The sequence below is a fragment of the Ictidomys tridecemlineatus genome, chromosome 5 (genome assembly GCF_052094955.1).
Source record: "Ictidomys tridecemlineatus isolate mIctTri1 chromosome 5, mIctTri1.hap1, whole genome shotgun sequence".
Lineage (NCBI taxonomy): Eukaryota > Metazoa > Chordata > Mammalia > Rodentia > Sciuridae > Ictidomys > Ictidomys tridecemlineatus.
The window spans coordinates 171,813,867-171,952,926 of record NC_135481.1 but is presented as its reverse complement, the minus strand read 5'-3'; the positions used below and the strand labels follow the sequence as shown (position 1 = coordinate 171,952,926).

Below are 139,060 nucleotides of genomic sequence, written 5' to 3'. Positions count from 1 at the left end.
AAGGAGGTGGGAAAAGGGGTGTCAGGTGGTAAATGAGGAGTTTGTTTTCCTTACAGAGCAATCAAGCTCAAGAAATTCTGTCTGAAGGGCTGGAGTAGAGCCTAGCAGGCGTAAGGCCCTGAGTTCAATCCCCAATACTGCAAAAACAAATAAATAAGTAACTCCCATCTGACGCTGAAGGACAAGGAACCAGATTTTAAATTTTATAGATTGTTTAAAACTGTACATAGCACCAACATAGAACTGCAATAATACAGCAAACAGAACTGAGAAGGTAGACCTGCGGGGAAATGAGAAATAATGTGATTTAAATTCCAGGCACACTGGAGGGTGTCCACCTGTAGTTCTTGCTACTTGGGAGGTTGAGAAAGGAGGATCACTTGAATCCAGGGATTCAAGGCCAACCTGGGCAACACGAAACCCCATCTCTTAAAAAAAATAAATTTCTTGCTTAAATAATGAGGTATCAGAAGTTGAAATACTAAATTAAGAAACAGAAGGAAAGCGTATTTAAAACCATGATGTTAAAAGTCCAGAATTTCTAACAGCACAAAGTTCTGATGAGTAAGGCTGGGGGGGAGGAAATTTTGCTCTTCATTTCATCCCATTTTGTACTGGCTGAATGTCTTTACCTCCATGTCCCACACCACATCCACAGGGCTCTACCCCTTCTGTTTATATGAAAAGCTGAAAGCTGGGTGTGGTGGTGCATGCCCCAGATCTCAGTGACTCGGGAGACTGAGGCAGGAGGATCACAAGTTTGAGGCTAGCCTTGGCAACTTAGTAAGACCCTGTCTCCAAATAGAAAGAGCTGAGAATAGAGCTCAGTGGTTAAGTGCCCCTGGGTTCAATCCCTGGCACCAAAAAATGAAAATAAATAAAACAAAAGAGACACTTAGGACCTATTCCCCCTCCTTCTAGTTTGTCTTCCAGTACTTCACAGGCTGGAAAACTAGATTTCCATTTCCCAGACTCTCTTCCAGCTGCATAATGCCATCACACCATCCGGCCATAACTCATTTCCCACTTCACCAAACTAGTCAAATAATAATCTCCCAGAAATTTTGGAGACAAAGAGACAGTATTTGGGCTCTGGGAATAGCTGTAATCAGGCAAACTGATTCAGGAGATGTGGAGTGATTCTATTCACAGAGAAGAAAAACAATAAATTTAAAAATATGAAATACGTTAAGAAAATGAGAGGACCAGTTGCACTTGGGGAGGGAGTATTTGCAAAACACAACTCTGATGAAGAACCATTATCTAAAATAGACAAAGAAGTCAAATAAGTCCAAAAACCACTATTAAAACTGGGCAAAAGCCAGGCTTGGTGGCAAGTGACTGTATTTCCAGCAACTCAAGGGGCCAAGGCAGGAGGAACTCAAGTTCAAGGTCAGCCTGGGCAACTTAGTGAGACCCTGTTTTTCAAAACAAAAATTATAAAAGGGCTGGAGAAATAGCTCAGAGGTAAAGCACCCCTGAGTTCAACCCTAGTACCTAATAATAATGAAGATGATGATAACAATAATAATAGTTTTAAAACTGGGCAAAATATGTGAACCAACACCTTAACAATGAAAATATGAAAGTGGCAGATTAGCATTTAAAAAGCATTTGCCTAGCATGTGTGAGGCACTGGGTTTGATTCTCAGCACCCAAAATAAAATACATGAATAAAAGTAAAGGTCAATCCGCATGTAAAAAAAAATTTTAAAAAGATATTCAAGAGTTGGAGTTGTGGCTCAGTGATGGAGCGCTCGCCTAGCATGTGTGAGGTGCTGGGTTTAATCCTCAGCACCACATAAAAATAAAAAAATAAAATAAAGGTATTGTGTCCAACAAAAATAAATAAATAAATAAAGCTATTAAAAAGAGAGAGAATGTCATTAATAAAAGCTATAGACTTCAATTAATAATGTATCAATATTGGTTTACTAATTGTAACATATGTATTATACTAATCCAAGATGTTAATAATAGGGGGAAACTATGAGGGAAGAGATCTATGGGAACTGTATATGCTACACTCCATAATTTTGTATATCTAAAACTATTTTTTAAAATAAAGTCTAGGGGCTGGGGATGTGGCTCAAGCGGTAGCGCGCTCGCCTGGCATGCGTGCTGCCCGGGTTCGATCCTCAGCACCACATACCAACAAAGATGTTGTGTCCGCCGAGAACTAAAAAAATAAATATTAAAATTCTAAAAAATAAATAAATAAATAAATAAAAATAAAATAAAGTCTAGAACCTGTTGTGGTGGTTCACACCTATAATCCCAGCAGCTCAGGAGGCGGAGGTAGGAGGATCTCAAGTTTAAGGCCAGCTTCAATCACTTAGGAAGGCCCTAAGCAACTTTGTGAGATCCTGTCCCCAAATAAAAAATGAGAAGGATTGGAGATGTGGCTCAGTGGTAAAGTGCCTCTGGGTTCAATCCTATACCAAAAAAAAAAAAAAAAAAACTTATACTACCTAGTTCATACACTTCTTGTCCTCCTAATACCATCCCCTCCATTAAATCGCACATGAAAAAAAAAATGTTCTGGAGAAGACAGAACCTTTTTTTTTCTTTTTAAACTATGGATTGAACCCAAGGGTACTCTACCACTGAGCCACATCCCCAGGTCTTGCTAAGGTATCCAGGCTGGCATTGAACTTGCAATTCTCCTGCCTCAGCCTCCCCAGTAGCTAGAATTATAGGTGTGCACCACCAGCACTAGCTGGCAAAACCCTCCTTGTGCAATATTGGAAGCTGGTGGATGACATTGAATGGACAAAGCCAGAATCCTCTTTCACGGGTAAAAAGAGATGGGGCAGCAGGCAGAGGGGAGCAGGCTGGCCTCCTGGACAGCCCTCATCCTTTCTCTTTCACACTACACACTCTGCCTGAGTGAGCTCATCTGTCCTTATGTCTTCAATTTCCACCTCCTTGAGAAGGGCTGCCAAATTTCTACCCACAGCCCAAAACTCCGCTTTAAGCTCCAGCTCCATGTACCAACTGCCTAGTCAACATTTTCCCTGTGGTGTTGAATTAGATAGGATTACATTCCACTGTGAGTAATACAGACCAAAATGCAGTGTCCTGAACAAAAAGAGTTTCTCTTACATTTAAAAGTCTGGAAGTACCCAGCCTGAGGCTAGCATAGGGATACTGCTCCAGGGATCAGTCTCCTGGAAGGTCACTGCTTTGCTGTTGCTCTGGTTTGTCCTGCAACCTCATAATCCAAAGTGGAGGTTAAAGCTCCAGTCATCCCATTGACATTCCAGGCTGCAGGATGGAGCAGAGGAAGAACAAGGAACAATGAACAAGGAACAGTATTTTCAAGGAAGGATTCTGGAAGAGGCCGCAAAACAGTTCTGCTTACATCTCATTAGCCAGACTTAGTCATGTAGCCATGGTTTACAGCAAGGGAGCCTGGGGGGGGGGGCATATTCTGTATGCTGTGTGACCATGACAAAAAGGAAAATGAGAGAAAGAGCTGGAGATGCAGCTCAACGGTAGAGCTCTTGCCTACCATGTGCAAAGCCCTGGGTTTGTTCCCAGCACAACTATAAGAGAAAAATAGAAAAGAAAAAAAAATGAGAGTTGATATTGGGGTAGAAAGCCACCAACATTGTCCACCCCGCAGCCCTACAATCTCCTCAAGAAAAATCTTGTCCTCTCTAGTATTTCTTTTTCCCTTAGTCTTGCTCCTTTTTGTACCTCCCCCACCACCAACCTCACAGAAGGGCAATTCTGTGGGGCAGGGGCTGGAAGGGGACAGTCTCACCCAATCTAAGAATTGGGTAAGGAAGACAAACTCCAAGGGTCACAAACAGAGACTGAAGACTCCAAAAAGAAGACACCCGAGTGGAGCAAGTAGGATTGGGGGGTTCTGAGCAAAGGACCAGAATGCCTGTGGGGTTGGAAACAAGGGTGGGTCTGTCAGCAAAAGCAGCGGGGACAAACAGCCCAGCCCTTCATTGGGCTGGCTGCCAACTACCTAGATTCCATTCTGCCTCGACTGGCACCGCCCCTCACGCCTCTGCACTGCCTGTTTCTTCCACTTGGAACGGTTCTCCTTTCTGTTTCTCCATGTGGTTCACTCTAAGTCACCCTTGGGGGGCTCAGATCAAGGGCCACCTCCTCCAAGAAGCCTTTTCAATGTCCCTATGGCAAAGCACTGAGAGAAGGGGGTGCAAGTGGGAGGTGTCAGTATAGAGTTTTGGAGGAAAGGCCAATCCTGGTCCTTTGGGTACCATTTGAGGCAGGACATTGGAGGCTCAGCTGGAAGCTGGGACCCCCAAGTCTTTCTTTTTATAAAGAAGGAGGCATCAGCTGCCCACAGAGCAGTGTCAACAGAAGTCACCAAGGTTAGCCTAGATCTCCTGGCCACCAGGCTACCACAAGCAATGGAGGAGGGATTGGGTCTCCCATAGTCCACTTCTTGTGAGGAAAGTGATGCTGTCCGAGGTCTGAGGCTGTGGGCCAGGGAGAGGAAGTCCATGTGGGTGGGAGCAGGCAGAGTAATTCCTGGAAGGAAGCTCATACCTCAGGAATCTGGGAGAGGAACATTCTAGAGGTCTCTGTCCCAGAAGCTGGCCACGACCCATCCAGGACCAAGCAGGCAGGGTTGGGCAGCCAGCTAGGGAGTACGTCACCTGAGCTGGGGTGCTGAGGTATCAGGTTCCATCAAGGTACCAAGGTACCAAGCCCCTACAACTGTGGCACAGCAAGAGCACAGGCCAGGAGGTGGCCTATTGAGTAAGGCTGGGCGATTTCCCATTATCACTCAGCTTTCTCATCCAGAGAGAGAAGCACGGAGGCCTTCTTTCTACAGGTGTGATGAGGATAACTGAGGCTGCAGAGGAAGGTCCCCAGCGAGGCACCAGCACACCATGAGGTTCAGCTGATATGGTCCACTGGTGAAGAAAGCCTTCCCCACCCTCTGTGGGGTGTGTGTCTGTCCCAAGTTCTGGGCCACAACAAGTGGCCAGCCTTAGGCAGGACGTGGAGGGGAGACTTTGAAATCCCCTCCACAGCCCCCCAGCATCAACAGGCTTAGAAGGTGGGACAGCATGTCCTACTAACTATACCCTCTGCTCTAAAGCCACCTGCTGCTCTGCCCTGTCGTGGGTACCAGGAAAGGGGAGCCTACGCCTTCCTGCCTTCCAAACCCAGGGTCTCTTTGGATCCCCAGCTGGCAGTTCCTAGGGTAGAGGACTTTCTGAGCAGGCACAGCACCCACAATAGGGTTGAAGGAACAGGTTTCTCCCAAGGGCCTGAGAGAAGGAAGGATGCTGACCAGCAGGACAGAGCTGGGGACTGGCCAAGGTAGAAAAAGGTTCAGAAGGTCAGAAGAGAAGCTGTGCCAGAAAGGCAGGAGGGACACTGATGGTTAGGGCTGAGAAAGGGAGTTTGAGGGGTCAGCCAAGGACAGTCCATGCCCTGAATCTTTTGGATCTTCTCTTGTAGGTCCTGGGCAGTCAGTGAAAGTGTTGGAGTGGTGAAGTGACAGGCCAGATTTCACCTTTGAAAACCTCCTCCAGTTACACACTAGAGACGGCCTGAAGGGGCAGGGCTGGGGCTAGAGCATCCCCTGGGAGGAGTAAGCCCTAGGCAGAGGCCCAGAGAGGGAGGTTCGGCCTGGCAAGAGGCTGCTGCTGGGAGAACACACTCAGGCTGATCTTTGTTTGTGCTGTCCCCACCCGGATAGAGGGAGGAAGCTCGGTGAGGTCAGTGGGTGGGCCCACAATGGGAGACATGAGACCACAGAGAGGTGAAGGGCAGGGGATCTGCAGGACCCTGTGAGGCCCAAACTTTCTATGGCAATTGAACTTCCTCTAACATGGATCAAGGTTTCACTGGGGTCATTTGTTGTCCTTCTTCTCTGTGTCAGATTGGAGGATGCCCAAGGGTGGAGCCTGTGGCTCCCAAATCAGACTGAGGGAATCTGAAGTTGGGGGAAGCAGGAAGCTTCCAAATAAGAGGGCACCCTCAAGTCCTGCGTGGAGCTTGCTGCTGCGGCTGACAATGACAAGCCTATCTTTGGAGTTCAGGGTTGGGATGCAGGAAGAGGAATGAATGGAAGTGGAAGGGGAAAATAAAAACAGAGAGCACACATGTGAGCCCATCCTCTTTATCCTCTGACCATACACTCAGTCTTCAGTCCTCTCTGGCTTGACTCAGTCTCAAATGAGATAAAGGCCTGCCAGCTCCTGATCAAAGACTGCTGTTACACACTCACAAACACGCACCCCCAGAGACACAAAATACAGTGACACACATACACACAGGCAGCCAGTGGAGACTGCTCTTTAGATACTTTGTTGGCCTCACTGACAAGGACTGACATCCAGAAGTGTGGGTGCATAGCAACCCCCAGCCTGACTTCATGACAGAGGACCTGAGATGTGGGGGGAGGGCTGTGGTGCCTGCTTGTAATCCCAGCTACTCAAGATGCTGAGGCAGGAGGATCTCAAGTTTGAGGCCAGCTTGGGCAACTTAGTGAGATCTTGTCTCAAAAATAAATAAATAAATAAGGCTTGGAATATAGCTCAGTGGAATAGTGCTTACCTAACATGTGTCAAGCCCTAGGTTTGATCCTCTATACCAGGGGGGAAAATAGGTCCTCTGGAACAGCAGCCCTGATAATAAGGGCAGCAAGGATTCTCTCCATCAGGTAAAAAAAGGCTAGGGGAGGTGATACTGTAGCTAGGGCAGGCCCAGGGAAAGCAATCCAGGAGGTAAAATGGCCCCTGACAAAGTTTGGGGTGGAGGAGAGCACAAGTGGTGTTCCCAGAAGTGTGGGGGCCTTGCTGATGGAACAGGAGAAGCAGACACAAACAGACACGGGTGGAGAGGCTGCCAGGCACCAGCGGGAAGAGGCAAGGGGTCTAGGCTCTGCCAGGTCCAGGAGGGTAGGGCAGGGGTAAGTCAGCTGCTTATAAGGCTCCAAGCGGGGCCTAGCAGAACCCGGTCTCATTATTCAGAAACCACAGTCTGGTATCCTTACACCTGGGTTAAGACCAGAAGGCCGCTGTGAGCCCCACATGAAAGAGACTGAGTGTTGAGGGTTGCTAGGACAGGTTGAGTTCTGAGCGGTCCCCTGACCAGGAGTGGGGCTCTGTCAGTGAGAAGCCCTGCCTTGAGGCCCCAGATTTGAGCCATGACAGGGTTGGGTCCCAGCCAGGGACCTGAGGGCCTGCCCTCACCCTCAATTCTGCCTCTTCTGACATTGGAGTACCCGCTAGGGAACTAGAGTAAGGGGAGGTGGGTTCTGGGTCTTGGGACTGGAGGAGTCTGGGGCGCGGTACTCTCTCCAGGGCTAGGCCCTGGCAGATGCAGAAGGGCCGGCCAAGGCAGAGCCCCAAGGTGGGCTGTTGGGGCGGGGCGGGGGAGCCGCAGGAGGCCGACGAGGGGTCTGGAATTCCTCTCCCCCTCCCTCCTCCGCCCGCCTCGGCCTTCTCCCACCCCCTGGGCTGCGGGGGGAGCAGGGGAGGCGCCGGGGCCCCTCTGCCCCGCCGACTAAGCGCAGGAGGGGCGCAGGGAGGGGCCCTGGACGCCGCAGGGCTGGGCCCCTCGCAGAGGCCCGCGCAGGCAGGCCCCGCCCCGGCCTCGCACATCTGGGCCGGGAGCGCGGCCATCCGGCCTGGGGGAGGGGGCGCGGGCCAGAGCAGAGTCGGAGGCCGCCGGCCGGGCGCACGTCGAGGGCTGCGGCAGGCACCGCCGCCCACTGCGGGCCGGGATCCAGGCGGCCGGACCTGGGCCGAGCTGTCGGGAGGGCGGAGGTGAGCTCTCTCGGGCGGGGGCTGCTGGACTCCGGGAGCGGAGAGAGGCGCAGAGGTTGGCCGTCCGGGGCTGTCTGCGGAGACCCCACGAGAACGCTCCTGACTCCGGTGAGGGCAGTTCTGCCAGCCCCTCTCTTGAACCAGGCCGTGGGAGCGGGCTCCTACTTGGGCTATGGGGCTCCACACCCGTTGCGCTAAGGCTCCACCTGGCTGCCTGTGCCTGGGGGCTGGCAGGAGAGCCAGTGTGGGTTGGGGCCTGCTTCGGGGAAGTGGTTGTGGAGACACGGTGCCTGGGATGGAGACTGGAGGCTGAATATATGTGCGTTTTGGGAGCTGCCTCAGAGGCCCCAGGTCCTCTGGTCTGGGATGCAAGAGAGTGGTTGGGTGGCCAGGGTCCTGGTGTCCCGGCCTCTGGGTTCTCTACTGAGGCGGCATCTGGGCTCCCATAGGGGTCCTGGAGCTGCCTGTGGAGCAAACTTGTGTTGGGGACAGATGGGAGGAAAGGAGTTCTCAACCAGGACTCCAGGGAGCAGATCCACCCAGGAGTTATGGAAAGAGAGGGAGGTATTGGAGACTGATGGATCCTGGGGGACAGAGGTTGTTTGTGAACTGGCTGCTCCCATGATGAGGACCTAAGGGCGTGGGGCAGGATGTATGGAAAGCAAAGATGAGGACAGAAAGGCTCCATAGGAGACCATTTCTGTCACCCTTGCCCCAGCACAGGAGGGGGCAGCCCCTTCACCCCACAGCCTCCCCCTAGTTTCCTTCTGGCTTCTCTCCAGATTCAGGGTGGGGCAGACTTTTGGGTGCCATTTCTGATCTGACCCTTGGACCCTGGTTGGTTGGCCCATTCTGTGGCTTGGAAGAAACCCCTGTGGCCTCACTTAGCTTGCTGACAGAGTCCTGTTCCATTAGAAAGGCCTGCAGTATGCTGAGCAGGCAGCAGTGGATAGGAGAGGCAGGGTCCCAGGGAGGAGGGGAACTGTAAAGATGTGGTTGTCCTCATGGACATTGTGTGGAGTCCTGAAATCTAGTAGCACCACACACTTGCAGAGCTCCGAGGGCCATAGGCGCCCAGCCCAAACACCCCTAACACAGGAAGAGATCTTGAGAGAATTCTCTCCATTAAGTAAAAAAGTTCTAGGCTACTATGAAACTAGGGAACACTCTCTAGGAAGTCTCTGGTCTAAGTCCCTTCTTGGCCACACCCTGTCCTGGTTCCCAGGAACCGATAGGGCATGCCTATTGGGTAGAAAGAAGGACCAGGGGTAAGGGAGAATCTGAAGATTAGAGGTCAATATGAGGCCAAAAGTTAGGAGTCAATCCATGGGCAGAGTTAAGGGTCTACTTATGGGTAGGGTAGGGATCATGCTAGAGCCAGAATTTGACACATGCTGTCAGCCAGGAAATGGAGTTACTTTTTGCATAAAATCAAACTGTCCCAGGAAAATATTCTCTAACCCATAGATGTCACTCTTTGAAATTAGTGGGCCCCTGCGATAGGGGTCTGCCTCCCTCATTTTCAGCTGTAAATTCTGTCCAGACCTAACTTTAGGGAACTAGGTTGTCTTGAGCTCCCTGATCAGCATTGCACTTAAATGTCTTTGTGTGCATTTGCATGGTGATGGAGGTTTCCAAAAACATGGAGCATGTGTGAGTGTTTTGTAGCTGCTACCTGCTTCTACCTACAACTCTCAGGGAATCAGCAGGAAATTCCTTTAGCACAAATTGATTTGATTCCTACCTCCTTGACAAAAAACTCAGGATGGCTAAATAAAATTCTCAGTAAGACCAGAAACTTCTAAAAAGCCAAAATTCAGAATTTAAATGAAACTATGAAGGAAAGAACACTGCTCATACATGCCTGACTCTCTGCCTTTATCAACACCTTTCATACCTGGATTTATGGATCCTCAGAAGTTCCTTGTGACACCCATTTTATAGGAAAGGGCATTTTGGTGCAGAGAGGTGACATGATAGACTCATGCCAGGTGCCATGATATACTCACTTCAGGTACTGAAGCTCCTGCCATCCCTGAGAACCCAGGGCAGGGGCACTCCATGTATGACACACTCAAAGAAAGAAGATAACAAGCTTCAGAACAAAGATTATAGGCACATGGTTGGGGCATGAAATTCAGTTTAGAGTGATGGACAACTCAGTGTGTTTTTCCCCAAGTTTTTGGTTGTTTCTATAGACCCAATAGCATTAATCCATCCATCCACCCATCTATCCATCTAAGAAAATGGTTCCCAACACTTAGCACAGAGATTGGTACAAAGAAATTACTAATATGTGTTTGCTGAAGAACCAAACATGATGGTGCATGTCTGTAATCCCAGCAACTCCAGACTAATGCCCAAAGGATGGCAAGTTCAAGAGTAGCCTCAGCAACTCAGCAAGACTCTGTCTCAAAATAATAAATAAAAATGGCTGAGAAATGTAACTCAGTAATAGAAAATCCCAGGGTTTAATCCCTACTACTGCAAACAGTGACAACAAAGAACATTCAAATAGGACTACCAGCTTCTCTATTGCAGCTGGATCCAGTGGAATGCTGGTAAATGTTTTATAGTCAAGTCTCTGGGAGGGAGAAAAATATGATTTCCTAGTGTTCGCCAATTCCCACAGTGTAAATATTCCCACCACAACTGATTTCAAGCTACTACCATGATGTCAATGAATGCAGAATTGAGAAAAGAGACACAGTTTCAGCTCTGAAGAGCTGTGGGACCCAGCTCTAGGATGTCACTCTGTCACTCTAAGCTGGGCTCCTGTCCCTGGTGACCAATATTCCTATCAACCTCATTTATTGGTTTCTCTTTTCTGGGCATCATCTGGCCACTACTATGCAAGTGTCCACAGCCAGCCCCAGTCCTTCTCCTAATTCAGATTCCTGTGTATCCAACTGTGTACCTCCAGTGACATGGAGGACAGCAAGACTGCATGGTGCTAGCCATGTAGGAGTATCCTTGACATGCAAAAGGGTGTAGAAGTCTGGGTGTCTGTCCACAATTAGGCTGGGTTTGTGTAAACCCTGCATGAACGAGGGTGTGTACATGTGTGTAAGGGTGTGCCAGTGCCAGCTCTGTGTTGGCTTGTGTTCTGTTAGCAAAACTTCCTGATCCTGTTAATGGGTACAGAGAGGGAGTAGGCCCTGGGCAGCCCCCACCTTTGTTTAGAGGGATAACCAGGCTCACAGATAAGGCCAATAGCATCCAAGATCTGCAGGCTGTTGAACTGCGGGGAAACTTGAGCAGCACTTCTCAAAGTCACCTGGGCATCTCTCCTTAACATACAAGTCCTGATTCAGCAGGTCAGGGTTTCTACAGTTTCTGAGTTTCTACATTTCTAACAAGCCTCATGGAGATCCCAGGAAGATGCCCAAGCTGCCATGTTTTGAGTAGCAATGCTGTTGAGAATTTGGAGGGTCCTGCCTATAATATGGCCCCCAGAACTTCACAGACACAAACTCAACTCCCATCTTTTGTTGTTGTTGTTGTTATTAATGGACCTTTTATTTTTCATATGCGGTGCTGAGGATCAAACCCAGTGCCTCACACATGCTAGGCAAGTGCTCTACCACTGAGTCACAACCCCAGCCCAAGTTCTTCCCATCTTAAAAAATAAAGTAAATATTCTTCCTCACCTCCCTCCAGCTACTATGCTGTTCCTGGTCTCAGCCAGCCTTCTAAGGAGGTTTAGCCCAATTACCTTTCACTGTTGGCCATATTTGGACTTACCTGCCATGAACCATTAAGATAGGTGTTTACAGTCTCCTCTAGGGCTACAACTCTTTCATTTTTGTTTTATTTTGTTTTATTTTACACCAGGGATTGAACATGGGAGGCTTCTACCTCTGAGCTACATCCCTGGCCCTTTTTATTTTATTTGGAGACAGAGTCTTGCTAAATTATCCAGGCTTGCTTGGAACTTAGATCTTCCTGCCTCAACCACCCAAGTAACTGGAATTACAGACATGTGTCACCATGCCCAGTGAGTCTCAGGATCTCTTAAAGGCATCTAGCTTCACCCTCTTCTCATCATAGTCTTCATGAAACCACAGAAAGCTTCTCCATATCTCGGGCAGCCCATCTTCCCCTATTCAGACTTTAAGTCACTTCTCCTCTCTTCCCTCTGCTTTCCGCCAGGCCTCCCATGACCATGACTCCCAAACACATGTTTCTAACTTGGATTTCTTCCTGACCTCCCGATCACATATCATCTGGCTTGTTGGCATGCATGTTCTCTTAGTTCCAAATTCTGCCCCTTCTCCCTGCCATCCTGCCCCTTCACTACCTAGCTTATCATCTGTCTCAGCTTGAACCAGGCACTGCCACCTTGACATCCACTGTCTCTTAAATGTCTCCGCCTGTCTCAAGGCACACAGACACCACCATCTAAAGCCTGGAAGGCTACAAGCCCAGCTAATTTCCTGCTTCCATGGACTCCTGCAATCCACCTCCCCAAGCAGTCAGAGGGACATCTCAAAATGCAAACTAAATTACGCCTCTTCAAATCTTTCAACCTAAAGGAAGGTCCACAGGGGCCTGCCTGCAAGCCCACCCCTCCCCCATTCGCTGTGTTCAGCTGCCACATTCACAGTCCAGTATTGTTTATAATCTCATTATGCTGATTATTGGATTATGATCATCTCCCTCACCAAGCTGTGAGTCCCTAGGGACGGAGTCTCTCTAGATCACTGATGTGCCCCCAGCACCTGGCACAGAGGTGGGCACCAGGAAACACTAAGAAGGATCCCAAGCCCTTTAAAGCCAAGCCATTTTGAGACAAACGGGGCCTGTGAGACTGAGCTTTACATGAGATGAAGGAATTGCTGTAAATTTGGTTAGACATGATAATGGTGTTGTAATGGTGTTTTTCAAAATGTCTTTATCTTTTGGAGAGACGTGTTGAAGTGTTTATAGGTGAAGCAACATGATGACTGGGATTTGCTTCAAAAGACTCCAGCCAAAAGTAAATAAATACAATAAATAAGCAGTCTTTTGTGAAGGAACAAAAGAACAAGTAAATCCCATTCTGCTTGTCTGTTCCTGTTGACAGCTACAAGTCCCTCAAGGATGCTGGCTGTCCCGGAGATGGGCCTGCCGGGGCTGTACATTGGTAAGACCCCCCGCACTGCTGGCTGCTCTTCCTTGACCACCCTCCACTCACCCCTGCCTTGAGACCCCTTCACCCGCAGGTTGTCCACATTGTGTGTGTGTATACATATGACCCATCTGGTCACAGAACCCCTCTGTGTATATAGGGGTGTGAGTGCAGAGAGGGTGTGTGCGCACATAGGTATATGCATGTGCAAGTGTTTTGTTCAGATAGTGTGTGCACAAGACTTTGTGTGAGTATGAGTTAGTGTGTGTCTGTCTGTGGGTAGATCTCTGCATGGGACCTGTGGGGGGTAGGGTGTAGTCTAAGATGGGCATGTGAATACAGAAGTCTGTGCATGCCTATGTGAGTGGCCGGGTCTGGAGGCAGGCTCTGGGCTCTCTGCAGGGGTGGGAGGCCAGCAGGCAGGAGGGACACTCCTCAGGAAATCCATTCACAAAGACCTGGCGGGTTGGGCCCTTCCTTCCTGCCTCCCTTCCCAGGCTCAAAGCACAGCAACTTGGCCTCTCAAGCTGGAGCTGGTGGCAGGGCTAAGCCTATGCTTGGATGCCTGAGAAAGGGGAGCCCTCAGAATGTGAATACCATGTCCCTGCCCCTCTGGCACCCAAAGAGACTGCAGCCCTGTTCAGGCATTTCCCAGAATTCCATTCATTCCCAACCCCTCACATGCTCCTAGGTTACCCCAGGCCAATGAAGGCTGGGGCCTCTCTTGGGTCACATAGCAAGGCTGTGGTTGAAGGAACAGGTCCCTCCCCTGGCTCAGCATGCAGCATGACAGACCTGCCTATTTGTCCATGAATTTTCATGCCAGGTCCCTCTTTGCCTCTCTGGACAACCTCCTTTTCCCCACCCATGGATCTCAGGACTGCCCCAGTACCTCCCACATGACCCTTAGCAAAGCTCTGACTGATGGTGACCAGCTGCCAACCCATACCTGGGAGTGTTCAGCCAGGCAGGACCTCTTGCCCAGTGAGCTGCCTGATCCTTCAGGCAAAGCCTTGGGCTGCCTCCTGGGGGCTACTCTGTGACCTCTTACCTAAGATCCAGCTCAGTTGCGAGCCTGCAAAGCGGTTTCAGTGGGATCTCCTGCCCCTAAATGTTAGTTGGGGTGTACATTTGTGTATGGGGGTGTGTGTTTAAAGGGTTGGGTGATCTGACTTCTCAGTACTGTGGACATGCCTAAGCTCAGAGCTGGACTGGAGGGAGGTGCTGGCCTCCCCCTTCCTGATCCTCCCTAGGCAGCCAGTTGGGCCGTCTGTGGCCCTGAGGATGGGGGAGGGAGAGCTCCTCAAGTCCTGATTAGAAACAGGTGGCCCAAGTTACAGCAGAGGGGAGCAGTCCCACTTCTGGGCCAGCTGTGCTACCTCCCGGCCACTTAGATCTGCAATTCCCCCTCCTTTTGTGATTTCTCTACCCTCCACCCCTACCCCAGTAGCTCGTCTGCCCCACTTCTCCTGCCCTTCTACTTCTGGACTCAGTCTCCCCACCATATGATGCATCTCTGTCTCCCCTCCTCCCTAGCTGGGTGTGCCGGATGGGTGCCGGGGGAGTCAATGAGCCCAGGTGATACATAGATCACCCTCCAGGGAAAGGTTGCCTGTAACTGATAACAAGCCCTTAGCCTCTGCACCCGCCTCAAGACTGTCCTTCCTGATCTTCCCTTCCAGTCCCTCTTCCCCAGCAGAACTGATGGAGAACCTCCTGGTGCCAGACCTGGGATCCCGCTGTCCTGATCATGCCAGAATGACCTGCTCTCTCTTCCCTGCAGGTTCCAGCCCAGAGCGATCACCAGTACCTAGCCCACCTGGCTCCCCAAGGACCCAGGAGAGCTGTGGCATTGCCCCCCTCACACCCTCACAGTCTCCAGTAAGCCCAGATCAGGGACTGGGGTTATGGGAGGCCTGGGTTGGTGTGGAGGGAGATGGAACCTGGCAGAGCCATGGCAGGGCCTGTGCTGGGAAGAAAGAAGGGCCAGGGGCATACCGCATGCCTCCTGTCCCTGTACACTCTAGTCATACACCCCCAGGAGGATTAGCCTTGAGTGGTCTTGGGCTACTAAGCAGGTAAGCCCCACATAACTAACTCCCAGCCTTCCCTGCTATAGGATGATTCCTAGGGGTCACTGTGGCTGGCTGCAGCAGGTTGTGGGGCAGGCCTGTGGTTTTTATAGGTTCTCCGAGCACTAGGGCCTCTCAGAGTTGCTCCACCTCCTGCCAACCACAGTCCCACCTTATTTCAAGACATATCTGGAGGAGAGGAAGTTGTGTTGTCAAAAAAGTAGTTTGGAAACTACTAACTTGAAGTTTCCAGGACAAAGCCTTCTCACCCCCAGTTCCCTGAGTCTTGTCCTGATGATCCAGCCTGGGGACCCTCTTGTTCTCACAGACCCCAGGCCTGGCCTGGGAGAAGGCAGGGACAAGTCTGCATGTGCATAGGGCCTCTCCTCTCTGCCACAGAATTGGACAGAATCTGGTTTGAGTCACTGTGGCCACAAAAAGAGTAAAGGAATAAAATATGCACAGATCCATATAAAGCTATAAAACTGCCCAGAGGAGCCAAATTGCTCCCAGCCATTCCGAGACTGGTGTAGGGAGAGAAGATGGTTCGAGATGGGGGTGGACCAAGGCAGTAGCTGGGTGAAGAATTGGAAGTGGCAAAGCAGCTGCTGTCGCCCAAAACCACAGGGCTACCTGAGAAACCTCAGACTTTCTGAGTAGTTGGTATGCCCAGGTCTTAGCCTGGAGCCAGGGAGGAGAGGGGAGCCCTGGCCATCAGGTAGGCAGGTAGAGCTGGGCCAGGTCTGCTCTGGACCACAGCTAGCAAAGGGGAGCACTTCCCTGCTGGTTGCTGACTCTGAATCTTGGATTTGCAGAAGCCAGAGGCCCGAGCCCCCCAGCAAGCCTCCTTCTCCGTGGTGGTGGCCATTGACTTCGGCACCACATCCAGTGGCTATGCCTTCAGCTTTGCCAGTGACCCTGAGGCCATCCACATGATGAGGTGATGGTGGCTGGGATGGGAGATTTCGGGGAGGGGGATCCCCAAATTCTGGGATGGGCCTGATCCTAGAAATGGTCACTGAGACATGGGGTCTTCTCAGAGCCTCTTCCATCCCTAGTCTAGGTACGCCGTGGGGACAAAAGGTTGGAGGATGGCCTCACATCTGGGCTCCAGGCCTCAAGTGGAGCACTCTCACCCTCTGCCTGAAATGTGAAACTTTAGTTTTATTTTAAGTTTTTATGTATTTATTTACTTTTGCACTGCTGGTGATGGAGCCTAGGGCCTTCCTTGCACATGTGAGGCGCTCTACAACTGAGCAACATCTCCCAGCTCAGGGGTTTATTTGTGCTTTTTTTTTTTTTAAGAGAGAGAGAGAGATTTTTTTTAATATTTATTTTTCAGTTTTTGGTGAACACAACATCTTTATTTTTATTTTATGTGGTGCTGAGGATAGAACCCAGCGCCCCGCGCATGCCAGGCAAGCACGTTACCGCTTGAGCCACATCTCCAGCCTTGGGGAATTTATTTTTAATGTAAAATTTTTTGTGGAGATATAACAAATTTGCAATAAAACATATATACCTTTTTATTGGGTTATACACAAACATATATACTGCATATATGTGTTTTTTAAAAAATATTTTTAGTTGTAGATAGACACAATACCTTTATTTTATTTATTTATCTTTATGTGGTACTAAGGATCAAACTCAGTTCCTCTTACGTGCAAGGCAAGCGCTCTACCACTGAGCTACAACCCCAGCCCTGCATATATGTGTTTTAAAGATAAAAGTGATCTATAATAAAACTTGCTTTATTTTATTTATGTATTTATTTATTTTTGTGATACTGGGGATTGAACCCAGGGGTGCTCTGCCATATCCAACCTTTTTAATTTTCTTTTGAGACAGGGTCTTGCTAAGTTGCTGAGGCTGGCTTTGAACTTGCAATCCTCCTGCCTCAGCCTCCTGAGTCTCTGGGATTATAGGTGTGTGCTATGGTGCCAGTTCTCTCTTTCTTATAAAGCTGCTGGGATTCAGTCATGGTTTCTTCACCCTAAAAACCTTATTTTAGTCCTGATCTCTTCCTAAAGGCCTCATCTCTAAACACCATAAATGGATCTCCACTCTCCTAGGACCTCACAATGGGGATTACATTTCAACAGATGAAACCTTAGGGGACACTCAAATCATAAACAAGCCATAGCAACTTCCCTCTGTATCTCAAGATCCCGATCCTTTGAATGTATCTTACTAGGGCCACAGCCAGTAGGTGAAGCTACAGAAGACTCCACAGCTCTCAACCCAGATGGGTATGGGAGATACAGGGGAGCTTCCCAAGGGCCTGGGAAGGGTGAATGGAGAGACAGAAGCAACTGACCCAAAGATACATGAGACGTGAGCTTCCTGTGAACCTGGACTGATTTTCCCCTATCTCTGCTCCCTCCACATGATAGGAGGCCACAAAGGCACTTAGAGCCCTCTAGGAGCTGTAGGGCATACCAGCTGATCAGCATACACAGCTAAGGCTATGCCAGGTTTCATGAACACATGAAAGACACTGTCTCATGAAAGTGATGGTCACAGAAACTGAGGAACATCTTGACCTCCCCAAGCCTTCTCTTCTCACCACCACCAACCACCAAGCCCCATCATTTCTATGTCTCCCTAATATCTCTGGTATACCCATCCACCTCTTTTCATGGCCACCACTCCAGCCTAAGTTTACCCTCCATCCTCTCTCACTTGCACTGCTGCAACATCCTCCTTCCTGGTGTAGCTTCTGCATCCTCTCTTGCCTCCAATCTGTTCTTCATGGAGACCAGCGACCTCCCTTTCCAAAGGTAAATGTAGTCATGTCTGTTCGCTGCCCTACTTAAAATCCACCAAGATAGAATTCTGGTATGACATTTAAAGTTCTTCATTATCTAGAATTCCTGTAATTTCTTTTTTCCCTGCTGCACATTGAGCCAATCTAGAATTGGTTCCCCTGCTCTTCATACCTCTAACCTTTTGCATACTTCTCTGCCTGGATTCCCAGTTCCTTCCCACAAAGGACTGCAATGGCGAAGTTGGCCTGAAGGAGTCAGGATGTCAGAGAAGGAAGAGGAGGGGGAGGAAAGGATTTGCCAGGCAAAAAAAGTGGGTAGTTCTGAGTGGAGGTCCAGAAGCCCTTGTAGACAGGGGGTTTCAGAATCTCATTCAGGTTTTTGGGAACTGCCAGAGGTGCAGTCTCCTAAGGTGTGACTGTGGAGGTGGGTCAGATAGAAATGGTCTTGAAAGACTTGGAAGGAGCCTGGCCTTGGAGAATGGCCTTCAAGAGGGCAAGGTCCCTGGCTGGGACCTGGGTTTCTTCCAGGGTCCCTGGGCTTCTTCCAGGGTCCCAGAGAGAACACGTCAGGAAATCAGACCCACCCCAACAGATGGTGGCTTTTTGCTGCTTGTAAGGGATATAAAGAGGAGAGGCCAAAGGGTGTGACTTAATGGAAGAAACAGGAGTCAGATGGGACCAGTGGAACCTGTAGGTAGCATTTAAGGAGATTTAATTGTGTGCCATCTGTACTTCCCAAGAACAAATCTTCCCTCATTTCCTCTTCATAAGAACCCTAAGAGGTAGATACCATCATTATTCCCATTTGACAGAAACTGAGGCTTAGAGTTGTGTCCTGCCTGAGGTCACACTGCTGGCCCCGAAGCCAGCACCCAACCCCATGAAGGGTGGGTTGCCGCTGAACCCACTGACAACCACCCTGTGCCTCCACAGGAAATGGGAGGGTGGGGATCCAGGCGTGGCCCACCAGAAGACCCCTACCTGCCTGCTGCTGACCCCAGAGGGAGCCTTTCACAGTTTTGGCTACACTGCCCGTGATTACTACCACGACCTAGACCCTGAGGAGGCACGGGACTGGCTCTACTTCGAGAAGTTCAAGATGAAGATCCACAGCACCACTGTGAGCCACGTTCTGGCTCTGGGCAGGGCTGGGACCAGGGAGGCGGGGCCAGGAGGGGAAAAGACTGCATAAGTGGAGGGTGGGGCACAACTAAAAGAGATGAGGAAGAGTGGTGGAAGGATGGCTAAGGGGCGGGGCTGAAGAGAGTTGGTCCAGGAGGTGGGCGGAGCTCGTAGGTGGTCGGGCGGGCGGGGCTAAGGTGAGCTGGGACTGAGGGTGAAGAGGAGTTAGAGTGGGAGTGAGGTGAAGGTCAAAGAGGTCATCAGGGAATAGTGGCAGAGCTTTGGCCTCTGGCAGAGCCTCTGTGTGTCTCTGCCAGGATCTCACCTTGAAGACCCAGCTAGAGGCCGTAAACGGAAAGAAGATGCCAGCCCTGGAGGTGTTCGCCCATGCCCTTCGCTTTTTCAAGGAGCACGCCCTTCAGGTGTGCTGCCGCCCCGTTCCAGACAACTGGGGAAGGGACTCCCAGGCTCTTCTACTCCTTCCTTTCCCTTCATCCCACCCCATCCATCAGATGTGAAGTTATTGCCACATATTATACACCATCTTCTCCAGTCCCCTGTCTTTCTATCTGATCAGACAGGTGGAGGAGGGAGATTCTTCCAAGTCAACTTGGAAGTCTTTCCTGAGATTTGGTTAGTTCCCCCAGCTCCCATACAGGACTGAAGATGCTCCCAAGCCAACTGTTCCCCTCTCCACTCTCTATTCCTCCAGGAGCTGAGGGAGCAGTGCCCGTCTCTGCCAGAGAGGGACACTGTGCGCTGGGTGTTGACGGTGCCTGCCATCTGGAAACAGCCGGCCAAGCAGTTCATGCGGGAGGCTGCCTACCTGGTGAGGAATGCAGGCAGAACAGAGAACGATGCTTGGGAAGGCCTGGGGGTTGGCCCCATATCCTCATCTCCTCACCACCCTGAGATCACAGAGTTACTACTGTTCAAAGACCTCAACCTTCCCCTAATGGGAATTTTGGAGGGCCATTGCCACCAGGAAAGGAAGGGCCTGAGGAAACAGGAAGTAGAATGACAAGAAGCACAGCTCAGGCCAGTATAGACAACATCTTTTTTTTTTTTAATATGTAATGCTTCACAAATTTGCATGTCACTGTTGCGCAGGGTCCATGCTAATCTTCTCTGTATCAGTCCAATTTTAGTATATGTGCTGCCAAAGTGAGCACCAGACAGCATCTTAAGTCATGTTTCCTAGAAGCAGAGCCCAAAATGGGGAGTCTCATGTGGTTGTCTACTGAAAACAGGCTCTCAGGAGAAAGGGAAGGGAAGAAGCAGGACAGGAGAGAGCTGAACAGGGATATGATCTTGCAGGAGCCCCGCCTCAGCTTGGTCTCCCAGGGAGCTCCAGAGGGAGAATTATAGCCCTGAGTTGGCTACCGTGAGGAAAGGGTCCATGTCCGTCAGTGACATGTTGCTGGGAAAATGGGAGGGACTCCTGTCCAAGGGAGGCTGTTCCCATTCAGTTGAGGACAGCTGTCCATAGAAGTAGCAGTTGTGGGCCAACAGCAGCAGACACAGCAGCAGACAGGGAACCACCGACATCCACTTCAGCTGGCATCAGTACTTTCAGGAATACCCCTGCCTCTGCCCCAGCCACTGTAGGTTCTTGAGCAGAGGAGAAAGGACTATGAAACTAGGAAGGGAGGAGATTCTGCCCAATGTGTGCCAGTCTTCATACACAGAGATGTCCAAAGGCCTGGAGAAAGAAGAGGGTGCAGAGGCTCTACTCTCTCCAGGGGGGACACAGAGGGTACCCCCAACCTCACAAAGCAAAACTCATTGCTTGGCCTTGCCCCTGGGGTCTTGGGGGACAGACCCTAGGACACCCAAAAGGGATCTTACCTATCGGCTCCCTGGGATATCAGTGCCCCCAATACCTCCATACCTGTGGGCCAGGCATGACCCAGGGCCAGGTTTATAGCTATCTATGCTTCTCACTGGAAGTCAACCCTGAACAAGTGGGCATCTCCCCACAGGGATCAGGACAGAAGCAAAGCTGTCTCCTAAAAGAATACTCCCCACCTTAGTGTCTCCCTGCCCATTTAATCACCCTGCTTCCTCCCATACTGTTCCCTGCTGCCAGCTCAGGAAGGGCTGGCTCTGGGCAGGAAATCTCCATTCCCACCTGTGTCCTCCTCCCCCTTCTGATCAGAATTCTGGGGAGCCCCAAAGCCCCTACAAAACCCAGTATTTCCCAAAGGAATCTCCTGTCCTAATGCAGGAAATAACAGATTTCAAGTGTTTTTCTCCCCCCCACACTGGCCTGTCTTGGTGCCTGGAATTTCACTGTTTCCTTCCTGCTATATCAGATTCTCTGGGAACAAAGTTCTCCTAGGAGTGGGGCAGCCTGTGGCCAAGTGTCTGACACCAGCCCGGTGAGCCCAAGGGAGCCCCTACCACTTCCTCTGCTCCACCACACTCCAAATACTGTACTAGATAGTCTCTGCCAACACCTCAGCCAGTGCTCAGCTGGTCAGCTACAGCTGCGAAGGGGAACCTTGCTACAGTTCTGTCTTCTTCCTGCTGGGCCACCCCTGTGTCCCTTTGGCCGTGGCCATGGCCTCCGGCCTGGTCATAAAGTGGCCATGAGCTCCACATTTATGTAGCATGAAGGGGCCTGAGAGGCCTAGCATGGGTGGGATGTGACCAGGGAGGAGGTGGGAGCCCCCTGGTGTCATCCTAGATATGACAGCCCATAGCACTGTCTGGTCCTGCCCACTTTCCACCCAGGCTGGCCTGGTATCTCGAGAGGATGCAGAGCAACTGCTCATTGCCCTGGAGCCTGAGGCTGCCTCTGTCTACTGCCGAAAGCTGCGCCTGCACCAGCTCATGGACCTTAGTGGCCGGACTCCGGGGGGTGGGCGCTTGGGTGAGCGCCGCTCCATTGACTCCAGCTTCCGTCATGGTGAGCTGCCTCAGGGACCTTGCCCAAGACTGGTAAGATGCAGTTGCCCTCGGAGTGTTGAGGTCACTGAGGCCACAGGCTCAGAATGTTCAAGATGAAGCAGAAGGAGCACTAATCTTGAGGTAGCAGGAACATCCCTGGTGAAGTTCAATTGATGGAGAGAAGTGCAGCCCTGCTCTTGGGGCCCCTAGTCTGGGAGGTGGGGGGAATTGAGATTTCACCTTGCCTAGGGGCACATAGTCTGAAGAGGGCAGGACTCATTCAGGCCTGAGGTTGGAGGAGGCACAGCCTGCCCTGGGGCAAGCTGCTCAGGTGGGCACTGCCAAAAACAAAGTCTGCCCCCACTCTTGTCTTCAGGAGCTTTCCCTTAAACAGCCACTGCCCACGCCCCAAGCTTCTGCTGCCAGAACCAGGCACTGAGGCCAAGGACAGCTATGGATAACATTGATCATCTTCCCAAATGTCATCTCTCACAATAGGAAGAGGCCCCAAGTTTTGAGCTCCCTTAGGATATCCCCAGATTCCCCCACCCCAGCTCCTCCAAATTCTTCTAAGTATGATTGTGCCTGGTCTGGCCCTTCCTGGGTTAAAGAAAGGCCCTGTGTCCAGATATTACACCCCCTCCCCGGTTTCGGATACAGTGCCTGGGTTTGGGGGGTCAGCATTGCACTCTCCCACTGGGGGTGGGTGGGAGTTTCAGGAGCACTGGAGGGTCCTGGCTGGGAAGATGAGGGGAGGGGCGTTGGGGGGTGAACATGGTAGTACAGTCTGATCTCATTCTCCTGCTGTCCACAACCCCTAGCCCGTGAGCAACTGCGAAGATCACGCCACAGCCGCACATTTCTGGTGGAGTCAGGAGTGGGAGAGCTGTGGGCAGAAATGCAAGCAGGTGCAATGGAGGGGGATGGAAGGACATCTTTCAGGAAACCATATACTGATGGGAGGAAGGACATACCTAACCTGGCAGTCCCCTCAGTCACCAGCACCTTCCCTCTCACAGCTGTGCCCCTAACTCCCACTTCTTCAGAGTTCTGTGTGGAGGAGTCAGTGGAGTTGCAGAACTTCTGGAACCATTTCTCTCCCATACCCTGTGCCCATATTTGGTGACCTGAGGTTCAAGTACTTGAAGCTCCTCACATCCCTCCCCACACCCTGGGGTGGCAGGCTTGGGACCTTGGGCAGGGTTGGAGACTGGACAGCCTGGAGGGGATGCAGGACTGAGGGTTCAAGGCAGGCCATGCGTGTTTGCCTTTGCTGACTGTCACAGGAGACCGCTATATGGTGGCCGATTGCGGGGGAGGCACTGTGGACCTGACGGTGCACCAACTGGAGCAGCCCCATGGCACCCTCAAGGAGCTCTACAAGGCATCTGGTGGGTAGCCAGGCAGCACCCTTGCTATGTAGTGCAGGACCTATAGCCCGCCAATAGTACTTGGTGGCCAGGTGGGCGCTGACACCCCTTCCACTCTCTGGCTCACTGTAGGTGGCCCCTATGGCGCTGTGGGCGTGGACTTGGCCTTCGAGCACCTGCTTTGTCGCATCTTCGGTGAGGACTTCATTGCGACCTTCAAAAGGCAACGGCCAGCGGCCTGGGTGGATCTCACCATCGCCTTTGAGGCCCGCAAACGCACGGCGGGTCCGCACCGTGCGGGGGCGCTCAACATTTCACTGCCCTTCTCCTTCATTGACTTCTATCGCAAGCAGCGAGGCCACAACGTGGAGACGGCCCTGCGCAGAAGCAGGTAGGTCCAGGGCCCCGGCTCAGGCAGGATTTGCTGTTAAGGAATGGAATGCCACTTCAAGGGACGGTCGTGGGCCCCACAGGACTATCGCTGTCCGCGTGGACTGTTGCATTACGGAAATGTCGACGGGGCGAGGGGCGAGGGACGAGGGGCGTGAGAACCCAGTGGAGCAGCCCAGGAATCCGCAGCCCAAACTGGGCGAGAGGGAGAATCAAGGGCGGGCGGTGGTGGTGGCGGGCGGGGACGGATGTGTATCTTCTCCCGCCCACCTCCCACCTCGCAGCCGACGAATGTACCGTTCCTTGGCTTCTCTGCACCTAGGCAAGGGGATGCTCTTGCCTAGGATTGGAGAAGGCTGAAGAGTGGGGTGGGGATTAAAAGCCAACTTCTAGCTGGTTCACCCTTGACCCATAGTCAGCGCCGGGTACATCCCCCCTGGCGGCAAGGGTAGGGAGTGAAGACCACAGATTCCAAACTGTGGCAAGCAGCCTGACCCTGACTCATGGGCCTGTGCCCCTCTTTACTGCTTACAGTGTGAACTTCGTGAAGTGGTCCTCTCAGGGGATGCTCCGGATGTCTTGTGAGGCCATGAATGAGCTTTTTCAGCCCACAGTCAATGGTATCATCCAGCACATAGGTGAGTGCCTGGTCTCTGTTCCACCCTCATTAGAGAATAATTCCCCTCACCAGTGCCTGGAAGCCACCACACATCCATACACTGGGATGAGACCCAGAATCATCTGAAACACCTGGAGCATGCAGTGAGGCAGTGATTAAGAACTAGGGGGATGATGTGTAGCTCTAGCAGGTTAAAGAACCTCTGGTGCCCCAGCTTCCCCATTTATAAAATGGGGTGATAGTACTGAGTTCCCCCAGATGCTATCACAGGGATTAAATGAACTGAAGTTTCTAGAGGGTGGGTACACAGTCTTGCATAGTATAGGTATTTGATACTGTAAATGCAGGTCCTGGTCCCTTGCCCTCCACGGGGTGGTGGGAAAGAAGGGGGTGAAGATAGAGTGTTGGGGAGGCAGAGCCCATGAGGACTGCCAAGAGCTCTCAGTGAAAGTGCTTAGTGTTTTTATCAGGATGTAGTTCAAATGGCTAGTTTTTAATTGCCTAAAGTGTACAGGTGGGGAGGGGAGGGGAAGCACCAAGTTGGCACGAAGTTGTGACCTCAGTGGCTCTTTCTCTCCCCTTCCCTTTCCTCTTCCTCATCCATCATCTTGGTTCTGCCCCACAGAGGCGTTGCTGGCGCGGCCAGAAGTGCAGGGTGTGAAACTGCTGTTTCTGGTGGGCGGCTTTGCCGAGTCTGCGGTGCTACAGCATGCAGTGCAGGCAGCGCTGGGCGCCCGTGGCCTGCGCGTTGTGGTCCCACACGATGTGGGCCTCACCATCCTCAAGGGCGCTGTGCTCTTCGGCCAGGCCCCAGGCGTGGTGCGGGTGCGCCGCTCGCCTCTCACCTACGGTGTGGGCGTGCTCAATCGCTTTGTGGATGGGCGCCACCCTCCTGACAAGTTGCTAGTGCGCGACGGTCGCCGCTGGTGCACCGATGTCTTCGAGCGCTTCGTTGCGGCAGAGCAGTCGGTGGCCCTAGGCGAGGAGGTGCGGCGTAGTTATTGTCCTGCGCGCCCTGGCCAACGGCGCGTGCTCATCAATCTGTACTGCTGCGCCGCCGAGGACGCGCGCTTCATCACAGACCCCGGCGTGCGCAAATGCGGCGCGCTCAGCCTCGAGCTCGAGCCGGCCGACGGCGGCCGGGATAGCACCGGTGCAGCCCCAGGCCGCCGCGAGATCCGCGCTGCCATGCAGTTTGGCGACACCGAGATTAAGGTCACTGCTGTGGACGTCAGCACCAATCGTTCCGTGCGCGCCGCCATCGACTTTCTTTCCAACTGAGGGCTACTCGCCCCGCGCTCTTTCGATCCCTGGGTCAGGAGAGCGGGGTGGGAGCTGAGGAACCGGCCAGTTCCGATGTCAGCGCCCCTTCCCTGCCCTCCATCCTCGAGAGGTGAAGTCTGGAGGGAGGGAGGGACATATGGAGACTCGCTTTGTGATTGGGCTTTGGTCCACTGATTGGAAGGCTGAAGGGCCCCCGCCAAGAACCAAGAACTTCTGAAAGGTTTGCAAGAGGGAGGGCCCAGACTGGCAGGGTGTGTGTGATCCCTTAGAGAATGCAACAAAAGACTAAGCCCTGGCCTGAACATGGGTTGGGGGAGAAGCAGCAGCAAGATAGGTTGCCAGGTGCCACTGCAGGAGGGAGGTTGTGCAGGGCCTGGGCCTGAAGGGCCAGAGTTCACTAATTGATGGGCTGCTGCCATAGGGGAGAGCCAGGCAGAGCAACCCCAAACCACAGGAAAATGACAAATGGACATTGGAGAGACAGGTGTTAGTAACACCTTCCTGGATATGCTGACCGCCTAAATATGACTCTTACAGAAAGGGCAGTAGCTGACTAGTGGGGAGGAGGGCACATTATTATAGTGAAGGCAGCTTTGGGGGGTGTGGAGAGGACATGCTCTGGAGCCTAAAGACAGCTTGTGAATGACCCACCCCTTTCATCCCCACCACCTGATTGGATGGGCAGTTGAGGGAGGGTAAGGACAGAGGGAGCACTGAGGGATGGTCCCAGCTCTGCCACTGACTCCATGTGCCATTAGGACATTCCCAGAGCACCCACAGGCCTGCTTCCCCAAATGTGAAATGTCAGGCATCTCTCTCAATCATGACATGCAACACCCACCCTGCAGCTTACACCAAGATGACAATAAAGCATTTATGCTTAAGGGCAAGCCACAGCCTGCTAGTACCACACAAGTGGGGACCCTAATAGTGGTAGTACTGTAGAAAGCATGAGTTATGGAGAAAGAAGAAAGTTTTCAGCTGTGCACAAGGCAGGGAACCGGCCATAAGGGGGTGCTGCTGTCAAACATCCCAAATACTTCCCCACTCCTAAAGACCTCTCCCTGGCCAGGGCAGATACCCATCCCCAGTTAGCCCCAGGCCTAAAATGCCACCACCTGTGCACAGCTCTTCTGAGGCCAAGGTGCTACATTACCACTGGCTGTTCTTGCCTCCTGAAAGGATGAGTTACCCAAGTCCTTGCCTGGCCCATCTGTGAGGTATTAGACAATCTTGAGACCAGAGAGAACAAAAAAACCCATGGCCATGTATCCATTTAAGTTTTTATTTCTTATGGGTTCTAACCCAACCAGTCATTTAAAAACCAAGTAACTCAGACCTGAGGGGTAGGAGCTGGGAACTGCGCCTCCCTCCTACTCACATGGGTAGCAGTGGGGAAGAGGCAGGGGTGGGAGAGGTGGCTGAGGCATCCAGGCAGCAGCAGCAGTAATGGGGTGTTGGCATCACAGAGCCACTCAGTCCTCTCCCAGACCCTGACTGGAGCCCACATGGCTTGGGATGGAGAGTGGGTAGAACCCACCCCAGAATCTCCCCTTCCCCTCCTTAGATAGCCTCCTTGGGGGCTCAACCCATTTCTTCTGGCAGGAGACTGAGGCACACGGAGAGGAGGAAGTGGGAGAATAGAACACAGGAGAGGCAGGGTAGTGGCAGAATGAAGGCAGAGGTGAAAGGTGTGGGCGAGGCCCCAACACCACCCCTTCGCCCACCTGGGGATGGGGTGAGGAAGCCACATCATCACGCAGCATGTTGGGAGACCAGGTGGGGTTTAAGGCTGAGGGGCCCCAAGACAGGTCGGCCGGGTGCGGGCCTCAGTCGAAGCCATGCCAGTCACTATGCTCAGAGTCGTACTCCAGCTCTGCACCCACACACTTGACACCGTCCAGTAGCATGGGTGTGCCGTGGTGTCGGTCTGCAAAGCAGGCATGCAAGCTGGTGTGTCCACTGTGCCCTGGCCCCACCCCAAAGGGTCCTCTCTCCCCTAGAGATCAGGTAGTGGGGGCCACTGGGAGGACCTGGGCTAAAAAGTTGGGACCCCATTGGATAAGGATCCCCGAGGCCAATCTTGCATCTGCTCCCTTCCAGCCAGATCTATGCCTCACACTCACCCATGACACGTGCCTGTACCGTCACCCGCACACAGGCACCAGTGCCACCCTCGCAGGCTAGGAGCATCTCCTCTTTGAGGACGCCCTCCTTGTGTGCAGAGTACTCGCACTTGATGCTGTAACCTGCCCAGAGACAGGGGACAGGTGTGCCATCAACACCTCCCACAGCTTCCCAATCCTGTCCCCAACACATATGGCTATCACCCATCACATGACATGCTAAGCCTCCCAGAGAATGGGGCAAGAATGGCCCCTTCAGAGCCCAGACACACATCCCTATTGGTAAGATGTGCCTAGAGGCCTAGGAAGCTTCCCTTTCTTCAATGAGCTCAATGTGCCTCTGGCCTGCAGGCCATCCCCAGCATGGCTCTCAAGGTGAGGCAAACTCAAACTCAGGCTTCCAAAAGAAGGACCTGTGTATTCAACACAAAGGCAGGCAGTGAGGGGGTGATGGAGAACAAGGGAGGCAGACAGGGTGGAATGTGAGCAGGCTGTGGCAAGAGCAAGGCAAATGCCTAAGGTATGTTGCTTGGAGTCCACTGGAGGACAAGGTCATGAAAAGGTAGAGAAAGGGGGACATGACACTGAAGCTGGGGTCTATGGGCAGTACATGGAAAAACTGACACCCTAGCCTCTTCCAAGCTGAAGGTAGCGGGTGGAGCAGGGCCTGAGGCCAGCAGGGTTGGGAGAAGCAGTGTGAAACCCAGAGCCTGGGGCTGGTAGGTGCTAGAAGTTGGCCACACAAAGTTCTGCGTCTCCAGCATATTTTTCTCGAGGGCAGGCAGGAGGGAGGGTTGGAGGCCCAAAGCCAGTGGTTCCCATCTTGATAACTTCCCCACTAAGGAAACCATCAGGCAATGGGCAGATGCAGGCCTGCAGTGTGAATTCATTGGCTTCAGTCAAAGAAGGGAGGCTTGGGACATGCGAACTACCAAGTTATCACTGCAAGCTCTTAAGAAGTATGTGTCACTGACTTGAAGTACCCCATATTCTCACTCTCACTCACATCTGGGACCTACTGGAGGAGGGCAGGCCTCCAGAACCCCAGGAAGGGACACACCTTCAGGGATGGGCATGACGCTGAGGAGCTTGAGGTGAAGGCTGGGAACAGGTGCCTCCCGTATATCCTTGCTCAGCCTGCGCACTGGGGGCAGAGTGAAGGTAATCTCATACCTGTGCAGGATCTTCAGGAAGCCAACCTGCAGCAGAAAGGGGTGAGAAGACAGGCACCTCCAGTTACTGATTCCCTAAGAGTCCATCCAGGCCATGCTGCCTATGATCCTTGTGGACCACAACACCTGCTTCTCTGGAAGCCTAACTCCTTCCATCACTTTAGCTAGACCCCTAGTCCAGTGGCTTCAGTCCCTCTGGCAGAATCCCTTCCCCTAAAGGCCAGCACAATCCTCATCATCTGTCAAGGACCCCACATTCCTTAGTGGCCTATTTTATAAAGAAGATTGAAGTCAGAAAATGATATTATGTGACCAGGGAAAAGTCTTCCCTAGATCTCTTGGCCACTCTTGCACGTAAGAGCATTGGCACATAAGGCACTAGCCACTACTTTGAGCCATATGGAGGCTCCAAGTCCCACAACACAGACCATCCACCTGTCCCCACTACTACCAGCACCTATTCAGAACCAGTAGCCCAGGGTCCTCCAATCCCTAATAAGGAGACACCAGGTAACACAAAACAGTGTGGATGAGGGATAGAATGAAATTAGGTAAGTAGACACCACAGAGTAGGGGTATAGTTCAGTGTTAGTTCATGCCTAGCATGTGTGAGGCTTTGGATTTGATCCACAGCACCAATTAAAACCCAAAATGAACTCCAGACCAGCTGTGTAAGTCCACAGCTGGCCCACAGACCTGACTTCTGCCTGTCTCGCTGGCATCAGATACACCCACCTGCTCACTCAGAGGCCCCTATTCATGGCCCATGGAATTTGTTGTTGTTTAGTACCAAGAATTAAACCCAGAGGTGCTCTACCACTGAAATACATTCCTGGCACTTTTTATTTTTTATTTTGAGACAGAGTTTCACCAAGTTACTTAGGACCTTGATAAGGTACTGAGGCTGGCTTCCAACTTGCAATCCTCCTGCCTCAGCCTCCTACTTGTATGGAATGACAGGTATGGGCCATCACACCTGCTTGAATATCCATTGTTTATACATAGTGCTTGGCAACCAAAACTGTCCCTTTGGGACAGATGCCATCCTTGGAAACTCGGTGATGTGAAGAATTACAAGCCAGAGTGGCAGTTGGGCACAGTAGCCGATGGAAGTGCCAGTCCAGTAAACACAGGAGGGATGCAGTACCCCCAGCTCATGTGGGCAGAGAATCCTGGTCACAGTTATACAGGGCAGTTTGGAAATGGTTGTGTGGAGCTTTTAGCCTTTCAATGGGACCAGCCTTACATCACCCACATGATAAAGCTCAATCCAGGTGATCCCCTCACACTCTGCTGGTAGTGGGCATACTTCTCAAGAAGCCTTTCTGGCTGTACCTGCTTGCTGTGACTCTGTGATCCAGCTGCACCACTTGCAGAATTTTCCAGGAGAAATGCTCAGAGATAGGCAAAACAATAGTCATTGATACCCTATTTATAACAGGAAAAGAAACAACTGTAGCACCTAGGCACAGGGAAGCAGCAAAATCAGTGATGATACACATGATGAAACACCAGGCAGGTATAAAATCTCATGGAAGATTATTTCCTGATACAGGCAGGAGCCAGTTCACAAGAAAAGCAAGCAAATATAATATACCCTGTCCACTGTGATGCCAGTTTTTTTTTTGTTTTAAAAAAAAAAAACAAAGCTTAAAAAATGAAACCTGGACTGATAGATATCCAAATATTAACCATGGTTATTTCTGGACAATATAACTGTGGCTACTTTTAAATTTCTTTTTATTTTTTGCAGTGCTGGGGAGTGAACTCAGTGTCTCATGCACACTAGACAAGTGCTCTTCTGCTGAGCTATATCCCTAGCCCCTTATATTTTTCTCATAGATGTGAATGGATTTTGCAATGAGGGAAGGGAACTGGGTTTTTTTAACTAGGTTTTTTTTTTTTCTCATCGTTGTTGATGTTTTTTGATTTTTAAGCTTAGTTCGTTCCTTTTTTTCCCCAGGGGAAAACTGTCAGCTGTAGGAGAAAGAAGGAAGACATTAGGGTTAGACAGAAATGGATACAAACCTGGGCCCCTTCTGAAAAGAGCAGCAAGCCCCTTTTCAGGGCAGTCTCCAGGGAACCAAACCTCTGCCCCCCACCACAGGGCATTTCTACTCAACTCTGGATCCTGGGCTTATTGACCAACCTGAAGGCCTCAATCTGGCCCCTGAAGAGACTCTCTCCTGCCTTTCCAAGTGAATAGGGGACCTATTTTTCTCCTGGCAGTTGGAGGAGTCATGTGTGAGGTATGGCCATGAGAAAGGGGTACTCTACCAAGTAGAAAATGTGGGATGAAGCAGGATATGTAGTTCAGTAATAGAGTGTATGTTTAGCATGCACAAAGCCCTAGGAGCCATCCCCAGGGGTAAAAAGAAAAAAAAAATGGAGTAATCAATACCATTACAAAGAGCCCAAAACATGGTAAAAAGTCACACTTTGTTATCACCATATATCTGCATCACATACCTACATCTTCCATTCTCACCAACTCTATAAGGTGTGAATTGTCTCCACTGGAGAGAAAACAAATGAAGATGACCTGCTTAGGCAGGTCATAGAGCCAGAATGGCAGGCCTAGACCTGAATCCAGGCTTGTCGCACTACAGCTGCCTTGACACCAGCCTTCCACTGCTACTGGCTGGGTAAGGCCAATGACACCAGCTCTACTCACCTGGTGATACATTCATCTCATTGACCACCACCACCACCACCATTTTATAGATGGGAAACCAAGGCTCAAGGAGGGGCAAAGACATGCCTGTGAATGCCACTGAGGAAAGAGGAAAGACAGTCCCAGAAAGCCAGGTAGAGCCAGAGAGGAGGTAAAGCTGATTCTGGGAGAAATATGAACATACCTTGACCAGAAAGCTGCTGTCACCCTCCTGGGTGACCATGACCACTGAGTCATGTAGCTTCTCATCAAAGTGGACATGGCTCTGGGAGCCTTCGGCATCATGGCCTGCTGCAAAGCGGATACTCCGGACTCTGGGCTTATTGCCTAAGAAGAGTGAGAGAAGAATCCAGGGGTGGCTACGTTCTCCTACCCCCAGAAAACTATGTTCCCCTTATTCCTTCCCCATCCCCGGACTTCCCTTGACATCACCCAGCACCCACTTGGCCAGGCCAATTTCAGGACTAAGTCCACTGGTAATCAAGAAGCTTGAGGTTATCTACCTCACTCCTACCTGCCCAGTCGTCCCACAAAAGTCATCCCCACAACATGGTCATGGGACCCCTCAGGACTGGCTGAAATGACTCCCCCTTACTTGGAAGGGAGGAGGCTGGCACCAGAGACAGGAAGACACAGCATTGTAGGGCTTGGCCCAGGTCTCGGCACACCTGGCCCCATACTCTCCTTCACAGTGCCAAGCTCCCCAACCCTGGCATCTTCTCTCACAGGTCTGTCAGTACATGAGGCCCCAGTCTACTCCCTGTGATGACCTCAGCCAACCTGGGGGCCAGAGATAGAAGGAGGTGCCCTTCTTGGAGGTGGGAGAAATGAAGAGGGTTAAAAACCATACTCCATCCACTTAGGAGAGACTGCAGCTGTCACTAATGCTCACTGATCACTGGCAGGTTCAAGAAGAAAGAAGCTGGGGAGCCTCCTCGTCCTCCCCATGCCCTTTCCTCTCTGCTTAGCCCCCATCAAGGCCCTTGGCTGTCCCTGAGCTGGGTCTGGTTCTCTGAGGCCTGAAAGATCAGGGGATTGAGAGGAGAAGAGTGGTGGGGAGCCAAGTGGCTAGTCTGAATGGTCACTCAGGCTGAGGGACCCCAAGAGCATGAATCCAGTCCTCTCTGACACTTCAGCCCTAGGCCTCCCCAAAAACCTATCTGGAGTCCTTTTGATGGGAAGGCCTGGGCCGGCCTTGGCCTGGGTTCTTTGACATTCAGCAAAAGCCCTGGGGGCCAGCCTGGTACATCCACAGTCCTTGTTGCACTTCATTAACCTGATTATAAGATTTTACCAGAACTCCCTTGCCTAAAACTCTCCAACAGCCCTCTGGATTCAGTGAAATCCAAATGGCCTGCTGTGGCCCTGCCCATCTCCCCAGTTTCAGTACTTACACAAGCCCTGCATGTTGCTGGACCACTAGCAGCACAATAGGGTATCTCACACAAGACATAGGAGCACACACCTCCAGAAAACAGCAAACCAAGGAACTAGCAGGGGCCTCTGCTAGGGCTTGGGTGACCCGCAGGACCAGGCACACAGAACTCACATGTTTGGAATTCATACACCATGCATACAAACACACACACACAGCTGAAGCAGGCCCCCCAAGCAAAAATGCCCCGTACCCCAGGGCCCATCTAAAAGCTCATGCACACCCACAGGCCAGGAGGACACTCACCCTTATTGGCTGCAGCCATGGACGCCCTCCCTGCCACCGAGTGAAACACACAGCTCCTGCTGTATACCTCCGCTCCAGCTCAGCAGCCTCCCATGCTCCAGGGACACAAGCAGGAACCTGAAGGATGGGGGATGGAGAGGGCAGTGGTCAGGATCATCCATGAGCCCATGACTGGGAGAGAGCAGAGGGCTTTGCTTAGGAAAGACTCAAACTGCTGCTGCTTTCAGCAGCCCAAATGGGGCCTGCATCCCCTTGCACAGGGGTCTGCCTGACCCCTTCAGCCACTGACCACAGACATCAAGAGCCCTCACCCCTTCCTGACCCCCTACTGAACCCAGGGCCCTGCCAGCAAATGCTAAGTTTCTGGTGCCAAAGTGCCAACATAGGTCAAGTGCCCAACCCACCTGAGACTGGCAGGAAACAGCCTGGAGAGAAAGGGAACTTTATTAATTTTTAGGGGCCAGTTCTGGCATTGCTGACCCTGAAGGTAGACCCAGGGGGTCATACATATTATTCAGGTCACAAACTCAGTGCAGCTGTGTGCTGGTCAGTCAACAGCATGCTTGGAGATAGGAAAGAATAGGGGACCACAAGAGATAACTCTATCCTTAGAGCTTTCCCCCTAGTGGTCAGTCAGAGCCACATACAGAACAGAGGCCCATGGAGAGGATGTTACCCCATCTGAACCCACCATCCAGACCCTGCACTGGCTCAGCTCATCAAAGGCTGTCTCAGTGCAGAAGCAAGTGTGAGGTGTCCTAAGGATACCTCTGATGGGCTGAGCTGGTCCTATCTAAGCATCAAAAAGAATAAGAAGCACAACTGATGGAAACAGATGGAATACGTAAAATCAGAGCATTCACAGAGATTACAAAAAAAGAAGAACAAGGAAAGCAAAACAAACACAAACCCTCATGTATCACCACTGATGGCAGCGTGCCCCTTAAAGAGAAATAATTCTACCTGTCCCTCAGCCTTTCTTGTAAGCAAACTGCCCTGGTGGTTAATGGAAAGCTCCTTTTCACTACAGATTCCTTACTAATAAATAACAAAGGAACAACCAAATGTCAAGTAATTCTGCAGCGCCTAAAGAAACAAATGCCAGAGGCAACAACAGTGAGAAGATGCTGAACCACCAAGGAAAGGCGGGTGGAAGTAGATACACACAGATGCCCAAGTGCCACCAATGTAGATCCAATGTTAATGGGGATTAACACAAGTTTGCAATAGGGGGATGTGGCATCACAAGACCACACATGGATCTGTCCCCCTCACTAACCACAGGACAGATGGCCTTGACACACTGATGCCTCCTGATGTGAGGCAGCCAAAAGTCACAGCACCACTGACAAGGGATCCCTGCCAAAGATGCTTAACCTGGATCTGATAGGGCCTCTAGCCCCAACTCCTCAATTACTAAAAACCAGAGGACAGAACAAATTAAACGATGCCCTGAGCAGACAATGAGACAAACCCAGAAGGCCGAGTATTCCACAGGATGACTGACCTGTTTTTTTCAAGGTGCAAGAAAAAAGAAACAGAAAGATTGTTCTAGATAGGGAATTGGCAAGTTACATTCTCTTGGGCCACCACCTGTCTTTTGTAAATAAAGTTTTACTGGAATGTAACTGTTCTCATTCATTTACATATTGTTTGTGGCAGCTTTCGCACTAAAACAAAACTACTTCAAGCAGTTGTGACAGAGACCATATGGCCGCAAAGTCTAAAATATTCACCATCTAGCCCTTCATAGAAATGTTTTGCCAACCCCTGTTCTAGATTAACTCACACTTAAGGGACAGAAAAATCTACAGGACAACTGACCTGGTTTTTTCACTAAATCAGCTACAAAAAGAAAAGGACATGGGGGAGGGGGCTTTTAACTCCCTCATTTGGGGGCTAAGTGGAGAATGTAAGTGAATAAGATAGTAGAAGACACTAAGAAAACAGATGACTTTGTTAGGCGAGATATCAGAATTGTACTCCATAAAGAAGTATACGGCTTTATTTTCTCAGAGAAACACACTGAAGTGCTGAGAGACAAGTGACCCATGAATGACCTTGGGTAATCCAGAGAATGAAGAAAAACCATGGGGTGGCCTCACGTCAGGGGCTGGGCCTATTGAGGGCATGACTTTTGAGATCCCTCTGGGGCTAAGCCAGACAAGTCCACCCAGGTCCAAGCTGTGTGTTGGAGTCCCAGGAGTCCCCTGGTAGGAGGCCTAGAGATGCAGGGAAGGGCAAGCAAGGTTCAGGCCTGTGGAATGCAAGGTAGGTCAGAGCAGCAACAAGCCCCTTCCTTGGAGGCTAACTCCCAGGCCTAACTTGCAAGGAGGCAAACTATACCCTACTCATCTCTAGCCAGGGCTGCTCTGGAGACAGCTTTCCTCCAAGGAGCCTGGCCCTGGAAAGCAGTCTGTCCCAACCCACCTACTCCAGCCACCCCCAAAGCTATAACTCAGAACATGTGACAAACAGCCAAATGCAATGGTGCCAGGCCTCCTTCCTTCCTCAAAGAGGCTGCTCCAACCATGCTTCTATAGCCATAAAGTAGTGACAGCCCAATATCCACAAGCCTCCCCTACCCCGCCCCCCAAATACCCTGCTAAAACTCTTAACCAATGGCTCATTAGAAGCTCCTAGAGGCCCTCTTCACAAAACACAGACCCAGTATATGCAGGGCCCCTCCCTGTCTTCCCCTACCCCACTGCCTGGTCCCCGCCTCCTTTTGCCAGGCCCACCCTTTTCACTTCTGGGATCATATGTTACCTATCTTCTCCACCTTAAAAGGGCAGTGACTATGGTTTTGTCCTGAGCCCCCAGCACAGCACCTGACAGGGAGCTGCTGACTTCAGTTCATATTTGTTGAATGAATGAATGACATCTCTAAGGGGAGCCCAAGTATAGGCCTTGGCTGGACCCTCTAAGCAGACATGGTGTGGTCAGGGACAGCAACTCTCAGTATCTCCCTTCTCAACTCTCAGAGCAAACCTCTACCCTGAGGGCATCACTCCCCTGGACTTCCTCTGGCCTTGCCACAGTGGGCTGGTTACCTGCCCATGCCTACCTTGAGATGGAAAGACTGCTCAGGGCAGGACCCACATCATCAGTGCCAGAACTCATGACAGTCAATGAGCAACTGCCTGTAACCCTCCGTGAGAATACAGAACAGGGAGGCAAGTGACTTCAGGGGCCCAAAGAAGGTTGGAAAAGCCAAACCATCTTTCACAACAGAGAACCTGCCAGCAGCTGTCCTTGAAGCTAGACTCTTATCCACACCATTTCCTCATTAGAAGCAGGAAATGAGGGCAACAGACCTCCCCTGATGCAGCCATGTTCACAGAGAAGTGCTAGGCCACCTTGCAACCCCTAGGGTAGCCCTGCCTCCAGTCTCCTCCTGTGCCAATTCCTCACTATGGTCTAAGACACACAGTCTCCTAGAGACAGCAGTCCAGGTTTAAATTGAGGTTCTGCCCTTTCTGGCTGCATGGGATATTCCTATCACTTCTCTAATAGGCAGGAATAAGGAGTGGCCTCTTCCTCCCAGGGTATGGTGCAGCTTTGTGCCTAAGATCTGTGAAAATGCACCCACCCTGGACCTCTGTAAAACCCCAAAGGCCTGGTTTTTAAAGCAATAGCAATTTCACTAGGGGAAAAAAAAAAAAAAAGCACTTGGAGGAGAGGCACTTCAGGTCAATCCTGGAGGAGCCAGGAATGGCCCTTCAAGAGGACCCCAGGGAATTCAGCTTCTTGGAAAACAGCTCAAGGGTTAAGGGGACCTCCCCCCTCCCTTCTTCTATTCCCAGGGCAGTCAGGCCCCCAGGGAGGGATGGAAAGAAAACAGCTGGAAAGCCCCCTATCCACCCCTCCCCAACAATCACAGGAGCTCAGAAAGATGTGAACAATGTGTATCTTTGCCCTCCTTCCATGGCTAAACAAATGACCCAGCCTCTGCCTTGGGTGCTGTCAGCAAGTCAGGGGTAAGACTCTGGACAGTCACAGGATGGGAAGGACTGAAAAGCTGGGACAAGGCCTTTGGGGCTTCTTTGGCTTTCAGTTGTTCTCAGGCAAACGGGGGAAACTTCCATTAGGGGGACAGAGAGGTGCTAGCCCAGATCCTTCTTGGTTTTGGAAAGAAAGGCTATTTTAAGGCTACTAGGGACTAGCAAGTAACCAGACAGCTGGACAGTTACTCAGGAACCCAGTTCTGCCCTACAGAGTGCTGGCTGTCACTTCAGGGTGTCCCATGCAATGGCCCAAGCTTCAAACTGGAGAAAGGGCCAAATACCAGTCTATTGGTAGCAAAGTAGAGCTCCTGAACCCAACATCCTTTTGTCCCCAATACATGCAACCTCCCTGCCCCAGAAGCAGCCCCCAAACTCCCAGGTATCACAGGGCCAGCTCCAACTAGATCTTTGCTGTGTGGCTAGGGGTATGTCCCCAATCTCTCAGGACCTTATTTCTCAATAACTCTTCAATCCCTAATCTCAACCTGGTCCAAGGTCTTTCTCTGTGCCAGGCGAGACAGACAACCTTCCACTCTTACTACCATTTCCTCCACTACACCTATCCTGGGGCTCAGTACTGGTTGAAGCACTCAGTGTAGCTTCCCATTAAAGCTCAAGTCTGTAAACTGAACACCCAATAAGGCCTTGAAATTGGGCAACAATGAATGAATGCCTACTTCCTAGAACGTGACCCAGGACTGAGCACATAGCAGGGCCACATACTTACATTACAGCAAGGCAATGCTGGAGGAAGCCATCAGCTCGGCCTTGACCTAACTTCATTTCCTCCTCCCTCCAGAAGGCCAAAGATGTGAGGGTTAAGTAAGGATTTTTTGTTTGTTTTCTCTCACAGTGAGGCAGGAGTTGAATTTGGGAAGGGACTCCCACCCTCATCCCACCCTCCTTCCTGTTTCCCAGACAAGTGCTCCCCTCCCCTGCCCAGCTTTCTCTCTCTTCATTCCCCCTGCCCTCAGCTAGAGGGTGCTGAGACTCCTCTAGTCTACAGGCTGCCTGACCCACCCTGACCTAGCCCTAGAGACCTAAAAGACCCAAGAAGCAGAGGCCAGTCTGCATTCAGGGGATGACAGATACTTCTGGCCTTTCTCAGCTCCCTAGAGTAGAATAATGTCCTATCCCCACTTCCCAAGGCCAAGACTCAACAGGAAAGACAGGCTGAGAAGCCCTTTGCAGTCTGACAGGGTCCTGGGAACGTTGATCCAAAATCTAAATCAAATCACTCTAGCTACATGATATCAGGGAGGCCAAACTAAGTCTCCAAGGTGCTAGGGGACCAAGTGTGGGACTCTGTTTCCTTTCTTATCGCCATCCCTGTGGGTGTGGCACCCTCAGCCCCACACCATTCTCATCTTCTTGGGAAACAAATGCAGCTGAACGTACCCCATCATATCCTTCCCGAGCATCAAGGCAGCGGTTCTGACGAAGATAATCGCCTGTGCTCCTTGTCCTCACCTCGGCTGACGCAGGAGTCTCCGGAGTCCGCACTCCCAGACATTACCGCCCTCTTGCCCGAGGGTTCAGAGCACCGAAGGCTCAGACTGGCTACCCGCCCAAGCTCAAACTACGAGATGGTAGCGAAAGCGATGCTAACCCCCCCCCCATTACGCCCCCGCCCTCACTGTGTCACTCGTGCCCCGCGACAGCGCCCCGCGGAAAACATTCCTGCTCCACCAGCTAACGGTCACCCGCAACCCGAAGACCTAGCATCACCCCATTCAGGTATTGGGAAGTCCTCCAGGTCCGGCCCCGACAGCGGAGTCCCCCTGCCCCACCCCTCCTATCACCCCGAGCGGGGTCCAGGCACCAACTGTCTAGGACAGGGACCCTGCCGGGAGCGGAATCTCGGCAAGATGGGCGGACCCCGGAGGCTGTGAGAGGAGGAACAGTCTCACCTTGTAAGTGCACCTCTGGGATGGGCAAGGCAGGGACAACCGCGGTGGTGGCTGCGGTGGCTGCGGTGGCGACAGCAGCAGGCGGCGGCTGCAGCCGGGCCACAACGCTGAGCACGAGGAAGAGAGCTCCGCGCCACTGCCGCCCGCCTCACGGCACGCCCCCGCCTCTGCCCATTGGCTGGTTGGTGGGTGGGGCGAGGGCCGCTTCAGACCAATGAACTAGCTTCAGGGAACCGCCAACGAGCGATTAGCCACCGGTGTCACGTGAAGGGGGCGTTGCGCCTGCGCCCTATGATAAAGCGGTTGCCCCAGGACCCGGCGAGTTCTCGCGATGAAGACTGCCAGGCTGCCAAGCCGCCGGTCGTAGCCGGGAACTAGAAAGCGACCCGAGGGAGAGAGCTAGGTAGGAGGGGCGCCTCAGAGACTCCGCCTTTGTCCCACGTCCCTGCGTGGGGGTTTGTACTTCCCACTTTGGCCTCGACTTGGGCGGGGCTTCCCCTGGGCTTTGCTCCCTCCGGTGACCGTAAGGCGGGGCTGCCGGCTAGATGGAGCGCCCAAAGGTGGCCTTTCTCCCTCCAAGTTTCCACGTCCTCGCCATCAGCCATTACGACCCACCCTAGTGCTGTCTAGTAGCTAAGCAGCCATCTGCCCGGCTCTGCGACCCCCGGGCTTTGCTTTTCCCTTTCTACCGCATCCCCTGCCTCGGAGGAAGCGCGCCCGCGCGGACTGGAGACGCGTCCCGAGAGCCCAGCCCAGCCCAGATAAGCTTCAGAACAAAGGCACACGGCATGGGGGTTGGGAGATTTTGCGGGCGCCCCCGGGGACCGCAGCCTCTGCTCCCGGTCTCCAAGGAGGCGGTCGCCATGGCAGCGGGATGCGCCTCGCTTAGCCTGGCGGGGGTAGCACGTGGGCGACTCCACAGCGCTGGGGAACCGGAGGCGTGGCCCCCGGGTCCTCAGAGGTTCTAGCCGTATCTCTGAACACCCTATTCCCATTTCCGCTGACGGGAATAATTTCCCTAAAGTACCAGTGAATGAACCATCTAAAGCACGCAGCCTTTTCCTTCCAAAATAACTAGGGGAGAGGGCTTTAACAACTGAGGGCCAGCTTCCTTTCTGAAGGGCTAAGGTCACTGCCTTTGAAGAATCTTAAAGAAGCTACTTCCCGCTGGATCCCTGTGGCCCCTAACTTTCCTGGTCTCTGATCCGTACACTTTTGAAAAATAATCTTTCTGAGCTATTGTTTCCATCGAGTCCTCCCATTCCTCTAAAATGCTGCGTCCCCCGGGACTGTCTCCAGCTGAGCTTCAAACTTCAGCATTTTGGGTGATTTCGTGCGTGAGCTTTCTGGCCTTTGAGAACACAGTCTTCTAGCGCAGACTTTGGGAGTTTTCCACATTGTGATCTCAGCTCATCCATTCCTTCCCACTCGCTACCAATTCCCACCCTTCCTTCCCAATATCTACCCCCCCATCCCTGCAATGTATTCTTTTTCTTTTTTCAACTTGGCAGACAGTGGGCCCAGAGTAGTCTGCAGATGTATTTTGTTTAACCTACATGAGGCTTTAAAAATAATTCTTCCCCCCCTCCCCCTTCCTCCTTCCCTTTCTTGCAAAAGAATCTGATTTCCAGACTTCTTTTGAAATAATAACATGGAGTCATTACAGCCTGGCACCAAATTCTGATGCTGAGTGGTAGTTACCACTTTAGGACACATCAATTTACCATAAATCCTATCAATCTCTATTTCTCATGTTTATTTTAACTCCTGGGTCTGTGCGGACATTTGATTTCATGAATCCTTCCCCTCCTATGGTACCCTCCCACCTGAAAAGTCATGTCTAGTATAGACTCTCCCAAACACAGACTAGCTGCTCCCTACTGCCTGGGGCCATTTCCTAATTGTCAACTCCTTTCAACCAATATTTACTGAATGTATGATGGGCAAGTTACTGTGCCAGGTTCTCTGAAATGGAAGGTATTCCCAGCTTAGTGGGAAGGGACACCACATAAAAACAACTGTGGTCTCCTTTTCCTGCCAAACAATCCTCATACTTCCAGACCCTGGACTGTCTGGATAACTGGGAGGATCTTCAATACAGACTTGCCCATGCTGGAGTTACTATATGCTCCTGGGGAAGGCCACACAGTTCCAGAAAGTCTTCAGAAGAAAGCAAAACTTTGGTGCCAGAAAGAAGTTAGGGTAGAAGTTACAAGGCTGCACCATCTCTGCCCAATGAGCCTGTGTACCAAAAGAGGCACTGCCAATGTCAGAGTGGTATCCAGGTCTCAGGGCTGCCTGTGCATAGAGTGTTAACTGAACTAAATGACTCTGAAAAGGAAAGCCACAGGCCCCTACCAGGCTCCCTAGAGATGGAGATAGTATGGGAAGGAACTAGGAGCAACTCCAGGTTAGAAGAACAGATGAAGAACATGGAAAACACCCGCTCCAGCTCCAAACAGTAATTCTGGATGATGGGATGGGGGAATCAAACCTAGGGCCTCACACATGCTAGACAAGTACTCTATCACTGTTCACTGTTATGGTTTAGATATTAGGTATCCTCCAAAAGCTCATGTGTGAGACAATGCAAGAGAATTTAGAGATTAAATGATTGGAACATGTGAGGTTTAACCTAATCAGTTAATTAATCCCCTGATAGGATTAACTTGGGGGTGACTGTAGGCAGATAGGTTGTGGCTGAAGGAGGTGGGCCCCTAGGGGTGTGCCTTTGTAATTTTATCTCTGCTTCCTGGTGCCATGTTCCCAGCTGCTTTCCTTTGCCACACACTTCCATCACGGTGTTCTGCCTCATCCCAAACTCTGAGGAATTGAATAAATCATCTATGGACTAAGACCTCTGAAACTGTGAGCACCAAATAAATTTTCCTCCTCTAAAATTGTTCTTGTCAGGTCTTTTGGTCACAGAACAAAAAAGCTGACTAAAACAATCACTAAGCTCTATACCAGCCTGACTCTTATTATTTTTAATAAAAAACTGTGTCCTCTTTTGAAAGCTACTTGGCAGATTCTAATAAAATTGATATACGCCCACTTTTACACAGTAATTCCTCTCTTAATTATATACCAGAATACATGTATACACGTATTCATGGTTGCATTTATAATAGCCCCAGACTAGAAATAACCAAATGTATATCAATAATAAAATGAATAGATAAATTGCACTATATTTGTACAATGATATATTACCTATCAGTGACAACATCATACTGAATATATGCAACAACAGGGATAATTCTCACAATATTGAACAAAAGAACAAAATATATTCGGGCTGGGGATATAGCTCAAGCGGTAGCGTGCTTGCCTGGCATGCTCGGGGCACTGGGTTTGATCCTCAGCACCACATAAAAATAAAATAAAGATGTTGTGTCCACCGAAAGCTAGAAAATAAATATTTTTTTAAAAGTTTAAAAATAATAATAATATATTGTATAGCCTAGTACATGTCTTTTAGCGAAAGTATGTGTGCATTTCTCTTGCGTATTTATCTAGAAATGGAATTGCTGGGACATAACTGTTGTTTTATAATATGTCAATTTAGCTAGAGTAAACTGTTTCAAAAATTCTCTTTAATATATGTTTCCAATTAAGGTGGGCCATGTGGGCCATGACAGACATTTTTGCATGAGATTTGAAGAATGAAAGGAAGCAGCAACAATACCAAATTTGAGGGGATGGGGATGTGGCTCAAGCGGTAACCCGCTCGCCAGGCATGCGTGGGGTGCTGGGTTCGATCCTCAGCACCACATAAAAATAAAATAAAGATGTTGTGTCCACCAAAAACTGAAAAATAAATATTAAAAAAAAAAACAATACCGAATTTGACATTTGCAAGCTCCAGGCTGGAGCTTTGTCGCCCACACACATTGTTGCTGATCTGCAGCTTTACCTCATTGACATGGGATAGCCGTTAGGCCTGCAACTTACACCTTCCCTGGGTCCTCTTTCACTTCTCTGACTCCTGGGCCAGATGAAAAAGGGGGCCAGCTGCTTCTGCAGTTTATTCACATCCAGATTAGAGGCAGTGAGAACTGACATGAGTTCCAGTTTGTCCTCAAGCCTTCCAGCTTATGCTTGTGGATTCCAGTGTGTTCTTTCATTCCCCTGCCTTATATTCATCTTCCCATCGGCCTTCTTGTAGACTTTAAACTCCAGAATTAGGTGCAAAAACAAAAGTGTTAGAGATTGGAGACTCTTTAAACAATTTCCACAATTATCTAGTCAAATCCCTATAAGAAATCCCTTCTACTACTGATTAAACCATAAATGATAGCATAGGCATCTGTAGAAACTGCCAAACATTTCTGAAATGTAATTCTTGACACTCCCATTAGCAGAGTATGAGAGTTCTAGTTGCTTCACATCTTCATCAACATAAAAATTAGCATTTAATTTATAAAAATACTACACCATGCAAGTCAAAGCATGGCAACAGGCCACCAGTCTTCAGCCTCTACTATGAGCCATGTCCTTCTGCAGGACAATCTCATAATATCAAGATTACAAATGCATATATTTTTAACCAACCAATCCTGTTTCTAGAATTTATCATACATATATACTCATGTACAATACTAAATATATTATTATTAATATCAAAAGCCTGGAAATAAATGCTTTCTGAAGTAGAGGACTGACAAAGTAAATTTAGGATAGACAGTAGAACTTTTTCTTTTTCTTTTTTTTTTTTTTTTTTTGGTACTGAGGATTGAACCCAACCCAGGGGGATGCTCTACCACTGACCTACAACCACAGCCATTTTTATTTTTTTATTTTGAGATACAATCTTTTTTTTTGTTTTTTAAATTTGTTCTAATTGGTTATACGTGCATTTTGACACGTGAAATAGGGTCTTGCTGGCCTCAAACCTGCAATCCTCCTGTCTCAGCCTCCTGAGTCATTGGGGTTATAGGTGTGTACCACTGCATTCAACTTAAATAACAAATTCTGGATACTCTTTTCATGCCTTTCTCTCCCACAGGATTGTGAACACTATTTTATACTTTTCTTGGTGTTCCTGGCATTTGGCACATCATATGCACTCAATAAATATTTGGGGAATCAATCAATGAATTAACCAGGGAAATTAGAATTAGTGGGAGTCAGAAATGGGAGAGACAGCATTGGCTGTCCAAGGGGAATTTTGGGAATGAGAGAGATATTTAAAGAAGAGTTATAGAGCTATAATGTAAGATGTAATCTACTTTAATATCCCCAAGAGACATTTAGCAAAATCCTCCAATTGCTTCTGGAATTTGATTTGTGGGTCATGGGAGATATGACTGTGGGTTGGTACAGTCTCAGGTATATCTGATAACAGGGGTGGAGGGGCCTCAAGGAAGAAGAGCCTCCTAGACCCAGCCCAACCTTTGTCATGGGGAGGCCAACAGATTCTTTAGGACACAACCCAGTCACCAAACTTGTATTCTAGGGCCACTGTGCTCCTGCTAGGCAGAACCATAATCTGCCTAACTGATGTTTCCTCAGATTCTTCATATAAGCTATAACTACTAGTATCACATATAGGAGCCTATACATACGGTTAAGTGAATGGAAGTTTTAGAGAATAGAACTCTGGAAATCTAATGTTGACTAAAAAGAGTGTTAGAACTGTGGTCAGTGTGTGGGAGAAGCTAGTGGTTTGATCCTCAGCACCACATACAAATAAAGATGTTGTGTCTGCCGAAAACTAAAGAAAAATAAATATTTAAAAATTCTCTCTTTAAAAAATAAACAAATGTGTTGTTTTAAATCTCTAATTTAGTGGCAATTTATTATATGGTGATAACTAATACAGGTTATTTTTTATTGTTGCCATTGGAGCATTGCTATGAATATTGCTGTAACTTCTCTCTCAGAACACAGAACACAACAGTTTTAAGTTTCCCCTGGGGATGCGCCTAGGAATGGAATTGCTATAACTCAGGATTTATAAATGTTCCACATTATTGGTAGTCAGCAAATCATCAGAGTTAAGGTCATACCAAGGCCCTGGTGTCTTGGTCAGTGTTGAGAATAAAGTTGGCCTCAGTCCATAGAACTTGGGCAGTGTATGCACAGTCAGGAATCATACAGAAAGCCAAGATAAGGGTCAGTCCATAGGCAGTTGAGGGCAAGGGTGTGGCCACAGTTGGGGAGAATCTGAGGCCTGGGTTTAGGGTTGGGTTTGGACAAAGTTGCAGGACACTGTGAAGGTATACATTTGGGGGTCCATTTAAGCCAGGATTAGAAATCAGGCTGTCATAGTTCACAAAAACTGACCCTTGGGTGGGGATGTGGCTCAAGTGGTAGCTCGCTCGCCTGGCATGTGCGGAGCGCTGGGTTCGATCCTCAGAACCACATAAAAATAAAGATGTTGAGTACACCGAAACTAAAAAATAAATATTAAAAAATTCTCCTTAAAAAAAAAACCAAAAACCTGACCCTTGGTGATCTTCAATATACCAAGCAGTGAGTACACAGGACCCACCACCCATAAGATGAGACCCATTCTGGGTTCATGACACTTTCACTTAAGGGGGATAGAGGGTGGCAGAGTGGAGGACAAGGTGGGGGCGGAGATTTGCTGCCTTCAGGGATCCAGGCAGAAAGAGAAAGCAGGCACAGGAAAGAAAGCACAACACCACCTTTAATGAGGGCAGCCCTGTCACAGACACACCCCAGGCACACCCGCCAGTACCCAATGGGCTGGGAGGGAGACTGCTATAGGCACCACGGATGTGTCTCCTATTTCTGGCTATTCCCACTCATCACGCCTTTCTCTCCAGCTGCTTCGGTCTCCAGCCTCGAGATGGGTCCCAGGTGAGCACCCAGGAGGGGCATGGGAGCCACTCGGTTTCTAGGGGCAATTTCCCGTGTGTCTGAGGCCATGGAGAACTAGTCTGGATGAAGATGTCGCTGGCCTCAGAGCTGGGCGGTGACCTGGGTCTGGGGGTGTGGACTGAACCAAGAGATGGCTTCTTAGGGCCCAACACCTGGAGTTCCAAGGCGGGACCCCAGGTGTTGGGCACTGCTTTGGTGGGCACGCTGGGTCTCCGCACGTGGCTTCTGGGCTCTGGAAAGCGGTCCATTCTCCTGACCCGGGTGGAGTGTAAGGAGGCGGCTCAGTCGCGAACTTCGGTTCCTAGGGCTCCAGTCCTAACGCCCCTATGCTCACTCCCATCCCCAGGGAGAGAGGCACAAGGGCCGAGCAGCTGGCTCCGCCCTCCCAATCTTGCATCTGCTGTTGGGTGGGTGGGTCGCGACGTCTGGGCTCTGACCCGTAGTGGGACGTTCAGGCGCAGCTCACCGCTGCTTGCGCTCCGCCTGCTGGAGCCTCCGGGAAAGGTCCTCGATGCGCACGTTCTTGAGCTGAAGCAGGTGCTCCAGGCGCCTCACCTTCATCTGCAGGACCTGGGTGGGCGTCGCACACAAATCAAACCTAGCCACTGGCTGTCCTGCCCCGACTCTGCAGCCCCTAACCCCCTAAGGCTTCCCAGTGCGCCCTCACCTACACGGTCTCCTGCCCTCACCTGCACAGTCTCTTGCGAGGCCAACAGCTCCTGCTCCTTTTCAGCAATCTGAAGGACGAAGCTTGGGTCGCCCTGCAGCGCCTGGCTATACCCAGGAGGACGGGGCGCCGGCAGCCGCCCCACCCTGAGGTAGGAAGCATCTTAGCGGAGGCCTGGACCTTGGACTCCACCCTCACCCTTCCAGTGTATTGGGCTGGGCGTTCACTATTCCCCTTCTCCCCTTTTCCCCCTCCCCACCTTTCCACACCCAATCACTGTCCCCCAGCCCGAGTGGGGAGATTACCCAGCCTGTTGAGATCACATTGCTTCCAGCTTCTTTACCTGAGCTGCTCTCCTCCTTGGGGTTCTGGTGCACCTTCCCCTCGTGTCTTCTGGGATACATCTGAGACAAGGCAAATGAAGGAGTGACATTGCTGTAGCTCTATTTTGTTTCCCCTCCGATTCTGCAAGCCATAGGAAGGTCAGGAAGACCTTTCTGAGAAGAAAGGAGGAAAGGCTACCTTACCCACATCCAAGTAGCCACTGCCATCAGCGGGAGGCAGCTCCTGAAAGAATCCCAGTGGTCCACTGTGAGTCTCAGCTCACCCATCCCGCAAAAAGCCCCCTAGGCCCTTCCGCAGTTCCCCAGATCAGGTCTTTTAGCCAGGCACCCCTCCCCCACACACATCGAAAAGGCGATGCTTCTCCCTGCCTGGAAACCTCTCCTCCCCAAAGCATTTGGAGAGATTCCAGCTGGGTGCCACCTGTAAGGAACCGGAGCCCTGCTTCCTGCGCCTTTGCCGCTCCTCCAGGCGCTGCTTCAGCGGGATGAGTACCAACTCCACCACACCCGGGGCACACTGAGCAATCTTGCGCATTACGTCGTCTGGTACCGAAAAGTTCAGTTTGTTTAGCACCTTCCTACAGGATAGACATAGGGATGGTGGACTGGGTCCTTCGGGGAATGAAATCAAAGTAGTGGAGAAGGGGCGGGGCCCGGTTGTCTTAGTCCTGAGTGTGCAGCCCAGGGAGAGTAGAAGGGCTTGCCATCTGAGCCTCACCCTCCCCTGCCCAAGATTGGGTGTCCCAAGGTTCTTTGTCTCCTTCCCAATAGAAAAGTTCCTTGATTTTATTACCAGATGAATTCTGTCGTGTTCGCCCTCACCACCCTACCGTCAAAACAGTCCCAGCCTGGACAGTTAAGACCACAGTAAGTGAACATTCTTCTTAAGATATTAAAAGTGAGGGTTGGGTTTGTGGCTCAGTGGTAGAGCACTTTTGTGAGGCACTGGGTTCAATTCTTAGAACCACATATAAACAAACAAACAAACGAAATAAAGGTCCATCAACAACTAAAATATATTTTTAAAAGAAATTAAAAGTGCAGAGATCATAAACAATAACAACAACAACAAACCCCATAGGAGATGAAGAGGCTGGGGCAGCTTTCCTGGGAACTCAGGCAGGTTGGGGCTGAAGAGTTCCACTCCTGCATCCAAGTATTGTTTTACCTGTTCAGGTGACCCCAGTTGCTGAGCTTCTGCTGGAGAGAGTTTGCAGGGACATAATTGTGCATCTCCACCATCTTTGGGAAATAAAATTTGATGACCTCTGCCACCAGGACTGTGGGAGTAACCATGAAAGCAGACATGGAAGATGGGGGGATGAATAAGGGAGAAGAGGGTGGGAGAAGAGAAGGGAGGGATAGAAAAAGCAGCAGAGTGATTGAACCCAGTGGGGAGGAAGATGCAGAAAAGGGAAGGATAATAGGGAGGGAAACAAAGAAGAGACAAAGATCATCAGTCAGATTTAAGATTCAGCTGCATTCCTTCTCCATTAACTCAGAGCATAGGAAAACTCAGAATAAGTCTCTTAAGAGCTCTTCAGGAGGATGGGGCCTTACCCTAGGAATTCACATGGACACACATACTGTAACACCAAAGTTCCAGAGAGAATCACAGACTCATACAAGCAGAGACATGTGATAAGATCCCACTACAGATATATATGTAGGGCAGAATGTATAGACATGCAAGACAAAAACACAAGTCAGCCTAGTGCAGTGGCACACGCCTGTAATTCTAGCAGCTTGGGAGGCTGAGGCAGGAGGATCACGAGTTCAAAGCCAACCTCAGCAACTCAGTGAGACCCTATCTCTAAGTAAAATATTAAAAAGGGCTGGTGATGTGGCTCAGTGGTTAAGTGCCTCTGGATTCAACCCTTAGTACAAAACAAAACAAAACCAAAAACAAGTAAAAAAAAAAAAAACCCACAAGCCAGATACACATAGGTGCACATGTAGAATACACATGTAAGTACAGAGTCACATATGTACATGGCCTCCTCAAATATGTACATATAAAATGCATATTGCATCCTGAAATCCCAGAAGACATTACTGGGATTAATAATTTCTGTGACTGTGACTGCATAATCTCATGGAAACACATTCACTGCACAAATACATACATAGATACGTATCTTAGTCATCAAAGTCCCTGGAGGGAGTCACACACACACACACACAAACTATGTGCACACCAGATAGAACAGGTGGACATACACATAGACAAACATTGTTCACACATAGAAACAAATAGAAAACACACACAAGGGTACTCTTCCACAGTTGAAGTCCCAGGAGGTAGATCTCACCCATATACACACACACCACAGTTACCCAAATATAAAAAATACAGTAAGCACACAGATCCCTTACACACGTCCATACAGGTCAGAATATGCAGAAACAAACAGGAGCGCACACCTCCATCACTGAAGTCCCGGGAGAGGTTTCTCTTGGGCCTGGACAGAGGGATGTTGTCTACCCATAGGTACAGCTGGTGCAGCGCTTCCTCATCCACACTGCTCGCCATTGGAGCCCAGCAAGGTCAAGCCGTTCCAATCGTGCAGCGTCCAGACCCAGCCTCACGACCCCTCAAACGCTTCCTCTCTCACCACTGCGGGTGTCCAGATCTGCCTCTGCCTCCCTAGCCCAAAGACTTACGTCCCATCTGGGAGCAGCCATATTGTTTTCTGAAACCATGGCAACCATTGCCGACTCGCCTTGAAGCAGGGCCTTCTGGGAGTTGTAGTTTTTTCCAGCTACCCTTTCCTGGGCTCCAGAGTTGTAAAGAGTTGGGTGTCCTTATCTTCCCTTTTTCTCCAAAAAGGCATCACCTCTACACCCATACCACCTGCTGACCCATTCTGAGATCTGCCAAAGCCAAACAGGCCCCCAGAATCCTGGCACCAGTATCCCCAGGGCTGGGATCCTCCTTCTGTGCCCTTTAGCTATCAGTCCTAAATGAAGGAAAGCATTGCCATAATAATAATCACCTCCATTTGGGAGTACTGTTAATAATCTGCTACCCATCTGAGCTGTGCGATTGACTTCTGTGTGACAGTGCTTCCTTGCTGGCTCCCTCCCAAAGTTCTGTACTCAAAGGGCCACTGCCACTTCCTCATCCCACCAGTGTTCTGGAGGGACATTTAATAGGTAACCAAAACTCCCAGAGAAAGCACAGAGTTCAAAGTCAGTACCTTAAGCAAGTCATTCAACTCCATCACCCTATTTGCTCCTTTGTGAAATGGGGAAAGTTCTCACCTACTTGTGTGTGTGTGTGTGGGGGGGGGTAATGAATAGGAAAGAACTTACAAAATGGAAAGATGTTAACATTTACAAAAGACCTGTATTTGTTTGGTAATTGGGGGTAATGGGAGTTGGTTACAGGTACAGAAGCAAGAGCTACATCTATCTGCATTCCTCATCTTTCAAAGAGCTATTCAACCATGGATTAGCAATTGATTTTAGTAAACAGCTCCACTTCAAAGGCAACCCTACAAGAGTTAGGAAGATGGATCCCTCATTATTGAATAGGTACAGGGTAGCAGTAAAGGAGTACTTCTAGGGTCAGCCTGGGGAGAAACCTTCCTTCTAACACAAGTGTGGCTTTGGGTACATCACCAAACCTCTCTCTGCCTATTTGTCATGGTTTTTCCTATCTTGTGGGCACTTTGGAAAGTGTTTAAAGCCTGATATACTGTAAGGCCCTATTAGTATCAGCAGTATGATCACTAATGAGATCATCTCAGTTCCAGCAAGAGGTGTTCTTGATGACAAAAAACAGCTGGAAGTGATTTGCCTAGTTAGTACTTGAAGTAAGGGACCTGAGTTGGCCAGGGTCACTTGGGGAGAACACCACTGTTCCCTCCTACTCACTCCAGAGCACATGGGATGTGTGTGTGTGTGTGGGGGGGGGTAGGTTGGGCTTGATTTTTGGCTCCCTGGTCTCCTCCTCCAGAGTTCAGATAAAGGAATGGGGGTGATGCCAATGGATAATCTCAAGTCCTTTTTGTTGTCACTATGTTTCAAAGCCTTCAAGGCCTGAAGGGGAGTGCCAAAAGTGCAGAAAGCCAAAAGTGGAAGTCACCCCACCTTCTTGTTTTAAAGTGATGCACAATGGCCTTGCCTTTCTGGGAGGAACCACACCCAGTGCAGGCAAAGAATATCCCCCACCCAACATTCCAGGGTAGGGAGAAGAGGAACTTGGTAGCAAAGGGGTGGTGAGGGGTTGGGAGGTAACCAGAGGTGAAGTGCCAGTCCCAGGCAGGGTGGGAAAACCGGTTTGAGCCCCAGAGCTGCCTGCCCTACTCAGGCTCAGGCCCTCCCCTGGCTGGAACCTCTGGGGCCTGAGAGCTTCAATGAGGAAGGGTTATGGAGAAAAGTACTGGGCCCTGAAAACAGGAGGTGTAGGACAGAAAATGACCTGTCCTCACTTTTGAACAGGGGAGCCCCTGGAGGGCACTGCATCAACTTCTTGGTGGTACAATTTGCTCCTAGAAAATTTCACCTTCCTCCTACCACTGTCTGCAAAGGTGGCCACCAGGTTTGCAGAGGGCCATCAATGAAAGCCTTAACCAGGTGCCACCAGCATGCCTATATCCCAACTACTCAGGAGAGTATAGCAGTAGGATCACTTGAACCAGGAGTTTGAGAGCAGCCTGGGAAAGACCTCAAAAAACAAAACATCTCTCTAAGGCACCAAAGGCAAATCAAAGGGTTCTCCATATGCCCCTCCAAACTCCAACTTGACCCACAAGAGCTGTCCCAACAAACTTTCTGTTCTAGTCCAACTCTTGCAAGGATCTTCTTTAACCAGCCTTGGTGGGTCTAGTCCTCAGGTGAATATTGTCTGATTTAGCCCGACAGACTATTGGCTCCCTCTTTCCTGGCCCCAGCCAAGTGACCAAGAGCTTCTCTCTAACCCCAAAGCAGTGCAGGTGTAGGCTTCCTCAAATCTACCCTTAGATGGGTACACTGAAGACCCCTTCTTTCCCAAGTCTCTATAAATAACTCTTAGACATGGATGTTGACAGCTCCTGCTGCCCCTCACCCCAATCAGGGCCACCCACCCTCTCAACCCTTGCTTCTATGTCCCACCAGAGCAAGGACCAAAGGGAAGAGGGAAAGCATGTGTCCCCCAAGACAGACGCAAGCCCAGACCATGAAGGATGCACCCTTGGCTGTTAAAACGTTCACCCCCACAAAAGGGGAGTGGACAGATTTATTGAATTCAAACTGGGAAAGGAGCAGCTGGATGGCTGGACTCTGGGCCCAGCCCCAGGCCCCTCTGCCCAGGATGGGGCCCTGCCAGAGAGGGATGAGAGGCACAGGGCCTGCAGCTGCCCACAGGGGAGGTACCCAGTATCACTCCCCTGAAGGGCCTCTTGGAAACCTCCAATCTGAAAAGAAAACCAAGGGCCAAAGTCACAAGGACTGGGCCAAAGGAAGGGATTAGGGAGGTGGAAAGCAGGCAGAGGCAAGCTTAGGAGCCTGCCATGAGTTAGACTGTGCTTCTTGAGGCGGCCCAGGGGTGGGGGTGGGACTGCCAGCCTTGTGGGGACCCAGGCTGGACCTTCCTCTGGAGCCCTTCCCAGAATGGCTTTGAGGTCCCCCCCACCGAAGACCTGGTGTGGACGGCAGGGGGAGAGGCACTCTCCGGCCGGGAGCTTCCAGGGCCCATCCCTGGCTGCCACTATGGTCTAGTCCACTGATGGCACGGTGTGGTAGCACCGGACAGCTCCCCACTCACCCCACCTTGTCCCCTAGCCCAGGGGCAAATGGGGAGGAAAGGATTTTGAGAAAGAGGCAATAAGCAGGCAGTGAGGCAGACCTCAGCCCCTGGGCCTATCTCAGGGCCAGGGAAACATTACTAAAGGCCCTGGGGCTCCCCCCTTCTGGCTCCATCCACAGTGGTTGCACAGAGTTCTCTGCCCCAGGACTGGTGCTGCCCTTCTGGGTCAGGCAATGGCTATGCCCAGGGGGCTCAGCTTTGATGTCCAAGACCCCGAACTCCCGCCTGCCTGGCGTGGTTCTTCCTAGTCACGTGGACCAGATCATGTTCCAAGTGGAGGATGTGGCTCTGCACACGGTCATCAATGGGGAAGGAGGTCAGGTACCTCTTGACCATGGCAAAGTAAGCCATGGCCTCCCCAAAGCTGGGTACAGGCACCTCATCACTATCCTCATCATCATCTTCGTCATCTTCATCCTCCTCATCCTCATCCTCATCTTCCTCCTCTTCCTCACTATCTGACTCTGAGTCCTCCCCACCTTCCAAGAAATGGAGGGTAGGGCACTGTGCCTCCTCCTGAGCACTGTAACCCCCAAAGCTGCCTCCAGCCTCCACTACTCCCTGGGCCCAGTCCTCGGCCTCCAAGCCCTCAGAAGAGCTTTCCTCCTCTTCCTCCTCTTCTTCATCACTGTCATCAACATCACCCTCCTCCTCCACCTCCTCTTCCTCCCCCAACTCTTCTCCTTCTCCTCCTTCCTCCTCCTCCTCCCCTTCTTCTTCTTCCTCCTCCTCCTCCTCTTCCCCTTCACCCTCCTCCTCCTCTTCTTCTTCCTCCTCTTCTTCTTCCTCCTCCTCCTCTTCCTCTTCTTCTCCCTCACTCTTGAGGGAAGTGGTGATGGTGGCATTAGGGCCACCTCCAAAACCAGCCTCCCGAAAACAGGTGGCTATGTCCGAAGGCTCCACTGCCTGCCACGCTGCAGCCACAAAGTGCAGGGCCTCCATAAGGCCCAGCTGCAGGCCTGAGCGATCCTGGCCCTCTAGGGCAGCCATGGCCTTGAGCAGCATAGCCTGGCGATAGTGGCCTTTCACCTGTTGGACCACTCCTCGCTCCAAGGGATGCACAGTGCCCGGAGGGAAGAAGGCCAGCTGCACGTGCCTCAGGCCTGAAGTGTCCAGGGACTGGGCAGCCAAGCGGCCTGCCAGCAGCAGGACCCGGCGAGACTCTGCAGCCATTCGGGTGTCCAGGGCTTTCAAGTACTTGGCCAGTGCCTGGGTGGTGACACCACCCTTAGAGTTGGCGGTGTAGTCGCAGGGCAGGCCACCTTGTCCTGCACGAGGCTTAGCTGATTTGCCGGCCACCAAAGGGGGTAGCTTCTCGCTGCCATCGGCATTGGCGCACAGCAAGACGCTTAAGCGCTGGGTGGCTTGGCGCGCCCTTCCATCGCCTCCGCACAGCCCTGCCGCCTGGTCGGGCAGAAAGTCATACCAAAGACTGGTCTCGGTGGCGCTGAACACGTCCTGGGAGGCGTATCCCTCGGCCACAGACGGCGGTTGCTCCTCCCGGGCTCGCCAGCCAGGTGTACTCCCACCACTGCCCTCCGAGGGCACAGCAGCCGGGCTAGCAGGTGCTGCTGGGGTCCGGGGAGCACTGTTTCGTCCCCGGGCACGGGCCACACCACTGCAGGACACCACACCATGGCGCCGGCGGAAGCGGTCCAGCCAGCCATTGGAGGCAGTGAAGTCGTCCATGCCCAGCTCCTCGGCTATACGCAGAGCCTTCTCCTTGAGGATGATGCCCTTGACGGGCAGGCCAGCGGCGCGGATCTGCTGGAACCAGGCTATGAGCAATCCCTCCAGCTTGTCATAGGGGGACAGCTTGTTGGTCTTGCGGCAGGTGGAGGCCACACCGTACTTGCGCTCCGACGCCAGGATGGCGCGCTTGTTCTTCAGGATGGTGCTCAGCGTGGACGGCGGGATGTTGAAGCGCCGCGCGATCTCGCCCTTGCGCAGGTCCGGGTTCTCCTCCACCTCCTGGATGATCCGCGACTTCTCCCGGAACGTCAGCTGCCGCCGCTTGGGGCCCATCCCGGCGCGCCCCCCGCCCCGGGGCCCGGCACCGCCGCCGCCGCCCCGGGGCGGGGGGCCCGGGCCCGCGGCGGGGGGCACTTGGCGGCCTCTCCCGCGCGCCCCGCCCGAGACAAAGCGGCTCGCGGGGCGGCGGGCGGGGCGGTGACCCGGCCGGGCCGGGGGCACCTCCTGGGGCGGCGCCGGGCGGCTGGCGGCAGGCGACGAGCACGGGTGAGAGTGGGAGGCGCGGGCGCGGAAGGCAGGAAGTGCCGCGGCGCGGGGATCTGAGAGCGCGGCGATCGGGGCGGAGCACACGGAGCGGGATCTCGCGGGAAGCGCGGGGACGCCCGGCGCCGCCTCCCGGTCCTCCGTGCCCATCCCCTTCCCGCCGCCCCGGACCTGCCACCGGGGGCGCTGCGGCCTGCGGGACCGGCCAGTGCTCGGGCCTCCGGGTGACCCGCCGGTAACCGCACAGGCGGTGACGCGCTGCGCTGCCACTGCTCTCGGTGGAGAGCGATTTGCGGCATAAAAAGCAAAATAACTCCTCCCGTCGCCTTAGGTTTAGGGTGAAAATGACCCTCATTTTTTTTTTCGGAAATTGAAAAATACTCGAAGCTAAAAATCGCTAAAATCGCTTTTCACACCAGCACCTGGAGAGATGCGCAGGTAACATTTTGATACATTTCCTTGCAATCTTTTCTCTAGGCACAGTTTTTTTTTGTTGTTGTTTTGTTTTGTTTTTTTAATGGATAAAACGCATCATGCTATCTAGAACGTATATCTGGCATCTGTTTTATCTAGAATCTAATGATGATAATTTTACCATATCGAACATGCTTTTCTAACGGTTGTATATAGTTCTAAGTGTGGATGAGCACTAACCCACGTAACCCATTGTTACACACTTAGGTTATATGTATAGACAACACCACAAGTTTTGTTTGATGATCCTAATGATATTTTAAAAGTTCTAGTAATCCCACACTGTAAAGATAAATACTGATAATAACTCAGTGTTTCGCTGCCTGGGCTTTTCCACACACATAGTCATACATGTACCTTTGCACCTATAGAAATAATGTCTTGAATATACATAAGCATTTACACACATAAATCCATGAAACCTCCTCCTCCAGCACCAAAATACATAAAAATGATGAGTTCTTAAAACAAGTTCATTGCAGTGTTTTAAAACCTGGCGTAGAACAGCAACCCAAGGAGACAGGTTGAGAACCTGAGACTGGATGAAGTTTCCAGTGAGTGGGTGTAGACAAGAAAAGAGGACCAAAGACAGTGCACTGGGTGCTACAAGGTTTAGGGGGTGCAAGAAAGGAGCATCAACAGAAGCATAAGGCATCAACAGAAGCATAAGGAGCGGTTGAAGCCACAGGGGGAAATGGTCTGAAAACCAAGGGAAGAAAATACAACTTATTAGGATTTGAGTCTTGTGGATTTTTTTATTAATTTATTTTTTAAAATTTAATTTAATTTTTTTAACTGAGGATTTAACCCAGGGATCCCCAGCCCCCCCCTTTTGTGTGTGTGTGTGGGGGGAGATTGAACCCAGGGCCTTGTGCATGTGGAGCAAGCACTCTACCAACTGAGCTATATCCCCAGCCTTCTTTTTTTGTTTTTTATTTTGAGACAGAGCCTTGCTAAATTGCTGAGGCTGACCTTGAACTTGATGATTATCCTGTCTCAGTTTCCCAAATTATTGGGATTATAGGTGTGCACCGCCATGCCTAGCTGTGAATTTTCTAGTTCTATCCTTTGCCTATATTTCTTGTGTTTGTCTTTCTTTTTTTAACATTTAGTTTTTAGTTATAGGTGTACACAATAACTTTATTTTATTATTTTTATGTGGTGCTGAGAACCGAACCCAGTGTCTCACGAATGCTAGGCAAGCACTCTACCTCTGAGCCATAATCCCAGCTCCAATCTTTCTTTTCTTTTTCTTCTCTCTTTATGTGTGCAGGTACATGTGTGTGCTAGTAATCAAACCCAGAGCCTTGTGCATTGCTAAGCCCATATTGTACCACTGAGCTATGTTCCCAGCCATTTTTCTTTACTTTTAGGAGCTCTTCATATGTTCTGACATAAATTGTTTTTGTTGTTGTTTTCCCCTCCTGGGGATTAAATCCAGGAGTACTCTACTATTGGGCTATATCTAGAGCCCTTTTTATTTTTTATAGTAAGACAGGGTCTGTCTGGCCTGGAATTTGTGATCCTCCTGCCTCAGCCTCTTAAATTGCTGGGATTATAGGATTATGTCACCACACCTGGCTTATGTATATTGTTTTGTGGTTTTGTTTGTTTAGGGAGATAGTGGGGACTGAACTCAGGCACTCAGCCACTGAGCCACATCCCCAGCTCTATTTTGTGTTTTATTTAGAGACAGGGTCCCACTGAGTTGCTTAGTACTTTGCAGTTGCAGAGGCTGGTTTTGAACTTGAGATGCTCCTGCCGTAGCCTCCTGATCCACTGGGATTACAGGCGTGCGCCACCATGCCCAGCTGTATATTATTATTAATGGGACACATTTGGTATAATATTTTGTAGCTCATATTGTGAACATATTTGCATGTTAACAAATATCAACATAGGTGAATTTCATGTTTCTTTTACTCTAGGAAAACTTTGTTTAAAATACCATTTTCCAAACTAGGTATGGTGGCACATGCCTGTAGTCTCAGTGACTTGGGAGGCTGAGGAAGGAGGATCACAAATTTGAGGCTAACCTCAGCAATTTAGCAAGGCCCTAACCGACTTAGTGAGACCTTATCTTAAAATTAAAAGTAAAGCTGGGAGTGGTAGAACATGCCTGTAATCCCAGCAGTTTCGGAGGCTGGAGTAGGAGAAACTCAGATTCAAAGCCAGCCTCAGCAACTGCTAAGCAACTCAGGGATACCCTGCCTCTAAATAAAATGCACGATAGGGCTGGGGATGTGACTCAGAGGTCAAGTGCCCCTGAGTTTAATCCCCGGTACCAAAAAATTAAAAAGGGCTGGGGATGTGGTTCAGTGGTAGATCATCCTTAGGTTCAATCCTCAGTACCAAATAAATAAAATCTCAAAAATTTTTAAATGCCAATTTCAGGAGCCCAATAGGTAATCATCCAATATTTGACATTTTGCATATTGAGCCCATCAGATGTCAAGCATCAGGCATCCCTGCTCAACTGCCTTTTAAGTACTGAGGATTGAACCCAGAGGTGCTCAACCACTGAGCTACAGCCCCAGTTGTTCAGTTGTTTGTGGGTTTTTTGTTTTGTTTTGTTTTGTTTTGTACTAGGGATTGAACCCATGGCAAGCACTCTACCAACCAAGCTGTATCCCCAGCCCCCCCCCCCCCGAGTTATTTTTATTTTAGGGTCTTTCTAAGTTGCTAAGGCTGGCCTTGAACTTCAATCCTCCTGCCTCAGTCTTGGAAGTGCCCATTCTCTTTAAAGCCTGCAGATACTAAAAATACAGAGAAGCTACCTTCCATATTGAAACACAATGACTCAATACACATACTTCCATGTATACTTTTATCCTCTTCTGAAATGGAATCTTTACAAATGGATTATTAAGGTCAGAGACCAACCTTGATCTTGACCTATGCAAGATGCCTGGAGACTGGAATAGGTGAATGACTTGGTCCCTATTCTTTGGTAGCTCACTCAGTTTAAGGAGATAAGTAAGATGCAGGAAAATGGAAAAGGAGATTTTAATACATACACTGTTTCTCTCAGTAGTAGCCCCATCTTAGGAATTTATTCTATAGATAGGCAGCACCCAGGCACCAACAGATGTACTTGCTGTTAATCATTGTCAAAGCCAATAACCTAAATGTTCAGCAGTAGGGACTTGAGTAAGCATAGGCCATATGGTACTAATATGGATCCATCTCTAAGTGAAGTGAAGAAAGAAATGTATGGAACAATGTTTCATATATTGTTTTTGTAGTTTTAAAAATACAGGAGTACACATGCTTGTAAATGTATATTCCTGCATTGTTCACTAACCCATGTGGCTATGGAGCCCTTGAAATGTGGCAAGTTCAAGTTGAGATATGCTGTGAGTGTAAAATGCACATTGCATTTTGAAGATATCCAGGTTTTAAAGCTATCAATTGGATTTTGAAACTGTCAAAAAAAGTATGTAAAATATCTTATTAATAATTTTATTAACATGTTGCCATGTTCAAAGTAGTCTCCTGTGTTTCTTTTTATTTTTTTTTTAATTTAATTTTTTTTTTGCAATGTTGAGGATTGACCCCAAGGCCTTGGGCATGCTAGGTAAGCACTTTACCATTGAACCATATATCCTATTTCCTTTTTTTTTGATTGTTTATTTTTGTTTTGTAGCAGGGATTGAACCCAGGGCACTCAAGCACTAAGTTACATCCCCAACCCTTTTTATATTTTATTTTGAGACAGGACCTCTCTAAGTTGCTGAGGCTGGCCTGGAACTTTCAATCCTCCTACCTCTGCCTCCCAAGCTGCTGGGATTACAGGCATGGGCTACCATGCCCAGCATTTTATTATTTTTTTTTAAATGTTGTTATTACTAGAAAATTTTAAATCCTATATGTGGCTCACATTCATGCCTGCTATTACATTTCTACTGGCTATAAATTATCTTCTGTAAAATATGTAACACATTTATAATAGTAGCTGCCTGTGGGGAGGGGTCCTGAACATTGGTCCTGCTTCACTGTCTTTTTGTAACATTTAAATATTCAACTTTGTTTGAATTTGTGGTGCCATGGTAACCATTTTGGAGGGGCAGGGATACCCAGGATTGAACTCAAGGGCTCTCAGCCACTGAGCTGTATTCTGTCTTATTATGTATTTTATTTAGAGACAGGGTCTCACTGAGTTGCTTAGCCCCTCCCCATTGCTGAGGCTGGCTTTGAACTTGCAATCCTCCTGCTTCAGTCTCCTGAGCCTCTAGGATTACCTAAAACCCTTTAACATAGCTGTGTGTGGCTGCCCATGCCTGTAATCCCAGCAACTCAGAAACCTGAGGAAGAAATATCACAAGTGGGAGGCCAGACTGGCAAGACTGTCTAAAAATAAAAGTGACTCAGGAGGCTGAGAAAGGAGGATCACAAGTTTGAGGCCAGCCTCAGTAACTTAGCAAGGCCTTAAGTAACTTAGTAAGACCCTGTCTCAAAAAATTAAATAAATAAAAAGCTCTGGGAATGTGGCTCAGTGGTAAAATCCCCTTTGGGTTCAATCCCCAGTACCAAATTAATTAATTAAAAGAAGTGCTGGAGGTGTAACTTGGTGGTAGAGCACTTGTCTAGCATGTGGGAGACCCTGGGTTTGATCTCCAACACACACACACACAACAACAATAACAACAACAACAAAACATTAAACATGCCATTAGCCATGACAGAAAATCCACAGGGAGGGGAAGTCCCACAAAGGTGAAGCTGTGTGGTAGCTGGCTTGGAGAAACAGAAGGGATTATGGAAATAAGAAGTTTATGCACCAGTGAAAAAATAGGGCAAAATTTTATAAAATAGTATCATAGAGATACCATATCTCATTAAAGTTGCATGTTACTATCAAAAGTAATTGACAAGCTTAAAAATGCTTTATTTGGTAGCATTAAAGTATTCGTTACAAGTTAAAACAACAACAAAAGAAGTATGTTTGCTCCTCTTCTGCCCAGGCCCCAGGGGTCTCATCAGATGCTCTTGAATGAGTCTAGAGTTTGATGTGCTTAGTGCCAGGGTATTTGATTCCTTGGGGAGATGGAGCCTTCCATAGCCCACAGGTGTCCTGAACAGAATATGGCTAGATTTGGTCCTGTTACTGTGCTGGTTGAAAAATATTTCTTTTAACTTAATTTTATGGACTGGTTTTTGTTTTAACTGAGCACATACTCCATGATCTAATTGGCAAAAGGAGATTCAGCTGGACACACAGAGCTGACATGCAGGCCTCCACCTGTGGGATATCAAAGGATTCCTGAGATTTTCAGAATCCACACAGCAGGTGGTTTCCTCTTCAAATACCCTGTGGGGATTTGTGTGGGAGGGGGTGGGGAGGTGGAGACCTGCTGTGTTGACTCTCTAATTGCAACCCTCAGAGCTGTTACACTGCCAGTCTTTGGAGTAGAAGCTGTCCAAGAGAGTGGAGCATTCCCATCCACTCGGGGAACTAAGGCCATTAATGTAGATAGGAGCAAGCTTCTAGAAGCTAGGTTTCTAGCTTGAGTCCCAGGGAGAATGAAGGGGGCGGGGGCAGCTATCCCTGCCTGCCTCAGCAGTATAGCTCCTGGCACAGCATAGGAACTGGGCAAGATATTGAGAAGTTCCCAGTTCCCACGTTGGTTGCTCCTCTCACAGGCTAGGATCTTTCTTTCTCCTTTCCTCTCATATTTGCTGACCACCTGGTGCCCGCCCTCCCTTTTGTCACCCCTACCCAGTGTCCTAGGACAAATAGTTGGGATTGCTAGGGAGAGTGCTTTCCTGCTTTCCTGAGGGGTGCCCCGTTCAGCCAGGAGCCTCTCTTCCCTGGGGAGATAGGATGCAAAATCTAACTTTTGGGTGTAGCCCTCCCAGCTCCTTCCAGGGAAATAGGCTTGGCTGGAAGGTGATTAGATAATTAGAAGATGATCATTGTAAACTAATGACAAATTCAGCCTCCCTCCTCATCAAAGAAACTCCAATTAAACAATATGGTGTCATTGACACCAAATTAGCCAAGTCATCAGTGGGAATGAGATACTTCTTTGGTTGCTGACAACCCCCCAAATTCCAGAGGCAGAAATCCAGGCCTAAACAGGTTCGGTGGCACAGGCCTGTAATCCCAGCTACTGGAGAGGCTGAGGCAGGGGGATAGTGAGTTCAAAGCCAGCCTCAGCTACATAGCGAGATCTTGCCTCAAAATAAAAAAATAAAAAGGGCTAGGTTGTGGTTCAATGATTAAGCGTCCCTGGATTAAATCCCCGGTACCAAAACCAATAAAAAAACAAACAAAAAAACTGTGGGGCTGGGGGCTGTGGCTCAGAGATAGAGCACTCGCCTAGCACGTGTGAGGCCTTGGGTTCAATCCTCAGCACCACCTAAAAATAAATAAAATAAAGGTATTATGTCCAACTACAACTAAAAAACAAAATATTTTTTTAAAAAAGAAAAAACTGTGAAAAGTATTTATGAATATAATGCACTCCACTACTGTCATGTATGTAAGAAATAAATTAAATAAATAAATAAGAAAAAAAATGAAAGAAATCCATGCCTAGGCCAACTGTGGCGTTGCCAGGAAAAACTTGGGTCACATCCAACCTGGCGGCCTCCCCTCCTCAGTTCCGGTGAATTTGTGGTGCCATGTAACCCTTTGCGGGGGGGGGGGGGTGGCGGGTACGGGGAATAGAACTCAGGGGAAAGGGGGCTGGGCCTGGGAATTACGTTCTGCGGCTGCTTGGCACTGAACGTTGCGTGGACAGGTAGGCTACTGGGGTCAGAGGCTCCTGGGAGGGAGTATATCCTGGCTCCACCTGCCCAACCGTGTGACCTTGAAAAAATTAATGAACTTCTCCATATCTCAACGCTTCTGTCGGTAAAATAGTACCGGGAACGCGGACGCGCAGCACAGCTGTGTTTGGCAAACTTCCTGGAGCCAGGTGGAGCATCTCAAGGTCCCTACCAGGTGGTCGTGCGCAATGTTACACCTCGGGAGGGGGGTCTTTCTGATGCCCCCCTCCCCCCAGGAGGTCTTGGCTTCCTCTGGGGTATGTTGCTCCAAATCAAGTCCCAAGAGGTGGAATTCTGGAAATTAGAATCCTGGTGCCCGGGATTGGGGATGAGTGGGCGTGGCATAACCCCCAATTCCTGTGCCTGGAAAGTGGGCGGGCTGGGCTTGTCCAGTCTAGGCGATGCTCACCCGGCGGGCCCCGCCCTCGGTCCCGCCTTCCTCTGACCGGCGCCCCCATTGGTGGCGTCGGGCGGCGCGGCCGCTGTTATTTTTCGAATATATAAGGAGGTGGAAGTGGCAGCTGCAACGAGAGGTTTCCCCGGCTGCAGCCTGAGTCCCGCGTCCCTCCACCCCTCCCCACCCTCCCCGCATCCCTTTCCCCTTGGGCTCCCTCGCTCCCGGTCCCGTTGCTCTTCCTCCCTCCCTCCCTTACTCCCACCCCGGCCCGCTCCCTCCCTTGCCCCGGCCAGCTGTGCTGGGCTTCTGTTGGTCGCCTTGCGCCGGGCCCTGCAGCCAGCTTTTGCCCGCCCCGCCGCGATGGAGGTGCCCCAGCCCGAGCCTGCGCCAAGCTCGGCTCCTAATCCTGCCGGCGTACGCGAGAGCGCCCAGCGTCCCGGCCACCTCCCGGGCCTCTGGCTGGGGACTCATGGTCTCCTGGAGTCCCCGGAGCTTGCGGTCTCTAAGTCTCCAGTCACCACCCTGACCCAGACCATGCACAATCTCGCCGGGCTCGGCAGGTAGGAGGCCCTGAGAAAGCCGGGCGTGGAAATGAAGGAGGCCAGGACTAGGATCCTGGGACACTGGGCACGGGAGCCCAATCTAAAAGGTGGAGTGGGGAGGCTTCCCGACAGAGCAGAGGCACCCTTGCCCCTGCTTCAGGAGTCCAGGGCAAGGGCAGAGACTGTGGCTTACACCCTCCAGGTGACCTGATGAGGACCCTTTTCCCCCTCCCCCTCCCTCGTTTCGTCTCTACCACGCTGTCTCCCTAATCACTGCCCCAACAGCCACCATTTTGCCCCAGGCAGGGAATCTAATTCCGGGCCTAGAGGGGGAACCTGAGGGTGGCATAGCTGTGGTTCTCACCGGTTGGACCCTCTGTTCCCTGCACCACCCCATTCTGCCCCCAGGGTTAGTGATTAAAGAAGGATCCTGCTCCCTAAGACTGTGTAGGGAGGCAGGAGGGTGCTGGTTGGGATGCCGGCAGCAATAGAGACCTAGGTCTTGGCCCTCCTTCCTGGAAGGAGCATGAATGGATGTGGGTCTGAGAGCTGGGGAAGCTACTCTCCAGCTACTTTGCTGTCCCCCTCTCTGACCCCTCTGGGCCCCAAGCCCAGCCTTCTTGCTCTTGTCCCTGGATTGATTCATCTCTCCCTGCACCTTGGAGAATTTTTCCTAAAACAATCAATCCAGACAAGACAATTAATAGATTGAGCCTTGCTGATCTGAGAGGAGGGGTAGACCTGATGGGATCACCTCCCACAAGTTCTTCTCTCAGTGAAGGGGCTCCCTGGGACATTGTAGAGGCTGGATGGGCCCTTCAGAGGTGGTGGAATGCGGGAATAGGAGCCGACCAGCCCTTGAGTTCTACATATTTATCTTTCTCCTTTCCTGGGTCCCTTCTCCCTCCCCAGCGAGAACCCAAAGAGTCTGCCCTTTCGAAGCCGGCTGACACACCTATCCCTGTCAAGGCGGGGATCTGAATCATCCCTGTCATCAGAGTCCTCTGAATTTTCTGACGCAGGTGAGACCCAGGGTCCCTGGGGGAGGTCCCCAAGTGCCAGGAGAGTGGGGGAACTGCTTGGGCCTCTTGACTTCCCTGCCCTTCAGATTAACATCCTTCCTACAACCTGAAAGGCCTAGCAGCTTCCCCTAACCTGCCCACAAAGTTGGAAGACATACCTCTGATGAGGCTCACCACACCCAGTCCATTCTGTGGAGAGGGTAAGAGGGTGGGGCCCTCTGCGGAAGGTGAGATCTTAACCTATTTAAAACCAGGCGCCAAAGTCTCTAAACCGCAGCCCCACCTGGAAGGCGTTTACAGTTGAAAGTTGGTCTTTTAGAGCATTCTCTTATAGTCTGGAATGTTTTCCTAAAAAGCTGTTGTGTCTTCCAAAGTATTTTAAACCAATTTAAGAAAAATGCTTAGAAAAATATACGTAGAGGAGTTTCCATAGCGAACAGGGAGCCAAGCCCTGTGCCTTTTGATGGATAGTGTGTCACCCTCCGGAGCCATGGGTAGGTTTTTGTTTCATTGTTTAAAATAAAGTGTCCAGATTTAAAATAGAAACACGTTTATTTTTCTCTTCTTTGGATGCTGTGGGGAAAGTATATAAAAAATACTACTTTCAGATCAAGGTGTTCTGTCCCCTTAGGTCTCTGCATGGATTCCCCCAGCCCTATGGACCCCCAGATGACAGAACAGACGTGAGTAGAGAAGGGGGGTGGATCCCTACTACCAAGGACTCACCACTTACTTTTGGGAATCCTAGTTCTACTAAACTCAGTGGAGAGGCCAGGGAAAGTAGTCAGATCCCTCAACATTTGTCTGGGGCTAGTTGACCTTCCCAGACCTTGCTCCCTGTTTCAGGGAAGGGTCTGCTTTTATGGAAACCAGATGAGAGTGGGCTCAGGAATGGTAGGGAAAGCGTTCCCTGGGAGCAGAGGATGGCTCCCACTAGCCAAGTCTGTTTTTCAGTCCAAGCCCATATGTCCCCTTTGTTTGCCCATACATATTATGTGTGTGTGTTTGAGAAACACCAACCTAAAAGTATGGTCCCACTAATTCAAAACTTTAATTTGCTTTAGGCAAAGTTGCACACTGTTGGCTGCAGACTGATTTGGCCCTTGGCCCATTAGCAATCTCTAGTTTCATGACACACTTTACACTTTACTCTCTGGCCAAACCCTGGAAGTCAAGAGAGCTGGTGGTCTCTGCTCTGGACGAATACTTCTTCCTTTGTTAGGGGTTGTGAGTAGTGCCTTCCAGAGGACAGCTGTTCCCATCCAGCTGTTAAGGCCCAGGCAGGTGGAGCAGCTGCCAACCATTAGTAGGGGCAGCTGGGTATCCCCAGCCTGAGCCGGGGGACTGTGGCTTTGGGTTTAGGGCAGTGACTGTTTCCTCCCTTAGCTTTTGATCCGACTGGGCGGGGTACAGGGTTTGTTCACAAACAGGAAACAGAATTGAGTGGGGGTGGAGGGCAACACAGAGCTGCCCTTGCCTTACCCCTAAGGACTAGGTGCAAATTGGAAATGAAGCAGATTAATTGGTCATCCTGATGCCAAGTTGGCTGAGCACAGCCCTCTCTTGAGGGGACAGGGACACCCCTTGATACTTTGGCCCAGAGTCCCTCCCCCCCTGCACCTGCCTTGACAGTTAGTTTCTCAGAAAGAAGCTGGTGTGTGTGTTAGTGTGCATGCACAGATGCACAGAGTTCCCCATGGCAGGTGGTCTCCAGTAACATAGCTGGGGGGCGGGGCCTATATACAGAAGCTTATGCTTTAGCTTCAAAAGGAACATCTGTTGGAATTCCTTGCCTGCTGGCCTCTTCTAAGGCAGGAGGAGGGGGTGGAACAGAGGCTGGGTCCTGGAAAATTCCATAGGAGGGAGGAAAGGATGTGACCCTGTACATTTGTCACTAGGGGGTCTGCTGTGGCAGACTGGGGCTGGTCCAGGGGGCCATTAAAGCAGGCCCCTGTCCTGGAAGGAACCAGACCAGCTCCTCACTGGGGGAGGAGAGCCCAGCCTTGCTGGCATCCACCCCTGACTAAACTCACATTGCTAGATGCCCATGGCCGTCATCATGGGGTGGATGGATGCCTTCCCTGGCAGCCATATGGCCCCACTTAGGTGATTTGCATACAGGTGGAAGGCTTGTATGCAGGCTGGCGAGACTGTTGCCTTGGTGATATCTCAATGACCCTGTGACCTGCCCCAGCTGTCTCCTTCACTGCTTGTCTCTGGGCCCTCTTCCATTCAGGGAAGCCTTTAAAATTCCAGGCTGCCTCTCATCTCCCCTTCCTCAATACCTGGGCCCCACTGACAGTGGGCCTCTTCCTCCCCCTCCCTTTGCTCTGGCCTGAGCCCTGGTCCTTGGGCCTTATGGTTTGTGGCCTAGTGCTGGGTAATGGGATGTAGAGGAAGATGGGCCACATCTTCTGTCTTCTAGGTTTGAGCAGGCCATCCAAGCAGCCAGCCGGATTATTCGAAAGTAAGTGTCCCTCACCCTCTCTGCCCATGATAGGCTGGCCCCCAGGGATGTCAAGGGATCTAGGGGAGGGATATCTTCCCTGCCTTTAGTCCCTGTCCCCAGGGACTTTTAGCTCTGACCTTTCCTTGTTTCCTTCTGCAGTGAGCAGTTTTCTATCAGACGTTTCCAGTCCTTGCCCGTAAGTGTCCTCTGAGACCCAACAGAAAACATAGGGGTGCTGACTGGGTAGGGGCACAGGCATCCCAGGGCTACCTCCCAGTTGGTTGGGGAAGGGTTTCATATGTGGCTGAGCAGGCCAGGGGAGTTGGAGGAGGGGCAGAAGAGAATAGAGTCTAGGGTGGTGGCCAAGAAATGCAGCCTTCAGTATCTGCTGCCCTTCCTGGCTTCCTAGGCACGGCTGCTGGGCCACAGCCCTGTGTTACGGAACATCACCAACTCCCAAGCACTGGAAAGCTGGAGGAAGAGTGAGGCAGGTGACAGAGCTGCCGGCAGTCCTGGGGAAGACAAAGAAAATGTGAGCTACTTCTGGAAGGCCCAAGTGGGAAACCTCCAGGGAAAGAAGGGGGCATGCATGCCTGGTGGTTCTCTGGCATCCAGTGATGCCCCTCCTCTTGCATCTCGCCCACAGAATGGATTTGTCTTCAAGATGCCATGGAAGCCCATGCATCCCAGCCCTGCCCATACTCTGGCACAGTGGGCCAGCCGCAGAGAGGCCTTTACCCAGAGGCCAAGCTCAGCCCCTGATCTGATGGTACATAAGGAGAGCTGACCCTTTGGAGGGACCTTAGGATGTAGCTTGGGGGAAGGAAAGGGTAGCGTGGGACCCCCCTAGGCACTGAGAAGGAAGGGGTTGAGGACTGACTCTGGTCCTCCTCACCACTGAGTAGCCTGTGCGTGTTTGTCACTCTGGCAGTGTCTTACCTCTGAGCATAAGATGGAAGTAGAGGAGCCCAGCCCCTTGGCTCAGTCCTGCTCTCTGACCCCTGCTGAGGCAACTACTGAGGAAGATGATGGATTTGTGGACATTCTGGAGAGTGACTTAAAGGTAAACAGTCTTGGCCTGTCAGGTCCCTACCTCTCTCCCTGGGATGGCCCAAAAGAGAGGCTCTGAGCCCCACCAGCAAGACATGACCTCATTTCAATGTCAGAAGAAGTATTTGAGGTAACTGAGTAACAGTCTGATCTCTGGCCAATCAGAGAAGGGCAAGTGACTGGTGCCACAGTGGAGGGGAAGCTGGGCAGGGTGAAGGGACGTGCACAGCTCAGTACAAGCCCCAATAGCAAGTAGGTCCCTGCAGCTCTGGGGGTTTGGGGGGGGTGGGGGCACCCAGAGGTAGAGAAGCTTAGCAGGGTCTGGGAGGGTTGCTGGCCTGGTATTTGCTGAGGGGACAGAGAAAGTTGTGCTGGAGGATTCAGGCCTGAGGGGTTTGACTTGTGCCTGTGGTTGTGACCATGTTCTTGCTGATTTGACCTTAGGATGATGAAGTAGTTCCCCCAGGCATGGAGAGCCTCATTAGTGCCCCATTGGTCAAGACCTTGGATAAGGAAGAAGAACAGGTATGCCTCTGGGGTGGCCCCCTCTGGGTGGCCCTGCCCTCTGGGTAGAATTAGGGATTAGGGATTGAATGTCCCTGACCTGCCACCCTTGCCAGGACCTCATCATGTTCAGCAAGTGCCAGCGGCTCTTCCGCTCTCCATCCATGCCCTGCAGTGTGATCCGACCCATCCTTAAGAGGCTAGAGCGGCCCCAGGACAGGGACATGCCTGTCCAAAATAAGCGGAGGAGGAGTGTGAACCCCCTGGAGGAGGAGCAGCAGCCTGAGGAACCTGTGAGTGCCTTTCTCCTGGGACTGGGCTGTCACTATCACCTTGATGTTCCACTCACTTGGTCGTTCATGGCAGAGGGTAAGGTACAGCTGGTAATCTGGGCATGGTAGCACCGAGAGATCAGATAGCCTCACCCTTGACCCCTGCATCCTTCTGCCTTGCCTCTTAGAAAGCCCGTGTCCTCCGCTCAAAGTCCCTGTGCCATGATGAGATCGAAAACATCCTGGACAGTGACCATCGTGGGCTAATCGGAGATTACTCCAAGGTACCAGCACAGCATGGGACCCTCAGGAGGCTTATCCTATTACTAATTGGGGACCCCTGCCCCTGGAGCTACTTCTGTTCCTCCCCTCTCCCCAGGGACTCTTTTTTTTTTTTTTTTTTTTTAAAGAGAGAGTGGGAGAGAGAAGGGGGGGAGAGAGAGAGAGAGAGAGAGAGTGTTTTAATATTTATTTTTTAGTTCTCGGCAGACACAACATCTTTGTATGTGGTGCTGAGGATCGAATCTGGGCCGCAGGCCTGCCAGGCAAGCGCGCTACCACTTGAGCCACATCCCTAGCCCCCTAGGGACTCTCTTTTCTTTGTCCTTTGTTATCTTTGCATCCTATGTTCCCATGCAGACTTCTCCCTCTGGCTCTTCTTGGTCTCCTGACTTTATCCAGATCTGTCTAGGCATCCATTGTACCTCAGTCTTGGAGAACATTTCCTACCTTATATCCATGTCGCCCCTCCTCCTGCCTCACTCCTGGACATGGTAGGCCTATGGGGCAGGAATCAGAAAGTTCATGTTTCCTATTCCCTTCTTCACTTTCCCTTGGAAGATTGTTCTCTGGTTATCAGCCCTAGGAGGTGCCTCTTGGTTGCTATGGGAACCAGAACTGAATTTGAAGGCCAAAGCAGGTGTGACCTCTGGACTTGGGAACAAAGCTCCCTTCCTTTTCAGGCTCCTGCTTTTACCAATTTTACTTTCTCGTTTCTTTTATCCCTTCCCTTCAGGCCTTCCTTCTACAGACTGTGGATGGCAAACACCAAGACCTCAAATATATCTCACCCGAAACGGTAAGCAGGGTTAAGTCATTTTCCAGGGGCCTTTTGGACTACTGTTGGCTGTGACCTCCTCTGGGGATGGGCTACATGTATGGACCAACAAAAGGGCGAGGCCAGTCCCTGGCTGCCAGCTGACCTTCTGATGGCGCCACCTGCAGATGGTAGCCCTGTTGACCGGAAAATTCAGCAACATTGTGGAGAAGTTTGTGATTGTGGACTGCAGATATCCCTATGAATATGAAGGAGGGCACATCAAGGTGAGGTGGGACACTGGGCAAAAGCCTGAGGACCCCACATGGCTCAGGCACCCTACTGCAAGGCTCAACCAGTAGAGGGCCCATGTGTGCCTTCTCATGGTAGGGAACTTGCCCAAGAAAGATGGGGTCACCTATCTGGGAACAGCAAGGGGGAGGGGTCTGCCTCCCAGGTGCAGGGCTGTGGCCTCACCCCTAGCATCTCTTGACAGACTGCTGTGAATTTGCCTCTGGAACGGGATGCTGAGACCTTTCTGCTGCAGCACCCCATCATGCCCTGTAACCTGGACAAGAGAATCATCCTCATTTTCCACTGTGAATTCTCATCTGAGCGTGGGCCCCGCATGTGAGTCCCAGCTTTGTCTGCCCAGCCTGCTAGTGCCTGCCCTTGGCCTTTCCTGCTCAGGCTTGTAGGTGCTGGAGCTGTTGGAATGGCCAGAGGGGTGAGCCAAGCCTTTCAGCCTGTGTCTCTGGTCCTTTGCTGGTCTGTTTCAGGAGCCCTGAATATATCTCTTGAATTGTGTCCACTCATCACCTCCCTGCTTCCTCTTTCCTGGGCTAGGCCACAGATTTCTCTACTGAATATTGTGCAACTGCTCTCTGGAAAGAGAGCTTACCACCTCCCTCCTGCCATCACCCCAGCCTCTTTGCCCAATAAAGACCAGCAGACTTATCCTCTACTGGCTGATATTCTTGTGCTCAAAAACTTGTATGTGGGCTGGGGCTGGGGCTTGAGCTCAGTGGCAGACCACTTGCCTAGCATGTGTGAGGCTCTGGGTTCAAGTCTTAGCACCACATAAAAATAAAATAAAGGTTACAAAAATTTAAAAAGAAAACCTTCTGTGGCTTTCCCAAGGCCTTCAAAGGAACAATTTTTTTTCTTGAATATTTCCAAACAAAGTGTAAAGATGAGGGAACAAGTCCTCTCATCTAGACCCCACCACATGGCCAGCTCTGATCCCCCCATCCCCCACTGTAATGTTCCAGGTGCCGATTTATCAGGGAACGAGACCGTGCAGCCAATGACTACCCCAGCCTATACTACCCGGAGATGTATATCCTCAAAGGCGGCTACAAGGAATTTTTCCCACAGCACCCGGTACATGAATGGGGGTGGCTACATCCTCTGGGTAACAGACTACAGGGAAAAGGCTTGGCCAAGTCATAGTCCTAAGAGAAGGAGAAGGAAGGGCTGGCTTCCCCTTTCCTCCAAATTGACAGACCACTTCCATCCTGCCCTAGAACTTCTGTGAACCCCAGAACTATCGGCCCATGAATCACGAGGCCTTCAAGGAGGAGCTGAGAACCTTCCGCCTGAAGACACGCAGCTGGGCTGGGGAGCGAAGCCGGAGGGAGCTCTGTAGTCGGCTGCAAGATCAGTGAGGAACTGGTGCCAGTCCTGCCACCATCCTGGCCCTGTGAGGCCCTGGTGCCTATTGTACCATGGGCCTTCTAGAGGCCTCAGGTGCTATCCAGGGGGAAGACAGCATGGGTGTCCTGTCTGCCCCTGTCCCTGATTTCCCTTGTCTCACTCCAGTCATTTTCCATACCCTGGTGATAACACCACCCCTGGAAGACCCCGGCCTGGTGGGTTAAAACCAGGTCAGAGGAAATATTTTGGGTTCAGCAGGAACCTTTTTGCTTTTCTTCCTTCCTGTTTGGGTCAACTCTTTTGTCTTCCTGGTCCAGAAAAGTCCCTTTATGTATGTGTCAGCTGAGGCTGTTGGGAGAGCCTTGCCCCTGAGGACAAGGATGGGCCAGGGCTGCCCCTGCCTCTGCAAGAATCATAGGTGTGTCTGCACGTTGCCCCTTTCTTTTTCCTGTCCCTCTGTCCAAGCACCTCCAGTGTAAACATAAGCTCTTACTCTTTCCTGTTGCAGTATTACCTGCGTGCTTGATTTGTTTGTCTAACTTTTACCTGTCCCAGGACACACTGGCTGTGTAGTCTCCCCCTGTCCAGTTGGGGTTAGAGATTCAACCAGCAGTTACCCCCTGGTCCTGGCTTTTGTTGCCCCAGAAAGGGATGTTATTATCTTTGGAAGTTCCTGAGGAAGGAGCTAAGGCCTGAATCGGGAACCTACTGGAGGCCCCAATGCTGTGAATCCTAAGGCCTGACTGGTCAGAACTTGCTGCTGTCCTGTCATGGATGGATGGATGGATGGATGGATGGACTGTGGGCGGGTGGATGGCCATGAATGCATGGTGCCTTGCACACACATGTGCATATAAATTGAGTGGAAGCATTTTGGTGAACATGCTAGCCTGTGGCAGGAATGTATATGTGAACAAAAAGTCTTTACAGTTCATTTGGAAATATTCAAGAAAAAAATTGTTCAAGAAAAAATGTGGAAGCAGCTAAACCAAGGACTGAGCAACCTCTGGATTCTGAATCTCAAAGTGGGGGAAGGGTTGTGCTTGAAGGCCCCATGAGACATCTGTTAAGGCCTTGGTTCAATAAAGCACTGAGCAAGTTAAGAAAGCAGCACTGTGATCTCTGGAGCCCTTGACAAAACCAAAGCTGACCACAGTGGTGGGACTGGGGCAGGGAGCAGGCCAGCAGAGGCTGGAAGGCTTTCTAGTAAGGTATCTCAAGTTCCCTTTCCGTCTTCTCTTGAAGTCTTCAATTTCTTGTATCAAAGACACTCCTGCCAGGACTTTCCCCTTTTCCCTCATCTGACTACCCAAGCATTTCTGAGCTTACCTTCCCTAAACCCTACACCCAATGGTAAGAGTGAGTGACCCCAGCATGCCTCAAGAACTGTCAATGGGATGGGCTGGAGTTGTGGCTCAGTGGTAGAGCACTTGCCTAGCATGTGTGAGGTACTGGGTTCAATCCTCAGTGCCACATAAAAAAGTGGATGAAATAAAGGTATTGTGTCCATCTACAACTAAATAAAAATTAATGGGAGCCAGGTGCAATGGGGCATGCCTGTAATCCCATCGATTTAGAAGGGAGGATCATAAGTTCAAAGCCAGCCTCCGAAGTTTAGTGAGGTCCTAAGTAATTCAGTGAAATCCTGTCTAAAAATAAAAAAGGCTGGGATGTGGTTCAGTGGTTAAACACCCCTTGGTTCAATCCCTGGTATCAACAAAAAAATTGTCCATGGGGCTGGGTGTGGTGGTACACACCTGAAATCCTGGCTACGGCAGAGGCAGGAGGATCACATGTTTAAGAGCAGCTTCAGCAATTTAGTGAGGCCCTTTCTCAAAAAGGGCTGGGGATGTAGCTCTGGTAAAGCACCCCTAAGTTCAATTCCCAGTAAGGAGGAAATAAAAAGAAATCGTCAGCAAGACCAGGTACAGTGACATACCTGTAATCCCAGTGACTTCAGAGGTGGAGGTAGGATTGCCAAACTCGAGGCCAATCTGGGCAACTAAGTGAGACCCTGTCTCAAAATGAAAAGCTGAGAGCTCTGGGCATCGTCATACTGAGACTTGCTTGCTCCTCCCTACCCCCTGGTTTCATAGGAAGGCAGCTGGACGCAGGTCGCATAGCAGATAAGCAGAGCAGGCATTCCAGCTTGCCCAGGATTCTCACCCTTCACCTCTCACCTTGGTCCTAGCAGCCAATGGGGCTGGAGGGCTGACCTGACCTGTCACTTGTGAATGTCCTCTTCCTGCATTATCCAGATCGGGATACCTGAACAGGAAGGAGCATGGACCCAATATCTACAGCCCCCAGGCCTGTGCCAGGTGCTGATGTCTGTGGCCACTTCTGTCCCCCTGAGCCACCATCAGAGTCATAGCGGCAGTCATGAGACACTTAGTAATATGCAAACGCTTTGAGACTTATAGCCTCTTCAGCCTCCCTGGAGGACATTTAGCTCATTTTGCCAGAGAGGTGGGAGGTAGCCTCAGAGAGACACTTAGTCAAGTCAGGAGAAAAAGTCCCCCAAGAGAAGCCCAAAGTGGGTTCTGGCATCCTCCTTGAGGGAGGCAGGGACCTGGATCTGGGCAAAGGGCGCTGTGGGTTTGCCTCTTGGCTTTTGACTCAGGCCAGGACCTGCTTCCTATGGAAACTTCAGGACACCAGGAAGAGTGCCCCATCTCCCTTCCCCCATCAGGGAAGCTTTAACTTTCTTCCTGGATGCTCTTAAAGAGAAACAGATCAGGCAGGGAGGCTGTTTAAAATCCTGGGCTGCCAGCCAGTTTTGAAGATTGTTTTGCTGGGGCCAGGGCGGGGCAGGAATTCCAGCCTGCCAGGAGCCCAGGAGCAGCCACGTGCTGTGCATTCACATGGTTAAAGAGCTGTGTGGAGTTGGGCACTAGCACAGGGAGCTGGGCGGTGCTGGCCCAGACAAGGCAGCAGGCACCAGTCGGGTCTAGGGGGGGTGGGCATGGGGAAAAGAATTTCCATCTGATTCATGGTCTGAGCTGCACACTCAGTCACTTTTTTTTGCAATGACAATGTTTAAGGACACTTTTTTTTTTTTTAAAGGAAAAATATCCAGCATTTCCTCAAAATCACACATTATCAGCATAGACTCTGGACCTGAAGAACCAATCACCACGTGGGGTAAGGTTATTTCTAGCATTTTAGGAGGTCCCTCATGTTCTTCCCATGACTCCCACTCCATAGGTAATTCCTATTGTGACCTCTATCATGGTAGTTTGGTTTAATGAAATCATAGAGTTAGTACTCTTCTGATTTTTCATTTGGCCTAATGATTTTGATGTTCGTCATGTTCTCATTTAGTGAGAATTTGTTGCTGAGTAAGTAGTTCATGATATGGATATGTATCCTTTAATTGGATTAATTCATTCTACTCTTTTTTCTTTTGTATTTATTTATTTATGGGGCTGGGGATCCAACCCAGGGTCTCACACATGCTGGATAAAAGTGCTCTACCAACTGAACTATATCCCAAGACCTCTTCTGTTTTGAAATTTTTTTTTAAAAAAATTAAAGTATAGCTTGATGTAGTGGCATGTACCTGTAGTCCAAGCTACTCAGGAGGCTGAGGTGGAAGGATTTATTGAGCCCAGTGTTTCAAGGCTGGCCTGGGCAACATAGACATATCTCAAAGAAAAAAAGCAAATACAAAAAAAAAGGAGGAGGAGGAGGAGAAAGAGAATAGGGAGGAGAAGGAGGAGGAAACACACATACACACAAACACACACACACACACACACACACACACACACACACACACTCCCTGTCTTTTGCCATGTGATGCCCAGCACTGCCTCCAGACTTTGCTAATAAGAAGACTACCACCAGATGTGGCCACTGACCTTGGACCAGAACCATGAACAAAATAAACAAACAAAAAAAAAGAAATAAAAAAAATTAGCTGGGCACAGTGGCACACTCCATAATCAGTAATCACAGTGATTTGGGAGGCTGAGGCAGGACAATGGGCAGTTTGAGGCTACCCTTGGCAACTTAGGGAGACTTTGTTACAAAATGAAAAATAAAAAGAGTTGAAATGTAGCTCAGAGGTAGAGAACATCTAGGTTCAATTCCCAGTACTGGGGAAAAAAAAGTGATTAATATGTAGTAAAATTCACCCTTTTGAGCATATAGTTCTGAGATTTGTTTTTGTATTTTTTTTTTTGTTGTTTGGCAGTGGGGATTAAACCCAGAGGTGATTTACCACTGAGCTACATCTGCAGTCCTTTTTATTTGATTTTGAAACAAGATTTTGCTAAGTTGCTTAGAGCTTTTGCTAAATTGCTGAGGCTGGCCTCAAACTTGTGATCCTCTTGCCTCAGCCTCCTGAGTCACAGGGATTACAGGTGTGTGCCACTGTGCCCAGATAGTTCTGTAAGTTTTGACCAGTGCATACAGTTCTGTATTCACTACCACAATCAGGACATGCAGAACACAGTGGGGCACTCCTGTAATCCCAGCAATTTGGGTGGCTGAGGCAGAAGGATCCTTGGCAACTTAGTGAGGATCCTTGTCTCAAAACTAAAAGTAAAAAGGACTGCAGATGTAGCTCAGTGGTAAAGCACTGGTAGAATGCCCCAGTACTGGGGGGAGGAAAAAGAAAAGATATGGAACACATTCATCCTATTGGAAATTGAAAATAGTGCTGGGAGCATACCAAGAAGTACAAGCTGTTCAGTTCCACACAGTTCTCCAAGGTCCTTACACCAACTCACCTTCCCACTAACAATTTCTAAGAGTCTTGTTCCACATTCTTGTCAAAATTGGCAAATTGTAGCTGGGCACAGTGGTACATGCCTATAATCCCAGCGACCTGGGAGGCTGAGGTAGGATGATCACAAGTTCAAAGCCAGCCTCAGCAACTTAGTAAGGCTCTAAGCAACTTAGCAAGACCCTGTTTCAAAATAAAAAATTAAAATGGGCTGGGAATGTGGCTCAGTGGTTAAATGTTCCTGGTTTCAATCCCTGGTACCAAAATTTTTTAAAAACAAATTTTAAAAAGAACAAAAAAATTTTAAAAATTGGCAAATTATAATTTCTATCTCTTAACAGAGAATGTGAATTCTGTATATAGCAAAGAACTCTGGCAAATGTTGAGTGCTGAACCCATATACTATCATTTGGCCTCAGCAGGTGTTTGAGTGATGCAGATTCAGTCTTTTTCTGACTCCTATATTGAAAAATGAGACAATATTTGCCTTAGTCTTGATTTTTTTTTTTTTTAAGATACTGAGGATGGAATCCAAGGGTACTCTACTCTGAGTGACATTCCAAGCCCCCTTTTTATTTTTTTAAGACAGGGTCTCACTAAATTTCTGAAGTTAGCCACAAATTTGCAATCCTCCTGCCTCAGCCTCTCTAGTAACTGGGATTACAGGCCTATGCCACCATGACTTGCTTTGATTTTTTTCTGTCAATTCAGATTCTTTAAACATCAGTGATTTAAGCCGAACATGGTAGTACATGCCTGGAATCCCAGGTGCTCAGGAGGCTGAGGCAGGAGGATGGTGGGTTCAAAGCCAGCCTCAGCAAAAGTGAGGCACTAAGCAACTCCATGAGTCCCTGTCTCTAAATAAAATATAAAATAGGGCTGGGGATGTAGCTCAGGGGTTGAGTGCCCCTGAGCTCAATCTCTAGTACCAAAAAACAAAAGCAAAGACAGACAAACAAAAACACCCGAATCAGTGATTTAGCCAGGTGTGGTGGCACATGCCTATAATCCCAGCAACTTGGAAGGCTGAGAGGATCACAAGTTCAAAGCCAGCTTCATCCATTTAGCAAGGCCCTAAGCAATTTAGTGAGATCCTGTAGCTAAATAAAATTTTAAAAGGGCTGGGGATGTGGCTCAGTATGGTTTTTTTTTTTTTTTTCAAAAAAATTTTTTTTCCAACAAAAAGGAGAAAAAAATCAGTGACTCTCTATACAGTTAATTAGCTCTGTGTTAACTGGCTTGAGTCCTCTGTTGACAACAGCCCATGACAATCTAGAAAGCATGATTTCTATAAGGTCTTCAACCCTGATCCCTGAAATTGAACAGAAGGACATCCTTCTTTCCACAGGCAATAAAGCTGTTGGTGTGGTGCAAAAAGAAGTTTAGATGGGAAGGTCCATAGACACGTAGAATCTGGAATTAATCAGGAAAAGACAATTGAGTAATGATGGAGAAGTGGCTGCTTTGCAGCTGTCAAAGTCATGCCTGGAGAGAATGTTGGATGATGTGAGAGTATTCACAATGTAGTGCTCAAAGAAGACAGTTGATTATGGGACAGAAGGTAAGAATCATCCCCACCCTCCCCACACAGGAGTCTGTGTGGCTGCCAAGGAGTGTAGGGAGGGTGGCCCCAGCCCCACCCCACCCGCATTGGCATGTACCCCCCAAGGGGGGTGACCACAGCTGCCAGGCTCTGAGTCAGTGGGGCCTGGGGCAGCGGGGAGGGAAAGGGGCCTCACGTGGCTGGGCCCACACTGCCTCGTGGAGCCTCTGGCTTTCAGCCCTACAGGAAGCGTGGCTGTTTGAAAGGACGAATCACACATAGCCTAGTCCTCCTGGGGCCCAGCCAAGGCCACTTCCCTGAAAGGAGGGATGCATGGGGGAGGAGGGGTGTTCCTGTGTTGAAAATGGGAGTACCAGGAAAGAAGGCCATCCAATCCAATCCTGGAGTGGAAGGCAGCTCCCAGGGTTGAGTTGTAGAGAATTAGCTGAGTTGGGGTTGGGGAAGGGTTAATGACTTTACAGAGATCTGTGGGAAGAGGGACTGAGTCAGATCTTGTGGTATCCATGACCGGATATGGGAGAAGGAGACACACAGGGGAAGTGCAAGGGGCAGGCTGAAATCTATTGATATGTACACGTCCCACGATGCCACGTGCAATATCAGGAAAGTTACTTAATCTCACTGGGCCCCTACTTCCTCATCTGTAAAATGGGGATAATAAAGACTGTATTTCAAAGGGTTGCAAACTGGATCTAATTGTTTGGTGTAAGTAAAGCACTCAGAACAAGGCCTGCCACAGGAGAGTCTGCTACAGCTGTTACTACACACGAAGGGCCAGTGTAGAAAGTAAAAGGAGATCGGGATGGTTAAAAGGAACAGCCTAATTAATTTAATTAAAGGGGCTGTTGTGGAGGGTCCCTCCCCTTCCTGCACATGAACAGGTCCCTGGGTATGGGTTATAGGAGAAAGCCCACTACAGTGTGCAGCGGCAGGCAGCGGGGGCTCCAGTCTGGGTAGAAGCTATGGATGGATGTTTGGGGGAGACAGAGGATGGGAAAACTTGTGAGAGAACTGTAGGAGGCTCTTAGCACAGGGTGATGCCAACTCTGAGATGGCTCAGGGAGGTGGGGTAGAGGAAGGCACAAGTCTTGTCTGACTTTTGGGCAGCCAAAATCCACCCAATATTCAGCCTGTCTTGATTCTCAAAGAAGCACATCCCCTCCTCCTCTTAGTTTCTCATAGTTTCTGCCTTGCTCTTTGAGAAATGCTAGTCACCTTTAACATGGAGTCAGTCAAAAAGTCTACTGCCTGGCCAGCACGATAGCGCACTTGTAGTCCCAGTGGCTCAGAAGGCTGAGACGGAGGATGGCAAGTTCAAAGCCAGCTTCAGCAACAGCAAGGCACTAAGCAACTCAATGAAACCCTGTCTCTAAATAAAATAGAAAATAGGGCTGGGGATGTGGCTCAATGGCCAAGTGCCAGGGTGCAACCCCTAGTACCAGAATACAAAAAAAAGAAAGAAAAAGAACTAACAGGGCTGCCAGGTGGGGGTGCACACCTGTAATTGCAGCAACTCAGGAAGCCAAGGCAGGAGGATCACAAGTTCAAAACTAGTCCCACCAACTTGGCAAAGCCCCTAGGCAACTTAGTAAGACCCTGTCTCAAGATAAAAAATAAAAAGGGCTAGGGATGTGGCTCAGTGATTAAGCACCCTTGGGTTCAATCCCCAGTACCAAAACAAACCAAAAAATCAAAATAAAAGATAAAAAAGGGTGGGAGATGTAACTCAGTGGTAAAAGTACCCTTGGGTTCAATTCTCAATACTAGGAAAAAAAAAGGAGGGACTAGAAATGAGCCAACTCGGGGCTGGGGATGTGGCTCAAGCGGTAGCATGCGTGCAGCCTGGGTTCGATCCTCAGCACCACATACAAACAAAGATGTTGTGTCCGCCAAAAACTAAAAAAAAAAAAAAAAAAAAAAGAATTAAAAAGTTCTCTCCCTCTCTCTCTCTTTAAAAAAAAAAGAAAAAGAAAAAGAAAAAAAAAAAAAGAAAGAAAGAAATGAGCCTACTGGACCTGGAAGTTGGTTCTGATGTCTGGGAAAGGCAGCAGAGATTATCAAGCCTGACTGTCTATCAGCTAATCAGGACCCAGCTTGAGTAGATGAAGAGTAGAATTCATTTTCCCAATTGAGTCAATTCAGTCCCTGCATAGGTATCCTAGCAGCTCAGTATGATTCAAATAGGAAAGCCCCAGGCCACCTGCAGGTCTCACCCCTACGTGGGTGTAGGGCAGTGGAGTGCGGGAATAAAGGGGTTGGGGGGAAGGGCGGGGCTTGAGGCAATTCCCCAACTCAGAGAACCACTGAGAGAGTAGGGCTAGGTAAGGGGGCATCTAAGTTGTGAGTGCCTCTGCTCACTGTCAAGAGAGGGAAGGGCCCCAGACGGGTTGTTTCCTTCAAGCTCCTCTTGATTTTCAGCATGCTTTATTAAATTGTACTTTTGTTCCTTCTCACCTTCTCTGTCACATACGTACCTGATCCTGTATACTGGCTTTGCCTCAGATTCTAGGCTAACCACTCTAAAAGGAACCTATAGCCCACTGCTACAACCCTCAGTCTCCACTGTGTTGTCCTCAGGACGGGTCTTGTAACCCCAGGACTCCCAGCCTGTATCCTGCCCCTGTCCCCTGCTTCTGAGCTGCTACCAGACCCAGAAAAGCCCACCTGTCTTTCTAATGCTAATCAATGCCCTTATCTGCCTCTGGATTAAGGGTTGTCAACATGTACTGATCTATTGAGTACCCATTAAGACCAGTGGCTTCATTACATAAATATGTGTGCTCAGCAAGAAGACTGTGGCACCTCTGGGGCCCATGTTCCTTCCTGCCTTACTATCCTCAGCATAGTGGGTTTTTTATGTTATTTTATTTTTTATTACTGGTGATTGAACTTAGGGGCACTAGACCACTTAGACACATCTCTAGCCCTATTTGTGTATTTTATTTAGAGACAGGGACTCACTGAGTTGCTTAGTGCCTCACCATTGCTGAGGCTGGCTTTGAACTCACAATCCTCCTGTCTCAGCCTCCTAAACCACTGGGATTACAGGTGTGTGCCACCATGCCCTGCAGCACAGTGTTTTTGACTTCAGGGGCCACAAGTTGACTGTGTGCTACAAAAGGTCAAGGAATGGTATCATATGAACTGGGTGTGATAGGGCATGCATATAATTCCAGGTACTCAGGAAGCTGAGGCAGGAAGATAGAAAGTTCAAGGTCATCCTTATCAATTTAGCAAGATTCTGCAACTTATCAAGACCCTGTTTCCAAAAAATAATAAATTTAAATAAATAAAAATAAGGCTGAAGATGCAGTTCAGTGGTAGACAGTCCCTGGTTCAATGCCTCATACTACCATATAAAAAAACCCAAAACAAAACAAACAACCCACCCCACACAAAACTATATTCCTTCCTTATCTGGAAAATTCTGGGAGGCATTTCTGACTGACCTCTGGTTCACTTTGGGTTTGCTCTGACCTACTCCTCTTGTCCAAAATTCCCTTCCTGCCAGGTGCAGCTTCTGAACTCCTTCCTACCTCTTCAGAAAGCCCAGTTCAGATGTTACCTTTGAGTAATATTCCCAGACTGCTCCTCTAGGTTCTTCCCATTCTTGAGCCTCTTGGACCTCTCTGCCTCTGTTTTATCTGTTCCACCTGTCTGCCCAGAGCCTGCCCTGGAAACTCTTGAGTACCCAGATGATATACCTAGCAGAAAGAGCAAATGAGCACATGAATGAATAAAATGTATGTCTTCCTTTTATTTCAGACCATGACTATCTTTTGCAATCTTGGTCAAATTCTTCCTTGGTCTCTCTTCTGCAGGCTGGCTGCTGTGGGAAGCAGAATTCATGCCTTAAAATAAATGCTTTCCACTGGGCACTCTGCTGTGTGATGGGGGCCACATCAAGGAGCCATTTAATCATCTGCTAAATGAGAGGCTATACTTAAAAGTTTCTTTTCATTGTGCTGGAGATGCTCTTGCCCAGCATGCTCTATCCCCAGTACATGGAAAAAATAAATTCGTATTTTAAATCTCCACTATTCCTAACTCAAGCCTGCATTCTCCTGATGCAGAGGAAGGATTCTATCAGACTTCAAAGAAGATATTTTAGTGAAATTGTCACCATCTATGAGTCATATAAAAATGAGGACTGTATCAGGGAAGTGGACCTGCATCCCTAAACTGGCTGAAATTTTCATTTTTACTGAAGTTTCTGTTGAATTAAATATATGGGAAAGTGTTCATATCTTAAGTGTCCAATTTGGTTAATATTTGCAAGGTGAATGTGCCAATATAATCATCACCCAGATTGAGGCACAGAATGTGACTGTCTCCCAAAGCTCCCTCACATCCCTCCAGTCATTATCTCTCAAGGATAACTGCCATTCTGACTCGTAACTGTGCAGAACAATTTGCTTAGATTTGTACACTTTTTTCCCTTTATCTTTTTTCTTTTGTGTGTGTTGCTGGTGATTAAACCCAAGGGCCTTCACCACTGAGTTACATCCCAGCCACCCACTTTTTTTTTTTTTTTTTTTTTGCTTTGAGACAGAGTCTTGCTAAGTTGCTGAGCCTCTATCTTGCCATCCTTCTGCCTCGGTCTCCCAAAGTGCTGGGATTAGGGTTGTATGCCACCATGCCTGGCCAATTTATACCCTTTCTGCTAAAGAAATCACATGGGGTCTACTTTTTTTTTTAATACCAGTAATTGATCCCAGGGCCCTTTACCACGGATGGAGTCATATCCTCAGTCCTTTTTATTTATTTATTTATTCATTTATTTATTTTGAGACAAGAGTCTTGTTAAGTTGCTAAGGGCCTTGCTAAATTGCTAAGGTTGGCCTCAAACTTGTGATCCTCCTGCGTTAGCCTTCCAAGCTGCTGGGATTATAGGCATGCAGCATGGCACCTGGCTTGTGTCTACATTTTTGTGACTAGTTTTTTTTCACTCAACATGTCTGTGAGGTTATCCATATGTATATCAGTAGTTTTATTTCATTGTCATATAGTATTCTACCAAACAAGAATACACATGTAATTTATTCATTTCATAACTGACAAGTATTTGGATAGTTTCCAGCTTGAAACAATTAAGAATAAAGCTACTGAGAACATTTCACATGTCTTTTGGTGACTAATGACTCCCAGTTCACCCAGGTATGTATCAAGAGTAGAACTGCTAGATCACAAAGCAGTGTAGTTGGCTGAGTAAGTATTGCTGGCTGGGTAGATATTTCCATGGTGCCCAAGTGTATCCTGAAGTGTGTCCTGGATATACAAGAGGCCAGCGGCCAAGAAGGGCTCTCCTATAAGCAGCCCTCAGCAAAACCATCAGGTGAGACTTCCCTCTCTGCTGCTTTCCACCCCCATGGCCACTCCCCAGCAGGCTGAGGAAACCCTCCATGATATCACTCCTCTGGGTTCTCCACAGTCCTTCAGAATAGTGGTTCAGGCCAGCCTGTCTCCTCCATGAACCCTATACAAGGTCAGTCCTGTAGTGATCTGCAACTTGGTGTAGACTCACTGCCTAAGGAGTAGACAAAAGTCAGAAACCTGTGTTCCAGATGTTAGGTGGGCCCCCAAATAAAGCCCTCTGCCAGTTCATTGCTGTAATCAGCTGGCAAACATGAGGCCTGACTGAGAGTGATAAGAACTGAGGACCAGGAACTCAGCCAACATCACTCCCCATCACTCACCACCTCAGTGGGCCTATCCCTCCACTTACAAATACATTTAAGTGTTATACCTGTGGTCAAAATGCTAACATACCTTAGCCTTAGGCAGCACCACTCCCCAGGGTCCTAGGCCAAAGGGCCCAGAGTGTACTTTCTTAGGGGATTCTGACTCCAGGACCCCTGCTTGGGCCACTCTTTTTTTTTTTATCTTTCTTTTTTTTTTTTGGTACCAGGGATTGAACTTGGGGGCACTCAACCATTGAGCCACCTCCCCAGCCCTATTTTGTATTTTATTTAGAGACAGGGTCTCACTAAGTTGCTTAGCAAGCAGCAGTTTTGTTTTTTTTTTAATATTTATTTCTTAGTTTTCGGTGGACACAACATCTTTGTTTGTATTTGGTGCTGAGGATTGAACCCCGGCCGCACGCATGCCAGGCGAGCACGCTACCGCTTGAGCCACATCCCCAGCCCCGCACTCAGCAGTTTCTGAGGCTGGCTTTGAACTAGAGATCCTCCTGCCTCAGCCTCCAAAGCTGCTAGGATTATAGGGGTCTGCTACTGCACCTGGCCCTTCATTTCTTATCACAGGAAGGCTGTTCAGGTCCCTTCAGTCCTGCCTTGTGCCTTCTCCTGGAAAGTGAAGATGGAAGCCACAACCCAGGTATACCCCAAGGGAGCAGGTGTACACTACTGCTGCTGGGAGACCTTCATAATGGTTCAAGAGGCCAATGGGCAGTCTGAGAAGGAAGCTTTCCCCAAAGTTTGAGTCTGAGTATATTTGGAAGAGGGAGGGGAGGTGATTCCAGAGTAAGGGAATCTACAGCCAGTATAGAGGGGCTCTGCAGCATAGAACACTGGGACATACCTGGGGAGGCTCAAGCCGTTCACTTGCCAAGAAGTGAAGGAGTATACACCTTCAGTTGCGGGGAACAGTGCAGGGCAGACGATAAGGCCCAGGCAGACCCCAAATATTTCTGGGCCATGTCTCTAGGTTGAGGTCTTTACAAGGCTCTGGAGGCTGGCACCTGACAGTGCCCATTTCAAGTTTAATGTATAAATCTCTTCATGATGGCCTCCTTCCAAGGAGTCAAGCAGGGATCCTGCTGGAGGTGGGACATGAAAAGAAAAAAAAAAAAAATGGTCAGCCCTACTAAGCGCTGGCCCCTGCTGTCATTATATTATGGGATTTCACTGGGGCTCAGCGGAAGTTGATCTGCCAGGAACACGCAGCTGTGACAGGACTGGGATCAAAGTTCAAATCTTTCTATGCCAAACTCAGCCCTAGTCTTAGCCAGCTGAGGGAACCCTATATATAGGCAAAATTGCCTATATAGACCTATTTCCCTGCAAATTCATAATTTTTCAGGGCCTTTGATCCTCACACAATGGTCAGTCTAGGAAGTAAACCAGCCACCTCGAGGCCCTGAGGCGTAGCCACGAGCCGCACTAGGTTGGCAGGCAGCCAGGAAGCCTGCACTCCGCGCTCGGGCTACTCTCCGCCTCCTGGGAAAGCACGCGCACTGGTGGCCGTCGGGGCGACGCGCCCCCTCGCGGCCGCCCGGGTCGGTGGCCAGGGGCGGGGCTAGGTCAGGGCTTCCAGCCTGGCAGCACATACCCGCACGGCTTCCACGAAGAACTCAGATCCCCGAGTGGAGAACAGTGAAGCCCGCTAGCGCCCCGGGCCTGAGTGTCGGAAAGTACCTGGAACCCAGAGCAACGCACGCTACGCAAGGGCCCCGCCTACTCCGACCGGCGGCGCTCTTGCGCGTGCCTGCCGCCGGCGTGCGCAGGCGCCCATGAATCGTGACGCCGCCATTGCTTGCCCACTGCCGTGTTGGGCTCCCATTTCGAAGTCCGCCGCCCGGAGGGAAGGCTGAATGCTACGCCTCGATAACAGCGTCCTAGTGCTGTAGGGGCAGCACGTTCAGAACTGAAAACCCTCTCAACGCCAGGCTGATCGGAATAGGAAACTACAATTCCCAAAGTGCATTGCACCGCAGGGTTGCGGGAAGTAGTGACGTAAGGCTCCTCGGCCGCTACCATTATTCTGGTGGGGGGCTGGGGGACGCGGGCTGATGACGCGCTCTGATTGCCTCTGGCGGGTCACCGGAGGTCAGCGCTAGGGAATAAGGGTTCGGGTCTCCAAGTGCCTTCGGGATATATACAATTCCAGCCCTCAAACTGACTTTCTATTTAGCCTTAAGGTTGGCTACCTGATGACTGTACCCGTTGCCTTTCAACCCTCAGGCCAGGCACTGAACTAAGGAGATATTATTATTATTATTACTTATTTTGAAATAATCAACTCCCGTATACTTTTGTTTGCTTTGGTACTGGGGATTTAACCCAGCGGCGCTCTACCACTGAGTTACAGCCCCAGCCCTTTTTATTTTTTATTTTGATAGGGTCCCCCTAAATTGCTGAGGTTGGCCTTGACTTTGTGATCCTCTTGTCTCAGCCTCCTGAGTTGCTGGGATTATAGGTGTGTGCCACCTCACACAGTTTCCAGTATATTCATTGATAAGACTAGCCAGTCTTCACATCTTTTATCCCCTTTATCATTTCTTCTTTTCTCCGTATACCTATTCTGCCACACACACCCCCCTCCCGATTTGATTTAGTTGCATTTGGTGCCTCTTTACCTCTGTACTTAAAGGTATGTCTCTATGTATTTTTTTTTTCCTGAAAACAGGGACATATTCCTACATTCAAAACCAGGTAACATTGACCAAGACCATCTTCTAACCTTAAATGTTTCCAGTTGTCCTAGTAATTCCCTATGTGGAAATTGTCTTTTTCCTGGCCTAGGATCCAGTTCAGGAGCCCATGTTGCATTTAGCTGTCAGGTTTCTTTAGTTTTCTTCAGTCTAGAGTGGCTCCTCAGGTTTTCCTGGACTCTTGAGACCTTGACTTTTTTGGAGATTCTTGGCCAGTTGTTTTGAAGAACTAGGTTTAGGGTGTCTGTGATTTCTTCACCACTAGATTCTCTAACTAGGCATCACAGAGGCTGGGGTGGGTGTTGGCTGGGTGAGGGGGGTTCAGTGTCCATCCACATTGGCCTCTGGACCTACCCCAGTTGCTGCTGGGCCACACCCACAGGTGCTTCCCAAGCTGGGGTTTCACTCTCACCCAGGTCTTTGGCTTTTCTGTAGCACCCACCATAGAGCCATGGTACACGCCTTCCTCATCCACACCTTGAGGGCCCCAAATGTGGAGGACACAGGCCTTTGTCGAGTGCTGTACTCCTGTGTCTTTGGTGCTGAGAAGTCAACTGATGATCCTCGACCACATGGTGCAGAGAGGGATAGGCTTCTCCGCAAGGAGCAGATTTTGGCGGTAGCCAGGTAACTACAGTCCAACTCCAGGTTTCATTGAGCACGCGGCTAATTGTGATAGGCGCTCTGGGGGCATGCAGCAACACAGGAGGACTAAGAAGCAGGGAGGATATCTTGGAGTAGTTTTTCCCAGAGTCTTCCACAGGTGTTAATAGTGTTAATATGAAAGAGGGTTGAAGAGGGCTGGGGATTGTAGCTCAGCCATAGAGCATTTGCCTGCCATGCTCAAAGCCCTGACTTCAAACCTCATCACTGCAAGAAAAGTTTAAGGAAATAATGTTAATGGTTTTGTAATCATTATTATAGTGAGCACTTATCGAGTCTGTATGTGCTAAGCATTCATGTTTTGAGCATTTCACATTTATTATTAATTCATTTAATTGTCATAATAGTTTTTTGAGGTAGCTACAGTTATCCCCACCTTACATACAATGTGAAATGAGGTGCACAGTGTTTAAGGAACTTAACCTGCCAGGATTATACAGCTAGAAAGTAACACAGCTGAGATTGGAGTGTAGGCAAGCAGACCACAGTGCAGATTCAACACACTTTGTAGTGCAAGACTTCTCAGGGCCTTTATTGTGCTGTAGGCTTTCTGAATCTCTAAGAAAGAAAGAATATGTATACCCCAGCCATCTTTATACTAAGGTCCTCCTGAATGTTTGGATTCAGACCACAATTTGGAAAACACTGTTCCAAAGAGGCTATCCTTGAACCTTCCCATCCCAGAGTTTTTCCCCTCTGCATTCTGGGTAGGAAATTGCTACTCTGGGCAACTTTTACTGATTCCTGCCCGCCTCTTGTTCTTGACTTCCCCTCCCTCCCTGTAGCATAGAAAACCAAACAGATATCTTCACTATTTTATTATTTTGATGCTAGGATTGAACCTAGGCCCTTGCACATGTTAAGCACATACTTTGCCACTTAGATATACCCCAGCCCCAACAAATGCTTTAAAACCAGGCTGTGCATGACTCAAATTAGAAGGCAATTTAGGAAGGATCACAGGGAGTTTTCAATGGAAAGATGGAAAACTTTATTTTTACTTGGAGAAGGTTGCAGGATGGGATGAAGGTAGAGAGGTTGGGTAGCCCAGGTTGGGCCATGGCATTTATTTTCCTTAGCAAGGCCTCTATGAAGCAGGTGGGACAGCCTCTTCTTCCCCTGGGGCCCTTTTTTAGCTGAAAAAGCTGTTTTTAGAACCTGCCTTCTCTTGGCCACATGTAGTAAAGTGATCTAGGGCCCAGAGGCCAGGCCTGGATTCCAAGATGAGGTCATACTTTCTTGCTCTGTGGCACTGGAGAGGTCACTTAGTCTCTCTGAACCTCAGTTTCCTCACTTGAGATATGGGGGTAATGGTAGCTCCCAGAGTAGTCATGAGGATGACAGAAGTTGGGCCTCACCAGACCTGTCACTTCTTCCCAGGCAAGTGGAGTCAATGTGCCAGCTGCAGCAGCAAGCATCTGGCCGACCCCCAACGGACCTGCAGTCTCCATCCTCAGACGAGCCTGTGCCCCTGCAGGAGGCTCCACGAGGTGCTTTCCGCCTGGCAGCAGGAGACCCTTTCCAGGAGCCAAGAACTGTGGTGTGGTTGGGAGCGCTCTCGTTGGGCTTTGCCCTGGTGCTGGATGCCCATGAGAACCTGCTGCTGGCCGAGAGTACCATCCGGCTTCTGGCCCGCCTCCTCCTGGACCACCTCCGCCTGTTGACCCCTGGCTCCAGCCTCCTGCTGCGAGCTGACCGCATTGAAGGCATCCTTACCCGCTTTCTGCCCCATGGTCAGCTGCTTTTCCTCAATGACCACTTTGTCCAGGGTATGGAGAAGGAATTCAATGCTGCCTGGCCCCGCTGACCCCTCACTGGAATGGGGCTCACTGAGGGGACAGGGAAGGAATATAGAGATTCCACACATAGCCAGGGGAAGCTTGGCATTTGCCTCCTGCCTGACCTGTTTCTTGCTCTGATGTGCTGCCATATCCAGAACACATGGATGGGACAAGCTGGCAGCAAGGGGACCAGTGTGAGGGTAGAAGTGGGACTGTGTCTATTCTCAGGTCACCAGAATCACAGAACATCCTGAACCTAGAACTGCCGTTGTGTTATTTACTCAGACCACTGCATTATGTATGTCCGACCTGACCTAGACTCTGCCTTCCTAAAGCCCCACTAGCCACTAGTGCTGGGGGATTAGGGGGCGCTGCCTAAAATAGCACACCTTCTCCTTCCAAAGCCTCAGTCATTGCAGACTCCCATCATGGTGGGGGTGGTTAGGCCCACAACCTGGCAGGCCCTGGCCCCTACCTTTGCAAATACTTAAGCAACATCATTGGAGATTTTGTTAGCAAGGGCCTCCTCTCAGCTAGCTCCACCTCAGTTCAGAAACACTGTTCAGCAGGGCATCCTGTAGCTCTTTGTGTGCCAAGCCCTAGCCGATCAGGTAGGGTTAAGATGCAGCATTTGGGAAGTCTGCGCTGGTTGACCTTGTCTTTCTCATTTTGTATTAAAAGTGCTGGTTGTGTGACCTCGCCCTTTGTGAGTTTGATAGACACATTTTTCTACAAGTGAGTGTCTCTTCGGATGGTCTATGAGCTAGGTGTCTACTTCTTGCTCAAGGGTCTCCCGAGAGGTTTCTTGGGCGGCCTCTGTATCTTGCCCGCCTCCTTGACTGTAGCCTCCACTGGTGGCAGGTCAGTGTGGGCCTCTGGGAAGGAGAGCCTGAGACAAGTATGTGCAGGTGGCTTATGTGAGAGGTAATCCTAGGCAATAGGAAGGGGAGGCAGCCCATCAGATGTGATTTGATGAGTAGTTTCATGCTCAGTCTGGGGGCCAGTGTGTAAGTCACCTCTGAATTATCTCACCTGAGGGTTGGGGGCCATGGGTGTTTGCCCACATGCTTTAGTCTTTGCTTGTTGTCACAGGGTGTGTAAATTCCTTGGCTCTTTCTGCTCTCAGAGAGTGGAGCTGAGCCTGCCTGCCAAAAATATATGGATGGGCCACTAAACACCAGTTGTTAGGAGGTCTTTTATCAGCAGCTTCTGGTGTTGGCCTAAAATTATTCAGTTAAAAAAAGAAAAATCGTTATCATTTTCATGATCGGTCTGCTACTGTAAAGACAAGGCTTTCTTGGTGTGGGCAGAATGGCCTTCTGGGTGGTCAGGGTGCAGGTGGCATCCCCATCTCATGCTTCCCATGCATCAGTTGCCCTTGGTCACCCAGGATGAGTCCACCCACATGCATTTAGGAGGCAGCACCGTAATCAGCCCTTCTGTGTCTGCAGCCAAAGCCACCAGCCATACTGTAACCTTCTACTACCAGGGATAATCTTGGTGAAGTGGCTTTATTCTCACAAGAACAGGCCCTCTGGCCTCAGGGGAAGATCCTAAGCTTGCCTGATCTGAATTCTTTCTATTCAAACTGAACATGAAGGAGAGATTGGGACCCTTCTGTCCTGGAAGTTGGAATTGGGCATGTTCGGTGGCCTTGGTTCCCATCTCCTGGAGCAAACTGATACATGGAGAATGGAGGAGACGAAGGCCACACCCTGGGGCTGCTGAGCCCCTGGTTCTTGTTCTGGCTGCCCAGTTACTACCTGGGTTTCTGTCACCCCATGAGCTCACCCAGTGTCCTTTCTACATTTTTCCACTTTGTTTTTGGATTGAACCTAGGTGTACTTTATCACTGAGCTACATCCCCAGCCTTTTTTATTTTATTTATTATTATTATTATTTTTACTTTTTTCCCCAGTGAAAGAAAGTTTATTTTTCCCAACAACAACAATTATAAGTATAGATACTTGCCTAACTGTTCCAGACTGATACAAACACAGGTATTGGTCAAACAATAGCACATTCTGTTACAGGGATAATTAGTGCTATGGTCTGTGCCCACAGAGAAAATATCCCTAAATCATATGAATATATGGTAGGCATTATCAGGGAGCTTCTGTGAACAGCAAACTTTATGCCACAGACAAAAGCAAGGCTCTAGGTAGAAATCAAGAATCTTTTTGTGATTGTTAGCAAGAACCTCAATGCAAACTTGAAACCACTTTAGGAAGAATTACATGGAACACTTACAAGAGAAGGAGCACCAAGTTAAACTGATCTAGATATGAAGAAATCTCTAAATCTTGTGGGTTTTCATTAATTCTGGGTCAGGAGAAATTCATAATAAATATTAATTAATTTATAATTAGTGGAATTCATAATTAATGGGATAATAATTGATACTATATGAATTTAGAATTAAGTTTTAATAGTGTTTTTGAAATCTGTCTCTATATTTTATTTTTAAAATATTTTTTAGTTGTAGTTGGATCTTTTGTTTTATTTATTTTTATGTGGTGCTGAGGATCGAACCCAGACCGCACACATGCCAGGTGAGCGCCCTACCGTTTGAGGCATAAGGGATGCTTGGGATGGTCCTGGATCATCACATACAAATGAAGATGTGGTGTCTGCCGATAACTAAAAAATAAATATTAAAAAATTCTCTCTCTCTCTCTCTCTCTCTTTAAAAAAAATTAAGATTGCTGCATAAATTGGGCACAGTGGCTCATACCTATAATCCCAATGGCTTGGGAGGCTGAGACAGGAGGATCTCGAGTTCAAAGCCAGCCTCAACAATGATGAGGTACTTAGCAGCTCAGTGGTTAAGTGCCCCTGAGTTCAATCCCTGCCACCAAAAAAAAAAAAATTGCTAGAGAAGTAAACTTGCTTCACCTCCAAGCCTTCTCACTGTCTTCTTCCTGTCCTAGGAATCTGGGTCAAGCCACACACCCCTTGACCTCTTGAGAACTGGAGACATTTAGCAGCTGGTGTTGAAGCCAGGGCACAGAAAATGCTCTTGGGACAACAGGAAGATAGCAGGAAGGAAGTGGAGCCCTATATAGAGGAGGAAGTCACAGGTTTCAGGCCAGGCCACGGTGTTGCTAGGTGGTGTGGATCATTGGAGGCATAAGGGATGCTTGGGATGGTCCTGGATCATCACATCTCCTTCAGGACAGTGTTATTTTCCCTAGGCCTGTGACACAGCAGACTATTGTCCAGCAACCCCCAGGGCTCAGTCCTTTTCTTTAAACAATTATTCATATATTTTGTTGTAAACTCAAATACTATTTATCAGATGCAACACTCAATGACCCCTTAATCAAAGCCCTGCATATTTATGCCATTAAATTGACCAGTTGTTCAGTCTACATTGACCCATCAGCATCACCCAAAGTCCATAGATTCCCTTAGTATTCACTCTTGGTGTAGTGCTTTTTAAGAGTTTTGACATGTGTGTAGTGACATGTATCCATCATTGCAGTACACAGAGTAGTTTCATTGCCCCAAAACTCTCCTGTGTTTTGCCTATCTGTCATCCCTTCTCTTCCACTAACTCCTGGCAACTTCTAATCTTTTTGCCTTCTCTCTGGGCTTATCTTTTTCAAATGTCATGCAGTGGAACCGTACTAGCCTTACACAGTGGCTTCTTTCATGTAGTAATATGCATTAAATTTCTTTCATGTCTTCTCCAGGCTTGATTGCTCATTTTTTAATTGCTGACTAATATCCCATCCTATAGATCAACTAGAGTTTATCCATCCACCTACCAAAGTACTCATGGTTGCTTCCAAGTTTTGGCAATTACAAATAAAGGTGCTCTACACATTCATTTTTGTGGGGCTATACAATTTCAATTCATTTGAGTGAATACCAAAAACTGTACATTCAGTTTGTAAGAGATTGCCAAATTGTCTTCCAAAGTGGCAATGCCATTTTGCCAGTAACAGAGTTCCTGTTGTTCCACATCCTTACCAGCATTTGATATTGTCAGTATTTAGACTTTGTTCATTCTAATAAGGGGCAATGGTATCTCATTGTTTTAATTTGCAATTCTCTATTGACATAATGTTGAACATCTTTTATGTACTTAACTTACCATCTGTATACCTTCTTTTGTGAGGTGTCTGTTCATATATATATATATCTATCTATATATATATAGATATATATATATATATATATATTGTAGTTGTACACAATACCTTTATTTTTTTTATATGGTGCTGAGGATTGAACCCAGCACCTTGCACACTGAGCCACAACCCCAGCCCAGGTCCTTTATTTTTGTGTGTGGTGTTTATTTTTTTGTTTGTTTGTTTTGTTTTGTTTTTTTGTACCAGGGATTGAACTCAGGTCCACTTAACCACTTGAGCTACATCTGCAGTCCTTTTTATTTTGAGACAGGGTCTCATTAAGTTGTTGAGGCTGGCCTCAAACTTGCTATTCTCCTTCATCAGCCTCATGAGTAGCTGGGATTACAGGTGTGTGCTACAATGCCTCTCTCTTTTGCCTCATTTTTAATTGGGTTGTTTGTTTTATTACTGTTGATTTAGAGTTCTTTGTATATTGTAGGTAACAGTCACTTATCAAGTATCTCTTTTTCAAATATTTTCCCCAGTCTGGGGCTTGTCTTCTCATTTTTTCACATTGTCTTTCACAGAGCAGAACTTATATATATATATATATATATATATATATATATATATATATATATATATATATATATAGTATGTGTGTGTGTATTTAGTTGTCAATGGACCTTTATTTAATGAACTTATTTATTTATATGGAGCACTGAGAATCAAACTCAGTGCCTCATAAATGCTAGGAAAGTGCTCTACCACTGAGCTATGAACTCAGTGCCAAGCAGAACTTCGTGTGTGTGTGTGTGTGTGTGTGTGTGTGTGTGGTCCTGGGGATGAACCCAGGGCCTTGTGCATGCAAAGCAAGCACTATACCAACTGAGCTATAGCTGCAGCCCTGGAGCAGAACTTCTTCTTTTTTTTTTAAACATTTATTTTTTTTTTAGAAGTAGTTGAACACAATACCTTTATTTTGTTTTATTTTTATGTGGTGCTGAGGATAGAACCCAGGGCCTCATACATGCTAGATGAGCATTCTACCGCTGAGCCACAACCCCAGCTCCTGGAGCAGAACTTCTTAATGTCATTAAAGTTCTTTCTTCATGGACCATACCTTTGGTGTTTGGTATTTAAAAAATTATCTCTTGGGCTGGGATTGTGGCTCAGTGGTAGAGAACTCGTCTAGCACATGCAAGACCCCCTGGGTTCGATCCTCAGCATCACATAAAAATAAATAAATAAAGTAAAGGTATTGTGTCCAACTACTTCTAAAAAAAAAAAATCATCTCTAGGGCTGAGCATGTGATTCAGTGATGGAGGGCTTACTTTGCATGTGTGAGGCCCTGGTTCAATCCCCAGAAAACAAAACAAAAAAACCTTAAAATTCATCATTATATATTTTCTGTTATTAGTCCATTGTTTGTTACTATAATGAATGTCCTGAGATCAGATACCTTTTTTAAAAAAAGAGGTTTCTTGCCCCATGCAGTGGTGCATGCCTGTAATCCTGTGGCTCTGAAGGTTGAGGCAGGAGGATCACGAGTCCAAAGCCAGCCAGCCTCAGCAAAAGCAAGGTGCTAAGCAACTCAGTGAGACACTATCTCTAGATAAAATACAAAATAGGCCTGGGAATGTAGCTCAGTGATTGAGTACCCCTAAGTTTAAATCCCTGGTACCAAAAATATAAAAATAAAAAAAGAAGAAGAAGAAGAAAAAAGAGGTTTATTTATCTCATAGTTCTGAAGGGTTAGGGTATAATGCTCAGTGGTAGAATTAGATGAATCAGATCTGGACTGTCCCCCAAAGGCTCATGTGTTGAAAGCATGATCCCCAGTGCATCAAGGCTCAGAGGTGGGGTCTTTTAGGCAATGATCAAATCATGAAAGTTCGAACACATTCATCATTTGGTGGATTAATCCATTAATAGCTAGAAGAACTATTGGAAGGTGGATCTAGATGGGGAAATAAGTCACTGTGGATCTGCCCTGGAAGGGTTCTCTTTTCCCTCTCAGCTTCCTGGCTGCCATGAGTTGAGCAGCTTTACTCTTCTCTCTTTTCTTTCTTTTTTGGCAGTGCTGGGGATCAAACCCAGAGCTTGGTGCTTGCTAGGCAGGCACTCTGCCGCTGAGCTACATTTCCAGCCCTGTTATACCTTTCTACTATGTTTCTGTCTTTGAGCTGGTCAGTCATGAACTGAATCCTCTGAAACCATCATCCCAAATCTTTCCTCCTCCAAGTTGTTCTTGTTTTAGTCACAGTGATGAAAAGCTGGCCAACACAATCTCAGCTCTGATGAAGGCGTCATATGGATGGCACCACAATTGTGGGAGAGATCTTATCTCCAGAAAGGTAACCAAAGAGCTGGGAGGGGCCAGTATTGGCCTCCCAGTAGGTCTCACCTTTTAAAGATCCATCACCTCCCAGTATCATTACAGGCAAACTCATGGGAAGCAGTTCAAACATATTCAGACCATGAGACCCTTGAGTCTCTTGACCATCCCCTTAAGAGAGTTTTCTCTCTTCTGGTCCTCATCTGAGAGCCAGGTTATGTGTTAATCAGCTTTTTGTTGAATGCAGCTAAAATCTCCAACATCTTTAAAGGAAATACCTGATAATTTTTTAAAAAAATTTTTAAGTTATGCATGGATTCAATGTTTTTATTTTGTTTATTTATTTTTATGTGGTGCTGAGGATTGAACCCAGTGCCTCATACATTCGAGGCAAGCACTCTGCCACTGAGCCCCAGCTCTAGCCCCTGACAATTTTTTTATATTAATTTTTAGTTGTAGTTGGACACAATATCTTTATTTTATTTTATTTTTATGTGGTGCTGAGGATCGAACCCAGGGCTTCACACATGCTAATGAGTGCTCTACCACTGAGCCACAACCCCAGCCCCATACCTGACAGTTTTTAAAGTAAAGATATATTTGGCCCAAGGTTTCAGAGCTTTCAGTTCATGGTTGTCTGGCTCTATTGGTTTGGGTCTGAGGCGAGGCAGAACGTCATGGCAGAAATGTGTGGCAGAAGAAAGCTGTCTAGCCCTTGGCAGCCTGGAAGTGGGGAGGGGGAGAGAGAGGGGCCAGGGACAGGAAGTAGTTCCTAAGTGCAAGCCCAACCATGCCCTACCAGCCTACAGTTTTTACTATCTCCCTATAGTCCGTTCAGTTATCCACTGATGATGTCAGAGCCCTCATAATTCAGTTACTCCCCAAAACCCATACCCCTGAATATTGCTGCACTGGGGACCAAGCCTTCAATACATTAGTGTTTGGGAGACACTTTATATCCAAATCATAAAAGGTTATAATGTTATGGGCCAGGCTATATGGGTAATGACCAAACAGACTCCATCTTACCCTGAAACTCCACGTCATGTAAAAACTGCTTCTCTCATGGGAAAGCCCCACCTCTGTACCCATCAATTGTTGCTTAGCATAGCATATTTGGCAACACAAAATGGCAATTATTTTTCAAATTTCTTATTAATTAATTAATTTATTTTTAATTTTAATTAGGTATATATGACAGCAGAATGCATTTTGATTCATTGTACACAATTGCAGCACAGCTTTTCATTTCTCTGGTTGTACACGATGTAGCAATGTAGAGTTGCACCATGTGCACAGTCCTACATGTACCTAGGGTAATTCCACCATCTTTTCTGCCCCCAAGCCTCCTCCTCACCCTACCCTCCCCTTTGCCCAAAGTCCCTCCATACAAAATGGCAATTCTTATATAATGTAAAATTGTTCTCTCTTTGGTTCCCAGTTTTTTTTAGACAATGTACCCCATCAGAGATTGATTGCCTAAATGTTAGTAACTGTTCTTTAACTTGTACTCAACTAGGGACATTTTGACCTACTCCCTCTTCTGCTTGTGATTTTAGATCTCATGACATTTGTTTATGGTTTTGAATCATAACAACAGCCACTTATGATTAATATGATTTTGGTACTCAAACCCCCGGGAGGGGATCAAAGAGTGTAGATTTGCAGCCTGCCCCTTGGCCCATGCTAACTGGTGAATAAAGTTTCCATCTCCTGCTTTAAGATGGACTTGGTGATTTATTGCAATCTTGCCATACAATAACCTCCAGGAAACCTTAATGTTAACTTTTGTTTTCTGCATTATATAACATTTAGCCCAAACCAGGCTTATAATATATATTGAACAAATGGACCAATGGATAAGGTGATTTTTAGGAGACACCAAAAATTCTCTTTTTAAAAAAATGTTTTTTGCAGTGCTGGGAATTGAACCAGTGCCTTGGTTGTGTTGTGATAGGCAGGGGCTCTACCACTAAACTACACTCCCAGCCACATATAACAACTTTTCTTTCTCCTGGGATACAGATAGAAACAATAGTCTGTCTTTTATATCTCCAAGATGATATTCCCAGGACCACAAGTTCCTTTCCCATTAGATAACCTGAAGTTCCAGCAAAGGAGACACTCATGCAGCATCTGCACATTTCCTGCTGCAAGTAGCCCTGCGTCCTGCTGGCTTGCTTTCTACTCAGCTCTTTCTATGCCATAGAGGAAGGGTCTCCCACTCAGTGTTCTGAATGAGGTTAGAGCTATGACTGGGGATTACCACAGGTCCATGATTCCTGCCCTGAGGGAATGAAGGTAAAAAGGTGACCAAAACTCCTGCCCTCTCAGCAACAGTCATCCCAGTTTAGTCTGGCAAAGGTCAAAGGGACTCTTTCTGTGTCCACTTCAATTAGAGCTTGGCTGTGTTGAGGGTCCACAAGTGTTTGCAGTGGCAAAGATTCTACCTTAGGCTGGTAAGTGCCTGATCCCTGCACTTGCTTGGGACTGACTTTTGGTGGTACCAGGAATCAAATCCAGGGTCTCATGAATGCTAAGCAAGCACTACCACTGAGCTTCATCCTCATCCTGGGATTGACTCTTGATGGGAAACAAAAGGACATAAAAACTCTGACAGCCAGGCATGGTGGCCCACACCTGTAATCCCAGCAGCTTGAGAGGCTGAGGCAGGAGGATCACAAGTTAAAAGCCAGCCACAGCAATTTAGCGAAATCCTTTCTCAAAATAAAACATAAAAAATGGCTGAGGATATAACTCAGTGGGTAAGTGCCCCTGGGTTCAATCCCTGGTACCAAAAACAAAATAAAAAACCTTCTTGAGGTCTGGGGATGTGGCTCAAGCGGTAGCGCGCTCGCCTGGCATGCGTGCGGCCCGGGTTTGATCCTCAGCACCACATACAAACAAAGATGTTGTGTCCACCAAAAACTAAAAAATAAATATTAAAAAATTCTCTCTCTCTCTCTCTCTCTCTTTCACACACACACACACACACACACACACACACACACACACACACTCACTCACTCTCTCTCGAAAAAAAAAAAAAAAACCTTCTTGACAGGGGCTGGAAGTGTAGGTCGGTGGTAGAGCACTTGTCTGGCATGCACAAGTTGCTAGATTTGATCCCCAGTAACACACACACACACACACACACACGCATGCACACACATACATGAACAAGTTCTTTCCAACACCTTTTGACAGATCTCTGGCTCTTGTGGTCCTGGAATGTCCTTGTGACTGCTCTACCACTGAGCTACATCCCCAACCCCCATGTAACAACTTTTACTTTCTCTTGGGATACAAATAGAAACAATAGATTACTGCTTATCTCTCAAGGATGATACTCCTAGGACCACAAGTCCCTACCATAAGGCATGCCCTGTCTGAAAGACCAACCTCCCCACACTCAGAGAGGCCCTAAGTTAGGTGATTAACAGCAAAAAGAATGAGCAAAAATCAGTAATTTCCTATGCCCATGAATAGGGATTTAATTAATACCATGAAAGTGAAGATCCTAACCAGGGTAAAAACCAAATATATAAAATTTCTGGAATCAGACATAATCATAACTATGTAGTATCTGTGCAAAGAAGACCTATGAACTATTCTAAGATGCTGAAACTAAAGAATGAAGGAATGACGAGGAAGCAGTTATTCATACAGGTTCAAAGGATCTTTCCATAATTGCTTATTAATTAAAAATGGGGGGCTGGGGATGTGGCTCAAGCGGTATCGTGCTCGCCTGGCATGCGTGTGGCCCGGGTTTGATCCTCAGCACCACATACAAAAAAGATGTTGTGTCCGCCGAAAACTAAAAAATAAATATTAAAAAATTCTCTCTCTCTCTCTCTCTCTCTCTCTCTCTCTCTCTCTCTCTCTCTCTCTTTAAAAAAAATTAAAAATGGGGAAGTGAAGCAGTAGTGAAGTTTACAGACAGAAACCTGTGACTCTATCCACCAAGTGATCAAAGGGAAAATCCACAGTGGTGGGACAGACGTGTGCTGCCAATCTCATGCACAAAGGACATAGCATCACTCTGAGTGTCCAAAATGCTACACCTGAATCTGATCAGGAGGAAACCTCAGACAAATCCAGACAGAGGGAAATGTCATAAAATATCTGACCTGTACTCTGCAAAAATATCAAAGGTGGAGTCTTTGCTACTGTAAACACTTGTGGACCCTCAACACAGCCAAGCTCTAATTGAAGTGGACACAGAAAGCATCACTTTGACTTTTGCCAGACTAAACTGGGATGACTGTTGCTGAGAGAGCAGGAGTTTTGGTCACCTTTTTACCTTCATTCCCTCAGGGCAGGAATCATGGACCTGTGGTAATCCCCAGTCATAGCTCTAACCTCATTCAGAACACTGAGTGGGAGACCCTTCCTCTATGGCATAGAAAGAGCTGAGTAGAAAGCAAGCCAGCAGGACGCAGGGCTACTTGCAGCAGGAAATGTGCAGATGCTGCATGAGTGTCTCCTTTGCTGGAAAGACCCAGGAGCTTCCTCAGATTAAAGGAGACTACAGGACTACAGAAACTTGACTAGTCAAAGGAACTTGTGATTGGGACAATGAGACCTGGAACCCACAGACTATCTATTCTGTGAACGGACAGAATTCAGGGGACTTTGCAAACTTGGATGGGGGAAAAAATTACATCTTCTTTTGCACTAATCACTAAATGAAATTAACATTTCTTTCCTTTTTGGGGGGAGGGAATGTTTGCAGCTTTATGACACATAATTGGCACACAATGAGCTGCTCTAAGGGTAAATTAAATGAAAGTGTTTTGTTTGATAAAGAGGAGGTAGCTGCATCTCTCCTTACCTTAGTGTGTCTCTTTAAAGGCTTGAATAGGCCTTACTCTTTTGCCAGGAATTATAGAAATCCCAGTCTCCAGACTTTACAATGCTGGCTCATAGCCTTCTGACCCTAGAACTCTTATTCACGAGCCTCCCATGTTAACTCAGGAGTCTCTTGTGAGAAGGATGGGAGACCATCAGCAAGATGTGTTCATTTGTCTCCTGGAAGATGACAGAAGTTTCACTTGTCTATCTTCTACTGAATAAAATGTGTGCTGAATAAGATGAAATGCTGCCTAGACTTTGTAGTCTCTAGTGAAGCACTTGTGTGCTTGTTTCCCATTATTATTCTCAATAATGCATTATTTTCTCTCTCCTGTGTATCCGTGCATATGGATCTTAGTCACAAGATTCTCTCTCTCTCTCTCTCTCTCTCTCTCTCTCTCTCTCTCTCTCTCTCTCTCTCTCTCTACCAGGGATTCAGAGATTGAACCCAGGGTGCTTAACCACTGAATTACATCTCTAGCCCTTTTTATTTTTAATTTTGAGACAGGGCCTCCTAAATTACTTAGGGCCTCACTAAGTTGCTGAGGCTGGCCTCAAACTTTCAATCCTCCTGCACTGGCAGGATTCTTTATTCACCCACTAATACATATAAAGTATACACTTTAGGGCTGGGGTTGCGGCTCAATGGTAGAGTGCTCACCTAGCATGCATAAGGCACTGGGTTCAATCCTCAGAACCACATAAATATAAAATAAAGATATTGTATCCACCTAAAACTAAAAAGTAAATTAAAAAAAAATTAAGTATACACTTTAATGAGATTACACACACACACAAATATTACCACAAAATATGAAGATATCACTACATGAAAATATGGTCTCCATAAAAAATATTACCATAATTAAGACAATGTATTTATCCATCACCCGTCCCAAATTTTTGCAATTTTATTTCTTTTTAAGTGCCACCCACAAACGAAAAAGGTGTTGGCAGAATCTGAGACTTGGTCACTAAAAGAAATCACCAATATTTTCCTACCACAGTACAGTTTATACAGATATATTATTGTTTATACATGATACCACATGAATATTTTATTTATTTAGAGAAACACATCTATTTAATAGTTTAATAATATTATTTAAATATGATGAGTATTTTTGGTAGCCTTATATATCTACATGAACTTAAAGACATTATTCTTCCAAGTGCCATAGTACACACGGGTAATCCCAGCTACTTGAGAGGCTGAGGCAGAAGAATCTCCAAGTTTGAGGCAAACCTCAGCAACTTAGAAAGATCCTATCTCAAATTTTTTAAAAAAATTAAAAGGGCTGTGGGTATATCTCAGGGGTAGAGCAACCCTGGTTTCATTCCCCAGTAAGGCAAAACTCTCCAAAAAACAGAAACAAAAAATTATTATTGTGAAGGCCCATCCCTCTGAGGGTCCATGTGTGAGAACCAGGCCAGACTAGACCAGGATTTGTTTTGGGGGCTGGATTAGTGTCATGGCCACCATCCACTAGTGGTAATTGAGCCTTTGAAACAAGGCTCCTGTAATTACAGAAAGGCATTTTTAGTTTTATTTGATGTCAATTTATTAAGTTTAAAAAGCAAAGCAGTGCAGGTTTCTAGTATTATTGATGAAGCAACAGTATTTTTATATATTGGATTAAATAAAATGTGTTACTGAAAAAAATTTTAAAAAATAAATAAAAACATTATCTTGGCCTGTGGATTTTACCAAGTGTTGGTCATGAAGACAGCCCAAGGAGACACTATCTCAAACAAAATGACACCCAGACTCTACAGGAATAGAATAGTAAAACTGTCATGTTCTAGGGACTATTCTACAGGCTGGTCCCCATCTGGTCTCCCTAAAGCAGCCCATCCAGCAGATGCACACCCAACTCCTCAAGGCTTGCTCTCCCCCCAACCCTCTACCCTTTCTCTCCCTTTTTTCTTTTTTTGCTGTGGTTCTGTGGATTGAACTCAAGAGTTCTACCACTGAGGTACATCCCCAACCCTTTTAATTTTTTTAAATATTTATTTTTAAATTATAGGTGGATACAATATCTTTATTTTTATGTGGTGCTGAGGATTGAATTCAGTGCCTCACACATGCTAGGCCTTTGATTTGTCCTGTTCCCTGGGTTCCTTAACTTTATTTTCCAAACCATCTAATTAACTTTTTAAAAAATATTTATTTTTTAGTTGTAGTTGAACATAATATCTTTATTTGCTGATTGAACCCAGGAGTATTCTACCATTGAGCTATATCCTCAGTCCTTTTTGTTTGTTTTTTTGAGACAGGGTGTTGCTAAGTTGCTGAGGCTGGCCTTGAACTTGGGATTTTTCCTGCCCGCACCTCCCAAGTAGCTGGAATTACAGGTTTGTGCTACCACACTTATCTTCTATTTTCCTTTTAAAGTTCTTGTTTGTTTCCTGCCTGGTTATCCTCAGAAATCTTTTTCCCTGTTGGCTTTTCTAGTTCTCTTTCTGTTGCAGGCTTTTCCCAATTATCTAGTGAACTTTGTTCACATTAAGAATGAAGCAATAAGGATGGGGTTATAGTTCAATAGAGCACTTGCCTAACAAGTACAAGAACTTGGGTTCAATCGTCAGCACTGGGAAAAAAGAAAATAAAAATAGTAAAAAAAAATGAAGCAAAAATGCCTTGGGGAGTCAAGTACAGTGACACTCACCTTTAATCCCAATGACTCCAGAGGCTGAGGCAGGAGAATTTCAAGTTTCTTGGCAACTTAGAGAGACTCTGTCTCAAAATAAAAAATTGGGGTTGTGACTCAGAAGTAGAATGCTCGCCTAGCACGTGCAAGGCCCTGGGTTTGATCCTCAGCACCACATTAAAGTAAAGATATTGTGTTCAACTACAACTAAAAAATAGATATTTTTTAAAAAGTTAATTAGATGGTTTGGAAAATAAAGTTAAGGAACCCAGGGAACAGGACAAATCAAAGGGGTGAAAAAAGGTAAGATACAGGAAGTCCTGTTGATTTGCACACACAAAAAACAGATTTGGGGTTTGCCAGCTGGTTCTGGGAGTGGGAGGTATAGTCATTGTGTGAGATAGTTGGGTAGATTGCCAGCTTTTCACCCCATTCTTTAGTCCCATCCTGGCAATATGGCTGTATCTCACTATAAAGTGGTGGAGTCTTTCTCCATTCCCCTTGAATCTGGGTCAGCTTCTTGACTTACTTTGGCTAGTAGCATGTAGCAGAAGTGATGTTGTGCCAGTTTGGAGCATATGCCTAAAAAGCATGCATTTTGCTTTCTTTTTTGAAACCTGCTGAGCTGTCATGAAATAACAAAAAACACACTGCATGGAGCAGAGATGATCCATCATAGCTGAGCCCATTCCCAGACCAGTTAGTTCCCAACAGAACTGCAAAGGCATGAGTGAATCTAAATAAATCAGAAGAACCACCTAGCTGAGCCCAGCCCCAATCACCAACACAAAATTGTGAACAAAATAATTGGTTGCCATTTATTTATTTATTTATTTATTTGGGGGCACTAGTGATTGGACCCAGGAACACTCTACGACTGAACTACATTCCCAGCCTTTTTTTTTTTTTTTTTTTTTTTTTTAATTTTGAGACAGAGTCTTGTGAAGTTGCTTAGGGCCTGGCTAAGTTGCTGAGGCTGGCCTTGAACTTGCATTCTTCCTGCATCAGCCTCCCAAGTTCCTCATGTTACAGATGTGCACCACCACTGCACCTGGCTGTGTGGTGGTTGTTGTAGTTTGTTACATTTTGGGATAGTTTAAAAGCCAACTAACACAATCGATTCCCTCTATCTCCTTATAGGACATTTTCTAATATATTACAGAGGCCAGAAAGTGGAAAAACTATGTCCCACACTACTTTGCATCTAGAATTATGAATATGAAACAGGTATGATATTTGAGGGGCAGTGGCTATCTTCCTGCTATCACTTCTGCTGACAATAGGACATGATGGTGCAATAGTCCAGAACCAGTCTCAGCAGCCAGACTCACCATCTTTATACTCTTTCTCTGGTGTCACAGAGAGTGGCAGCAGTGGCCTTCTCATTTCCAACTGGCCTGTGAAGATGTGCTCTTGAACCCACTCCTAGTCCCTCTCACAATTTTGCAACCAACTAATTCCCTGTACTGAATTACTTGTTGTGAAAAAAAAGCTCCAACCATGTTAGGTGTTGGTGGGAAACTGGATTGGCATGGAGTTACTAGAACTTGCAAGACACTGCTAGTGGGAGTGTCATATGGTGCAAACACTGCATAACTTATCCTATTGTTCAGCAATTTATTCCCAAAAGTATACCCAAGAGTAATGAGTACATGATTCTATAGAAAAGACTTATATATGACTATTCATAGTGGCTTTGTTCTTCCTGCTAGCTCGAAATCTAGAAAACCCCCCGTGTTTCAGTAAAAATAGAATGAATAGCTGGGAATGGTGGCCATTCCTGTAATTCCAGAGACTCAGGAGGTTGATCTCAAGTTCAAAGTCAGCCTTAGCATAGCCTTATTGAGTCCCTATGCAACTTAGTGACACCCTGTCTCAAAATAAAAATTAAAAAGAACTGGGGATGTACCTCAGTGGTTAAGCATCCTGAGCTCAATCTCCAGGACCTAATAAATAAAAGTAAAAAAATAGAATGAATAAACAGGTCTAGTCATACATTAGAATACTACATAACAGGGCTGGGGTTGAGGTTCAGTTGGTAGAGTGCTTGCCTAGCATGTGTGAGGCACTGGGTTTGATTCTCAGAACCATATATAAGTAAATAAATAAAGGTCACTCAATGTTACACAAAATTACATAGAAGAGGATGTGAGGGGAAATGGGGGGGAACAAGGGAGAGAATTGAACAACAGCAGATGAGGTAGAGAGGGATGATGGGTGGGGAGGGGAGGGGGGATAGTAGGGGATAGGAAAGGTAGCAGAATACAACAGTCACTAATATGTCATTATGTAAAAATGTGAGTGTGTAACCAATGTGATTCTGCAATTTGTATTTGGGGTAAAAATGGGAGTTCATAACCCAATTGAGTCAAATGTATAAAAGATGATATATCATGAGCTTTGTAATGTTTTGAACAACCAATAAAAAATATTTTAAAAAATAAAATAAATAAATAAAGGTCAATCAACAACTAAAAAGAATACTACATAACAATGAAAGAGAACACATTTATGATACATGCAATAACATATATGAATGTCAAAAACATTATGTTGAGTGAAAGATGCCAGACACAAAAAAATGTATGTACTCTGTGTTTCTGTTTTTATCAAATTCAAGAAGAGGCAAAACTAAATTACGGGAATCGAATAGTGATTGGATAGTGATTGATAAAGAAGGAGTGTAGGGGAACTTTCTGGGAAGATGGAAATAGTCTAGATTTTAATCTGTTGTTAGTACATAGGTATTTACTCAGATATAATCCAGGTCTTACACTTAGGATTGATGTATTTCACTGATGATAAATTATGCTCAAGAAACCAAACCTGCCATGCATAATATACATAGAATAATTTTTGTTTGATTCATTAAACACCTAATACTGGGGGGAGGGGGACAAGCAACAGCAAGAGGGGATGACAGAAAGTAGGGAACATCAGTGAGGCAGGAAGCTGGATCTAAGGAGGGATGTGTCTGGGAAGAAGTGCCTTGCATTGGGGGAATTTTTTTCCCTTCTTTTTTTTTTTTTTTTTTTTTGAGTACTGCAGATTTAATGCAGGGGTACTTTATCACTGAGCTACATCCCCATCATTTTTATTTTTTGAGACAGAGTCATTAAGTTGCTGAGACTGGACTCATACTTGCAATCCTCCTGTCTCAGTTCACTGAATGGCTGGAATTACCAGCATGAACCATTACACCCAACAAGCATGTGAATTTTTGTAACTCTTTTTTTTTTTTTTTCCTTTAGGCACTAGAGATTGAAGCCAGGAGCTCTTTACCACTGAGCTACATTCTTAGCCCTTTTCATTTTTTATTTTGAGACATGGTTCACTTAGTTGCTGAGGTTGACTTCTAAGTGGCCATCTTCCATCATTCTCCTGCCTCAGCCTCCCAAATTGCTGGGAATTCAAGTGTGTGTCATCACAACGACTACGGACATTTGATTTTGACCACATATCCTGCCTACATGCTCATTTCCTTACCATCCCTGCAAATCCCTGGTAATCATCTGCTGCCTACATCAGTGGTTTTCAAAAAGGAATGAAAGGGTGGCAGGACTCCTTAATGGCAGGCTTCTAGCAATGCAGTGCCCTAAGGCCTGAGGCGGAGTCCATGATGACTACAGGGGCTTCACTGCCCCAGAGGAGGAACCAGCTATGCCAGGGACTTATGGAGAACCCTCGCAATCCAAGCCTGCTCCTTCTGCTTGTCCTGAGAAGTAAGGAAGTCTCCTTCCTGGACCCTGTTGTTGCCCAGATCTTAACTTGACCCATCTCACAAACTTTTGTCCAGGAAAGGATGAGCCCAGGAAGACATGAGACTCAGAGACACAGTACTGTTGAAAAGAAAACACCAGAAGAAAAGACACTTGCTGGGTGCAGGTTTCTAATCCCTGGAAGCTGAGGAAGGAGGATCCCAAGTTCCAGGCCAGTCGGGGCAACATACAGAGACCTTGTCTCAACAGAAAGAATTAAAAGGGCTTGGAATGTAGCTCAATGATAGGCATGCCTGGGTTCAATCCAAAAAGAAAGAAAAGAAAGAAAAAAATAAGAAGAAAAGACCCCAGAATGTCACCAGTTTACCCCTGGGTGATGGCATGCATTGAGTACAGATTTTGGTTTTCTGCTTTCCCCACATAGCTGTATAAAGCATTTTGTGTGTGTGTGTGGGGTGGGGGGTACATATACAAATATATGTAAAATATCAGCATATATAAAATAAATCAGCAGAATGAAAAACAATAGTTTAAAGAATAGCCGTATGAAACTTTATTTGAAAGGAAGTTGTGAAGGCAGGGTTTGTTTTGTGTTTATTCTGGGAGCGTTCCCTGAAGGACTCAACCATGAGAGCATGGCCCTTTTTGGGGCCCTCTGGCACTATCTTTGGGCCTCTGTTCTCTGGGGGAAACGTGAGCTGGTGTTTGCTGAGTCATCATGTGTGGATCACAGCTCTCCTTGGAGCACTGACCTGGGGCATAGATCACTTTCTGGCCCATCCTCCCACTAAAATGTGGACAACAATCAACAAATTGAACCCATTGCAATAGGGTGGAATGCAACACACTATATGAGATAAAGAAATATAAACAGCCAGGTAGAATCAGAAGATTATTTTATTTTACTTTATAATTTTGAAATGATTTCAGACTTCAAACACAATTGCAAAAATAATACAAATGCATCTTATACAACCAGGACAATGATCAAAACCAGAACATTAACACTGAGAGAACATTGTTAAGCCAAAAGCATTGTTTAGGCTCTGCGTGGTAATGATTACATGCCTGTAATTCTAGCTACTCAGGATGCTGAGGCAGGAGGATCACAGTTCAAGGCCAGTTTCAACAATTTAGTAAGACCCCATCTCAAAATAAAAAAATATAAAGGGACAGGGATATATCTCAGTGGTAGTGTACCTCTTGGTTCAATCCCCAGTACCAAAACAAAACAAAACATTATTCAGATTTCACCATTGGTCCCACTAATGTCCTTTCTCTGTCTCAAGATCCAACGTAGGATCCCACATTACATTCAATAGTCACGACACTTGGGTGTCCTTTACTCTGGAACTTTTTTCCAGTCTTAACATGTCTTTCGTGACCTTGATGTTTTTGAAGAATTATTCTGTAGATCAGCATTGTCTAACGTAACATTCTAGGTTGATAGGAATGTTCTGTATCTGTGCCATGCAACATGATAGCCATTAGCCAGATGAATTGACATTTGAAATGTGGCTAGTGGAATTCAGGAATTGACTTCTAAATTTTATTTAATTTCAGCCAAAATAGTTACATGTGGCTATTAGCTACTGTATGGGACAGGACAGCTGTCAGGTGGCCTTCATTTGAGGTTTGTTCATTAGCTTCAAATGTGAGCTTTTGGTAAGAATAACATAGGCATAAGGTTGAGTCCTTCTTTGCCTAGATTTTTTAAAAGCCGTTGGCAGGTGACAGGGAATCACCCAGCCAGGAAGCTGGATTGTTTTCATGCCCTTCAAGGTCCAGCAAAGACAGGGATGACAATTGCATTTGGAAGCCAGGCCCCACACTCCCAATGCTCTTCCTGCAAGAAGTAGATATGAAGCCACAGGGGTCAAGGTGAGTTGCAGGCACCATTAATTTTTGAACTCATCATCACTCACTCTTTTAGCTACACAATGTGGAGCTGGCTTAATTACAGTTGGAGTGTGATTTAGAACACTTCGTAAGTTCTGAATGTTGTGAAACACCACAGGGCTACCAAGTACAGTAATAAAATCTCACCTATAAAGTGTTTCAAAACTTCCTAAATTTTGGTTTGGAAGCACAAGCTTTGTAGTCAGATCTTTCCTTAGCCATTTGCATGTGATCACAACCAAATCTCTCTTAAATGTTTGAACCCTTGTCTTTTTTTCTTTTCTCCCCTTGCCACCCTCCATAATGGGGATTGAACCTTTGAGCTATATCCCCAGCAACCCCCATCTTTGAGGCATTCACTAAATTGCTGAGGCTGACCTTAAATTTGTGATCCTCCTGCCTTAACCTCCAAATTACTGGGATTACAGGTGTGTGCCCCTGAACCCTTCCCATTGATGTTTTTTTTTTTTCCCTACTGGAGATTTAATTCAGGGCCTTGCATATGCTAGGCAAGCACTCTACCACCGAGCTACATCCAAGCCCCCACTGATGCATTTATTTATTTGCGTTGCTGAGAATCAAACCCAGTGCCTCACACATGCTAGGCAAGCGCTTTACCACTGAGCCACATCCCCAGCCCTACTGATGCATTTAAAAAAAAAATTTTCTAGATGTTGATGGACCTTTATTTTATTCATTTATTTATTTGCAGTGCTCAGAATCGAACCTAGTGCTGCCTCACACATACCAGGTAAACCACAACCCAGCCCCCATTGTTGCATTTTTAAGTATGTGTAAACTTGTGTAGCTACCATTCACGACATGTAGAACAACATTTCCATCCCCTAGAAGGTATGCCTCTCTCCCCTCCCCCAGGCAACCTCCCCAGAGGTAACCAGTGACATGATTTCTATTTATGTACATTAGTTTTTCCTGTTTTTGAAGCAGTGCCTAGAATCAGGCATCATATGTTCTTTTGTATTTGGCTCCATTAACTGAACACTGTTTACTCATTCATAGGTGGAGAGATCCAGTTTGTTCTTTTTTTCCATATATATATTTGTCAATGGACCCTTATTTTATTTATTTATATGTGGTGCTGAGAATCAAACCCAGTGCCTCACACATGCTAGGCAAGCGCTTTACCATTGAGCCATAACCCCAGCCCCCAGTTAGTTCTTTCACTGCTGTGTACTATTCCATTGTGTTGAGTACACCACAGCTTGTCTCCTCATTCATCCTGCTAATAGATATTTGAATTGCTCCAAGAGTTTGCCTATTATGAATAAAGTCACTACAAATATCTAGTGCATATGCTTCTAGGAAGATGTACATTCAGGAGTGAAATTGCTGGGTCATAGAGGTTGCCTATGTTTAACATCAGTAAAACTGTCAAACAGCTGGGTGTAGTGGTGTATGTCTGCTGTAGTCTCAGTTACTCCAGAGGCCAAGGCAGGAGGATCCCAAATACAACGTCAAACTGAGCAAATTAGAGAGACCCTGTCTCAAAATTTAAAAAAAGGTTGCGTAGCTTAGTGATAAAAGATAGCTTAGTGATAAAAGCTGGGTTCCATCCCTAGTACAAAAACAAAAACAAACAAAAAACCCAGTTAATTTCCCCAAATCTTTTAATCTCTCTTTGAAATAAGAAGTATAAACCTATTCTACCTGATTATTTTGAGAATATTCAATGGGCCCTTAGATATACAGCAGGTATCTAATAATTGCTGGCCTTTCCCCACCAAGTGTCCGGTGTCCAAGCAGAGGACTCTGCTGCACTGCACTCAGGCCCGCACCCTCATCCAGCACATGCGCCTGGCAACTTGACATCCCTACCCAGCAAGTTTCCCGCCCAGAACCCGCTCAGATCCCGCTCCCATGGCCCAGTGTGCGAGTCGCCGGGCTAGGCACTCGATCCCCAGTGACCTGTACTTGTCACTCAACGTTTATTGAACATGAAATGTGTGCCAGGCCCGGGAGACGCTGGAGTGAGCGACACGAAGACCCTCTCTCCTCAGAGCACCTAGCTGGAGGAGGGGTTGCTTCACCTGAGGAGTGCGGGGATTGGGTTCCAATCCTGCAAGGACTCGGAGGCGAACAGCCCTCCAGGCTTCTGGCCTGAACCTGGAGTTCCCCCTGGAAGTGGCTCAAGACAAATAAGGGAAGAAAACAACCTGCTCTTCTGCGCCCCCTGCAGGAAGCTAGGTGCATACCCAACGCCCTTCGGAGCGCTTCCAGGCCTACTCGCCAAGGCCAAGTGCCCGCCCCTGCCGCGGAGTCACCAACGGTGGCCACGAAGCCCCGCCCCCTGCCTAGCCAATGGACGCAAGGGCCGAGCCCCGACCCGCCCCTTCCCTGTGGGGAGGGTTCCTTGCTGGAGACAGTGGTCAGCTGGTCGCTGGGTCGTGACTGCCCTAGGTAAGATCGCCGTCCCGGGCGCTGGGTCCTCTGGGCTCTGCATGCATCGATGCCCTTCCGGGAGGTGGGCTGCAGCGGCAGGAGCCAAGTGGGTCTCGGAGACCGCCGGGGCGCGCAGGGCCCGGGGCGCGCAACTCCGGGAACCGCAAGTGCCAAGCACTTGCGTTTCGGGACTCCGAGGGCTCCTCGCGCCACCTCCAGCACCCGAAGAGAGTGGGTAGGTGGCTCAGGGCGCCTGCTCAGGCTCTGGGGAAAAGGTGGGGCCGGAAGGAGACGGGCTGAATTACTCCCGCCGCCTGCAGGCCCAGGGTGACCCTCAGGCTAGACTGGGCCTGGGTGCGCCGACCTGTGGCAGTAACTCCCGCGAGTCCGAGTCCGCTGCCGCCAGTCCCTGGGTCTTGACAGTTCTGGCTGGTGGCCTCTGCTCCGAACAGCCTCCCTGCCCTCCGCGGACCTGGGTCCCGCCCAGGAATCCGATCCGAGGCTCCGAGGCCTGTCCCATGGGAGGGTGGATATTTCTTTCCACTACGCGCTCAGAGGCTCTAGGGCAGTCGGGTCGGAAACTTTGTTCCGGGGTCTGGAACACTCTGCTACCTCCTCCCTTCCTCTGATATCGAAGTGCCAGAGAAAGGGTGAGCATGAAACCAAGCAAGAACGCCATTCTTTGTATGGATGCTGTGAAGCTTCAAAAACATCTTGTAGGACAGTCAGTTACCTGGGAATTGAGGCTGACAAGGAGAGCAGCCCTCTCTCAAAAGATTTCCCCTTCTGCCAAGAGAAAGAGATTAATGTTGCATCCTCCCATGTGCATCTCCTCTGGCCACCCCCATCCCGCCCCCTTGACGACCTTGGCCCCTCTGCAGGCATAGATGCAGAGGGCTGGCTGTGTGGCCCTCACTTTCTCCAGGGGCCTTTGTGCCCTGTAAGGTACATAGCCAACTGCAGTGAGGTAGCACATCTTGGGTTCAATTCTTGTGTGGACCCCTGGCCAGCTGTGTAAATGGTATCACTTCTTTCCTGGGATTGTCAAGAAATCAAGTGGTAAAAATCTCAGGATATGTCTATCTCTAGTGAGCCCTCAATCAATGTGAACAAACATGGGCTTCCATTCCTTTTGGTGGGGTCACATCACCCCATCTCCCCCTTAAGGCTTGAGACTGGGCTGTGGAAGAGCGCCTCATGGGACTCCCTCCTAGTGCTCTCCTAGGTGCCATGGGAAGGTAAGGAGAAGGGGTTCCATAAATCTCCACAGAGTTGTCTTTGTGCATCTCCTGAAAGATCAGAAGACCCATAGCTTCCTGCTCTCTGGACTCTCCATCACTAGCAATTGTCCCACCAGGAGTCTGAAGCATGGTGGTCAAAAAGCAAATCAAGCAACCTGGGGCTATGAGACCACCAGATAGGATTGCTGTCCCACATCCTATGTGGTGAGGACCTGGCACCTGCAGCAGCTATAGGTACAGTCTATGATGCAACACTGTCTCTGTGCATGTGGGTATCATGCACACTGAACACCCACTTCGTCCCCTATCTGCTTCCTTACCTCTTTGACAGTGCTTTTGATATTCAACAGCATCTTAAGCTTCACATGTTCAAAATAGACCTCTGGAGTTCCCTCTTCACCAAGGCTCTCACATTGCTTCCCTAGCTTAGTAAATGGCACTTTTCTCCCACCCAGTGCCCAGGGAGTCATGCTTGATTCCCCTCTTTCCTTCACCTTCCTCATCCACAAACACCAGGAATCCCACTTCCCCTTGCCACTTCTGTGGTTATCATCCTGGCCATGTCCAATGATGTCTCCCCCCGAACCCCACCCTGAGTGGCCTCCTGCCTTGTTTCCTGCTTCCATTGTGGCCCTTCCACAGTCCTCATGACCACCAAAGAGGACTTTGATGTAAATAAAAAACTCTCTTTTCCTTGTTAGAACCTTCTAAGGGAGTTTTCTATTTTTCTCGAAATAAAACCCAAAGTCCTTTCCTACATGAGTGGCTCCTACCAACCTCTGTGACCTTGATCTTTGCCTCTCCCCTTAGCTTTCTGAACCTCGACCACACTGGCCTGCATTCTATTCTTCAAACATGCCAAACTCATTCCCATCCTAGGACTTCCTCATACTGTGCCCTCTGCCTGAAACACCAATCTTCTCACAGCTGAGAACAGCCCAACTCAAATGTCTCCAACTGAGAAGGGCTTCCTTAATTAATTACCCCAGTTCAAGTAGCATGACCTTCTCCAGGATGTGTCTCATTGCTCTGTTTTGTTTTCTTTACAATTTGTATTGCTTTTTGGAATTCTCATTTAGGTTTGCGTTTAACATCTGTTATCTCTCCCACCCCAATGAATATAAATTGGATAATGGCACAGACCTTATCTCTCTTATCCCCTGCAGCACTCCCTGATGGGGAGGCAAATTAGAAACAAGCAAACGAACACACCTATACTTGCAAATTGTGGCAAGTACATAGCTATCACTTGTATTTGGAATATTTTTAAACTTTTAAGCTTATATGTCTGAGCTGAACAATTGTATTGTCAAAACAAACTCCCTGAGCCATTTTAAGGAAAAGGCTGGTAACTTGCCTGGGTCATACTGTTCAGGGCAGTAAGTCAATCTCCTGCCATAAGAACACATATACAAGCTTTAAGGGTGAGTCTGCAGGCATGTTCTGGGAAGAACCTGATCCTAAACCTCATTCCTTTGCTTTTCCAGTGACTAGAAAGCTCCTTAATTTCTTAGTAACTTATTTTCTTCATATTTATAGTAAAACGATCCTTTTGTATGTGTGTTGGGGGGCGGTGTTAGGTCTTGCTAAGGTGTCCAGGTTGGCCTTGAATTTGTGATTCTACTGCCTAGCCTTCCAAATTGGGATGGATTACAGGAGCATGCCACTGAAGGGGGAGTCCTATTGTTATTATGTTGGACTTGTTTTTTTCTTTATTTTGGTATACCCCAAAGAGGCAACACTTGTAGGTGACTCTCTTACTATCCTGCCTAAGAGTCAGGAGGGGAAAAGGTATATATATCCCCTAGTCACAGCAGCTAGGGGCTCATTGCAGACCCTCCTCAACACTGAACAACCTGCAGGATAGAAATGGGTCCTAGAAGTCCAGTGTGGTGGCACACGCCTGTAATCACAGCAGCTTCAGAAACTAAGACAGGAGGATCGTGAATTCAGAGCCAGCCTCAGCAATGGCGAGTCGCTATGCAACTCAGTGAGACCCTGTTGTTAAATAAAATACAAAATAGGGCTGGGGATATGGCTCAGGGCCAAGTGTCCCTGAGTTCAATCCCTGTTCCCATCTCCCTCAAAAAAGAAAAAAAGAAATTGGTCCTGGGTCTTCTGCATCTAATTTTTTTCTGGTCATCAATTCATTTTTTTTTTTTTTAATTTTTGTTTTTGGGTACCAGGGATTGAACTCAGTGGCACTCAACCACTGAACCACATCCCTAGCCCTATTTTGTATTTTAATAGAGACAGGGTCGCACTGAGTTGCTTAGTGCCTTGCTAAATTGCTGAAGCTGGCTTTGAACTTGTGATCTTCCTGCCTCCACCTCCTGAGCCGCTGAGATTATAGGCATGTGCCACTGTGCCTGGCCCATCAATTCATTTTAAACCAATTATTGGAGAGCCTCTGAGAACTAGGCAATATTAACATAGAATGTTTTAAGAAATAAAAGATTAAAGGGAATAAAGCAAAAATTCAAAAACATGGAGAAAGAATTATGATTTGTCCAACCCTGTTGCCATGTGCAATGCCTTTTCTTCCAGTCTTTTTACCTCTCTCTCAGTCTATTCTCCCTTCCCCGGGCCGCAGCCCTATCTCTTTAGAAGCTGAGCAGCCATGGCCTTTGCTGAAGATGAGACCTATAAATATATCCGCCTCCATCACAGCAAGTTTTGCTGTGTTAATGTTCTGGAGATTCTGCCTTTTCTGCCTTGCCTGACAGCCAGTGACCAGGTGAGCAGGGAAGTGACAATTGGACTTGGGGCTGGGGGCTGGGCTGTGGAATTAAGCTCAGCCCCATGCCAGGTTTTCACCCAAGCCAGGGCCTATTACTTTTTCTTAGTTCCCCTCTGTCTTGCTTCTTGTGTTCTCTGCTTTTTAACTTTTAGATGCAACGTGGTTCAGGGTGGCTTTTCTAACCTTGCGGAGCTCCCTCTTGTGTTGTTTTAGTGTAGTGCTCAAAAATATGGCACTGACTCTGGTCCCTTTGCCCATTATTTTTTAGATCCTCTTTTCTTCCCTGATGGGTTTTTGTTTTGTTTTGTTTATTTTTGGTATCAGGGATTGAACCCAGGGATGCTTAACCACTGAGCCACACCTACCCCAGCTCTTTTTATTTTTTATTTAGAGACAGCGTCTCATTTAGTTGCAGCGATCCTCCTGCCTCAGCCTCCCAAGCTGCTGGGATTTCAGGCATGAGACACTGTGCTTGGCTCAGTTTTGAGAGTTGAGAGGGGCCAGATCTGTCCTGCCCCACCAGGACTTTCTGCAGACCCCTTAAACTAACTAGTTAATGAAATGAATGAATCCCTTACAATTTTAGCTGTTCTCAAATGGTATCCCTGTGCTCCTAGTAGATGCCTGTGGGCTCTTTTGGCACCCAAAAGACATGTCCTCCAGTGTCTCAGGAGCACCATTGCTTCCTCTGTGTCCTCCTGTGTAAGTACCATTAGAGCACAGGTCTGGGGTAGTTGGAGTTTTTGTCCCAATTTGTATTGATGAGCTTGCGGGCATATCTTGTTACCTAGTTTGTAGTAAATGTTTTCTCTGAGTTTTCATTTCTTCTAGTTGCTCTTTTTGTTTGTTTGTTTGTTTTTTGTTTTTTCCTTTGGACCAGGGATTGAGCCCAGGGACACGTAACCATTGACCACATCCCCAGCCCTTTTTTAAATGTTTTATTTTGAGATAGGGCTTTGCTAAGTTGCTGAGGCTGGGCCTTGAACTTGCAATCTTCCTGCCTCAGCTCCCAAGCTGTTGAAATTACAGGTGTGCACCACCATATCCAGCTAGTTGCTTGTTTTTATAAGGGAATTTGAATTAGTGTAAAAATGTAGCTGGTGTCTTCTTTCCAGATACCCCCTCCGCAGTGGCTCCCCAGAACCCTCATTCCCCCTATTTGATCCCCTTCCTTCTCTTCTTTGCCTCTTTTCATCTTATTGTTGCTACATAACCTTTCCTTCTGCATCCATCCAAGCCTTTTTCTTTGCTTTAGGGCCTGTCTAAACCCAAGGCTTTGCCTCAGATTAACTGGGTTTGGATTCCTGTCCCACTGCTATAGGATTGATGCTACTTTGCTTCTGCTAATGCCTCAGTTTCCTCATCAGTGTATAGGGATAATAATAGCATTAAATAAAAATTCATGTAAAACCACAACAGAGAGCCTAGGACATTGTCACAGCCTATTTCCTGCTAGCTGCCTTTATTGTTGTTGGTAATTTCTCTTCTTCACTCCATTCCTGGGCTCCAGTCCTGGTCTTGTTCTGAGCTCTGACTCAATTTCAGGGGCTTTCTTGATGCCCCCCCTGCAGTGGCTCCTCTGTGGGTGGAGAAAGAGTTGGGGCCACCTGGCTTGAGCAGGGTGGCTGCACTGTGTCTTCTAGGATCGACTACGGGCCTGCTACTCAAGCCTGGGAAACCAGGACACACTCTGGGAACTCTTCAACCGCCTCCAGCGCCGGACTGGTTGGGTAGATTTCTTAATCAAGGCACTGAAGATCTGTGAGCAGGCTGAGCTTGCTGAGGAAGTGGCTCATGTTTACCGGAGCAAACTGCTTCCTGGTGAGCCTCCTGTCCTGGCCATTTCTGGTCACCCTGCCTCCATCACCCCTGAGCAATATATACACTTGAGTGTAAATCCTGGCAGAGCCACTTATTATCTGTGTCCCTTTGACCAAGTTCCTTAATTTCCCTGAACCTCAGCCTTCTCCTCTGCAAAATGGGGCTAATGGCAATGTCTATCACATCGGGCTGCAATAAATAGCATAGGACGGTACCTGCTGAGTATTTAGCTGGGGCTCAGCACCTCCCATGTGCTCAGTGCGGGGGGCCTTCTTTCAATTTTGTGGCTGTGGTGTTTGCCTCCTTGTTTCCTCTTCTGTCTCATATTCCCCCATCCATTCTTTCACAACCCTCTCTCCACCTCCCTTAAGTTGCCTGATTATTCCTTAACTACTCTTAAGGTCCCTGGCTGGCTTGAGTGCCCAGAGGGAATTTTGTGGGATGGAATCTGACACAGGAAGAAAAACTGAATCAGCCCTATCTAGTTCAGACTAGAGGCTATCCCAGAGATCCTCACTCAGATTTATAGCTTTGGAACACTCATCTTCTTCTCCTCTTCCTTCCTCCTCTCTCCTTTCCCTGGGGATTGAACCCAAGAACGCTTTACCACTGAGCTACATTGCCAGCCCTTATTATTTTTTTATTTTGAAACAGAGTCTTGCCAAGTTGCTGAGGGCCTTGCTAAATTGTAGAGGCTGGCCTCAATCTCGTGATCCTCCTGCCTCAGCCGCTTGAGTTGTTGGGACTACAGGCATATATTACCATGCCCCTCCAGGCTTCTTTTCTCCCCCCACCTCTTTCTCCCTTCTTTCCTAACTGCTGTCTTCATTTGTGGAGATTAGTAGTGATCCCCCCTGAATACAAATGGTTGTGGTAGTATCTGGGGCAGGATGTGTCAGGGATCAATTAGGTATAACAGCCCTGAGAGAAAAAAAGTCTGGGGACGTAGGAGGAGTGACCGCTGATGTAGCCTGGGTGCTCATGCAGCTCCCTGCCCCACTCATGTCTTCCTTCTCCCCAACTCTTCTCTCCCTCCCCCTCCTGTCCCCATTCCCATGATGCTTATCACCCCTGGGGTTCATCCCATGTCAGGTCAACTTTTAGAGCTATGGAGGGAGGAGGCCCCAGAGCACCCAGGCCTTGCCCGTCACAGGGAGAATCCCTGGTTCCTTCTTGGTATCACTGTATCTTTGTTCTCCAGGGAACCCAACCTGTTCTCCAGCCCCTCAGGCAGCACCGGCAGCTCCTGGCAAGGTCCCAGGGCCCTCTGCACCTGCTGTGGCTCACATCCCCTACAATGGCTACCGAGAAGATCCAAGTTACCCCAGGCCTGTGCAGGACACACAGCCACCAAAGTCCCCAGGAGAGGTATGTCCTCAGGGTTCACCCCAGGCTTCCTGTTTTTATGTTCTTGTCTGCTCACTTCTGTGCCCCCACCTCCAGCCTCTTGGAAGTCTTCGTCTGCCTCCCACAAGTCATGCCTGATCTCTGTTAAGGACCCCAGGCTCCTTCAGTGGGGATCTGCTTCAGCCCAGCTCCCAGACTACTGACAAGGTCTTAGGCAGCCCCCAGCACTGTCATCAAACAGCTGGGAGGCCACACTTTACCACGTGGTCATGCGAGATGTTGAGCTGGGTGGAAGAACCTGGGAGTGACCAGATTGGGGAGTATTGTGAGGGAACTAGAGGTCTCGGGTGGCTGGAGGGACTGTAATTATCACAGTAAAGTTAAGTGTGGAGAAAAGATGACACATTATATGGAGGTATGATAAGTGGTCTGTGGGGAATTAGGAGACACCAAACTGTGGACCTGAAACCACAGGGTTTGTGCAGAAACCCCCGAAGAAAGTGCTTTGTGCAGTGGAGACCTCCACATGGCCAGACAGATGGATAGGGACCCTCATGGGACAGTGTGTGTGTGTGTGTGTGTGTGTGTGTGTGTGTGTGTATATTTTAAAGTTCTGAGGAGTGAACCCAGGGTCTCATGCCTGCTAGGCAAGTGCTCTACCACTGAGGTATACTCCCAGTTCCCTGGGGTGTTTTCTTTGAGCCCATCAGTACTGCCCTACTACAAGGGGTGTCCAGTTCCCAGATGTAAGATCATCTGTGGACAGAGGGTCTGGCGATGACCAGAAATAAGAAAAGAGCTCCTTTAGAAGTTGTCCTTAGCTGGGGACAATGGCGAATGCCTATAATACTAGTGACTCAGGAGGCTGAGGCAGGAAGATTGCAAGTTTGAGGCCAGCCTAAGTAACTTAGCAAGGCCCATAGCAATTTAGCAAGACCCTGTCTCAAAATAAAAAACAAAAAGGGCTGGGATGTAGTTCAGTGGTAAAGCACTCCTGGATTTAAGCCCTAATACCCCCACAACCACCACCACCAAAAAAAAAAAGGAGATGCTCCGGGAACATCAGCTGTTCTTTGCCAGCTCTTGTCAGCCATTTCTCTCTCTCTCAGAGTTCAGAGCCAGCCCCACAGATACCCAGTTCCAGGGGAGTCCTGAGGAGACCTGCTGGCTCCTTGGAGCCTTCCTCTAACCCAACATCCCTCAGCCTTCCGACTTCCAGCAGGCATCAGGAGCAGGATCGAGAACTGGGTGGTACCCACATAGCAGGTATGCATGTGATATGATGTTAGAGGGCCTGTTTGACCTCCCAAGTGAAGGTTAGGATTAGAGTTGCCCCTTGGGCTTCCTTGAACAGGAGCAAAGTGGGAATAAAGTGCATTCACCCCAGGTACCAAACCAGTTCCTCAGTTGAGTGTATCAGTTAGTGTTTGCTGTGTAACAAACAGTTTAAAAAACATTATTATAAGTAGATTAAAATACAAGCATTTATTTAGCACACAGCTGACCCAGCTAAACAGTTGTTCTGGTCTTGGCTGAGTTTCCTCTCCTGAACTCACTCATACATATACTTATTCTGCTTCTGCCTTATTGGAGGGGGCACCTTTATTCCCTTCCATGGGTTTCATATCCTCTAGCGCACAGGCCTTTCCCATGGCAGCTGGACTGAGACCTCTAAGCAAAGAAGAAAGGGCTCTTGAAGCATAGACTCCAAACTGGCACAGTGACCTTCCTTCCTCACTCTGTGGGCCTAAGCAAGTTATAAAGGACAGCCCAGATTCATGAGAAATTGACTCCATTCTTAGATGGGAGGCCTACAGGTTAGCCAGGACCTGGAGGATGGGGAAAGACAGTACAAAGCTGGATTGGCTATTGTCAGAGGAGCCCTTCAGTACTACCCTACTACAAAGGGGTATCCAGTTCCCAGAAAGTCACTAAAATATCTCAACCCCCAGAGGAAGCATGTCTATCATCAGCCAGGTGCGTGGACACTACACCAGATCTCAGTACTCCCCCTCAAGGCTGTGTAGCTGACCACCCTGACCTGGCATGTCTTTCTACTACTTCTCAAACTGTATTCCATATGACACTTGTGCCTGGCCTGCCCTCAGTACCCTGGAACAGCCACAAGGCACAGGGATATTTAAAAGTTAGGAGAAACCATCTTGTGCCCTCCACTCTTGTCACCCCCAAATAGTCCTGAGCACCTGTTTGCACTTTACAGTGTTATTTTGTCATGGAATGCCTTTTAGGAGATGCTTCTATGAATCATGAAGGCAAAGGCACCTGATTTCAGTGCATTGATGGACACAGGTCCCACGAGAGTCTGTGGTACTGCATTTAGGGGAGGGGACATGAGACATCACTTCTTTTTTAGAATTCTTTCCTTTCTTTCCCAGGGGTTTTTAGATATACATGACAGTAAAGTGTATTTTGACATATTATACATGCATGGAGCGTAACTTATTCTAATTGGGATCCCCATTCTTTTTTTTTTTTTTTCCTTCCCGTACTGGGAATTGAACTCAGAGGCACTCAACCCCTAAGCCACATCCCCAGACCTATTCTGAATTTTCTTTAGAGACAGGGTCTCACTGAGTTGCTTAGCAGCTCGTCGTTGCTGAGGCTGGCTTTGAACTCGTGATCCTCCTGTTTCAGCCTCCTGAGCTGCTGGGATTACAAGCATGTCCCACCATGCCCAGCTTGGGATCCCATTCTTGTGGTTATACATGATGTGGAGTTTCAGGCATCACTTCTGACCTTTGTCAACCTTGGGGTCTGGTGTGTGCATCCTCAGAGTTCCTGATGACACTGCCTCTATGGGCTGTCACCCTGTGTCAGGTCCTCTTCCTAGGGTGGCTTTGCCTTACTCCTGGGAACTGGCCAGCCTCTGGTACCACTTGACTAGTGTGAGCAGTTCTGCTTGAACCACCCTGCTGTCCCTTGCCCTGATCCAGTGTTGCTCCTGCTGGAGAGTGTGGGGGACAGCAGTGAGGGGAACATCTAGGATTCCACTAGCTAGAGAGAGAAAAAGGCAGAAACAGGACAGGGAGGTGTTCTGGGTGGGAGAAACAGAAGCAGAAAGAATAGGCAATAATGATCTTTAAGCTCCTGGATGCAGTTAGTGGGAAGGATGACATTGGTCTTGTGATAGGACAGACTTGGGGATATAGGTCAAGAACTGCAGGCAACAGTTGAGTCTCAGGTCTGAGAGTGATGACCAAAGGGACTATAGAGTCTTCTCCATGCACAGGTGATTGGGAGGCATGTTGCAATAGGGCTAATGTGATTTGAGACACAAGGACCTTTCCCCAGCCCTGAGAGTGACGGTCCTTTGGGTTTATGCTTCTACTTTTGCTACCTGCAGGTGCAGTTTGCAGCTCCACATCAACCCGTGGGCCTGTGTCCCCGACTGTCTCCTTCCAGCCCCTGGCCCGTTCCACCCCCAGGAAAAGCCACTTGCCTGGACCTGCAGTGTCAGCTCCTGCATCTGCTGGTCCCTCCTCCATTGCCTTGGCTTCTGTAGAGGAGATTGGTGACCATAATAAGACTGCCATCTGCTCTAGTGAAGCAGAGGTACCTGCTGATTCAACAACTACCAGCTTACTGCCCTCCAAAGTGCCTGCCAACTCGGCCCTTGTCAGCTTGGGGCCCTCCAAGTTGCCTACCAGCACGAAGCCCCCTGGTGCAATGCCCCCTAAAGTGCCCTCCAACCCAGCACCATCCAAGTTGCCCATCAACTCAACACGTGCTAGCGCCATGCCACCCAAAGTGCCTACCGCTACCATGATTCCCACCAAGGTGCCTACCAACACGATGCCCTCCAACGGGAGCAAAGCCAAGGTGAGTCCTGGCCCCTCTTAGCAGTGCCTCAGGCCCCTTCCCTCTGGGCCCTGTCCTTGGACCCTTTCCATTCTCCATCCTGTCTCTAACCTGGGCAAGTCCATGACCTCTCCTTAAAGCTGTGGGGACAAGCTGGCAACCTGCCTCATCCTCTAGGAGGAATGACTGTCATGAAAGCCCCTAAGTATCATTGCCCCAAGAGGGTCAGGCATGGGGCCACCCTACTGGTCATGTGCTTTAACTCATTGAGACTCAGCCTCCAGTTAAGCTTAGCAACACTGATCTGTCGATGAGAAGCAGTGAGGGGTGGAGCATGGTGGCCCACTTGCCTTCATGCCTTGCCCTTCACCACCAGTATGTCTAGCCTGCCTGTGACCAGGCTTTCCAAACAGCAATTCCAGGCTTTCCAAACAGCAATTCTCATGTCCCCTCCCCTAAATGCAGCCTGGAGCAGCTGCTCTGACCCATTAGCCCCCGTAGCTGCCCTCTCCAAAGCCTCGCATCAAAGCCTACTGCTGCAGTCTGCCTCCAGGAATCAAGTTCCTGAGGCTCCAGGACACTGTAGCTGCCCTGTGATCCTAAGGCCTCAGCAACAGGGGCTTGCTGTCAAGGGCTTCCCTGGAGTGAGCTCACAGGCAGACCAGTGAGTTGGGAGAGGGCTGCAATGAGGCCATCAATGAAATGATACTACAAAGCCTTGTCTTCTTCCCCTTCTGCCCTCTTTCCCACCAATGGTCGGGTCTCCAAGCGATGGTGTCTTGCAAGCCAGGATATAGGAGGGAACTGAGAAATTTGGGCTTGGGCTACTAGTTCATGCCCTGACTCGAGAACAGGGCCACCCACTTTGTCTGGCTTATCTCCCTCCCATACCCATCCCCTTCCAGCACTTTCCTTTCTTTCCCAGGAGACCCCAGGGACTCCAGCAACCACAGTCACCATTGAAGGCAGCTCTCCTTGGAGGGGTAGCAGCTCTGGGAACTTGCGCTCTGAGGCCGAGCTGAGCAAGCCTGGTACCCTGGTATCGAAGGTCGACAGCCAGCCATTTTCTGGCTGTACTGAAGATCTCGCTATCAGCAATTCTCTGGTCCTGGAGTCCAGCCAAGGCCCAGAGGAAAATGAGTACATGTCCTTTGCTATCCATGTGGCTGAGGGTCCCAGTGCTGACCTCCTGGATGGCATCCCTGAACGACCTGAGGCCTCAGAGCCCCAGGAAGAGGAAGAGGAGGAGATGGTGTGCTCAACAGCACCAGGGGCTCTATGGTGGCTGGGGACTGCCGCAGCCAGCGCGCTCCTGGCGGTGTTCCTGGTGGTGCTGTACCGGCGGCGCCCACTGCGATGAAACCTCCATTGCCCACTGCACCATGCATCTGCCGCATTCCCACGGTGCCCTTTCCCCAGGCTGGCAGGGGCCGGGTCAAGCAGGGGACCTCGAGAACTACGGGCCTGATGGAGGAGTGAGTTGTGAGGACAGTGTTTTCTGTCCTAGCTCTTGTCCTCTGCTTGTCCCTCACCATCCTTGGCTTTCTAGGCTCTAAGCGGCCCCCAGTGCTTCAGACCTTGCCTACCTGGTAGTCTCCCTGTGTGCTCCTAAGGAGGTCCCCTCCACCAGGCTTTGTCTCCCTTTGCCCAAACCTGAAGATCAGGACATGTCCCTCATTCTGCCCAGGTCCCCTGAGGCCAAAACATGTGTGCTGGGTGGGGGATTCCCACAAGATCTTGTTCCCCGCCCAGCAGCTCAGCATCCTGACAGCAGCAAGGTGCCTAGTGTTCAGGGAGCCAGCTGCTTTGGGTTCCCTGGCTCTCTAGTCCCCCTCCATTGGCCAGGCCACCCTGGAAGAAGGTCCAGTTCCAGTGGACCCAGGGAAGCCAGAAGCAGCCACTAGACAGGAGGAAGACCCTTGGAGCCTTTCTCCAGTCCCCTTACCTCCACCTCCTGTCCTCCATTCTCTTTGGCTTCCTACATGGGTTGGGGAAGGGACCTGCCTAGTGGGCAGAATTCAAGCCAGGTTTAGATTTCAGCTCTTCCCTTTCTGGGCTGTGTGACTTTGGCAGATGTTCAGACTCTCTGGTCTGGTTTCCCCGCGTGGACAGTGAGCCTCTAGCTCATCCTTCATGGACATGACATACAGGATGCGGCATCCCTCCTGTCTAACCAGGTAGAGCTGAGGGCTTAAGAGGCAGAGTGCATGGCAACAAGGGTGCGCTGTGCATTGAGGGCAGGCTCGGCTGCATCCTGCTCATCATCTCACTAGCTCTTTAATCCCAGGCAAGATATTAACCTCTGTGTGCCTCACTTTTCTCACCTGTTAAATGTCCACACACACACACATATACACATGTACATACATACATGTATATTCTAGTGTTGTCCTGGGGATTAAATTAGTTTATCTATGTAAATCTTAGACTGAATCCTGGCATTTCCTAGGGACTGGATATATGTTATTATTGCTAACAAAAGGGCAGTGAGTAGAGCACTTGGCTATACTTTTAGAGGTAAACCCAGACCCTGCTACCTTCTCCTTCCTTATATCTGCCTCTTAACTTCATCTAGTACATTTGCGAGTTGTTGGGAAGGGAGGTCCATCCAGTGGGCAGCTGTTCTCCCCATCTCCAGCGGCCAGGTGTGTTCCACCACCTCCCTGGGTGGGAAGATAGCTATACTCTTCACACATTGAGGTGCACTGGGGGGGTATCCTCTTGGGTTCTTTTCAGATGGCCTTTGCTGGACAAATGGTAGACACAGGAGCCTTCTCCATTTCTGGGCTCTTCAAGGGGCAAGAACTAGAGCCCTTGGAGACATCAGGGGTGGGGCTTGTTATGTAAAGCTCACGGCAGCTTTACCCTACACTGCCCTAGGGAACTTCCACAACCTAATGACCTCTACTTCTGAATTTCAGCCCCCACTCTAAACCTAACAGCCTCTAACTTGAATCCAGGTGTGGTCTGTCCCCAAGCTATCTATATCAGTACTTTTCAATCCCTTGGTCTTAACCAACCACTGTATCCCCCACCTGTACCCCCAGGTGCCAGCCAGCCAGTTTGTGCACAGGTCCTAGTTTTAATGTGCTAGCCTCCCAGGGTACTTTGGGGAAAAAAAAAAAATCTCACTGGGTGGAGTGGCCCATGCCTGTAATCCCAGCAGTACAGGAGGACCAAATGTTCAAGGCCAGCCTCAGCAATTTATCGAGAACCTAAATAACTTAGCAAGGCCCCATCTTTTTAAAGAATTAAAAAGGGCATAAAAGGAGACATAAAAAGGGAATATAGTTCAGTAGTGAAGCACCTCTGGGTTCAATCTCCAGCACCCCCTGAAAAGAAAAAAAAAAAAAACTGGCTCAAGAAGGCAACACGTAGTCCCAGAGAATCACTCAACTGGGGGATTTCTTTTTGTTGGTGGTGGTGCCAGGGATTGAACTCAGGGGTGCTTAACCACTGAGCCACATCCTCAGCTCTTTTTATTTATTTTTTTTTATTTTGAGACAAGGTCTCCCTAAATTGCTTAGGGCCTGTTAAGTTGCTGAAGCTGGCTTTGAACTTGATATCCATCTGCTTTGGCCTCCTGAGCCACTGGGATTACAGGTGCACCACTGTGCCCAGTCAACTGGTACAATTTCAACCACAGTAACCAGTCATTGTTGGCGATATATTGGGTCAGGTATGTGGGAAGTGTTCAGGGCCCTCCCAGCACTTTTCAGATTATACCGCCTCAAATCCTTGATTTGGCCTGCACTTAACACTATCCCTGTCTCAGCTATTATCAACCTGAAGACTTAAATGCCACCTTCAGGCAGAAATGGGAATTAGAGTCCAGTCTCAAGGATCCTGTTCTGGGTTGTGACTTTCAGCTGCAGGAAGGTTTACAAAGAAGTGTGAACTAGGAAGTTCACCTTCACAGCCATGGCCCAGACAAGGTAAAGGCTGGAACACAAGGAAGGGAGAAAGGACCTCCACTCGCAGACGGGACTAGGGGACCCTTGAGGTCAAGGCTGGGTAGTCCTGGAGAGACCAATGCCCTCCTAAGTGCCCAGGGGCAGACCCACCTGCAGCAGAACCCCTGTCCACCTTCTTTCCCTGGCCGAAGCATTTCCTCAAAGCCCTGGGACTGTTGTAGTTTCTGTCTTTCAGGAAAGTACCCTTGGACTTTGCTTTGACCTAACAAAGCCAGAACAGTGCCACTCCTTCACTTCTCTTGCTGGCCACCCTCAGGTTTAGGGAGCTTCTTAGTCAAGGATGAGGGTGATACCCTTTACCCTGCCAGGTCTCAGATTATTAATACCTTCTTTTAGAAAACATTTATTATGGCCAGCTTTCAGACAAATGCAAAAGTAGAGAGACTAGAATAACAAACCAGTATGTGCCCATCAGCTGGCTTTAATATCTTGGCCATCTTGTTCATCCCTGCCTGTTGACCCCTTCCTTCCTCTTTTCTTTGGTATGGGGGGGCATTGATTCCAGGGGCATTTTACCACTGAGCTACATCCCCAGTCCTTTTTATTTTTTATTTCAGGGTCTAAGTTGCTTAGGCTGGCTTTGAATTTGCCATCCTCCTGCTTCCTCCTCCCAAATTGCTGCAATTACAGCCATGCACCAATGCACCCGGCTGCCCCCCTTTTTTGAGTACAGGTTCTTTGTATAAGAGTGTGAAGGGTTCAGAAAGCCAAGGGAAAGACATAAGCTGGAAGGATTTTAAGATCATCTGTTTTCTCCCAGGGCAGCATTAGGTAACAATGAAGCATCCACGTTGTGGTCTGTTGGCCTCTGTAGGTGACATCCTTCTTGAACCAGTTCAAAGCATGAGCAGCACTGGACTCCATTTTAGGAGGAGGGGGCTGCAAGCGTCCTTCCATTGTCAAGCTCCTTGGAGGTGCCTGCTATTGCTCCTGTCTCAGAGAAGTGACAACACATGAGACATATACCCCATGGCACAGCCCTTCTAACCAGCAGAAGTCCTCATGCTAGGCAATGTTCAAATTCCAAGTCCTTGGGCCTTGAGGTTCCACACTTGCCATGGGTGCACTGTCATGCGCCTAAAGGCCAAGACCCACTTCCCCCTGGGAAGGGAGATGAGGGGTCTTTGGTCTGAAGCGTCTGTGCTGGGATTGATACCGCTCCACAGAAGATAGTCACATGCTCCTTGCTTTCTTAGTTTTTTTTCTTTAGCCCAGGCCTAAGAGGTCCACAGGGGGTTCTGGGTGTGGTCACTGTGAACATTCTTCACTTGGCTGCTGCTAACAACAAATAATAATAAAGGTCGCCACTAACGTCTGACTTTAATTGCGTGTTAGACACTGTGCTACACATATATTAGTTCATTTAATCCTCACGATGACCCTAGGAAAGAGATACCATTATGGACCCAATTTATAGCTGGTTTACAAGACTGGGAGGGAAGAAGGACAAGAGGGACAATGACTCCTAGGCCCCAGAGCTAGATGCTTCTTACGTCTATGAACTTCAACTGACCTGATATCTGGAACAAAGTAAACCATTTAAAATGAGATCATCACACCATCACATCAGTGCCCAGTATGCCAAAATCTGCCACCTGCTATAATAGTATAATAACACTCGGCCTATAATTAAAATAATCTCAGGGGTGTCCTAATGATATGATTATAATCATTTTGTGTATGCCCAGGCTCAAAGCCCTGAGGCTGGGTGAGGTGAGGCAGGTGCCGTAAGCCTAGAATGTTAGTCTTCATGAAGCCAGTTTGATTTAGCAGACATCATTTAAGAGTCACTTGTGCCAGGTCCAAGGCCTCTGAAGGTGCCTTCGAGTGACTGGGGATGTTCATAATGTGTGATACAGGCAAATAGGCTTCCATGTCATTCTTTCATATAATTTTACAGCAAATATTTATTTTGTACCCACTGTGAGCTAAGCATTATAATAGGTCTTGATGACATAGATAATAAAGACCTCTCCCCTCAGGGCTGGGGATGTGGCTCAAGCGGTAGCGCGCTCGCCTGACATGCATTTGGCCCGGGTTCGATCCTCAGCACCACATACCAACAAAGATGTAGTGTCCGCCGAGAACTAAAAAATAAATATTAAAAAAAAAAATCTCTCACTCTCTCTTTAAAAAAAAAAAAAATTATAAAAAAGACCTCTCCCTAAAAGTCCTCTCCCACCCCGCACTGTCTCCAACCCAGTAGTGAATGGTTCAATGGAGTGTCTTTGGAGCATGGCAGGGGCCAGTGAGGGGAAAGGACAAGTATTGTTTTGATCTATTTTTGACTACTGAGAATTATAACTAAATTTAGAGCGAGCGGGTCAAGAAACAGTATGAGAGATAACATTAAATGTTCATGAAAATAGGAATATGTTGGAGGAATGTAGGTTGGTGTTATGGCCTGAACTTATATGTCCCTGCAAAAATTCATAAGTTGGACCTAACCCCAAGGTGATGGTATTAGGAGGTGAGTCCTTTGGGAAGTGATTAGGTCATGAGGGCTCCACCTTCAGGAATGGGGTTCATGCCCCTAAGAGGACCGAGGGAGCTGGTATGGTGGTGAACACATGTAATCCCAGCAACTTGGGAGGTTGAGGCAGGAGGATCACAAATTGAGGCCAGATTCATCAACTTTTTGAGACCCCATTTCAAAATACAAAGTGCTGGCGATATTGCTCAGGGTAGAGCACTCCTGGGTTCAATACCCAGTACTGGAAAAAGAGAGGGAGAAAGGCTTGAGAGCCCTCTGTTCCTTCCACCATGTGAGGACAGAGAAGTCCATATGAGAAAGCAGCAACCATATCTTTGAAGCTGAGGCTGGACCTTTATTAGACACTGAATTTGTTGGTGCCTTGATCTTGCACTTCCCAGTCTCCAAAATGGAAATTTCAATGATTTCTAAATTACCTAATAAAAGGCATCTTGTTATAGCAGCTTGCATGAACTAAGCCAGTTGGTGTTACCTTACTGGAAAACTGGCAGTTGTCTACTAGAGCCTAATATAGGCCTAAACCTGTGACCCAGCAATTCCACTCCTGGGTGTGTTCACAACAGAAACAAGAGTGCAGGGCTGAGGATGTGGCTCAAGCGGTAGCGCGCTCGCCTGGCATGCGTGCGGCCCAGGTTCGATCCTCAGCACCACATACCAACAAAGATGTTGTGTCCACCGAGAACTAAGAAAAAATAAATAAATATTAAAAAATTCTCTCTCTCTCTCTGTCCCCCTCTCTCTCAAAAAAAAAAGAAAGAAAGAAAAAAGAAAAAGAAACAAGAGTGCATGTCCACAAAGATGTGTGCAAGAATGCTTCTCAGATGCTCAAGTCCCTTGTGCAGTATTTGCATATAACCTCTGCACATTCTCCCATATAGTTCAAAACATCTCGAAATTTCTGAGCAAGATGACGCTCGCCTGTAATGCCAGTGACTTGGGAGGCTGATGCAAGAGGATGGCAAGTTCAAGGCCAGTCTCAGCAATTTAGTGATGTCCTAAGCAACTCATCTCAAAAAACAAAAGGACTGGGGATGTGGCTCAGTGGCAAAGAGCCTCTTGATTCAATCTCTAGCATCCCCCCACACACACCAAAAACAAAACAAAACAAAAAAACTTCTAACCATCACACTGATCACACTGTCCATAATATCTCCAAAATGAGAAAAACCCAAATTGTCTATCCTCAGGAAAATGGATAAGTTATAATAAAGTCACACAGTAGAAAACTATTATATGAATGAGGACATTGCAACGTAGAATATGGATGAATCTCCCGGACCTGATGCTGAGCCAGAGTTAGTGTACACCAAAAAGCAAATTTTATTTATCTTAAATAAATAAAGCTGATTTATGATGTTAAAAATCAGGAGAAAGATGAACTCTGGTAGGTATGTAGCTGGGAAGAAACATTCTGGGGTGTTGGTCTACCTCCTGATCCACGTGTTGATTTCATGAGTATTTTTAGTTTGTGTCCAGTACCCTGTGGGAGATGTGAAAATTGGGGATGGGGATGTGGCTCAAGTGGTAACGCGCTCGCCTGGCATGCGCGGGGCGCTGGGTTCGATCCTCAGCACCACATAAAAATAAAATAAAGATGTTGTGTCCACTGAAAACTGAAAAATAAATATTAAAAATAATTCTCTCTCTCTCCCCCCCCCTTAAAGAAAAGAAAAGAAAATAAACAAAGATCATCCAAATGAGGACTAAAAGCCATTTAATCAGAGCTTGAGAGGCAGTCAGCCATCATAATTTGCATTTGGCAAGGACTCTAAGGCAGGCAGGGATGCGAAACTCCATAGTAGGAAAAAGGGAAGGTTCAGGTGTGCTGTGATTGGATGATGTTGGCATGGGGTCCGCAGAGGAGGGCTAACTAGAAGAGTGGCATCTAATCATTGGTTAGGGAACATATATGGCTTTTCTGGTTGGTCTTGAGCTGTAAGAGGTGGAGAGGTGGAGAGGTGGTTGGAGGTTGGGAAGGAAGGATCATTAGCTAAATTCTCCACCCCACCCCCATACTGGGCATTGAACCCAGGGGCACTTCATACTGAGCTATATCCACATTCTTTTTATTTTATTTTTTTTATGTTGACGCAGGGTCTAAGTTGCTGAAGCTGGTTTTAAATTTGCTTGCAATCCTTTTGCCTCAGCTCTCAAATTGCTTGGATTACAAGTGTGTGCCACTGTGCCCAGCTCACTGGCCAAGTTTTCACTGTTCTGAGCTCATTGCTGCACAGATGGAAGTTTGGCTTCTGGGGCTTCCCAGGCTGCTTGCTACAAGAGTTTTATTCACATCCAAATTCCTTTATCATATATAGTCAGTCATTTTCCATTGCATATTCAGTCTCTCAGAGGGAAGGGCATGGGCTTTGAGGGAGCTGCCATGCAGCACAGATGGGAGGCACATTCATACTTCCTCCAGCTCCCCATCCATCTCTGGGGTCAGAGGTGCCTGCCTGTGTGAGGGAGTCCATGGCCCGGGGGCTCTGCTCCCAGCTGTGGTGCAGCTGCTACAACAACCAAGGTTCTCTTTTTTTCTTCAAGGCTGGCTTTTTAAAGCTCAACCCCTACAGAAAGGTTTCTTTGATTAGATCCCTCTGGTTTTAATAAGTGGGCTTCTTAAATTCCCATGGTGCACCTCAAACCCTGCTTTTATGTGTAAATTCTGACCTCCTTGCCTACATTTTTAAAAAACGTAAACCAGGCATCCTGGTGATGCAGGCCTGTAATCTCAGTGACTCTGAGGAGGACTGCGCAGGCTCAGCAACTTAGCTAGATTGTGTCTCAAAATAAAAAGGGACTGGGGATGTGGGGATATAGATCAATGGTAGAGCACTCTTGGGTTCAATCATCAATATTGCAAAACAACAACAACAAAATCCTATACTGATTACTTTTAATTACTTTCTCAGTGAGTTTCTTCTCCCCCGCACCCCACCCCCCAGCCCCAGGAGCGCTCTGCCACTCAGCTACCTCCCAGCCCTCGATTTTTTTTTTTTAAACTTTTTATTTTTGAGACAGGGTCTTTCTAAGTTATTTAGGGCCTTGCTAGATTGCTGAGATTGTCCTTGAACTTGTGATCTTCCTGCCTCAGCCTTCCAAATCACTGGGATTACTGGCCTGGGCAACTGCACCTGGTTGATTTATCTCTTTCTTTCTCTCTCACTCTCTCTTTCTTTCCTCCCTCCTCTTTGTTCTTTCCTTCTTTCCTTCTTCTCTTTTTGTGATGTCAGGGATTGAACATAAGGTTTGTGCGTGTTAGGCAAATGCTCTTCCCAGTGATGGTTTGTGTGTGGTATGTAACTGGGGAGACAACCCTGGAGTGTTCTACCACTGTCCTGTGAAGGACATGAAGAATAAATTCCAGGGTGTTAGATATGAAAAATGACAACCCCCATAATACTGTGGCCTGAGAAGAGGGCGTGAGGAAGAAGGCAACACATTGATAACATTGATCCTTTCCCAATACATTCTTTCCCAGTGACAAGACAAGCCCTGGGGAGGAGATACCCATCAAGCCTAGAATGACGGTCTCTAATAAATCCTTTGTAGATACTGACTGCTGACCCCAGACCCTCCATCTTGCCCAGTAAAAACAGATCTCAAATTCCTGGGTGCCCAAATTGACACGCTAATTAATCAAGTCACTTCTCAGTGTAACCTATAACAGACTCCCCCTTTGGCCAGTGACTTATTTTCCATTAGGAAAGTGGGTCCGTCATAGGCACGACTTTATTGCTGAACAAAGGCTGTGCTGAGCCATGAAGTTTGCACCCGGCTCGTTCCTTTTGGAGCTAACATTTTGGTTCCCTGATCGGGAAATGGGAGAAAGGTAATATTTTTGTTCTTCCCTGTACCCCCAAAACCCATTCCCTCCCCCCACAGTCAAAGTTAACCAACTAATGAGGCCTTGAAAGTGACCACTGAACATCTGGCACTTCCATGGCTTTCTGAAAGTCAGGGGGACCTCCAAGCCATGGCTCATAGGAGCTACAGCTGAATCCCCAAACTGACTGTGTCCCCCCAACTCTGTAGAACATAGGCCCTTCATGCCCTTTGCAGTCCACTTTAGCTAAGCAACTGCCAGCTTTTGTGCGGGAGAAATTTGGTGCTTGGGAAAGAGGAGGGCTTAAGGCAGCTGGCCGGGGCCACTCTCTGGTGCTGCACGAAGGTCTTATGTCTCAAATCTGGTCCCGACAGCCCTCAGAGGTACCAAATATCGACCACCTGCTAGATTTTTGTGGCTTTATGCCACAAGAACAATGCAAGATTTGTATCAAATCCTTTATTGGCATTGAAGGTGTCCTGTTTCTACTTCCTCCCCTCCCCAATCTTCCCTTCCCTTACACACCCAGCAAACCTCAGGGATCAGAGACCTCTTTGCCATTTTGTTCCTGCATCCAACACCAGCTTTTAAATTCTCCAGAGAGGTAAGACTCAGTCCAGCTGGTCTCCAGCAGATAGGTACCCGCCCTTTAGCTAACTAGATCCCAGGGGGTCCCCTACCAGTGAGATTAGTGTAAAGATGTTTCCCCAGTCCCCAGTGGGAGAAGTCCAGTCTGGTGACTGGCACACCTCTGACATAAGAGTTCAGAGGACGCTTTGCTTTCAGTCTTCACTTCTGTCCAGCCTCTCCAAATATGGGAGTTATTCGGTCAGTTCCCAGAGACAACCTCTTGGGCTGTCTCTTTATCAATTTTATGTCCCTCTACTCCCAAACTGACCTCAAAATTGAACACCTCATTAGACTCAGCACTCAGATTTGACCACAGTACAAATTAGATAACCAGTGCCCATGGCCCAAGTACAAAACTCTTGATAAAGAAATTCTCTGGGCTTTGCGAAAATATTTAATACAGATTGGCAGGTGGTTTGAGGTTCCATACCTTCAACCTTTCTTTTTCCTTCACTCAATTACCAAAGATACCACCCTAGACTTTCATACTGCTGCTGATACTCTCTTTCTCCCTATGCAATTTATCAGCGGGTCTGCACCTGATACCCGTAAAAAAACAGAGAAGGGCGCCAAGGCTTCCCAGAATCAATTTCTAGATCCTGCTTTCAAGACCTTTAACAATAGGGAAGATGAGGCCACACAGGAGAAAGAAAACCATCTTAAAACTAAACATCAGCTTCTAGCCTCTGCCATCCACCGCCCTAAAAGAGCCATTGCTGCTCGTGGCCCCACCAGACCCTCTAATATACCTTTGGGCCCCATTTCTGATGTGGGTGGACTGGACCTTGGGCAAAAATTTGTCATAACCCAAGGCTCCTCACCAAGCCATATCCCAAATGTCGGGCAATGGGGACACTGGAAGGTGGATTGTCCCCAGGAAAAAACACCTCTCCCCTCAGTGCAGCCAGCTTCCCAAGTCCCCTAATAAAACATCTGAGGAGCCTTAGAATACAGGGATTGGTGAATGGCCAAGCAGCAGGCAAATATTCCCCTTCTGAAGAGATTTTAAGGGCTCAACTAGCTGGTAAGTTTCCTCCTTAAATTAAAATAATTATCAAAAAGTTAATTAGTATTCTCCATTCTGAGTGAGGTCCTAACCTGACGTCATGTAAAAAGGAGGCTTATTTCAAGCCCCTACCCTCAGCTTACCTATGGAGCAAAAATTTAACCTGTTTGTCACTGAGAGAGAAAAATAACCTAACCAGCCCAACAGTGAGTGGCGTGTCTCAGTGGTGTGACCTAGCAGCCTCATCCTCAAAGGTATGGGAGATAGTGTTTCATAGTTTTCTGCATCCAAGCTGGCCTGATTACCAATCAGAGAAAAAAGGGTTAAAGAGCCCTGGCGCTTGCACAGGAACATAAAAGGCAAGGTTCTTAGGAGGTAGGAGGCCAATCCAGATTGAAGGGAAAAAATGTCATTTTAACTTCTCCCTGGCTGCGGCATAGGGAGAAAAATGATTTCAGGGCTTGCTCTCTCTCTCTCTCTCTCTCTCTCTCTCTCTCTCTCTCTCTCTCTCTCTCTCTTTCTCACCCTTTTTCTATCCTTCCCTCTCTCTCCCTCTCTCTCTCTTCTCACTCTTTCATGCTGCTTCTGAAATAATTAACGGCCTTGTCATTTTTTCCCCCTAAGATTCTTGTTTTTTGTTTTTGTTTTTTTAAATTCTCTATTTTTTTAGCCCATTTTGACCCAGCGCACCTAGGTTTATGTGTTTTTCTGACCAGACCTATTTTATCCAACTATAAAGGTTTTATACACTCTTCTCTGTTCAGAGTTCAATTTGCAAAGGTTAGCTCTTGACCTAATAGGTTTTAAAAAGCTATAAGGCCTTTGTTTCTTTGTTCTGTTTCTACATGCACCTGTATATTGGCCTGTCTACATGTGTTTGTGTATCAAAATTGTCATATAGATGAATGAGCTCATAAATTAAAGTTTCAAAAGTATGGATCCAAATACCTTTAATTCATGTGATTTAGAAGGTTCAATTTAAATTGGGTAAACAAATGCGAATAAAGGATATACTTAAAGTTATTTTTTTTTTTTAGGAGAGAGAGAGAGAGAGAGAGAGAGAGAGAGAGAATTTTTAATATTTATTTTTTAGTTCTCGGTGGACACAACATCTTTGTTGGTATGTGGTGCTGAGGATCGAACCCGGGCCGCACGCATGCCAGGCGAGCGCGCTACCGCTTGAGCCACATCCCCAGCCCCATACTTAAAGTTATTAACTCTCAGGTTTTTCTAGGTGATCAGACAACTAATAAAATATTAATATATAAATCCATTGTTTCTAAGATTTTTCTTCAACAAAAAAAGAGGTGAATGCTGTTTAATACATTCGTCTGACACCTTGGTTCTTATAACAAATGAATTATATTTGACGTATGTGGGATTAATCGTAAATGTATTTGTTAGAGACAGCTGAATAATTTGCAAAGTTAAGATGCTGTTAGGGGTTGGGGATATAGCTCAGTTGGTCGAGTGCTTACCTTGCATGCCCAAGGCGCTGGGTTCAATCCCCAGCACCAAAAAAAAAAAAAAAAAAAAGCACTGTTAAATATAACATCAAGTACTCTTAACTTCTTGAATTGAATAGGGTGATATACTTGAACATTGTTTGTGTTTTCATGAATTGTTAAACAAACAGATATGATTCTATGTACAAAGGGTCCAAAAGTTTCAACTGTGTTTCAATTAGTGTCTGTAAATAATAATGTATTTGTTCTTATTAATATGGAGTAATTTGTCTAAATTCAGAAATTTCATAAGGGTTATTTCAGAATAAATAAAAATAGAGGTCAACAGATAGGAAAGAGAAAGAGAAATTCGAAGGTTCTAGGTATGGAAATATATTTAGTAGAAGGAAGAAAAAATGTTTCTGGATAAGAAAGTCTTTATGAAATAAGCAACGAGAGTGTCTAAGTAAATGATAAGAAGGTCTGTGGGAGTAAAAGGCAAATTTCAACAAGTTTGTGTGTAACCAAGTTGGTTATATGTATGTAGAACATCAGTTAAAGCTATTCAAGTTTCTTCCCTAAGGTCAAATACTAATTGCTGATATAAAACCAAGTGTAATCTACATGTTAAACTGACAGGATTTCTTTCTTTCTTCTTTTTTTTTTTTTTTAAAGAGAGAGTGAGAGAGAGAGAGTGAGAGAGAGAGAGAATTTTTAATATTTATTTTTTAGTTCTCGGCGGACACAACATCTTTGTTGGTATGTGGTGCTGAGGATCGAACCCGGGCCGCACGCATGCCAGGCGAGCACGCTACCGCTTGAGCCACATCCCCAGCCCAGGATTTCTTAAAACATTAATTTACTCTTAACATTGTGTTTGTTAAGTTTTATTCTTTAAAGCAACTAGTCTTAAAGGAATTAGGATCTATACAATACTGGTTACACAGGAACAACCATTATTTTTTAGTATTATAGTACATTACAGAGTCTAAATGTTCCTTTAAAAGCTAAACTTGGTTAATATAAAAACATCAATGTCGGGGCAGTAGTGCATGCCTGTGATCCCAGTGGCTCAGGAGGCTGAGGCAGGAGGATAAGCAGCTCAGTGAGACCCTGTCTCTATATAAAAATATAAAAAGGGCTGAGGATGTGGCTCAATGGTTGAGTGCCCTTAGGCTCAATCCCCAGTACAATAAATAAATAACTAAATAAAATAATAATAATAATAATAAAATGTCAGTTCAAGATTAAAAAAAAACAAAACAAAAAACCCACATCAGTATAGAATACTAAATGTGTTCATATCTTCAAGGTATACAAGTCTTTAAAGCAGGAGATTTAAAAGAACATTTTTATCAAGCTGCTTTTCTCCAAACTAAAGTTGTCCGTAATGGTAATTTTAGACTTAGAATAACAAATTTTATTGGGGATTTATTTATATCATTTCATGTTCTGTAACTGAACCTAAATTTTATGTAATTTTTTACATTGGGGTAGAAATGTAAGTGTGATTCTAACAGATAATGAGGACCTGATCAGTTTAAAGGTTAATATTGTAAAACAGGAAAGGATTTTGCCAATTTTCCGCATAAAAGGAAAGTTAAAAGTTCTGTCAGCCTTTCTTTGATTCGTGTTTTAAATGTAATGTTTTATTGTGTTAACTAACATTCATATAGACTGAGGAAACAATATATGCAAACTTTGTAAAATGATATTTAAGAAAGAATACAACAGCTTCAGAACTAGAACACTTTACCTAAATTTGTCAAAAGTCCCACCTTACCTGAGAAAAGGCTCTGCCTCTCACCTCACTATTTGTTAAAATGGCTAGACTTCAGCTCATTTAAAGTTATGTTCAAAAGAGGATATAATGTATAACTCAGCCAAAATTCAAGATAGCTATTACACAAACTAAATATGTTTTTTACTTTTAATTTTCTTTTTCTTTTTCTTTTAAACTCTATAGCTGTTGCCTGTTTTTTTGTTTGTTTGTTTGTTTGTTTGTTTTTAGAGGTACTGCTTCAAGAACACACAACCTGGATTAATTTGAGATAATAAACCAACACCTACAGGACAGATAGGATATAAGGCTAACTTCCAGTACTAATAAGAACCCCAATTAAATAAAAGGGGTAAATGACTGTAAGGTTATAGACATTGAAATTAAAGCCCAGTACTCTTACTCTAAGACTGGTGAGATTGGCTTGCTGGATATTTATGACCAAGGCTAAAAGATTAAGGATGTCATGAGGGGGCAAAATTGTGATGTAAGCAGTCGAGGGGAGAAATAAACAATGTCCACACGCTTCTGCCCCTTTCAATGCTTTAATCACTCAAATTACTCAATACAATTTCACTCTATAGGTTCTTAATTAGGAAAATGACAATCCTTATGGCGAGGCACTGCAATAGACAAAATCAATTCACAGCAAACAATTCTAGATTAATTCTAAGCACTGCAAACACACTTAATCATGACAGGCTGACGACAGACATTCCCTCTGCATCCTAAGTTCAAAAGTCTCAAGCCTTAGGCTTCACGTCCAGCAGATGCACACTCACTCAGACTGCGGTGATCAGGTCGGGAACCAAGGCAGGCTTTTCCTGGTGGGGAGTGGACGACCGGTTGAGGAGGGGGTCGTAGGGAGGAGTTGCTGCTCTCACCAAGGTCCAGAAGAGGCCGTAGAGTTTGAGAGTGGTGAGGATCATACAGAGGCCCAGGAAGGATGACAAGTGAAGGGATGTCAGGTCCTCATCATGCTCTCCAGCTCCAGTGCATCCTTGTTTTGGCTGCTGAATCCCTGTTCATTTGCTCTATCATTTATACTAAAATTTGGGGCTTTTGACCCCCCTTTCAATCCTTATCGGCTACCACTGGATTTCCCAATGACATTTTGGATTTCTCAGTGACATTTACCCTGGGGTCAGAAACATCTGGTCTGGTGGTCTCCATCCTGATCTTCTCGCCTTTCCCTCTTATCAGGTGTGGACAGCCTGCCTGGGGCTTCACTCTGTTTATCTATCAGGGTGAGGGGAAGTAACTTGTTTGAGGCCATCCTGGAGGGCTCCGTTGGATGTGCCTGGTGAGACTGCAGGTTTCAAACTGGAATTTTAAAAATGAAGTTGCTTAGGCTCAGGCCTAAGGCCATTCTAACAAAGGATAAAACTAAAGATCCAAGAAAACCAATATTTGGCTCTTGCCCTGAGTCAGCCTGAATTCTGGGAATGAGAGAGAACTTCTTTAAGGGGTTTTGCAACTCTGGTCCACATGACCTCCTGATCAGGGAGATTAATGAACCCACTAGAGAATGGAAAGCCAATCAGTGCACCTGCTGCAAAGGGGAGGATCATTGGTGACGGTATAATGCCAGATTTGTGGGACGCCAATAGACCTCCAGGAACCGAATCCAATGCAATCACACAAGAGTCTTTATTGCAAGCTCGAGCCTGGACTCACAACTGTTTCCGACGCAGCAGTCCCATGGAGTGAGTCCTAGTCCTTTGTTCAGTGAGATTTTATAGGTTTTGGGGGGATACTCTATGCGTCACAACATCACACAGCAAATCATTCCACACTGTGGAAAAGTCAAACAACAACTCTTAACAATGATTAGCACATTCACTGGTGGGAACAAGTTGGGTAGGGGTGATTGGTTAGTTCAAGTGGGGGATTCGGTTGAACTGATTGGTTTAGGCCACGAGGGGTGTACATGCTAAATTACATGGTTTTCCAACATGTTATCAACCACCATAAACTACTTAGGGTCATCTGGCATCCAGGTATTTTCCCTGTCTCATGCAGATCGGTGGTTTTTAGGGGGGTACTATGGGTCCTCACCTAGCCTAACTGAGTCAGGGACACCTGGTGCCGCAGATCTCTCCTATTATTTGTAGATAAACAACTCAGCAGGGTGGGTATGTGCTTAGGAGTGCTCTTCGGATCTTTCCAGGGACAAGGGTCACGCCCTCTTCCTTGGACAAGCTTTGCTCTGAGTTAGAGGCTGGTTTCTCAAAAATGGAGTCACATCAGTTTCTCAAAGGGAAGCCACCTCATCAAGGAGACCCTAATTCATCCTAGCAAGAAGATGACACTAAAAGACTAAGAAGCTGCTCTCAAGTTCCCCAAGAGTGACCCCTGAGGGAACTCAGCTGACTCTTAACAACACATAGAACAAGGTCAATTTGACCAGCTTATCTTAAACACCTAGCAAAAACAGTTATAACCAAAGTATAGCTATACTTGGGCATTTAAAAGAAAAACAATAGTTCTTTTGAACAGAACTTTAAGATGTACACTTGTGTCAGTTCCACAGCCCTGATGCCCCCCAAATTCTGAGTTTTTCCTTTGCCAGCCTCATATTTATCCCTGCCTACCAAAATTAAACTGGCCTCTGTACCTTGATTTTCCTTACTCTTCAGACTGACATTTTATCCTACGACCAAAGCCTACTTATTCCAATAACAGCACACACCAGACATAGGAAAGCCCCCAAATTATTTCCTTACTCATAGAACAAAAACACCCATTAGGATTGGCACAGGAGCATAGTGATTAGGAACCTCTATTCACTATAAAAATAGTTAGCATAGATTATTGCGGATATCCAACAGGTCACC

General features: G+C 47.9%; 7 protein-coding genes, 2 long non-coding RNA genes and 1 other non-coding gene across 27 annotated transcripts; 5 read left to right on the top strand and 5 right to left on the bottom strand.

Annotated features, from left to right (window-relative positions):
- Positions 1–7,640: 7,640 nt before the first annotated feature.
- Hspa12b (heat shock protein family A (Hsp70) member 12B) lies at positions 7,641–26,288 on the top strand. Of its 2 annotated transcripts, none has more exons than XM_078051480.1 (13): positions 7,641–7,769; positions 12,835–12,894; positions 14,663–14,760; positions 15,767–15,891; positions 18,655–18,841; positions 19,161–19,265; positions 19,556–19,672; positions 21,580–21,754; positions 22,557–22,643; positions 23,022–23,126; positions 23,238–23,496; positions 24,030–24,133; positions 24,740–26,288. In XM_078051480.1, the coding sequence occupies exons 2-13, from the start codon at positions 12,852–12,854 to the stop codon at positions 25,393–25,395; spliced, it is 2,061 nt and encodes a 686-aa protein (XP_077907606.1). In that variant the 5' UTR covers positions 7,641–7,769; positions 12,835–12,851; the 3' UTR covers positions 25,396–26,288. The 2 variants fall into 2 exon arrangements, with proteins under 2 accessions (XP_077907606.1, XP_077907607.1); XM_078051481.1 differs by having other exon boundaries at positions 7,746–7,877.
- Positions 19,909–20,015, bottom strand: LOC120886946 (U6 spliceosomal RNA). The gene has a single exon (XR_005730131.1). It is a non-coding gene; the product is annotated as a U6 spliceosomal RNA (small nuclear RNA).
- Positions 26,289–26,669: 381 nt separating the features above from the next.
- Positions 26,670–39,140, bottom strand: Adissp (adipose secreted signaling protein). 2 transcript variants are annotated; one of them, XM_078051491.1, is made up of 6 exons: positions 38,969–39,140; positions 33,052–33,168; positions 31,555–31,697; positions 28,585–28,723; positions 27,525–27,647; positions 26,670–27,328 (listed from the first exon to the last, which is right to left on the bottom strand). In XM_078051491.1, the coding sequence occupies exons 2-6, from the start codon at positions 33,068–33,070 to the stop codon at positions 27,228–27,230; spliced, it is 525 nt and encodes a 174-aa protein (XP_077907617.1). In that variant the 5' UTR covers positions 33,071–33,168; positions 38,969–39,140; the 3' UTR covers positions 26,670–27,227. The 2 variants fall into 2 exon arrangements, with proteins under 2 accessions (XP_077907617.1, XP_077907618.1); XM_078051492.1 differs by lacking the exon at positions 33,052–33,168.
- Positions 39,141–45,605: 6,465 nt separating this feature from the next.
- Positions 45,606–51,876, bottom strand: Spef1 (sperm flagellar 1). Its single transcript, XM_078051488.1, has 7 exons — positions 49,253–51,876; positions 47,997–48,108; positions 47,250–47,406; positions 47,012–47,051; positions 46,833–46,888; positions 46,507–46,635; positions 45,606–46,387 (listed from the first exon to the last, which is right to left on the bottom strand). Exons 1-7 carry the CDS (start codon positions 49,359–49,361, stop codon positions 46,280–46,282), a joined length of 711 nt encoding a protein of 236 aa, XP_077907614.1. The 5' UTR covers positions 49,362–51,876; the 3' UTR covers positions 45,606–46,279.
- A 131-nt stretch (positions 51,877–52,007) lies between these two features.
- Cenpb (centromere protein B) lies at positions 52,008–54,912 on the bottom strand. Its single transcript, XM_013356428.2, has one exon. The coding sequence runs from the start codon at positions 54,645–54,647 to the stop codon at positions 52,815–52,817; it is 1,833 nt and encodes a 610-aa protein (XP_013211882.2). The 5' UTR covers positions 54,648–54,912; the 3' UTR covers positions 52,008–52,814.
- Positions 54,913–55,010: 98 nt separating this feature from the next.
- Cdc25b (cell division cycle 25B) lies at positions 55,011–72,140 on the top strand. Of its 7 annotated transcripts, none has more exons than XM_078051487.1 (17): positions 55,011–55,295; positions 62,200–62,362; positions 63,957–64,066; positions 64,698–64,749; positions 66,492–66,533; positions 66,675–66,711; positions 66,925–67,047; positions 67,162–67,284; positions 67,447–67,578; positions 68,010–68,090; positions 68,186–68,362; positions 68,530–68,625; positions 69,357–69,419; positions 69,566–69,664; positions 69,874–70,007; positions 70,649–70,760; positions 70,904–72,140. In XM_078051487.1, exons 4-17 carry the CDS (start codon positions 64,706–64,708, stop codon positions 71,042–71,044), a joined length of 1,404 nt encoding a protein of 467 aa, XP_077907613.1. In that variant the 5' UTR covers positions 55,011–55,295; positions 62,200–62,362; positions 63,957–64,066; positions 64,698–64,705; the 3' UTR covers positions 71,045–72,140. The 7 variants fall into 7 exon arrangements, with proteins under 7 accessions (XP_077907613.1, XP_077907610.1, XP_077907611.1 ...); XM_078051484.1 differs by adding an exon at positions 62,796–63,062 and having other exon boundaries at positions 66,925–67,284; XM_078051485.1 differs by having other exon boundaries at positions 62,200–63,062.
- On the bottom strand, positions 64,600–84,758 carry LOC110597699 (uncharacterized). Of its 6 annotated transcripts, none has more exons than XR_013439580.1 (4): positions 84,620–84,758; positions 83,870–84,107; positions 80,895–81,033; positions 64,600–67,027 (listed from the first exon to the last, which is right to left on the bottom strand). It is a non-coding gene; the product is annotated as an uncharacterized LOC110597699 (long non-coding RNA). The 6 variants fall into 6 exon arrangements; XR_013439581.1 differs by lacking the exon at positions 80,895–81,033 and adding an exon at positions 69,071–69,120; XR_013439578.1 differs by lacking the exon at positions 80,895–81,033 and having other exon boundaries at positions 64,600–69,120.
- On the top strand, positions 74,004–81,575 carry LOC120886185 (uncharacterized). The gene is made up of 3 exons (XR_005728956.2): positions 74,004–74,177; positions 77,114–77,326; positions 81,151–81,575. It is a non-coding gene; the product is annotated as an uncharacterized LOC120886185 (long non-coding RNA).
- On the top strand, positions 84,723–88,860 carry Ap5s1 (adaptor related protein complex 5 subunit sigma 1). 2 transcript variants are annotated; one of them, XM_005320512.5, is made up of 3 exons: positions 84,723–85,023; positions 86,157–86,348; positions 87,765–88,860. In XM_005320512.5, the coding sequence occupies exons 2-3, from the start codon at positions 86,173–86,175 to the stop codon at positions 88,189–88,191; spliced, it is 603 nt and encodes a 200-aa protein (XP_005320569.1). In that variant the 5' UTR covers positions 84,723–85,023; positions 86,157–86,172; the 3' UTR covers positions 88,192–88,860. The 2 variants fall into 2 exon arrangements, with proteins under 2 accessions (XP_005320569.1, XP_077907616.1); XM_078051490.1 differs by having other exon boundaries at positions 84,897–85,023; positions 86,138–86,348.
- A 21,150-nt stretch (positions 88,861–110,010) lies between these two features.
- Positions 110,011–126,356, top strand: Mavs (mitochondrial antiviral signaling protein). 4 transcript variants are annotated; one of them, XM_013356459.4, is made up of 7 exons: positions 110,011–110,121; positions 113,938–114,081; positions 115,728–115,905; positions 117,107–117,273; positions 118,362–118,518; positions 120,617–121,092; positions 121,997–126,356. In XM_013356459.4, exons 2-7 carry the CDS (start codon positions 113,965–113,967, stop codon positions 122,429–122,431), a joined length of 1,530 nt encoding a protein of 509 aa, XP_013211913.2. In that variant the 5' UTR covers positions 110,011–110,121; positions 113,938–113,964; the 3' UTR covers positions 122,432–126,356. The 4 variants fall into 4 exon arrangements, with proteins under 4 accessions (XP_013211913.2, XP_077907605.1, XP_077907604.1 ...); XM_005320511.5 differs by lacking the exon at positions 110,011–110,121 and adding an exon at positions 110,199–110,338; XM_078051479.1 differs by lacking the exons at positions 110,011–110,121; positions 113,938–114,081 and adding an exon at positions 110,128–110,338 and having other exon boundaries at positions 117,128–117,273.
- Positions 126,357–139,060: the final 12,704 nt, after the last annotated feature.

Coding starts and splice junctions, on each gene's coding strand:
- Adissp (XM_078051491.1), bottom strand. Junction 28,724..31,554: donor ACAGCAGCTTTCTGGTCAAG/GTATGTTCATAT, acceptor TTTCTGCTGCAG/GTTGGCTTCCTGAAGATCCT. Junction 27,648..28,584: donor CGTCATGCCCATCCCTGAAG/GTGTGTCCCTTC, acceptor GTCTCTGGGCAG/GTTACAGCATCAAGTGCGAG.
- Spef1 (XM_078051488.1), bottom strand. CDS start 49,361: ATGGCGAGCAGTGTGGATGAGGAAGCGCTGCACCAGCTGTACCTATGG. Junction 48,109..49,252: donor CCGGGACTTCAGTGATGGAG/GTGTGCGCTCCT, acceptor TTACTCCCACAG/TCCTGGTGGCAGAGGTCATC. Junction 46,388..46,506: donor CCTCGCAAGAGACTGTGCAG/GTGAGGGCAGGA, acceptor ACGCCCACCCAG/GTCCTGCAGATGAAGGTGAG.
- Ap5s1 (XM_005320512.5), top strand. CDS start 86,173: ATGGTACACGCCTTCCTCATCCACACCTTGAGGGCCCCAAATGTGGAG. Junction 86,349..87,764: donor CAGATTTTGGCGGTAGCCAG/GTAACTACAGTC, acceptor ACTTCTTCCCAG/GCAAGTGGAGTCAATGTGCC.
- Hspa12b (XM_078051480.1), top strand. CDS start 12,852: ATGCTGGCTGTCCCGGAGATGGGCCTGCCGGGGCTGTACATTG. Junction 14,761..15,766: donor TCACACCCTCACAGTCTCCA/GTAAGCCCAGAT, acceptor TTGGATTTGCAG/AAGCCAGAGGCCCGAGCCCC. Junction 24,134..24,739: donor TGGTATCATCCAGCACATAG/GTGAGTGCCTGG, acceptor TCTGCCCCACAG/AGGCGTTGCTGGCGCGGCCA.
- Mavs (XM_078051478.1), top strand. CDS start 110,171: ATGCCCTTCCGGGAGGTGGGCTGCAGCGGCAGGAGCCAAGTGGGTCTC. Junction 110,339..115,727: donor CCAGCACCCGAAGAGAGTGG/GTAGGTGGCTCA, acceptor TGTGTCTTCTAG/GATCGACTACGGGCCTGCTA. Junction 121,093..121,996: donor CCAACGGGAGCAAAGCCAAG/GTGAGTCCTGGC, acceptor TTTCTTTCCCAG/GAGACCCCAGGGACTCCAGC.
- Cenpb (XM_013356428.2), bottom strand. CDS start 54,647: ATGGGCCCCAAGCGGCGGCAGCTGACGTTCCGGGAGAAGTCGCGGATC.
- Cdc25b (XM_078051484.1), top strand. CDS start 62,863: ATGGAGGTGCCCCAGCCCGAGCCTGCGCCAAGCTCGGCTCCTAATCCT. Junction 68,091..68,185: donor TGGATAAGGAAGAAGAACAG/GTATGCCTCTGG, acceptor CACCCTTGCCAG/GACCTCATCATGTTCAGCAA. Junction 69,665..69,873: donor ATGAAGGAGGGCACATCAAG/GTGAGGTGGGAC, acceptor ATCTCTTGACAG/ACTGCTGTGAATTTGCCTCT.